A 134,053-nucleotide genomic window follows, 5' to 3' on the forward strand; every position below is an offset into this window, starting at 1 on the left:
AGCTACAAATTAAAATTTTGATCTCCCATACCTTTCCTGTTATGTTGGTGTAATAATTGAGTGTTATTGGATGGATCTGCAAAAGGCGCAAAAAAAATCTTAAATTTTTTGTAAAGAAGTTTATGTTGTTGGATCATGCCAGTTCTTTCAGGTCTATTACTCGTAATAAAATGGACTGGAGTGCACTTTATGTGAATATTGTGTACAATATGGACTATAAGAATAATTTTGAAGTAATTTTCATTAATTTGATTTTTCAGGTGCATGTGGTTCCAGCTCACATGTTTCGTAAAGTTATCAGCATCACAAAGTCGCACTGCAAGCTTGGTCTCACAGGTTACATTCTTTTAACTCTTATTACTTTTTACTATTGTAGTACTTTTAAGCAATTTTAAGAGAAGCAATTTCAAAGTTGTGGACTCCTTTGGTATACTTGTGTTTCTTGTTACTTTGTTTATGCATGTTTTGGCCACCTAAAGTTTTATTTTAGTAACATCATGAATAATTGTTGCAAAACCAATGACCTAGACTAAGTAATTTCGGGTTAGCTAGCGATTAATGACCCAAGCTGTGCCAGTTAAGCATGATCTGGTAAGGACCTGGCCCATCTTCACTTTTGAATAAAAAATCTGTCCTGAGCTGACCAACATTTCTTGGATCTGATTGTCCTTGTAAACCCATTGCACCTGGTGGTGGCAATCAGGCTGGCTGAGTCGGGTCTGTTTGTTTTGGATCCAGATATTCTATTTCAGATAGTTACGAGTCCTGGTCATTGGCATGTTTGTGTCGTCTTGTTTTCAGATTCTCATTTGCTCAGTTTCGGGTTGTCTCAGGTTTTGGTCTGTCTCAGGTTTGGGCTTTTTTGGGTAAAAGTTAGAAGGTTTTGAGGCTTTGGGCTCAGTTATTGGGGGTACGCGGGTGGAGGTTCATCGTTTTAGATTATCATCTTGAGCAATAGTATTGGTCAAATAGGAAACATAAATAACTGTTATGAACTAAGATCTAACTTTTAGTGGGTATAGAGTAATTTTGTGAAATTGAGAAGAATTTGGGTAATTTGGTAAAATAAGCAAAGATAAGATTTTCATTAATAAGTGAAAATTTTCAGAGTTCATACATCATACTCTTGTCTTTGTGATCTGATACATATATAGATGTAAGAAAAACCCTAATTAATTTGCAAAGATAAAATAAATTCCCTAATTGGCTTAACAGCCTGCAACACAGTCTGTGTCTGCAGAATCCTAACGACCCTTTATTCCTTTAACTCATCTCCAGTTCATTTCTTCAGTACTCTCTAATTCTTCACCTCCATTTCTACTCCAATGGCGAGAAGGCATCGCCTAGTTGCGTGGTCCATCCATGTAACTAACTTCGCCCTTCGGGCCTTTGGTGACACCTCTGACTATCTGGAACCCAGTTGGGGTTGAGTGCATTGGTTTGAATACTCTTTGGTTGCTAGTTGGGGTTCAGGTCGTTGACTTCTCTAGGAAGGTTGGATTGGGTTGGGTTCAGGTTTGGTTGATTTGCTGGTCCTTTGGGAGGGTTAAATTTCCATATTACCACCACTAATTTTAAAATTAGTCTTTTGATTGTCTTCAAAAGAATTATTCTTTTACTTTTTATTGAAATTCTGCAAGTGCTTGGCTAAATTGCTAAAAACACAGCTACACTCGTAAGAGAGGACGAGCGTATCACAGATTTGAATTTCCTTATTGGGCCAAAGCTTTATGAGGCCAACTGGCTTGACTTGGTGAAAGGTGGCTTCATTGCCAATGTGCAGTGTGCTGAGGTCTGGTGTCCCATGACCAAGGAGTTCTTTGCTGAGTACCTCAAGAAAGAAAATTCCAAGAAAAAACAGGTATGTGGTGCCATTTAGTTAAATTCAGATTGTACTGACCTTGATTTGATTGAAAGATTCTGGTGCTTAGTTTCACTTCCATTTGTAGCTGTTGTCTAATTTAGGTTTGACTTGAGGAGTTCTGCAGACTTACTTGAAATAAAGAGTTGATGTAGCATATTTTCCCTTTATACTTTACGTTTACATTATAATATCCTTACACATGAATTAATACTGCACAGGCACTTTATGTTATGAACCCCACTAAGTTTAGGGCTTGTGAGTTCTTGATCCGCTTCCACGAACAGCAGCGCGGTGACAAAATTATCGTGTTTGCAGACAATCTCTTTGCACTTACTGCTTATGCCATGAAACTTCGGAAACCTATGATCTTTGGTGCCACGAGGTTATTTCTTTTGTCTGAAGTTATTTTTTTCTTCTCTTGTTTATTTTGATAAATTTTGGGAAAATTTAGTGCTACCTAATTGTATAGAAATTGGAACAACCCCCTGTGCTTTTTCTGGAAAATGCCCTGAGAAAAAAAATATAATAAGGTAATGATGCCCATTTTTTTTTTAAATCCCGACTATAAGTACATTGTCATCTAAGTCATCTTTCTCTAGGCGCTAATTGATAATCTCAAATATAGTTTTTATTATTGTGCACTGTTTGTTCATTGCATTAGTATTCTGTTTATATTCCAAAATCTTGGGCTGAGAATTTCATGGACAATGAATACTCGGGGGCTTTTGCAACTTCTCCAGAATGTTTGCAAAAAAATTAATTATTTTGTTATTTAGTCTTGTATTTTTTTTTTCTGATCCAGCCATAATGAGAGGACAAGGATTCTTCATGCATTTAAAAACAGCCCTGATGTCAACACCATTTTTCTTTCCAAGGTAAATCATGACCTTTGATTTAAAACAAATATGCTGAAAGTTGTCAATAATGAAGTCTATTACGGCATTAATTGAAGATTTCGCTTTGGATTTTCAGGTAGGAGATAATTCAATCGATATACCGGAAGCAAATGTGATAATTCAGATATCTTCACATGCTGGGTCGCGTCGTCAGGAGGCCCAACGTCTTGGCCGTATTCTTAGGGCTAAGGTACCAGAAAATTTTTATTGGAGAGCTATTTCTAGTTGATGCTTCGCAAGTTGCAAATTCGTACTATATATAAGTAACTTTAACATCTCTTATATATGAAATTAGGAATATTATATTTGTTTGTTTGCAGATACCAATGTTACACATAATGTGGCAAAAACATACCCATCTAGTTCATATTGACTGAACTGAAATTCATCGTTGTTAGTTTTGAATCTGAAATAAACAGCAGTAATTACTCATTTGAGTTTTTTTACAAATCAATTAGCATCTAACACATTGTACATTTTTCACTATAAGACTTAAAAGATGTTGTGTGCACAGTTGTAAAAATTATAAAATAATGATTGTTTGGATGAAAAACACCCTATATTTTGGAGATTTAGAAAGAAAGAATTGCAAATGATTGCTAGTTTTTTTTGCTTAGGGGAAACCACAAGATAGGATGGCTGGCGGTAAAGAAGAATACAATGCATTTTTCTATTCCCTTGTATCTACTGACACACAGGTGTGACCCTCTTATTATTTTAATATAATAGCTTACATACTCTGGCTGTTTTGCTCGTTTCCCAGTGGGATACAGGGCTTGTACCACTAGACAAATTTGGTTTAGCATATTACAGTGGGTAATTGATACCCTTTCTTATGATGGCAGTATCCATTAGGTGCAAAGTAGCATATACTGGCCTACTTGCCTGCACAGCATTGCCAGAACTGTCTACTATAAATTTTTGGCACAGAAAAATTATACTTAAAATGTCGTTTTTCCATTGTTGACAGGAGATGTATTACTCTACAAAAAGACAACAATTTCTGATTGACCAAGGTTACAGCTTTAAGGTATGGACTAAGATTAAGAGGTCTATAAATGAAATATTTTGGTTCATTGATTTTCGATAATTTTTTACATCTTGGTTATTACAAAACAACTAAAAAAAAATGAGAAGTTTGGAATGTAAATGCTTGGCACGTCAAGTAGATTAAGATAAACACCTTTTGAATCCATTATTTGAAGCCGATTAATTGATTTTTGAGGTTATGCTCATGAAGTCCTTGGTGAACTTTAGCTAATACTATGGAAGGGAACCTTGAACTGTATGCTAAAGCAAAATATTCCTGGATCAATTGGAAGTAACATGTTTTATGTTTTCAGATAATTACAAGTTTGCCACCGCCTGATTCAGGGCCGGAGCTTGGCTTTCATTCTCTTGATGAGCAACTAGACCTCCTTAACAAGGTCTGCTCTATTTCTCTATCTAGTATTTGTACATCAGAAATACAATACTAGAACAATATGGTGACAATATCAAACTTGATAATATTTTAGAGTGCTAGAAGAACCTCAAAGCAGGTTAAGTCGATCTAATTTTCAAAAATATAGTAACAGCTTGAGGGCTAGTCATAACAGTAGGAGGTCAAAATAGGTCTGTCAGTATTTTGATGCTAAATAATTACAATTGAACTAAAGGTGCATCATGTGCTTTTGGTCATACGTAAATAAAATAGCCTTCTACATTTTTATCAGAAAGAGAAGCAAAGATGAATATAACATACGAAATTAATCAGAATATCCTGTTGGGCCCACATAAAAATAACAGGTACTAAGTGCTGGAGATGACATGGTGGGGTTGGAACAGTTGGAAGAGGATTCTGACGGGAAGGCCCTCTTGAAGGCCCGTCGTTTGACTGGCTCCATGAGTGCTTTCTCTGGTGCTAATGGCATGGTCTACATGGAATATGGGTACTTTTTTTTTCTTACTAGTTTAACAGTGAGTTGCCCAATTAAGCCTTTCCTTTCGGATTGAATTTTAATTATAATTTACTGTTCCTCCAATTAATTTTAATGTGTCTTATAATAACAAACGAGTTTATAACCAAAAAAATTATAAATGTCCAAATCAAATCCCTATACAATTGCTCTTTTTAGAAACAGGACTTGCTTAGTTGGCTGGTTCTATGTCCAAATCAATTCCTATACATTTAACCCTGGTTCAAACAGTAATTCTCTCGATTTACTTTGTAGCACCGGCAGAGGCAAAATGAAGGCTAAATCCAAGGATCCCGCAAAGCGGCACGTTCTTTTCAAGAAGCGATTTGGATGAGATGTATCTTCTTTTAAGAAAATAGAGGTGTTATTAACAGAGAAATATATAAATTAGTTGCTAATTGAGAAGTACAAGGGATATCATTGCATCACAGCCTCATTCAATAATATTCTATCAACAATAATAGTTGCTGTTCGTTTCCCTGAAAATGAAGATATATCAAATATAGCCCTGAATTTATGAAAATATCTAAATTTTTCACAAAAGACCTTGTAATTTACGAGGATCAGTTGATGTACATGTTTAGGTTTTGTTTGACATGTTAACACTTGAACAACATAGATAGATTGTTTTACATGTTAATACATGATGCTCACTGCATTTTAGTTAAATATATGTTATTATTAATTAAGAACAAATAGTGCAAATTTTTAAAAGCTAAAATAAGAAAGGTTAAAATCATGAAAACACATTTAAAAAAAAATGGATAACCTAGAAGTAAAAAATTAATGAAAATGAACGGATTATAATTAACTTATAAATTATTTTTTACTACCTATCTTTATACTAAATTAAGTTGAAAATTTATAAATTTGACATGTAGATGCATCATTTTATGAAGTTATTAAGTAGATTGATTTTAATGGTTTGAATATATTGTTTAGAGTTACTCCGATAGATTTTTAAATTAAGATTATCAAAGGGTTTGATGAGTGTAACAGGACACTAGTTCTTTAAACTTTAAATGGCTGTAAGGAATATTTCAGCCGAATTTTGAACATGCAACATCATCATGAAGAGCCTATCTTAACTACTAGACTGACTTCTCAAGAAATACATTTTAATTTGGATGATATTAACCTCTCTGTATATTTGCAATTAATTTGTACCACTCTGACAACTGCAACTGATCCAAAAAATATTCCTTATATTTGTGTTTTAATCACTCAGAAAATGATAATAATTAACACATAATAAATGTTATATTAAGGTCCAAGAAAGTACATGCCACGAAACCGTCTATTATAAGCTATAATATATTTTGGAGGAACAAAAAAGGAGAACGGTAACTAGTAACAGACTAATAATATTTGTAATTGTTATCATAACCACATCATACAAACAAGTTTGAAACTTAGATTTTAAACAAGAATAATTATTTCAATCCCCACACTCCAGTACCCGCATTGTACCCCCATCTCTTAAACAGATTTTAACTTCCCATAAAGTAATTTAACTAACTTGTTTAATTAAATTTATTCACAACACTGTGATCTTCCAAGTTTAATTAAATTCATGGGTATAAATACTTGGAAGATAATAAATTAATACTTGCAAATTAAGATATTAATACTTGCATGTCTAATTTGATATAACTATATAGAGGGACCACTCAAACTATATGGGAGAAAAATCATACACATTTTTAGAGGTGTTTTTTTTTTTCAATATCTTTCACATTTCTCACGTTCTATGAGGAATTTTGGGAATCTAAAAATATGAACGTATTCTACGCAATTTTATCTTTCAAATGAGATCCATAATGGCGTACTTTCAGATTCATCGTCACACAAATATTTATACCTCATTGTGCAAGTATTTATACCTATACTTGTAAGTATTTTATCCCTAATCGTGGACCCCGCATCTCCGCATCACATTTCTCTAATCGTCCCTGCGTCAACCTTTCTCTAACAAAAATAGTTGATCACATAGGTATAAATACTTTCGTGCATAGGTATAAATACTTGTAATACTTGATATTAATACTTTTAAATGTCAACAGTGTCATATGTGAAAAATACTATTGGAATTTTTTTTATCCGGCAAAATTATTAAAATCAGACGTACGGAAATAGAAACGATTGTTTCGTTTTCAATAAATATATAAATAACTGGTTCATTGAGTTCAATTCAAATATTATGGATCAGACTCAATGATTCATATTAATGTTTCTTTTTTAGTTTGGATCTGAATCATTCAATTAAAGAAGAATCAAGCTCTGTTCCACAGATGATCCCATAAAAGTATAATATTTGGATCTGAACCATTGAGTCAGATCCATATATTTTAGATCGAATTCAATAAGTCAGATCTTTCTAAAAATGAGACTCTTTTTATTTTTGTGGATTTAATAATTTCTAATTTTCTATAGATAAAAAAAATTCCTATCTCATCGGCCTAGGTCCTGCTTAGGGGTGAGTAATGAGCGAGCATGAGCGAGTTAGGGTATGGTCGTGCTCACTCATTTATTAAATGAGCGAGTTGTTAAATGAGCGAGTTCAAGCGAGCGGATAAATGAGCGAGTCGGAAATGAGCGAGTTTTAAATGAGCGAGTTATGAGCGGCTCACGAGTTATGAGTACTAAAATTTAATAAATTGTCATAATTCAATTAAATAAAATAATAACAAAAAATCAACGGTATTACAAAAATAGAATAATAACAACATAAACTAACAATAGCATCAACAAACAACGATCAACAAAAACTAAAGCAGCACTAATAAAAATCCAACATAAATCCAAAAACATAAACTAACAACAGCACACTGTTTAATTTGAGGCGTCTGTTTAAAAAAAATAAAATAAATGTATAAACTATGAATATTTGGGATTGAATGTGGTGGCGGGATTAGATGTGACAAATTTTAAATGAGCGAGTTGGGGCATGCTCATACTCGCTCATTTAATAAATGAGCGAGTTTAAGTGAGCGGATAAATGAACGAGTTCAAGTGAGCATTTAGTGAGCGAGTTATGAGCGGCTCACGAGTTATGAGCAATTCAGTCACCCCTAGTCCTGCTTGTTTGTCATCTTCTTCTTTTTCTTTTTTCTTTCCGAGATGGCAACTCAGCTGAAGAGCATTTGACCCGCTAGTCTTCTAAGAATATTAGTAAACTCTGAAGAATATATTTAATTTGCACCTTCTTTTATTCAATTTAACACCTTCCTTCTGTTATTATTTCACAAAAAGCATGCTATCAATTTATCATCTAAATATATAGGCTATATATAAAAAATTTGTGCAACATGCTATCATATATATATAATAGTTAAATTATCAATCATTTTATTAAATATTTGAATAAGTTAATTAATAAAACATTGCTTTACTTGGTCAAATGATTTGATGGATGTGGTTAAATGATATTTAAATTGACATGCTAATATTATCATTATATAATTATAACTTCAATCCACTTTTTAAACGAATGTCAGTCTGGGAAACAACAAAATAAAATTAACAAAAAAATATGTACCACAATGAAAAAAGATAATATTATAATTTGTAAGGACCCATTCTTATAATTTACTCAAAATGATCCTCCTTGCACTACATATAATCTCAAACCAAACATCCTTGAATTTCTTCAAGAGAAACTAACTCTCCTCCTCCACTTCATTACCACCACCTTCCCCTATTTCTCCGAAAAATTCAATGATCGGATCGGAGATGGTCTATCATTGGATGCACATAGCACTCGTCGTCGTCCTCCTAGTTGCACTGGTTGCTTGTTTGGTTCGTTGTTGTGGTTCCGGGAAGATGATGAAAGCCCCGGGGAGAGGAGGGGCCCGCATGCCAAGAGCAAGCTTTGAGGCTAACCCTGGGAAATACTTTAGAAATGCCCGTGCTAGGAATTAGATCATGAGATGCTTTTTTGAGGCTAGTCACCGTTGTATGACGGAAATAAATCTGCTACGATCCTGAGTGATTGTACGGTGACAGTATGTTTTATTTTGTGTGTGTTTTTTTTTTTTTTTTTTTCTGAAATTCAGGTAGCGACTACGGGTGAAATATGTGTGTTTTTTGTCTTTTAAAGAATTGTTGTGTTTCTAATTATGTACTTTGTTTGCTGAAATTATTGCATCGCCTTTCTAATCTTAATTTCATTTTCCTCAATTTATTGATTGCATCAATCTACTTAAATTTTTTCTCGGAAAATGTGTAGCAAATGTCAATTTGACAATGTTACTGGTTACTGTTATTACTGGACTTTGATCTATGTCGGTTACTGACCCCCGAGTTTTTTATTAATAGAAAATAAATAAATAAAATATCGAATTATTAATAGAAAATAAATAAATAAAATATCGAAATACGGGATAGTTTCTGAATTTTGTCGATAAATAAGAAGGTCGGGTCGTGTTATCCCGTTCAGCGGACGGGTCTACTTATTCCGTCTGGGCTAATTTTCGTTAACAGTTAAGTTAATCAAACTTAGCGGAGAGGGAAAAAAAAAATCTGGGACGGGTTAAGGCATCCCGTCCGTGAAAAAAAAAATATGGGATGGGTTAAGATGTCCCGTCCGTGAAAAAAAAAATATGGGATAGGTTAAGGCGTCCCGTTCCACAGCGTGAAAAAAAAAAGAAAAAAAAAAAGAAGGCAATCCGTCCAGACCGCACGCCTGCCGCTTCACACGGGGATATAACCCGGACGGGACGCCTTAACCCGTCCGGCTTTTTGTCTTTTTTTTTTTTTACCGCGAAGTTGATTAAGGCGTTAATCAGAGATATAACCCGAACAGGATAATTAGACCCATCCGCTGAACGGGATAACACAACCCGTTCTACTTAATTCTCAACAAAACCCAAAAGTTATGCCGTATTTGAATATTTTATTTATTTATTTTCTATTAATAAAAAACTCGTCACTAACCCACTATTTCGGCCGAAAATTAAAAAAATAAAAATAAAATCTATCCTTATAATTATCAATGAACATTTATATATTGCTACCTAGGACAGGTTAAACCTACTGAAATATATAGGAAACAGAAAAAGTTGAACCTAGTTTATAGTGGCGGGTCCCGCCTATATTCATAAAAATGGTCCTTGCAATATCATTTTTTATTTATTTTATTTTATCCAATTGTTTCCAAGATTGACATTCAAAAGCGGATTAAAGTTTGACATCATGATAACATTAGCATGCTGATTTGATGATATGAACAGTAAAATAGATGAAACGTTTTTTTGAATTTTTTTATGAGATAATGAGAAGTGAATAAAAGAATGCAATTTAAACACCTTTTCATTTAATTAATATTCTTAGAGCGACAGCGAATCAATGCTCTTCATCTGAGTTGCTGTCTCATACAAGAAAGATGAAAAACAGGTTGGACCCACCATTCGAAATTGGGTTTCATCTTTAGCAGAGGAATAATTAAAGAGAAATTTTAGGGAATAACATTAGTATGCTTGGGATTTTAAAATTTTAGGGAAATTTTCTTTCTTCCATCCTCATTCAATAATCTAATATTTTATTTAATTAATGAAAATTTTAAAATGACCTATATGCTCCTTATTTTTAAAAGGAGATATCCAGTACTTGTAATTTTTCTTCTAATATTTTTACAAAAAATATTCTTCTAATTTATTTTTTCAAAAAGCCTTCTTCATACGCTTCTAGTAATTAGTTAACTGGTTAGAATTGTAGATTGATATAACGCCTTCTAGATAGATATATCGCCTTTTCGTAATTAATATAATTTGCAGGATTTTGCACAGGTCTGTAATAAATTGAAATTTTGAATGCTTCATCTAGGACATATAATATGGTTTGATTAAGGACTGGTACGTCAGTTACTTTTAGTGTAAGGTTTTGTTTGCATTGTTAATTTACCTCTGGATCCTACATAATTTAAAAGAATATAATTTACCACTATGATCCAACGCCATTGTGGTACAGTTGAATCATAATTTATCTTTGGATCCTAGTCATCAGAACATCACATATATCTTCCAAAATTTATCACAACCGAAACAGTCAAAACTAACTATGATTAAAGCAAAAGTTCAACATACTTTCTAACTGAAAGAAAATTGCAAGAGAAAAACAGGGCAAAAGCATGCTAATGCTAATCGACATACACTCTATAGAAGGTTACCTAAGCAAAAAAAACCCAAAGTGAAGACAACATGAAACATTTTTAATGAGTCTTTGCCTGTCAACATTGAAATTTCAAGAGAAAATAGAGTAATTTGCATGCTTACCTCCTTACACTGTTGCAAATGACCTAAACAAAATCCCCAATTAAGGTGGAAAAGTGAAGAGAAACATTTTACTAGTTACTGGTCCTGGTCAAAACTGACGGTCTCTTCACGGACATCAAGGACCTCCTCTGCCTCAACCTCTTTGGCCTCGTACTCCTCCTGGCTTCCCTCATCATCACTGGGTTCACCATCCCTGAGTTGCAACCTTATTTCCCGTTCTTCCTCATAGTATTGCTTCCAATGAGCTGTCCAACTCTCCCACTCTTCCTGAATGGCACGGCGCTTCTTCCTGTCTTGTTCACTCAGTGCCAATGAGACATCCTGGTCCTCCACCTCATATTTCTTGCTGTATTTGCGCAGATTATGGCTGATCTCTTCTTCTTTCTCGGGACTTAGGAGAGAAGGTGGTCGTGGTCTCCATTGGAACTGCATGCATGTGTTTGTTATATATAATTAAGAACAAATTAAAGGTACTGTGGCGCACACAGTTGTAGTTGGTTATTCAGAATACCTGGAAGAAATGATCCTTGGGAATCCTGTAGAGAAGCTTGCCATTGAACGACCAAATGTGAAAACCGTTCTCCATTTCATTCACCGCTGTAACAGCGGTGGCAACATACCTACGTCCAAATAATATGGCACAAGGCTAGTAATAAATAACCAAGTGATTAACCAATGAAGTAGTACTAACAGGGCACCCCAAACGGTCCAGGCTCACAACACACACAGCTGGCTCGGTACAAGTGCTTTGATGGATACATGGTTGCTGTCAAAGGAAAGGAACCTGGCTTTGAACTAGCAATCAAGTACAAAGAAACCTAAGAATAAGGTACCAATTTATTCCTTCCAAAAAAAAAAAGTACCAAAAAAGGGCAAAGGAAAAGCAGGTTCCCATGGGTACCTGTACCTTCACATGTCATCAAATACCATGACCAGAATTGACCAGTATAGTGCTGGTAATCAAAAACAAAATATATATATAAATTAAGAGCTTTGAAAATAATGCACCTGCCAGTCGGGTCCCACTCAATGTCTGTACACATGAAGTGTTCCCCTGTCGACATTGTCTCGAGTTCATCCACATTGTAAAACTCAAGCTGGCCATTAAATCCCTTCAGCCCTGCTAGAATTATATACCGGCCAGATGGAGACCAGTACAGTGCGTTTGCCTGTTGTAGCAATTAGGGTTTCAAAATCCAGTCAGCTTCAGATGACTTGAAAAATATTTACGTAGACAAAACTTTCTATAATGAAATATTAATAATAATGATAATAATAGGTTTTAGGCTGCACTGCTATGCATAGTACCGATCGACCAGTTCTATGGCTCCAAATTCAAATTTCAGAATTCTAATCAGCTGAAAACCTCTCAAATAAGACCTATATATTAAATTCTTGTTAGACCAAATCTTATATTTCTTTTAGATTTTCTACTAGTTTATGAATTGGGAGAAAGTGGTGCTATTGGAAAGTCCAGAATTCAAAGTCAATGATTTTTCTCTTATCCAATGAATCAATAAAAAAACTATAAAATTTTGCTTCAACCAAAACTTAAGACTTTAATATGTAGATTACATGGAGCAGTCTGGAACTCTAAAATCGGAATTTGGAGCAGTAGCACCAGTCGATCAGTGTCATTGTTTTTGTTATTATTATTATTATTATTATTATTATTATAGAACTAAATATTAATTGTGCTTGCTTGGCTCCCAAATTTAATACCGAAAGCATCATACAATGCCAATCAAAGAAACAAGATTGATTAAATTCTAATTCGAATTAATCTTCATTTTAAAATTAAATTCAATAAAAATTGATAAAGATCCAATTCAACTTTTCAATCAATGGACTTTTAACTTGAGAACCAAGATTTGAATCAAAAAGTATAGATCAACCCACATATTCAAGTTGAAACTACCTTTCCCATCAGCCTTGTGAGGCACTTGAGCCAAAATAAAAATTTAATCAAGTTTCAATATAAATTATGATCACCTGCTTAGCCTTCAGAGTAGTGAGCTTGGACACGCGGGTGGTAATACCACCGGTCTTCATGGAGTAAAAAGATACATCAGGACGAGTCCCGTCTCCATGGATAACAGCAAATCTGTGGCCTTTCGGCTCCCAAGCAAAAGCAATGATTTTGTCATTCTTGTTGTCTAGCTCCAGCACCTCAATCGGAATATCACGCTCCTTGATGCGGAAGAGCTCAAATCCTGTGTAAGTTGATTTCTTTGTTTTGGTGTATCGGTCCACCTTAACTGCCAGGTACTCTCCATTGCTCTGCCAGTACATCTTGCAGTCACTCACAGAGAAAAGGTTCTTCTGACGAAGCTCCTCTTTCCCAGGCATTTGAACCAGGCTAACCTGTTTTATGGACAGCATATTTTTAGAAAATAATGAAGGATGTTAATTTTGAACAACCAAAAAAAAAAACACATTATTTATGATTAACTTCTATCAGCATGAGCATGGCATACCATGCATAAATCCAGAGAGTGACATTACCTACAGAACACAACGAACGTGACAAGGACCGGACTCCATAGATAACAGAACTATGAGATGAAAAATGTTATCAATCTTATTTAACAACCAACAAAACTGTGACCAAAAAAAATATTAAATTCTAGATATGTTCCCAGTAGTTTAGAGTGGTTGTGTATCGAATTTGGTGGAACTTGAAAATTGATTGGTCGTCCATCAAGAGGTTTGAAAAAAATTAAGGGTTCAGTTTATCAGCACTTGATCAGTGACCAAGCATTCTCACATTTCACCAAATTTGATACAATTTATCCAAACTATAGATAATATATCTGCAATTTTCTTTAAAATTTTAAACAATTCAGTCGGTTGCCATGGATGTCAAATTATAGTGCTTTCAATATACCCTTGCCCTACATGAGATAGCCAAGTGACACCAGCAGTACAAGAAAGAAAATAACACTTAAAACCATAGCAAAATCAAGAGATCTCAAATCATAACTTACCCTGGCAGGTTGATTGCCTCCACCTAATTCTGGGACAAAAAGAGAGATTATCGGGTCGGTGGGGGACCAACTGAAGTCAACCACATTGTCCACCTTGTATGACTTCTTATCCACAAGAATAAATGTATCAGTTTCATACACATAAATCGCATTCTTCCCTATCCTAGCAAAATATTTGTCCTCTTTCCCACCACTCCACCTACATAAACATAACAGAAAGATTGAAAACAGAAAAAATGGGAACAGTACTCTTCTTTCCTACTCAATACAAAAACAACTGAGCAATTGGATGTTTCTTATATAGGTCCTGTTCTCTTATCAGATTCATTTGTACTTGACAAGTTTGCCAGATTTGGTTTAACAAAAGGTTAATATTGGTATTTCTTACTTGAACATAGGCCAAAAAATACCAGACAGACCAACACTGCCTCCAGTTGTGAAATCATCAACACTTCCTTTGAAATCACGCATTAGCTTTCCACTCCTCAGATCAAAAATATTCAGCACAATCCTCTAAAATTTACACAATAAAAAAAATTTACAACAGCATAGGACACAAAAAATATGACACAATTAGTTTGTAACTGAGATATGTTTCTTACGTGAGTGTCACGAGGGTTGCTGGGCTCCTGGCTGCTATATGTTACAAGATACCTTTCACCAGGGGAAAAATCAATGTGTTTTACCTGTTAAAATAATCAAAATTTCAGGAAGATATATCAAGTTTTTCACTGCAAATATAATCTAAATCCTCCAAGGTCACTTTGTGGTATGACTACACGAGAGATGTCTTCTTTTTGTTGTTTTCCTTCTTTATTTTCATTCTTTTGTCTCTGCTTTAGTTTTCCACTTGAATTGGCCTTAAATTAAGCAGTGACTCAACAGATTGACCCCCACAAGCTGTTCCAGTACTAGTGCAACCTTACCATTACCATAGAAATTTAAAACGACCATGGAAAACTCGACCAATATGTGGTGTTGCATTGAGAGGTAATTGAATCTAATTTTAATTGTAAATTCTTCCCTAGGCTCTGCATGACAGCTAATTTATTCAAACAAGTCTACCCAACATGATCATGTACAACCTATAATGATACAAGTACTGGAGCAACAATCCTTACTATCAACAAAACACAAAGACACCTCCTTCTCTCCCTCCCACTCAGACACATGCACGCACACAGAAAAACACAAACCTGGTTATGAGGAAACCTATGGATCCGGTTAAAAGTACTTTTCCCACCCCAGACAGCAGCCCCTTGTCTGTGAACTGTTGCCAAATATGTTCCCAGAGGCGACCATTGTACAAAACCATCTGTCCAATACTGTAAAAAAAAGTAGTAAAAAAAACAATAAACAAATAAATATACGAAAACCCCATTATGAGTACCCCTGATATATAACATCAGAAGAGAAAGATTGAAAGCTTCCTAGTTGGTCTACCCAATCACCTCACCCCTCAGGAAGAATGAAAAAGGGAAGAATAAATTATAAAATAATTTGAAAAATCTATCAAGTATTATACAGATGCTATTGTATGGTAAGAAGCTGGTCTGGTTTATTGTTTTATTATTTTCTTCACCCAACTGGTCTGGCTCAAGATGATCTAACCTGTTCCCAGCCTGACAGGTCCTTGGTCAAACCAGACATTGATACAAGTGTTGAACAGATATTGAACAGAAAGACACACATAAGATGAAGAGAGCATACCTGGCGCTGATACACAGGATCAGGCCGCACCTGCCTTGCATCATTCCAAAATATCTCAGTAACAGTCCCAGCACGGATTACAAATTGATCTCTGGCCTTCTCGTCAGTCAGCCAGTGCTGACAATTTTCCTGTCAAAATTTTAACAAAGAAATAAGAAGTCAGTTGTGAAGACAGATATGTGGCTGTCTGATGATAAGAGAAATGAGGTCAGCGAAGAGAAATTGGTGGGCTTACTTCAGGTTCATAAGGTTTAATTTCAGCTGGGGTCCACTCGTCAGGGACATTCAAGTACTTCTCAATATCATCAAACATATTGACAGAAAATATATGAGATTTGTCCAACTTGTACCCTTCAGTCTTCTCCTGTGCTTCTTTAGCTTCCTGTCATGTTGTGTTCATCAAATTATTAGATAGAAAAATTGTGCAATTAAAATAAATATAGCTTGCAATGCAACATGATGGTGATTTCTTCAACTTGCTACTGTTTGGGCTCGCTTGGTAGTGTGCAATCTGCTATTCTGCTGAAAAACATTGCCAAATATTTTTGAATAATGCCAGAATAGTAACATTCCGCTGTTCCATCAAAAGGGTGGAAGAATACAACTCTTCCTGATTTTTATTTATAATAATTATTTGATTAACTGGTGTTAATCTAACATTATGGCTGAGCAAAAAATTGTATAATTCAACTACTTGAATTTTACAACTTTATTTTCATTTTATAATTCATTCCAAAAGTTGTTGAGTTTTTTTAAGTAATAGAAAGAGAATATGCAGAGAAAATATATCTGTTTCTCTAGGATATATTTTGTCTTTTTTTATCTCTACAGAAAAAAGTCTCAACTTTAAATAAAATTCTGCATAAAAAAAATCTGTATGAAAAAAAATCTGTAATTTTGTCTTTTTCAGTATATTACTTTCATCACACTTGCTTTGCTCATCCTTCAGTTTAGATTAATTTATATTTTATTGTGTAAAATGAAATTCCCATATAATATTACAACTCTTTGATGCTATATTACTCCTCTTCCGTCAAACATTTTACAAAACTATGTTGAGTAGTACAACATAGCACTATTTTATTACTATTGAATTAACCATTAACAGCATATCGGGCTCGATTCTCTTCAAATACAAAATATTAAGTTTTTTATTACTATTGAATTAACCGTTAACAATACAATATATTTTTTTGTTACTATTTTCCCCTTGTTCCTCAGATTCTTAATTGAGGACCTTGAAAATAAAGATAATAATAATAATTTAATGTATGCCCCTACCAAACAGCAAACTATCATGCATATCACCTTGGAAAAGAGTGCATGCTTCATTATACACTCTGATGTGATCTCTAATACAACAACATCCCACTTCCAAACTATTCTAATATTTTCTTGCTACAAAATACCATCAGTATCATATTCTTTCTTGTATATATAAACATTTGTAGTAAGAGATCTTATGGAGTAATTTTTTTCCATGAAGCTGGGGCACGATCCTGAAGGAGCTTACATGATATTGACACTTATAGATGCATACATGAAATAGGCCCTAAGAAATTAACAACAATGCATTATGATACCTAAATATGAACCCTAGTTAAAAGAATAGTGACCTGAGCAGTGTTGAATTCAATGAAGCAATAGCCAAGAGTCATGTTTGTATCGGGGTTTACTGGCATCCATAGACCCCCTTTTTTTATCACACCAGTCTGACTGTAGATTTTGCGAACAACCCCCTCTAACTTAGCAAATTTCTCAGGGGATACAACAGGTAGGTTATCTACCACGATTACATTTCCATAACCAGCCTCAAATTCTGGCGCCTCCTCTTCATGAAGAATGTCCTCATCATCACTGAAATTTTTAAGAAAAGAATAAAACAACAACAAAAAATGAAACATTTCATCCTTAAATTGTACAATCAACAACCAAGGAAACAAATAAACTAATACCATAAAGAGAGGCAAAGTAGATGGTTCCAAGCTCTGTTGGTAACATGCAGAAGTAACAGCAGTAACAAGTTGAAAATTAGGGTACCTTTTAATACCGAAATCATCGGCAGGAGGCATGATGGAATTGAAATCTATGGTAGAGAGATCTATTCCAAGAGCGATTGCTTTTCTCTCTATCTCGGGCATAGTTAACACCGTCGCCATTTCCAGAAGGTTACCTCGAAGAATGAAGAGAAGGTTACTTCGAAGAATGAAGAGAAGGTTACTAGCTCTAGGGCACTGATCGATGGATGGGACACTCTGATCAGAAACAAAACTTATGAGAATAAAATTCAATTCAATAGATAAGAGATGCAAATCAATGTTGAACGATAACAAAAAAGCCTACCAGTTAATTTACAAATAATGCTATTGGGCAAAGTAAGAAGATAAGAGGACGCACCTTCTTTTGCATATTAAACAACAACAAAAAGTAATAAAACCAAGCACTGAAAGGATTTGTGTTAATTAATTGAGGGCATGCATAAATGTCCAACTCTTTAAATTTTACATAATTTAACAGCCAAACAGTACATGTCAATTAGATTTTATAAAATTAATATAGAAACTGAAATTGTAGCTATGTACAAAAACATACATCATAGAACCATAGGTTAAGGGAACAAAAGAAGTTCAGTCCTAAACAGGAAAAAGCCATGAAAATGTAACATTATTAACAAAGTTTGAATCGGATCAGTCCTTCTGATCACCAGGAAGTAAATGAAAAATGCAGACAAATTATCAGAATATGGGTAGATAATAGAAGAGAGTTCGGGTGGTCTCTAATTGATGTAACCATGTTTTAAGTCAAAAATTAAACAAATAGCTTATTATCATATCAAAATAAATTATACCTTAGAGAATGGAGAGAGAAGAGAAGCGGCCGTCGGCGGTTCTGGTGGTGCTCTTGTTCAGTTGCTGTATGGGTCGTTGGCGACTGCGCGGCGCTGGGACTGGGTTAGCGAGAGTCGAGACGGACAGAAGGAATTAAGAGAAGGGAATGAGTCCGCTTTAATATTTGCGCGCACGGATCTTGAAGCCAATTGGACGTACATGATGGACCCAAATTGTGCCAATTTTTGGTGAGTGATGATGAGGCTAGATTCTGGTTAGGCCAATTTAGTCATTTGAAAACGGGTTGGGTTGGGTAGGGTCGGTCTGGATCATGGTTCTCACGGTCTTCGGGTCCGGCGGGTCTACGAGTTAACTAGGGTCGGGTCTGGCGGGTCCTATTTGGGAGAGTTGGACCAAATCCATGCTAGACTCTTGATTCAAAATTGGCACGGGTCGGTCCGAGTGTGGGTCTGGTCTGGATCTATTTTTTTTTTAAGACAACAGCAAAATGTGCAGTTTCGGCTTCTGTTCCTGCTTGTTTCGGTCAGGAATAGAGGCCGAAAATGCACATTTTAGGTTGTTTTGGTTAGGTTTGGTTCGGGTCTGGTTAGGTCCTGGTCGGGGCTAGGCGGATCTCAAGTTTGGGCGGGGCAGGTTTGGGAGGATTTAGTGAAAAAAATTGGACCAAATCCTTGCTAGACCCGACCCTATGATTAATCCGGTCCAATCTGGAGGTCTAGCAAGAGTCGGTCCGGGTCGAATCCAGTCCCCGATTTGACCGGATCAGGTCTGGCCTGTGAGGGTTTTTACAATACACTAGGCCTATTTTGATGGGAGGCAATTTATACAGAACACTTTTCAATTTTTACAGAACACCTTTTTTAGATGGACCATTTTACCCTTCTTTTACCTTACGGAGTTGACAAAGGAGTCCAATATGAGCGTATCATGTTTGATTTTTGATTTCTTGTTGTCTTCTGTTCTCTTGCGACAGTCATTGTGTATCAAATTGTCTAGCAGGTCATTATGTAGAGTACTATAATTTGAATCAATTGTTGCATCTTTGCACTATAAAATATCCAAAAATTTTATTAATATCAAAAATGTTAATTAATTTCAAATTATACCCACTGTCTGGTATAATTTTCAAAACTAACCAAACCAGTCAAAATATTGCCGGTAATGAATCACCTTTCCGGTGAGTTTTTAACCGGTTCATTCACTTCTACAACCGGTTAAAGCCTCACCGTTTTTTTTACAAAACAGAAAATGTTACAACTTATTTATATTTTGTATTGTAATATTAGAAATGTTTAATATATTTCTTTAAAAATAGATGAAATACACTATAATTTGATTTATTAGAAAAACTATGACAAATAATCCGAATCAATATTTTTCAGCTCGGATTTTTTCTCTGCTATAAATTGTTATAATCTTGGACTTCAGATTAGTCAACTTCTCTTCCAATTTTAATTCTTCTCCATCTTTCAGCATCTTGGACTTCAGATTAATTAATGCGGGACAGTGGGTATAATTTGAAATTAATTAATATTTTCGATATTAATAAAATTTTGGATATTTTATAGTGCAAAGATGCAGCAATTGATTCAAATTATAGTAGTCTACAGAATGACCCGCTAGACAACTTGATACACGATGACTGTTGAAAGAGAACAGAAGACAAAAAGAAATCAAAATCAAACACGATACGCTCATACGCAGCGACTGGACTCCTTTGTCAACCCATTTATGTAATAGAAGGGTAAAATGGTCCATCCAAAAAAGGTGTTCTGTAAAAATTGAGAAGTGTTCTGTATAAATTGCCTCCCTATTTTGATGAGAGATTGATGTGCGTTTATTTGGTGGGTCCAAACTACTGCTTTTATACTACCACAAGAGTAGAACTAAGGTGTTCTAAGCTCACTGAGCCTTTTTGTAAGCTTAACTCAAAGATCAATTGGATTGACTTCAAATGATGCATCTAGTTAAAACCGATTTACTTCATGAGTGATACATTTACATGTGAAATTTAAAATTTTTCGAACTAATTTAGTATGAAGTCAAGCGGTAAAAAGAAGCAGATGATTTATAGGTTAATTTTAATGAGTTCATTTTTCATTATTTTTTAACAGCTTGACTTTATAGTTTATACTAAACTAGTTCGAAAAATTATAAATTTGACATGTAAATACATCACCTATGATGTAGAACTGTTTCAACGGTTTAGATGTGTTGTTTGAAACTAATCTGATAGATTTTTAAGTTAAGCTTACAAAAAAGCTTGGTGAACTTAAGAACACCCTAGTTTATATCAGTTCTCGTATCTTAGGGTGTTAATGGGCACGGTACAAGTTGGTGTAGGTATTTTTGTACCTATACACATTATGATAACGAAAAATATTTTTAATCTTACTTATTTTTTTGTTTACGGTACAAATCAGATAAACGAATAAAAAAATATCATTCACATCTCAATTTGTAATTTTGATAAAATAATTAAATAATAATAATAATAATAATAATAATAATGAATACAACTAATTTATATTATAAAAATTTGATAAAATATAAATTTTTATTGTATCATGTATTACCTTCTTACAATTATATATCTATATGTATAATTTTATTTTAAAAATTATCTTATAAGTATGAGATAATGAAAAAAATCGTTATCTTTGCTTGTACTTAATAAGCTAACGAAAAGCTTATTTTAGGATATATCTCCAGTATATATTGGGATGAAAATTTTCATAAATAGAAATATTTAGTAGAAATTATCTACGGACTTCCCCTAAACCAAAAAGAACAGTAGAATCGGAACAAATCAATCTGTCACGTGACACATCCAAGGCGGGCACGGGTCAATTCTGACCCGAAGTCGCGAAGAAGAAGATGGTTTTAATGTTGGCCCTGCCCGTGATCAGAATGAGTCGCTGACAGCTGGGCACCGCAGTGCTAGGTAGGGGTGAGTAAATTGCTCATAACTCGCGAGCCGCTCATAACTCGCTCATTAAATGTTCACTTAAACTCGCTCATTTATCAACTCGTTTAAACTCGCTCATTTAGGATTTGCTACATCTAATCCTTGCCACATTCAATCCCAAATAAATTTCTGCCACATCAACTTTGCCTTATTAAATCCTAGGATTTGCCACATCTAATCCTTGCCACATTCAATCCCAAATAAATTTCTGCCACATCAGCCTTGCCTTATTAAATCCTGTGTAATATTCATAATTTCTGTCACGATAGCTGTTAGATTTTTATTAGTGTTGTTAGTTTCTGTTGGATTATTCTATTTTTGTAATATGTTGATTGTTATCTATTGATGCTACTGTGAAAGTATTACACTTTGTTGGATGATACTATTAATTTTTATTATATTCTATTGTTGTTTGTAGGACGATAGCTGTGAAAGTATCATCGTTGAAGTATTGATATTGTTGATTTTTGTTGATTTTTTATTATATTTTATTTAAATGAATTATGACAATTTATTAAATTTTAATATTCATAACTCGTGAGCCCCTCATAACTCGCTTATTTCCGACTCGCTCATTTATCAACTCGCTTAAACTCGCTCATTTACTAAATGAGCGAGCATAAGCATACCCTAACTCGCTCATACTCGCTTATTAATCACCCCTAGTGCCAGGATAGGAGAGGGAGAGCGCTGAGAAGGAACTGGAGAGCACTGGAGGCGATCTCTTTTATGTCATCTCAGCCAGAGCCCCGAGACGCTGATTTGTCAAGGACATCAATAGAACCAAAGAAGATTTCTGTAGTTTCAATCTAAAGTGTTGTAAAAAAACGTTTCTTTAGATTGATTAAACAGCCAATTAGTCATTGGTGGTGACCAAACTGTTACGGATTTTTCCGACTAATCAGTAAATTATTTTTGATTAATTGCTTGACAGTACTCTATCCATCCAACAAGTACATACCGTTATTTACAACACTTGTTGCAATTAGACTATCATATTGTAATTTGTCCCTTTTGAGCTAAGATTTGGCCTAAGGTCGTGTATCCCCATTTTACTGTGCTAAGATTTGGCCTAACATAATAAGAACCTAAAATGGATAACATGCATCTAACCTAATTTAATGTGCATTTTCTTTTGTTATAGTTTCTAGTTTTAGACTCAGATTAAAAAGAAAAACAATTTTGTTTTCTAGAGTATCAATAAACAAAGAATAATTATCAACATATCAACAGAATTGCTCACAGTGTACCAAATCTAAAGGTTTTTAGTCATTTTTTAATATCATTTATATAAAAAAAAATCCTATAAAGTCCTAGAATATTTACGTATTTCATACGAAATAGAGCTGATGGAGACTAAGTTTTTGTTTAGCGAAGAACTGCCGGGTATCAGCTTGACACATTCAGAAAGCCTGTTGTAGTAATTGAGAAGCTGTGCCATGGCTGCCTTCAGTATCTCCATTCCACATAAGAGGTTGCTACATGAGGTGATTACCTCCTTGTGCATCACCTCCAGTGCCGTTTTCCATTTTACCGCAAAGTCTTTAACTACTGTCTCCACATTTGATAAGATCGGATGAGTTTTGTATGAAATTAGGTCTTCAGCTGAACAACAAATAGTGTAATTGCTCAACCTTTTGAAATTAAATCAGACATGTTTTGGGGTAAGATAAAGAGTTTGAGCACATACAAACATAGGATCTGACGAAATTGATTAGATCTCCAAAGTGATCCCTGAGCAACTCTTCCTGCATTAAAGGTAAAACAACATGATTTAATCTATTTTCATGCTTGTTTTAAAGAAGATTAAATTAAATTGAATTCAACAGTTTATTATTTTCCTACAGATCTGAGAAAAAGACAGATAGGTGAAAGGCTATGTAGAAGTCTACCACAAAAGAAATCATATTACACTCGAGCTTTTCTCCGAAGTACACGAGTTCTTCCCCTCCATTTTCTACACCAGCTTCCTATGTAATAAAATTAGGAAATTATTGTTTTTAGTAATTTATCACATATGCCCCTATAAAACAAGAAGTGTAAAGCATTCACTTCTAAAGCAGGGGCAAAATGGCTGGTTTTCTGATACCTTTAGTATTGTAGGAGACAGTTCACATCCTTTTTTTTATTTGAAGTAAATGTGTATCTCATCAAATTCAAAAATAAAGTTCATATATATCTGATTTTTCGTGTGTATACATTGTTCATTTGAGGTTCTGTAGTAATTAACATCTGTGTTTTCTATTAAGCAGGAGAGATAATAACCTTCAAAATTCCAATAATCATGTCATAGTTATTTAAAAGGAACAAGTTTTGCAACTTGAGCCTCCTAAACTTGATAGCCAATCTAACAAGTAGACCATCTAGAGCTAGTTGAAGCCTCTCCAAGTTTATTCCAAGCTTCACAAATTATACAAAGATTAAGGTACTTAACGAGATAAGAAAATAACAGCTATTTGCTAAAAGACAAGTTTAGTTCACTAAACGTGTCAGTTGTCAAAATAACCCCTAAATTTTTTTTCCCGACCCAAAACAAACCAACTCCTAACTGGTACATACAAACTTGAAATCCAGCACACAAATCCACTTTCATGTATGCTTACCTTGAATGATACAAAGAAATAAGGTTTTAGAGGGGCAAAATTGTCAACATTTGATACAAAGTACCTCCATCACATCAGTCTGAATGATGAGGTTATCTCCATACAAACATGTTGGGTAAATTTGTAAAAAAAGAAAAAAAAGAAAATCAAAATGATTTTGGATGTGATTAAGCTAACCTGGTTATCTCCATACTCACAATTAAGCTGCATAAGAGATGCTATTAGCTCAGCATAGCATCTTATAATGTAGTGGGGATGAATATCATTTTCCCATATAGTTTTCACATCAAAATTTCTTAAACTTTGAAGATGCATGTCAAGGACTGTTTTGAAATGTGGCCACAGACGTATAAAGATCTGATAGTCATGAATAAATCAAGTTAGTCTTCATTACGATGGTATAAACTATCAAAGTATACGCTTAGTTAAACAAGCTAGTCTATATATATATATTGAGATTATTATGGTACTATCATGGGTCCCTCTCACTCCCTTTTCTTTTTGATTTTTCTTCTTTACAAAAACTTCTAAATTAATCATAATACCAGTAATCATATGCTATCAAAAGCTGTTCAAATGAAAATTACTACAAACCTTGTCAAAATATGACTCAAGACAAGGGATCCTTCTGTTACATAATTTCACCTGAATGTGAAAAAAAGAAGAACCAGATATTATTGCTGTAAAAGACAACAACTAAAATATAATTAGAGTTGAGGAAATGTGTGATTGCTTCACTACCTGGTGATTTCTTGTTATGCAAATCATAAGCATCAAACATATAGCATCATAGCAATTAGGAAGAACATGATCTAAGTGTTCATTTATAATGGAAAACGAACCTGAAAATAATAAAATACAATTAATTAACAAAACACATATGTACTATAGTTTCAAATAGATGCACCGAAGTTGATGCTCTGGAAATACATACCAGAAAATACTTCATAAAATAGGGGACCGTCTTCAAAAAAGGCCTCAACAAAGAGGTACCTAAAATATGGAACTTTTATAACATTAAACCATGGTAGTCCTATGAAACAAAATTAAATAATTGAATTGAAGGGATAGTATAGTTTATACTCTGAGCTAGCTGTATCCATCATTAGCTTGTACAAGCTCCTAAAAAGAGCCTCATAAGGGTACTTAAGGGAATTTGCCTCAGATATATCTGGAATCAGTGTTGGCTGATCAATTTTCTACAAAGAAGGAAACAAATAATCAAATAGTCTATCATGTGAATGCTTTGCCAAAAGTGTTCAACTATTTTAATTGAAATGGACAATGATAATATTAGTTATATCGAGTGAGGCAATGGTGCTATGGATCCAAATCACTATTTTTAAAGTTTAAATTGTCAATCCGAACCGCTCAACATGATATCCATATGAAAATGTACTTGGAGACAAATTTTGACATTTAATTTTTCAATTAACTTTTAGATAGGTAGAAAATGATTACTTTCTGATTATCAAGAATCTTTGATCAACTGATTTCTATCTAAACAAATAGTAAAAAACTTTTAAAGAAATATTATATTTGGTCTCCAAGTACATTTTCATATGAAGATCATGTTAAGTGGTTTTGGATCGACTGCTTAGACTTTGAATACGAAGATGTGAATTCAGAGCACAGGCCATTCTGTAATATGCATATCACTGTAGCCTCACTCTAGTAATATCATATAATTAATTAAAATCCTTAATTGAGAACTTCAATTCCAACTCAATATACATAGTATACTCTTTTATAGAAGTCTTCTACAGCAAGAGGGAGGCCTACGATTATAAAATGTATCGACACTAAAGATTTAATCTAAGGTTTGGATAAAGTACAGTATTAATTTTGAAAATAATTGATTTCAAAGATTTGTCCCTTTCAAAAAGCCTCTCAAAAATCAACTAATTAAGATAAACAATGAGATCTAATTAACCTTTAAAATGTCTAGTCTATCCCCCAAGGAAAAAATAGAAGACCGGCTTTTCAACTGCTCATTCGTTTTCAGAGAAAAATAGTTGCTTCTGGTGTCAAAATTGCAAAAATCACTTGATGTGGCTATCTGCAGTTGCAACCTCTCCAGTGCTTTAATATAAACACTAAAGTGTGTCCGTAACACCTGCTTGGCAGAGTAACAACAAAATCAAACAAGGAAAAATGAATTATAAAATGAACATTTAAAAGAGCAGCGGTCTTCCTTGTTCATAGTGTCAACATAGCTTTTACAAACATTTTTGTATGTCTCCGTGTCATGTTCCTTGAGGAAAGTAATTATATACCTGCAAAAGTATATCTCCACTGAGGTCAACTGTAAACTACTAGCAAACGAAATAAAGTAAATGCATGCCTAAAGAGAAGAAAAGTGTGAAATGATAGACTCACTTATATTTTAAAAGAACATTTTCTTGCATGATCTGGATATTTGTATTGGGATTTGTCAGGTCATTAAACATCTCTATTATAAACTGAGAAGCCTTCAAAAAGAGAGAACATAAACAACCCCAAATCAGTAATTCCCTAGTCCTTAGCAATTGACTAGGTTGAATTTAGTGGGAATGGAGACATCTTTTTTCCTTCAGATATTAAATTTTTTTTAAAAACGATTCGAAATAACGTTGACATGGAAAACAATTAAAAAAGAGTTATCTGCAGAAAGTTATCAAATATGTATATTTTGGCTTTAGTATAAATGGATGTGTTATTTGTATAATATAAGTGAATAGTATAAATTTATTTGTGCATATCACTCAGTTAGGGTCTAGATGTAACACCCAACTCGGCCCGTCTCAGGTCAGTCAGATCTTTTAAAAACCAACATCCCTTACAGAAAATTTATTTAACCTCGTTGAACCTATGATTTATTCACCAAACAAGCCAAGGAACCCAAAAATGCGCTAAAAGATGGTCAACTGGTACAGGATCATACTGATAGAATAACCAGTCAATTGGTATTTATTATTGAAATAAGTAAAAAACAACAAATATAGAAAGTTAATAAAAGATGATAGAAATACACCTTTTCTACAGCCTTTTGTTTGAGCCTTTCAAGCTCTGGTTTAACTTCTTTCAGAGCCATCGAGGAATTAATCATCAAATCAACCTCAACAAATTTCAATTTTTTACTCAATACCTCCAGATTTTTCAAGTATTCTTCATTTACCTATCAACCAAAATTGGATTGCCAAATTAATCAAGAAGAACCAGTTCATATCTTAAAAAATAAGTTAAATCATTACGGAAACTCTGCATACACCTTTGCAAATGGCCGAAATATATGTATCCACAAAACAGGAAATGTTATGCAGAAAGTCCACAAAAGGTACGAATATAATGTCCCACATGCAAAATATGACAAATAAACCTCTACAACCTTCACCATGTACATTAACAAGATGACCAAACAACTGCTTATCTAAAAACATGAAAAGAAAAATATGTCATCGTGCTAAGGTTGTTTTTGAGGAGCAAATGAGATTCTTTTTGTTTTATACTGGTCAACATGATATATCTTGATCATCTGTAAAGGCATATGCTGTATAACAGAAGTTGCTTCTAAGTTCTAACTAAAGTACCTTACGCAAGTAAGCACTGACATGTTGCTTTTGACCAAATAAACAAAGTATTCAAACCTGGTACAGATACCTCCTATAAACTGTACCTCTCCATCAATAATGGTGTCGACCATTCTCGGAGAAGCTATTATATCTTCTATAAATTTTGCTAATTTTGCCTCTAAAAGCTGAAAACGAACACAATTCAAATCAAATAAAAAACCCCACAAAGAGGCAAGCTGTAAAAAATTGTTTAACAGCAGGAGGTCATTTAATGGTTTAATCAATTAAATCGTTGTTTAATTGTTATTAAACGGGAAGATGTCTTTAGAGAATTTTTACGCCGGAGTGTCCAAAAACTGTTTAATAGGTTTAATTGCAAGTTTAATAGAGTTTTTTAAAAGCTTGCAAAGAGTATATCAATTGAGACACAACAAGTTAATTACATGTGTGTCTGGTTCCTGGTTTCAATTAGTCAAAAGCTTTGCATTGGCTGGAATTCAATATTTCACAAATATCTTAGGTTAAAACTTTAAAAATATTTGAAAACGACCGCTGTACTGATTACCTTTCGATTTCTTAGCTTCATCCCCATAGCTGTTGATTCCTCCCTTAGATTTGTAATTTCTGAACTCAACAATCCAATCTGTGCCTGTTAAAGGAGTTAGCTTATAATTAGAGTAGTCCATTCATGGTTTAATTTTTCCATGTAATCCCATTCAGAACTTCCGACTCATAGAAACAACTTTGCAATTTTCTACAGATTACAAAAACTAATACTGAAAAGCTTACCAATGATACAAGAAACCCTGCAAAAAACTGCAAAAAATTCACAAGTTCTACAATATAGAAATCAAATTATAAGCCAGGCAGCTATTATAGAAGTAATCACACAAAGAATATTTTCCCTAAATACTTGTTTCAAAAATTAGAGCAAACATTTTTCAGACAACAACCAAACTTTTCTGAGATACATTAAAAAAAGCAGCAAAGCTTCCCTTCACTGTGATAGAAATGGCATGCTCCGTTAAATGTTAACCATAGGCCTCCTAAGCATTATTTTTATAAATTCAAACTGAGTTCATCAAATAAAGGGGTGTGTGTGTGTCGGTTTCTAAGTTTGTATGTACTTATTACAGATCAAAGGTAACTCATTATTTACCTCAAAACTGCTTAAGATAGATGCTATTTCAGTGAAAACAAGATCACAGTCTTCAATTTTCGCATGCAATAGAAGAAAGTTGTCATTCTCTCCAATATAATCCTACCATAAAAAAAAGACGCATAATTTGCCAAAAAAATAAAAATCCCAAATATCCATTAATTCAGTAAATTAATGCCTAAATTTCAGCTTTTGCGAAATGCAACGTCTTTATTGGAAAAATCAAAACATCCATATACTGACATACTTTTGGGCTATCTACAAATGCCTAGAAAACTATATAGCCACCATTTGCTTTTAATTTGACAACAAGAGGATCTTTTGCAAATTTCTAAAAAAAAAGGAAAGTTAATTGAGTGTTACAAGACAAAAGAATAGAGAAGTGAACTAAAAGAAAAATAAAAAAATATAATATTTTCTCATACCTTAATGAAATTCTGTTCATTTTGGCGCAAACTGTTCTCCACTCCTCTTATGTACTCCTTTTGTTTTATACCAGTGGCTAAAATATATGCCACTTCCTAAAGCATGAGCAAGAGAAATACTATCAAATTGATAAAAAATAACAATAATATATATTTAAAAAAATAATAATAATAATAATAAAACCAGTTGAGTGAGGCTATGGTATGCAGAGCACAGATTAGTCCATACTATGAAAATATACTTGCAGACTAAATTTTACATTTTAAATTTTTTTTACTATTTTTCTAGATAGGTAACAAATCAGTACTTTTAAATGGTGTAGAATTTTTAGATCAAGTGATTTTCTACCTAGCAAAAAAATAGTGAAAAATTATAAAAAATGTAAAATTGAGATGATGTTGAATGGTTCAAATCAACTGTTTGAACTTTGAAAATAGAGATATTGATCCATAGTATGGACCATAGTAACATGGTACGTGTATTATTCGCGTATAATTCGGTTTTTTTTTGACATTTCCAAGCCGAACACCGAATAAAACACAAAAAAATGTATCATACGTTTTATTCGCGAATAAAACACGAATCACGAATTATTCGCAAAAAAACGCGATTTTTTTTTTAAGGGGGTGGGGGAGGTTGGGTGTCTTTTTTTTGGCTTCCTTGTGGTACCAAATCATTCCCAAATTATTCTCTAATCATGAATTTTTAACCCCGCTGAATCGAACCCGAACCCGAACTATTCATTTATCACTATGGTACGGACCAATATGCTGCATAGTACCATGGCCTCACTCAAACCAGTTCTACAAAGTATAAACTATGGGTATATCAAACTAAACTCACATATTCATTCTCTCCTCCATTTAATTCTTCATCCAGTCCATCAAGGGATAGATCATCGCTACAAAGGAAAAGTATAAAATTTCAAACGCTTTGATACAATTCTCAAAGTTTTGAAGAAATACCACACGATGTATTACAGATTTAACCTGGCAAAATCGTCGCCAGAATCAGAATCTGCACCAAAAAACTCTTCAAATCTCGTTCTCGTAATGGAATGCATCTTGTGATTACGAAAATAAAATTAATGAATTCAGGAAGCGAAAGAAAACGGTGCTTCGCTTAATCAAAAACGTTTAAGAGCTTTTGCCACTTGAATTTGAAATACCCAAAAAAAATTATACCTAATTAAAGAGGCATGCGATTTGGCCTCTCCACCGTCCACGTAGGATTCAATTAGCTCGTGCAAAATTTGGTTCATTTCTTCTTAGCCCAGTGAGCGCGAGTGAACGCGAGCCGCTGATGTTATTTAGCGGGTAAATTTCTTCGAAAATCGATTGACTTCGTCTCGTATTAGAAAGGAAGAATTTTCCGAACGCGTAACGTCTGCATTAACTCAAAAGAGAATCTTTTGAGTTTAATGCATGTCGACTGTCTGATCAAGATCGGAGCCCTTTAATATTAGTGCGGATCTCAATCGGACGGTCCATATATATTAACGCACGTTGAGTTAATGCAGAGACTATGAATTCGAATTTCCCGTGAACCCTCCGAAACTTTTAATATTACTTATTTCCTCCTCAATTTTTTTTATAATATCATATCTGTCCTTTAAAATTATAAAACTCACTTATTTATCCACTCTTAACTCTACAATATGTAAATAGTAGTATTTGTGACTTTAAAATTCAGTTGAAGACTATTATAACCTTCTACCCTTTTCTTTATCATTCTTTCTCATATACTTTTGTTCCGTCTGATGTAGTCAAATTTTCTTCTCTGACGACATTAAATGTTATATCGGATCCGTCATACATCCATTAATCAAAATTGAATCTGATAATCGGACGCCTGGGCTGCACTGGACATCAAAAGCTTGTAACTAATTGCTTAATTGGCATCGTGCGAAATATAACCTTTCCAACAAGATATGGAACCATCTTGGATTCAATAAGTATTATATTGAGATCAAATATTCAAAACAAGATTTATATCAAAATATTATATAGAATTTATTTTCCTGTTCGAAGGTGATAAATTCCAAACAGGGAAAAAAGATGTATATAAAATATTTACTACATTGTGTGAATTAATATCACATAGTTGAATTGCGGGCTGATGGGCATCGGATCTTAGTGGAAAGATGTTTGATTTGCGTTAAGATCTGTATACATTTTTTTGCATGAACTTTAAAGCTGTTCATTCGAATCTTATTTCTAATTGAACGGTTGCGATCAAACCGCCCTCAATTCCTAAACCGAAATGAGAGGCATTCCAATAAACACGGATCAAATTTAATTGAATGTTCGATCAGAGCCGTTCGATCTGTGTGCGCAATTGATATGTACAGTTGGATTCCGATTGGGCCACCCTCACATCCTCAATGGAAGTGGGAGGCAAACATAACTGTATGGACGTTAAAGCTCTGTATGCCTATCCCGATAAACTGATTGACGGCTCTGATGGGCTTGGAGCTCAAACAACCCTATTCCCGTGAAATTCGGATCCCATGAAGTAACTCAATTTTTGAGTTTGAGTTTTGATTCAGATCATCTGAGATGGAACCAGATCACCTGTCCCTACAGTCACTGTCCAGAGTGAGTTTTAATATTTAAATATTTGATATAATTTTGTTTCAGGCCCACCTTGGACCCACCGACAGTAACTGTAAGGGTAGGAATTTTCTGCCCCCGGGAGGCAGGAAATTCGGTTCCATCTAAGATACTCTAATACGAATCTTAAAAGGCTTGGACCCTTCAAATAATATTGCCCCCTGCGCTATCCTCGAATAGGCACCGGACATGTCTAAATTCAAAAATTGGGTTACTTTAGGGGATCCAGACACATCCCCGTCCCCTGCTCAGACAAACGTTCACTCACTTCTCGGTGCATTTGGGTAGATCGATGCTTTGTGGCTCCTGTACTGAGGGGCAGTGATGGAACACAGCAGAGGATTCCATCCTCTTGCATTTTGGTAAAAGCTTTCTTCTGGCATGACATATTAATTAGTATGTTAAGATAGTGTTAATAAATTCTTATCAAAGAGAATAAAAAGCTGCTCTCGTAGCAAATGTATACTTATATGATGTTTTAGAATTAAGTAGTAATTAGAATAAATGAGATATAAAATAAGAGTAGTTAATAATTAAGTTGGCATTAGAATATTTAGAGTGAAAAGTGAAAGAAATTAGCTATAAATATCCAATGAATTAATTCGTCTAATCGACATGTTGAATGAAATGAGTTAAGAGCCTTTCTCCTCCTCTACTGTCTATCTTCCCTAGTCTATACACACTTTTCTACTGTCTCACTTCAATCTTACTCTACTGGCTCATGACATGCTCTCAAGTCTCAACGCCTCTTTGCTTTGGGTGTTCCTCAAGAGCTCTGGTACATTAGCTTTCCTTTTCAAATGTCAATTGCTCTTAAGGGATTTTAAAATTCTAGTCTACAAATAATAAAAGGAAAAGTTGCAAGAAAAAAAAAAACATAATTGGTAGAGTGGTTGAATTCATAGTCATAAATTTTGGTACATAAATGAATGTTTTGCTAGAAAAGTACATTAAAAATATCTAAGTTTATGTAAACTAGAAGATCACCTCCAAGCTTATTCTACTTCAGGTTTCCACAATGAAACACCATATATTATGTTACCCTTCCAACCCCAAAGGAACCAATTGCAATCTTCTTCAATAAAAAAATGCCTCGTTATAATCATTTCTAACCATTTCCCAACATTTTTTCACTACACATGGATCTACTGGAAGTTGTTCAAAGCCGGACTGCAAATTTCGTATGTGCCACTGCTTGTAGGACTCTAGTCGTACGACCAAATCTGATCCTTCACATGCTATCATATTAATTATAGAAGGACCCAAAATTTCTCTTTCCATTAGTTGCCTAAACTTGTAGTCTCGTGGGATAAACGTGTCAAGCATGTCAAAGAACCTAGAGAATTGCAACAAAACATATCTAAACCGTGTGATGAAGAAGGGACTGAAGGATAAGTTGAATATTCCTTGAATGAAAACTTTCGGTTTGGTCTCTTGAATCAGATCGAGTAGTTTATTCCTAGGATTATTCCTGTTTAATAAAGGTTCGTTCCTTACTCTACCTAAGGTATACATAGTATTAACTATAAGCACTTCATCATCATTGATACAAAGATCATCAATACAAATGGAGTCCCACTGTGAGGTGATCCCTTGATACTCAAAAGGAACTCCAAAACTTTGAGCATAATCTTCCAACCTCCTTCCTGTCTCTTTTATTCTTTCAGCAGGGAGAAAGCCTGGTTGAGGGAAATCTATTCCAGTAATTCGGAGTTTCAGTGGCCCTTCTTTTCTTTTTGCAAGTGATTGAATTAGGGATGGCCATTGGAATCCATGACCAATGCCAAAATCAACTACATGGATTTTCGTTGCATTGCCTGTGGCACTGAGAATACTCTCATTAGCAAAATGAAATGAACTTCTCAAACCAGGGGATACCCTTGAGCACAGATAATAAGCCTTCAGATAGTCGTTGGTGTGTACTTGCCTTGTGACATATTGATGATAGATCGCACTTCTGGTACCAACCAAGCGTGACTCTAGTCCATCAACAAGAATACATGTGAGCCTTTGGATCCCATCTACGATAGGAGATGCTTCCTTCCTTATTTGCTTTATAAGTTCACTAGCAGTCTTTTTATCATTCATAGATATCGCCTCTGCACAGGATATCAGTTGTGTTTTGAGATTGATATGGTCATGTTGGTTTTGATTCTCACCATATGGGTTTGCTTCCAGCTCCTCAATTTCTCTTAGGCTGGTTATTTCTTTTGAACAGTTTTCCCCTTGGTATAGGAGTATTTTATCAAACATCTCATCTCTAATTGTTTCCACACTAGAAACCATGGGTATTTTGCAATTTCGCCCCTCCAAAAGGTCCAAGTCTACATCATTTGTATTCTTTTTACCCTTTGATTTACTTAGAATATTACTTTCTTCCTCTTTCCCCAATCTCAACTCTGCTGAGTTGCTATCGCATTTCTTTGTTGGATTAAGTGAAAGATTGCTCACTTGCAAATTAATCGACAATCTATTGTGATTTGGAAGGAACTTCAATCCTTCTCTAGACCTCTCTGAAATTCAGTAGCCAAGAAGTTGTCTACACCTAGGTGCTGTTCTAAACTCCCACTAAAGGTTTGACCCACTTGATCTTTTAAATCAGAAATTGTGAAATTAGGATTTACCTTTGATTGTTTTGATACCAATTGATCATCTTGTGGAGGTGGATACTTTTCCCCAAGGATATCATAAAAAGGTTTCTCTATGTCCGAGAGAGCTGCGTTCTTATAACTATTAATACTTTCATCTATATCTTCCTCCAATAAATACCTGCTTATGTAGTCTAGTGTTGGGTCTAAAAGAATCTTTGACTTCTCATGCTCGTTCCAAGAAAGATTGTTGTATGGTTCTTTGTTGGGGATAGTTTGTGAGAAGTTTGTATGATTACAATTATCAATGGAACCGTGCAATTCATTCGACTTGAAAAACAATGAGTTGTTCTCCTTCGGAAAAGCCATGTTGCTTGCAGCTTCCAAAATTTGATATACAGAAAATTTGATCTAGAAATTTCATAAATGAACCCAATTAGTGAAGTTAAACTGTTCAATAATATTATTCTGTGGATTTTTTTTTCAGTTTCATCATTAATAGTTGGCTAGTTTAGATTTATTTGGTAATGAAGTAGTATAAGAAGAATTAAAAAATAGAAATAATCTAACTATTAGTTAGATCATATATTTTATATCGTTAGCAAAACACACACAAGTAACAAATCAACAAATTTTTTTTTTGATAAGAAAACATCAATTTCAGTATCTATTTGTTCGGTATATATACCGAAATGAAAATTTCTCTCGGTTCTTAATGTTGTGATTGGAGCAATTATAATAGCTCTTCTCTTTAACGAAGTATTAAGGTAACTAAACAAACCAACAACGCAATTATAATAGCTCTTCTTTTTAATGAAGTACTAAGGTAACTAAACAAACCAACAACGCAATTATAATAGCTCTTCCCTTTAATGAAGTACTAAGGTAACTAAACAAACCAACAACCGTCAACTGTTCTTTGATTTAACTAGCTCTGTTATTAGAAACTAAAATGTAAAAAAGTAAAGAAGGAAGAAATTCATCAGTTTTAGCAAACAATTAATATGGCTTTTAAAAATGTCCTTAATTAAGCATTAATAGTGCCAAACACCTTATAGTTTTGGTTTTCCTTTTTTCTCTAGTTTTAATGATTTTCAATGAAATTGGTGGCATTTTAGGCCAGTTTTTTCAGAAAAAAAATGTAAAAGAATTTGGAGAGATAATTTCCTGCGTACCTCAAAAGAGCATCACCAGTTATCTAGAGCGTAGATGCTTGAGGAAATTTTAGACCTGTTATGAAGTGATCAAATTAAGTATTATTTATTGGGTTCAATATGTGTCATGAGAAGTGGGGCCTTTAATGTGTAGAATGCGTATTAATAACTTTATGATTTAGTGATGGTCTAAATTATATAAAGTTTGGTAATAATACAATTATGCTATTGGTCCCTGGGGAACACAATCAAATATGGCAATGTTCCGTAAATAAGGAAATACCCAATAAGACAAGTTCTGAATTCAGACCAGCTAAGGATCTAATAAGAAAAACAAGATTAATTAATTAATTGATTAATTAATTAATTAAAGAAAGACACCTATTCATTTGATTAAATGAAAAGGTTTATTAATCAGATAAAATTCGACATCTATTAATTTGATTAATAAAACAAAAGGCGCCTATTCATGAAAGGGAATATATCATGATATATACGGCTCCTAATCAAAATGAATTAGTATCCTTTTGATAAGACAGACGGATCTGTGTGTCTCTCTCTACTAAAAATAATAAGAAAATAGAGATTGATATCTTGTGAATGAGAAGGGAATTTTCGGTAAAGAACTTGTGATTCGGGTATCTCTCCTTGTGAAGAACGGAGTGTTGCCGCTGCCGCCTCTCTTGCTCTCTCCATCGGACTTGAGAGGGATTACTTGGAAAGGAAAGGCTTCCGGTGATCAACGGTGATTGTGCATCTCTGGAAGACCATGGCTACCGATCAAGGTAACTTTAAATTTCAGATTAGGGTTTACTAGAGAATCATGGCAATTTAGGGTTTATATATGCAATACGGTTTTGCATAAAATTTATATTCTACAAATATAACTTATTAGAAGTAATTTCTTATATCCAATTTGATCTTAATTGAGTAAAGCTAAGGTGTGATGTGCTCATTAAGAGAGTTTGGTAAGCACAACTTTAAAAGTATATCGGATCGATGTCAAATGCCGAATCCAAACCGTTGAAATCCATGTACTTCACGAGTGATGCATATACATGCAAAATTTTGAAAGTTTCAAATTTATTTGCTACAAGGTCAAGCGGTCAAAGAAATAATAAAAATTGAATATATAAGATAACTTATAAATGAACTTATAAAATGTTCATTTCTTTGACCGCTTGACCGTGTAGCAAATACACTTGAAACTTTCAAAATTTTACATGTATATACATTACTCGTGAAGTACATGGATTTTAACGGTTTGGATTCGGCATATGAAGTCGATCCGATGAACTTTTATAGTTGTGCTCACCAAACCCTCTTGGTTAGCACATCACACCCTAGCCTTACTCATCTTAATTTATCAGAATTTAAAAAAAAATGTGTTTTGGTCCCCGATTTGTACCTTCCAAAAGCTCCTGCATAAATGCTGGAGTTCTAATATTTAAAAAAAGAATGTGTTTTGGTCCCCGATTTGTACCTTCCAAAAGCTCCTGTATAAATGCTGGAGTTCTAATATTTCCACTAACGTCAAATCTATTTCAAAATTAAAAATGTTTGATCAAGATTTGGATCGGATGGTTTTGAGTTTTGGCGGCCCATTGAACCAATATTGGTCCGATGGCCGTCGGACCTCCCCTGCTCCGCTATATTCTTTCCTGATCTATAATCTCAACAGTTGCCTCTTTTAAGCATAGAATTGATTCAAGTATTTTCTTTGCCCAATTGATTTTATCCATCCTGTAAGATATTTACAAAACATTAATTGCAGTTTGATTTTTCAGTTAGAATTAGTCAGTACTACTTTGATGGTAATTGAATGTGTTCAGTTCAACTAAAAAAAAAGTTTGGATATCTGTTCAACCTATATGTATTTTATCCCAACCTATATGCATTTGATTCCACTGGTGAGGTTGAACAGATATACAAACTTTATTTTTTAAGTTGAACACATTCAATTACTATTGGAAAAAAAGTGTGTCAATAATAATTGGATTTTGATTTGGTTACTTTTTAGGAGTAGGGTTCATAATGTTTCGAGGGCGAGAATTTAATGGGCATAATAATTTCTGGTAATTGAGATGTCATATAGATGAACTCTGAGGGGATGGAGGTAAAAAAAAAAAATACAAGCTTCCATTTATAAGAAATTGGCAGTACGCCGGTACCGGTAATGCTTACAAAATTATTACCTCACACTTTTGTCCATTTATAAGAAATTGGGGTGGGTTGTTGGTCTCAGTCTCTCAGGCATCATCATTTAATTTGTTATGAAAATTATAAACTAAATAATACATAGAGAACAAAAGGATATAATATGAAACAAGCTTTGATTATAAAAATTGACTGGGATGTGGGTAGTAGTTTGGGATCGTCGACCAAATTTGATCAAACTTCTCAGTATTTGAAAGCCCGTTAAATATCCACAATCAAATAATGTATAATTTTTGGTCATTTGGAAAAATTTGACTATCTGACTTCAACAAATTAGTTTCTTGAAACTACCATGGTGTAGTTGATAGTCAATGCTAATCGCTTAAGATTGAAAGAGACGGTTTGGGTAAAGATATTGCAAGAGCTATTTTTACTTTACGCAGCGCTACAAATGAAAAAATTATATAATTTATGCGCTGCATGAAGCTAAATCTGGCTCTGTCAATATCTTTATCTGACAGTTTGCTGATACCATTTATTTGATGGTCCCAGGCAGATTTTTTTTTTTTTTAATCAATTTCTTCTTGTATCAAAATATAATTACAATTTAGCCGAAAACTTTACATAATTTACAAATAGCACTCAATTTTTGCCTCCCGCTTTTGTCCAGTTTGCACAAGAGGGGCGGGAAGGGATGGTTTTATTATCTATCCTATTTAATTTTTTTGTTGGAACTAAATAATAAAATACAAAGAACAAAAGGAAATAATAAGAGAAAACTCTTGACAGTAATTTGTCTTTTTGGCAGAAAAGCCCATACGCTCTATATATTTACAAAACCAGTGTTGTTTCATACATGATTTGCCAAGGTCAGCTATATAAATAAAATGATCCAAGGTTGACAGAGCTATGTATAGTAGTTGAGCACTTAATTATAATTTGTTCTATTGAAAGAATCACTCGAACTTAGAATTTTTGAAGTTTCTCAAGATTTCAATTGACTGCAAGTCTGCAACACTTAATTAAATATCACACCAACCAATCCAAAGTTTAATTAATAATCGACTCATTACTATGCAAGCCTATTCTAATTAAATAATAGATACTTAAAATCGGAACTTTATTGATACAAAGTTTACAGTAAAAGATCTGAATTTTATTGATGGGCACAATAAGTGTGCACTCATAGCCAAACATCCAATGAGAATAATGATATTGACAACACAGTTTTTGTTTTATGCAACGCACAAGTCATAAGTAGCGCTATTTTGATTTTATTGAGCAAAAACTACTCTGTCAATATCTATCCAACTGACTTTACTATAACTTATTGAATAGCAAACAAACACAAGTTTTATGAATTAATTGGCTTTTGCATTCCTTCTCTTCTTTTCATCCGAAAGTTTGTTAGCGAACCTTGCTAAGGCATCTGCATTTGTTCCCTCAGAACCGCAATGTTCATATACTCCGGTTTCGAGATTTATCCTTGAAACTGGTGTTTTCAGGAGTTTCTCACCAATATTAATCAAGTTTTCCATATTTTCCTTTGTTGTAACATCGACAGATGATAAGTCACCATCCAGAGAATCATCCTATTTTAAAATTAAAAAATTTAATCAGCTTGTTAGTGTTGCTAATGAAAAATAATGTGATTCATAGCCTGGTGCTTTACTAAAAAAATTCTGAACACAGAAAATTTGTCCCAGTTAACTATATGCTCAGTATATTTGTTGGTTGAGTTTGGAAACTATAATTAAGAATAAATTAATTACCTGAATACGAAGATACTGATTCTCCGACTGGAGTGCTTTAAAAAGCACACTGGCATGGATATCGACCAAATCAGCACTGGCATGAGAAAAAATATCGATCAAAGGGGTAAAACCGCCGTCATAAAGCCACCTAAGAACACCCCATTTGGCACACTCGAATGCGGTATATTTCTCTGCTTGTTTCGCCGTTCCTGTCCCTATAGAGATGATTAGAAATCTCCCGTAATCTATCGGCTTAATTGGGAAGAAATCTGAGTTCTCTAGAATTATCTCCTTTGTAATGGCCGTCATTGCCAACATTGTCTGTAAACAAAGAACAAAAGTTAAGAAAAAAAAAATGCTAACAAGAAAATGAACCATACCTACCAAAAGTTGTATGTGTAGCTAGGAACACTGGACCCATACAAATCAGGTAAACATTTTTACAGAGCAGTTTTTAATTCATGCAATGCACCCGTCATATGCAGTGTTGTTTTGACTCTACTGTTTGTGCACTGTATAAATTAAAAGCTGCTCTGTCAAAATCTTCACCCTACAAATCAATTATCAGTATCATAAAATTTTCTCTTTCTGAAAAGTATCTCAGTAATTTCCTTTTTTTTAATTATTTTCTTCACATGTTTGTTATTTATGGTATATATGTTAAATTTTATTTAATTAGGTTGCCATAACTCTGTCAATTGATTTGTATTCATGGATACTTGATGTCTTGGTTAATTATTTTGCATTGAACCATGCATCTTTTGTGAAGTTTTTGCTCCATAATTACATACTGGATTGTTTGCAGCGACACCGCCATCAACAAGATGAAACTCCCGCTTAGTTCCTCTGTCGTCCTTTGTTTCAAAGTAGTGTGCTGGAAAGTACGTTGGAGCGGCAGATGTGCTAATGCATATGTCCGATATGAGAGCATCCTTCAACTTGTCATTCTTTGCCTATAAAGGATTGAGCAAACACAAGCTGGATATTGATTTTGAAATTTTTATTTTTGTTAGAATTGACTTAGGTTAGAAATTCAATATATGTACCTCATAAGATGAGAATATGGCTGGTTGGAGATATTTGACATCGAATGTCGGAATGACTATATTCGTTAGTGTTTGGCTTACTCTCGTTTCACCCGTCAGGCTCCGAATTTTCGATTGAAGAAATTTTCCGTCATATTTCGGTCCCATTACCAATCCTGCCATAGTTGCTACTTGTGTCAAAGGTCCAGCTCTGTATTAGACAGGAGATAAATCAAAAATTTCCTTAATCTTTAGGCTTCATTCATTTGAAGAATAGCATATATTATTTTTATTAGCCTCTTCTCTGTTTTCAATTACACATTCAGCCAAAAGAAGAAGAAAAATAAAAGAATTGGGTTTCTGTACTGGCAGTCATGTATGCAAGGAATTTAATTAAGTAGGTTACCAAGAGAGTTTGCTGTTAATAAGAATCATAGATAATTAACAAGAAATATATGGTGATCACTCTATATTTTATTTTGATTGATAATACTTACTGCTTCTTTGGAAATATCTTTGGTCCATTTTCCAAATAAAATTCATTTATTTGCCTAGTAGAGAAAACTGGCCGGTTATCCTTGCCAGGAGTGGTGAGCATTGCTGTGATCAAGCCACCGGTGCTTGTTCCTGCGATCATATCGAAGTAATCTGCGAGCCTAGCATCCGGTCCATCGAGTTCCTAGAGATGAAAAATAATAATTAAACTTTAATTATGAAATAAATAAATGAAAATGTCTTTTTTTTTTGTTCTGTTCTGACTATATTAAGATTGTTTTCTAAAAGTTCCTGTTATTCCTTCAGAATAACAGCAGATTTATTTCCCTAGAACCTCTACCTACTATAGAGAACGCCACTTTTGTTACTTCATACTCTTAGAAAAATATAATATTAGTTTATCTAGTTTGACTTCTGAATAATTAAAGTGGTAATTGGCTAGCTAATTAAGCAACTCATAATATTTTTATGGGCCAATCATGTGGAAATGTCCTGAATACTGACTCTGATTCAGCTTTGGATTTGTTTAATATGGGGAGCTAGGTTCCGTGAGGCTTTAATAAATTTGATTGGTAGGGTACCCAAAAAATGCACTCATGTTATTATTGTATAACAACAATATTTGTATAGCATTCTTGAACCTTTTCTTTTAAACTCAGCACCAACTTTAATGGTACAATTTGAACCTATGTTTCTATCTTAGATATTTAAATATTTTGTAGGAGCCAAAATATCTAGATAATTTAGAAAGTATATAAAAATATATTTTTTTAATTTTTTATCATAAAATTTTTAGATATTATTTTGTACTTCCATTAAACATTCTAGGTAATTCATAGCACCTTCATATCTATCTATAAACAGAGGTGCCATTAATTTTTCATGCTCGAGAGGTATGTTAAGTTGTTAACTGCAGTATCAGCCTAATATTAAGAAAAATAAATGAAATATTAATGTAGCTAATGAGAAAACAAAATATACTTGGAGTTTAGCTTCAAGGAAAGCGAGCAAAGTTGCCGGGATGAGTCCCCTAATTCCGCCTCCATCTATACTTAGAACGGTGATGAGTTTACCCATTGACGGTGGTTGGATCGACCTATCTGAGGCCATGGTGGAGGCATCAGCATCACCATTGGCAGCCATAAGTTTTAATCTATAACTTAGTGAGTCAGAGAGATGAGAGAACTGCGTGAGCTACAGATCAAGTGTTGAATTGTTATTCTTGGATCTGCCCATACATTCACTACTTAAATAAGAGAAGGGGTGGCAGACAGAGTCTGGCGGTGATGGAGACTTAGAAAATCAATATTTTTCTTGAAAAATTAGTATTCATCTCCAATTAATGTTCCTGAAGTCTAGGTTAATTTCTTTGTGTTCCCAATTTGTGTGTGTGTGTGTGTGGATTGAAGTAAGACACTATATATATCACTTTTATTTTGCCCTTTTCTTGAAATGCAGTTTTCCTCTACTTTGCTAAATTAATAGAAGAACTTTTGCTGCTTATGCAGATCTTGGAGAGAGAGCAAAGATGATATGTGATAATTTTGTATCATTATTTTATTTTTATTTTATTAATGGTGGCTAATTCATGAATACAGGTAATATTTATGGGAAATTGATTTGATATTTTAAAAAAATATTGTCTAAATTAGAAAAGTAAAGTCATAAATGTATTATCAATATTAAATTTGAGTTGATTAAAATTTTGATTGATCATTCATCACAAGGCCATTAGAACTGTATTATTAATGTTCAATTATTTGAGAATGAATAATAAAAAGTGGAAATACTTTTACTATTAAATATAGAAACTATATAAGATTTTTTTAATATAACTAAATAAAATAGTTTAAACGAAACCAACACAAAAGTTTTGTAAATTAAAAAAACCAGCTCAGTACCGTAGCACTAAAATAGTGGAGAGAGAATGAACCGAATTTTTTATTTATACCATATTAAAAAAAAATCAAATAACTATTTTTTTTAAATTAAATAAATACCACGTCTGCCAAATGCCCGAGCGGACTCTAAGACTGGGTCCGCCAAACGCCTGAGTAGATCCAGTCTAGGGTCCGCCAAACGCCTGAGCAGACCCCTGACTTTATATAGGGTAACAACAGAGAATGGTAATATCTGACATTTTTTTTTTAATATCTGGCATTTTCTTTAATTCATGCAGACTTTACAGAGATTGGTACTAGAATAACAGCGTGTACACCATATATATGGAGGGGTGTATCTCCGACAACCCTAATGAGCAGATACCTAGACCAAGGGATAGGAGAGTACGATATATTCAAAAAATTTGATCCGACAAACAAACAATATTTAGAACAATAAAACAATTCAACACAATACATAAACAAAGTTAAACAATAAAAAACTATAAAAAAATTGAAAAACCTAATATATAAACATATTAACATAAATTTTCTCACAAAAATTTTATTTCTGTTAAAAAAAAATAGGGTCCGCTCAGCCATTGGGGTTTGCTCAGGCGTATGGCGGACGTGATGTTTTTCTAATTCCATTGAAAAAGTGGTTATTTGGTTTTTTTTTTTAATATGGTATAAATAAAATTTTCGGGAGAATGAATGAATGATAAAGATTTATAACATTGGAGCTGTTTTTTTGTAACTTTGAAACACTTTGTGCTTGTTCCGAATAATCATTTTCCCCCTTTTGACTCAGCCGCTTCTATTTTTTTGTAATTTAAAGAATTATCTGAAAAAACAGTAACTAAAGATGGAGAGAACTTGTTAATTTTTAGAAGGATTATTAGTTTCCCATTCGTCTATATCAATATCCGACTAAGAATATATATACAATTGTGATGCTTTTGAACAATGATCAAGGAGCTGATCACGTGGATATGAAATTCCAGCTGATAAGGCTCCAGCAAGTCGATTGCGTACTTTATTAAAAAAAATTCCTGTTTTATAATTTTTTAAACAAAATTTTGATCTGTATATACAAGTTGTTGGTTAAATTAATTAGTTGTGTATTAATTAATGTACAGCGTGATCTATCAATCCAACAGTCTAACAGTAAGTTGACAAAATAATGTATTGCTTTGTTAAAATTTGTAATTCACATAATAATAACACTTCTAATTAAATGTAAAGGCGGAATTAAAAAAATTTAATTGGAGGGGTTGAAATACAAAATGTCGGCTACTGAGATTTGAACTCAAGTTTCTATAAGAAAAAGTTGAATTTTAATCACTACGTTACGGGCACAAATTTAACATTTATGAGAGGGTTATATTATAAGGGATGGGCTACGGTACTCCATGGAGTAAAATGAGTTGGTGCTCCACGCCGCCATATTTTTATTTTAAAAATCCAAATGACCGATCCGAACCGTTAGATGTGATCTCCATATTGAAATGTGCTTGGAAACCAAATTTTACATTTTTTGGAAATTTTTATTATTTATTAAGTATTTTTGAAAATTGCTGATCCGATGGTCCAGAATATTTTACTGTTTTTACTGTTCACAGCAAAACAGAAATTTTGAAAAATGCTTAATAAACAGTAAGGCTACCATGCTTTGCAAATTAAAGTGGGTGTTTTAATTTGCACTCATATCTCTAGTTTTAAAATTCAAAACGTTGATCCGAACCGTTCAAGTTGATATCGATATTAAATTGTGCTTGGAGACCAAATTTTATATTTTTTGGAAATTTTTTACTATTTTTTTAGAATTTTTGAAAATCACTGTTTTTGATGGCCCAGAATTTTCTGAAAAACATTGATTTTGAAAAATTCTAAAAAAATAGTAAAATATTTCCAAAAAATAAAAAATTTGGTCTCCAAGCACAATTTAATATGGATATCAACTTGAATGGTTCAGATCGATGTTTTGAACTTTGAAACTAGAGATATAAGCGCAAATTAAAACACTCACTTTAATTTGCAAAGCATGGTAGCCTTACTATATATATATATATATATATATATATATATATATATATATATATATATATATATATATATATATATATCCTATATATAGGCTTTGGCTAATATGCTATGGGTTGCATAGAGGTCTCCTGTGCTACGGCTCAATATTTGACTTTTCAAAATCTTAATTGTCGATCCGAACCGTTCATTTTGTTCTTTATATTAATATGTGTTTGGAGACCAAATTTTACATTTTTTGAAAATTTTTTACTATTTTTTTAGATTTATTGAATATCGCTGTTTTTTATGGTCTAGATTTGTCTGAAAACAGCGATTTTCAATAAATCTAAAAAATAGTAAATAATTTCCAAAAAATGTAAAATTTGATCTCCAAACACATATTAATATGGAGAACAAGATGAACAATTTGGATCGACTGTTTGGATTTTGAAAAGTCAAATATTGAGCCATAGCACGGGAGGCCTCTTGCAACCCATAGCACCGTAGCCAAGTCCTATATATATATATAGAGGGTTATTTTTCCGACATTTTTATTTTTACCCCATTAAAAAATTATTTTAATAATAATAACCAAAGTTTAGCAAAAGTTTTAAAAATACCCCACCCGTGGAAATTTTTCACGGGCTGGAATTAAAATTCCCATTTTTTTTTTTTTTTAATAAAACAGAAATTTTTTTTTTGTATTGAAATATTAGAAATGTTGGATATATTTCTTTGAAAATAGATGGAATACAATATAATTTGATTTATTAGAAAGACTGTAACAAATAACCCGGATCAATATTTTTCATGTCAGATTTTTTGTGGTTGTAAGAAAAATTAATATATTTCTGTATGTGTTATTGGAAAAAAATAAAAATGCTTAGATTCTGAGTTATTGATCCCGGTTCAAAAGTCACTTCTATGTAATCTAGAAAATATTGTGATCCTTTTAGGACATTTAATTTATGGAAAGTTATATCTATTTTTGAAAAAAAAATAAAAACTTTAAGTTATTTAATAATTATTATTAAAAAAGAATGCTCAAAATAGATACAACTTTTTATAAATTAAATGTCCTAGAAGGATCACAAATTTTCTAGATTACATAGAAGTGACTTTTGAACCGGGATCAATAACTCAGAATCTAAGCATTTTTATTTTTTTCCAATAACACATACAGAAATATATTAATTTTTCTTACAGCAGCGAAAAATCCGACCTGAAAAATATTGATCCGGGTTATTTGTTACATTCTTTCTAATAAATCAAATTATATTGTATTCCATCTATTTTCAAAGAAATATATCCAACATTTCTAATATTTCAATACAAATTTTTTTTTCTGTTTTATAAAAAAAAAAAAAAAATGGGAATTTCAATTCCAGCCTGTGGAAAATTTCCACGGGTGGGGTATTTTTAAAACTTTTGCTAAACTTTGGTTATTATTATTAAAATTATTTTTTAATGGGGTAAAAATAAAAATGTCGGATTTTTAAAATTAAGTTTTTTTTTAGGATATTAATAAAAATGGCCGGAGTTTCAGTCGCCAACAATTATTATTAATCTAAGAGGATTTGGATAATGTAGAAAGAGGAGGGTTCAAATGCCTCCATTTTTTGTGCTTCCATTATGCCTCTATTTTTTAAAACTTTAATAATTCAAAATTTAAAACTTAAAAGTCAAAATAAAACCGTTAAATGTGATCTATGTTATTTTCTCTATGTGCTCATAAAAAATTATCACATTTCAATTTTGTTTTTGTTTTTGTGTGAATCAATAAGTTGAAAAATCAACGTCTAAAAATTATCCACATTAGTACGTTTTTTACAAGCTCTTGATGACAATCAAAATAAAATTGAAATGTGATAATTTTTTATGAGTAGATAGAGAAAATAACATAGATCATATCTAACGGTTTTATTTTGACTTTTAAGTTTTAAATTTTAAATTATTAAAGTTTTTAAAAAAAATAGAGACATGATAGAGATACAAAAAATTAAGGCATTTGAACCCTCCTCACGTAGAAAATGTATTCTTTATAATTAATTGGTTAGCAAGGAGCTGATCATCTGATATCATCAGATGGAGGTCCCTACTTTCACTGACAAGTGCACATGGGTGGAAAAAACAAATGATCATTGAGCTGGATTGTTGGCAGGAATTGATTCTTGATTTTTATATATTAGAGTGATTGGTACCATCCAATTCACATGGACGAATTAAAAACATTAAAAATATATATAAAGAATAAAATAAACCAGCAGCAAGCTAGCAATTTTTATGGGTTGTCAGGCAGGGGCGGAAGGTAGAGGTAGCTGAGTAAACTCCATAATTTTCATAATTTATTATTATATACATAGAAATTTTATTATTATTTTTTTAAATTATATGTATTAGCCCCTCTATTATAATCAGGGGCGGAATCAGGATTTGAATTTGTGGGAGGCCGAATTGTCAAAAGACAAAAGAAAAACTGCATAGAGAGTGCCAATCGGTATGCATCTGTAAAAAATCATATGAAAATAACCACCCCAATAAGCAACTTCCGATAAGTTGGAGGGTGCCTGCCCCCCCCCCCCCCCCCCCCCCCCCCCCCGACATAGTTCCGCCACTGATTAACACAATAAATTTAAAGGGTTTATATATAAGATAACAAGCCTTTTGGATTTCTAACTTATCAGACTTGACCACGTAAAAAAAAGTAAATAAAATCATCTTTGACTTGAAAAGTTGTTGAAATATAGAAATGTAAAAATGATAATAAGAAAAGAATGAATTCTTATCCTCTGAGGTAACATAATATTTATGTTTGGATCACGGTCGTCCGATTGGAATCCAGACCAAATTGGTTTGAAGTAGAGCGCATGAAGCCGCTTTCATAGTCGTATAGATTATGATTGGAGATCCAGATCTAAACATAAATAGTTGTTACCTTAGGTGATATGAATTCGAAAAGAATAGAAGTGAACCACGTACGGTTACTAAAAAAATAGAAGTTATTGAAATTTGGAAGGCATAGCCGTGCGATTAGCTAGAATAGAAGTTACTAGAAAGTGAAAAAAAAAAATGATTAAAAAGCAATAAACATTTTTCTAAAAATAGAAAAATTTAAAATAAAAATAAAATAAAATTAGCGCTCTCATTGACAGTATTTTCATATATTTTGATGCATCTATCTCTGTTTCTTCACTAGAACTTAATTAATTAATCTTTTCTCAAAGTCAAAGAGCCAATCTAACTTTTGTGATAAAGGTTAATTTTAATATTTTACTATCATATTAAATCGCTAATATGATATTATTTTTGTATTTGCAGATGTTTGTTAAATTTGAGATTTTTTTCATAAAAATTTAAATTATGTCAAAAATTATTATTGTATGGAATAATAAAAAAGATTTTTTGTATAATTTGAACACAAATAAATTTATATATAAGAGAAAGATTACATACTTTTTTATATCAAGAAAAAAATAGCTAATAAAATTAGCTCAAATGCGATTATTATAGAATTTGATTTTTTAGCAAATTATAGGTCTAAATTTTATGATAAAAGAAAAAAAAATATGAATATAAATATGTTATTTTTTATTTTGATAAACATGATGTTAGTTATTTATTGTAATTTTTATAAAATTAAATAGTGAAGAATCATATTCTTGTATTCTATAGATTGTCTTTTATTAAAAAAAAAATTATGATGTTTAGTAGTTTAGCCCCCTTATCCTCAAAATTGAGTTCCGCCCTTGTTGCCAGGGCGCATCTAAATGATTTCTTTTAATCAAAACTAAATATTGATATATAAGATGTAAGATGAGGGTTCAAATGCCTCCTGCTTTTTTATATCTCTTTTTTCAAAATTCAAATTGTCGATTCGAACCGTTTAACTTGATCTTCATATTAAATTATGCTCAGAAATCAAATTATATATATTTTTTTGGATTTTTTTTACTATTCAAAGTGATTTTGCACCTATCTTAAAATTAGTAAAATAATTTCAAAAAAAGATAAAACTTGGTCTTCGAGCACATTTTAATATAGATATCATATTAAACGGTTCTGATCGACATTTTGAACTTTAAAAATTGAGATATAGAATATAAGACACAATTAGACATAAAAGACAGTATTTAAATTTAATTTGACTGAAAATGCGGAGACATAAAAAACACGAGACAACAAACCAGGTTTAAATTTTGACTGAATATATTTTTTTTTTGTATATCACATTAAAGCTGTAGAAAAACCAGATTTTATTATAAATATAATATAAGATTGGACCCAATGTGATGTATACATCCATTAAATGATTTTGATAGCAACTAGCCAGAAACTGACATTCCAAAATAATCATTACTTCTTAAGTAGTTTGTTGGATATTGTTTCTTCGAAAACACATATTTAATTAGTGAAGAAAAAAAAAATTAGATTTACAAATTAAACGACAATTACTAAAAGAAATTGTATTCAACAAATTTTGACCATAGGTAAATATCTTTTGCAAAACGTTGAAAAATTATCCCTAAAGATATATAGTATTATTTTAGGAATTTCTTATCTTAACCACATTTTTTTTTTTGATAGAAAAGCACTAGCTCCGTTTCATTTCGAAACAGAATTAAGTTACAAATAATTAAACACATTTTATATGAATGATGAAAGAACTCAAGAAGCCGTGAAAAGACAAATCCGTCCGATTCCCGTCACCTCGTGAAACGCATTGAGACATGCAACCTTCCGACTCCCGTCACCTCGCGAAACGCAATGTGATATCTTAAAATCGATTTAGTTGACCAGACGGGAGAAATGACTCGAAGGTCATCACTAATCATCACTAATAAATCTCCAATGAATAACAAAAAGGAATTAATGTAATTATTAGGCGTTATTTTTTAGAAATTTAGAGCGTGTTCGGCCGAATCACTATTCACGTGGGAAAAAAAAAATTCAGTTCAACTGAATTTTTTTTTTCCCACGGGAACAGTGATTTTCAGTTCAATTCCCGTGCCCGTGCCCTGTCACACCCCCGATCCGGAGGTGCGACGATTCTACCGAGTCTATTCACCATAACAATATATGTAACATAAGGCATGGATCTTTTTATGCATTGCCAATAGCATCCATTATTTTTGCCACATCCCAATTTATTAAAACGAATTATCTGACCATTTTATAGTGGATGATGCTAGAGATATATTCTCTGCACCCTGTCAGATATAATAAACCCAAATCCCATACCTTTAGGTGGCCCTGCTGTCAATTACCCGAAAGCGCTCTTTATCTTCGTATAATAAACCTGTAACCCACAAGGGGAAACGAGTGAGAAATAATAAATTATTTCTCAGTGCTGATTGCCACTCAGATTATTGGATTCGAAGGAAATCCATATTCAGAATGAAATCACCGCACGAGAAATTATCAGTTCAGTTCTATAATGACGAATGCAAATGCTCAATAACAGTACCCAATTGAACAACAAAAATTATATAAATAAATCAGAACTCTAAGAATCTTATCAGAATAAATGGTTTGGGTCAAAATCTTTTAATACTTTAAGTATGGTAACGTTTGGAACCTAATATTTATAACCACTAAGTCTGGTAACGTTTGGTTTCTTAACTTTACAATTTCTAGTCTGGTAACACTGATAGATACTATAGCATGTATCTGTCATGTCAGGGCTTATATCCCAACACATGATTAACAGAAACAATACGAAATCAATATCACAATACTGTCATTATCGGAAAGAAAATCAATGATAAGACAGTTACCACAGTTCATTAGTCTTACAGTCACAATTCACATTTATTCAATATCCCCTATCCAACCGGTACTGGATTCAGTTGGGGCCATTCACCATATGCGCATAAGGGTCCTGGAGTAAAGTCTAGTAGCTAGCTAGACTTTACGTATAATAATCCTTTTTCTCCACTATATGGAGGTTCAAGGATTTCAGTATTCAATATTCATTCAATTCAATCACTGTGGTCTCAATCAATCATTTGCAATAAGAATAAACCAATCGATAAACAATATCAACATGACAGTCAACAGATTTACCTGTAATTCAGTTTCAGTTGTATTGGTCTATGCATATGATGCAACAGTTCAATCAATGCAGTCAATCAAATATTCAAAATGCACAGCGAGTTACGATTTAATTCCTAGTTATGAATCTCAGACTAATCCAATAACCTCGCACCTCATATCGTAGGGCAAATAGAACGAGCAATCATTACATATCAGTTGTCCGAGCAATCCTGTCAAGTCTTATTCCACAGTATATATGCCTATAGCATAATAACATATTCTCGATTAATACTTATAAATTATCGTTACAAAACAATATAAATATATATGTACACACTAAGCAACTAGTTGATCACTTGTCTTTCTTATTCATTGCTAATTAATGACTTCATTTATTAATTATTGCTTAGTTCTTAACCTTTAATGTATTTACTTTATATTTTTAATTTATGTCTTATTCAAGGTCAAACAATTTCCATATCAATGTTCAAAGTCTAATACAAGTATATAATTTCACAAACTACAAATATATCCAGTTCAATTCTCTTTTATATCAAGGTTCAGTTTGATTCAAAGCCTATCTTAGTTAATTTATTTCCATCCGACTTACAAGTACAAATCTATATCAAAGCCCCTCTGACAAGTACCATTCGAAAGTTTAACTTCTTCATTTTGCAACTTAACTCCTCTGACAAGAGGGTTTTACTAAAGCATTAGTGTTTAGCAAATTTAACCTTTATTTTATTTTCTGTTCATACGAACCAGCCCCTAGAAACCCAAAACAGGGGTTTTCCTCTCTATCATTTCTGATTGGATATGTACATGACTTAATTTCTAATTCTAAGAAAAATTCATTTTGCATAATATACAAATTATGGTATATATATACCAACAGTTCAATTAATGGATATAATTGGAAACAGAGGTGTGATAAGTTTAAGTGTCAACTTTACATGATAAAACATGTACTAATAATAATCAATATGACACTTATTACAGTAATATTTTTACAATTGATGTATCATGATCATTACTATAATACAATAACTATATTAACTAGTAAATAATGACTGAGTTGTTATTATCATATTAATTAAAAATTTCTATTTAGTAACCCCTATTGATAAATTGTATTAACTGTTATTGGATAAAGACCCATTGGTACTGGTCCGTATAAGGTCAGAACAACATCTCGGTATCCAAAATAATACAAACATGGTAAAGTGTGCTATTTGAGGTCAACACCAGGTTTGAGTTCAACCTCGTACCCGCATCCTTACTGAGGTGTGATACCAATCGGTATAAATCAAAGGAAAATATATTTAACATTTCTACATCACTACTGTTCTACTTTCATCGTTCTAAATAATTATTTTAACCTTAATGACAGATTTGAGTGAAAACCGTAAAGAGAGAAAAAGGAAAGCAAAATACCATAAGAACTGAATTTTCGACTTAGAATCTTCCTTATGATAAGTTTTCTCTGGTACTCATGCGCACACAAATAGAGAGAAGCCTCGCTATTTTTTATTTTATTTATTTCTTCTTCACGCAAGGAAGAGAAGGCTAATCGGGGGAATTATGAGATGAAGCACCCAGTAATAAACACGTGGCCATAGTGCCACAGAGGTGGTTAATTTTTTTTTTTTTTTTTGTTCGTTTATATGTTAACCCTTAAAGTTTCAAAATTTGCAAATTAGTCCCATGATAAATTAAAATAAAATATCATATTATCATGTGTTACATGTCCATTCCCATTTGTCGGCCGAACAGGCCCTTAATGTAGCAAGTCATTTAAAATTTTTATTAGGACGGAATGTCATTTAATAGTTTAATTAGTTTAATTATTATTTAAACATCTATTACGACGGTGTCTTTAATTAGAGGCTAGAGAAGTGGCAACGGGAAAATGGCACCATGGAGCTGGTTTCATCACGGAACGACACGATACGTGTTAGTTCCGTGCCATGACTCGTGTATTCTGTGTCGTGATTATTTGCGTGGTGTGATTATCTTTTGAAAAATATAATACGGCACAACACGTCATGTGAAATATCTAGTCACATGTAATTAAAATATCGTTAGATCTAGTTTATGGTAAATCTTAAATAAATCAACCTAATTTATGAAAAATAGTTAAACCTGATCAAACGTGACCAGTCACATATGGATATGACACGTTTGATAATGACACATTTAAACACAGTGTGAGTTATGTAGCGTGACTATTCGCATGCCGTGAGCCCATGACCATTCCTCGATATTTTTGTCATGATACAGTACGGTATGACCTGTGAAAAATAGATTTGGTCACGACACGGTATAAAACCAAAATCACTGTGTATTAGTCACGACACGACATGTGTTTTCCACTCTAGATATGTTGCATCAAAATCAGTCTAATCAGAGGCGTAGGTTCATTCAATGAATAGAGGTCAATTGACTCCCATTTATTTTAATTTTTGTTTTTGGGAAAATTGTGAAATTGTCACTACAAAACCTTGAAATTGTGAGATTGCCACTACAAACTTCAAAATTGTGAGAATGCCACTATAAAATGTCCATAATTGTGAAAATGTCATTAACAGTGTATTCTTATAATATTTTTATAAAAAATTAATTTAAAGAGGCGATATCAACTGGAGTGTTACTGTTTTTGTATGAAGGGTATAATCGGAAATACATAATTATGTATATCAAAACAGTATTTTTTTAGTTATTTTTTGATAAAAATATTATAAAAATACACTGTTAATGACATTTTATAGTGGCATTCTCACAATTTTGAAGCTTGTAGTGGCAATCTCACAATTTTAAAGTTTTGTAGTGACATTCTCACAATTTTTCTTTTTTTGTACTTGTACACAATTTTCTATATAGTATAAGATAAAATGTTATAGATACATTAATATTGACCTCCATCTGCAGCATGAAAATTTTATAGACTAACCCCATAACTTGAACAATAAAAAAGTATATAACAATAATTGAATAAAATAGAATAGAGGGAACAATAATTGAATGAATGGAGGGAAAGAGTATGAATGGCGATGATGATAAATAAAGTATTTTGGTAACTATGGGTTTCTACTTTTTTGTACATTCTAGTCCAGAACTCCAGATGGAGATATATCTTCAAGTTGAATTGCGACTGCGAGCCCACTAGGATTTCTGACTTGAACCTGATATTTCCATATAATTTATATACAGAAATATATTTTAAGAAGAGATCCAATTACTATAATTTTGAATTACCACAAAGTTACTGCAACTATTTTTTACATTTTCAAAGTCTAAATCGTCGATCCAAACCGTTCAACATGATCTCCACAATTAAATATGCTTGCTGATCAAATTTTACATTTTTATTTTTTATTTTTTTAAGTATTTTATAAAAACTAGTCCAATGCAACCATTGAATTTTGTACCCATCTTAATAAATAGTAAAAAAAATTCAAAAAACATGTACAATTTGATATGGAATCACATTTTAGTGTGGAAATCATATTGAACGGTTTGGATCAACGAATTAAAATTTGAAAATGTAAAAAATAATTGTGATAACTTTGTGGTAAGTGGTAGCTCAAAATTGTGATAATCGGATCCCTCTCATTTCTTTATATTTTTTTCCCGGCCCATGAATTCTTATAAAGTGGTTAATGAAATAAGACAATTAGAATACAACTAGGGGTTAGGATCTTTTGCAGGCCAGGTTCGGCCCATTAATTTTCCTATAAAATTTACCCAGTCAACTGTCGGATATGTGAAAAGTAAATAATATTTTCATTCTTTTCTTTTATTCTAACAATAATACGAGAAATTAATCTTTACTTGCAGCTGCTTGCAGCCTTCCGATCCGAAGTCAATTTTCTGATTGGCAATATCATATATAACCTGGCTCTTCTGTTGTGTATTGCCTATGATTGCTAAGTCAGAATCATGGCTATGCCAGACATACCTGAGACAACTTTGACACAAACAATAAGCCGGTGAAATTAACATCAAGGGTAGCACCATTGGAGAAGACAAAAGAAATTGTTGGTATTTGATATTTGGTAAAATTGTAACATGTGTCAAGTAGTGAGAGACTCGGTGCTGGCGGGTATCTTTTCATTAGCTGTCGGAACCAATCTCGAAGTTTGATATAGGCTGTAGGTGGCAGTCTGGTTATCACCGTGCCAGAATCTATAACGGTACCAACAGAAAATACAATTGCAGATATGTTGAGCAGCTGGCCACCGATCTTTAAGGCAGTTAGATTTACATAGTAATCCTTGTCATCAGTCTGTTAAAATCTTTTTCTGGTGAAGCATAGAGGAAAAATGAATTAATATTTTTGCTTTTATTAGACAGTAAAATTAAAATCAACCTAAAATTTAAAGATAAATCATTAATATAATAATGTCTATGACCTATGAAAGAAATATCTATTGCATAATTTAAAATAAAAATGCAGTTATAAAGTAAGAATCTCTAAATAGATCATGTAGTTGTACTTCTTGTTTGAACCAGCATAAATTGGAATATGAATTTCTTTAACTGTAAAATCAAACTGCTGCATCTATAAGCTGGTCAAAAGGGTACAAAATAATAAACTTGTAGCGTGCTCTGTTTCTATTTAACATTTTTATCTTCTTAAACAATGTTTTTTTTTTTTGGAAATTTGCTTTTATGTATGAAATTGACTATTTATGTAAGCTACTATCAATGGAGAGATTATGCAAGACTGTAATGTACCTAAATGCAGAAGAGCAAACAGAGGTAGGCAAGAGTGATCTGACATCAACGACATGCCATGCATTGTCTCTGCTTCTTTCCTCAAGGGCTTGTGAAGAATGAGAATAAAGCAAACATCCAGGAACCAGGATGCAACAATTTAAAATAGAAATATTGAAAGCCATGCCAGAAAAGATGATTTTGGCAATGAATCATGTGTAAGGTAGAGCAAGAGATGCATATATGATAGGGGGAAATTACATATTTCACCCTCTAAAATTCATAATGTCATATTTAACCTTCTAAACTTCAAAAACTCACAAATTTATCAATTTTATTGTTATTTATGTTAAAACTAATTTTTAAGAAGAGTTTAAATATCTCATATCTTTTATGTTTTATTATTTCTCATATTCTTTATCTTCGTTTTTCAAAATTTAAACGGTCAATCTAAAGTCTAAACCAATCAACATGATCTCTATTTTAAAATTTGCATGGAGACCAAATTTTATATATTAAAAAAATAACTATTTTTTAAAATAGGTACAAAATAATTGTTTTTGAATAGTACATAAATAACGATTTTGTAGTTATTTGACAAAAAAGAATAAATTTTTTCCAAAAAAATATAAAATTTGATTGCCAACTACATTTTAATATGGAATATGGAGATCATGTTGATCAATTCAGATCGGTTATTTGGAATTGAAAAAAAAAACATATGAAGTACAATAAAGTATAAAAAAAAATGAAGTATAAAAAACATGAGGCATTTTAATCCTTTATTTTAAGGGTTAATTTCATATCTACCCTCCAAAACTTGTTCAGTTTTCTATTTGCCCTTGTAATCTTTATTATATCTAATATATTCCTCAACTTTGATTATCTTTTTCTATTTACCCATAGAGTTAATTATTCATTAATAAGTATTGTCTAATTCATTTCTTCCCATTATGCCCTTACTATTTCTCTATAATTTAAATGAACAAATATCTAAAGAAACTGGCTGACCATATTTGAGTCTGATCTAAAAATCAGTTTTAGTTTGATTTTTAGTATTCTTAATATTTGTGTGTATCGCTGTGATAAAGTCTGAACCAAGCTCTGTTTTGATACTGTTTCTAAAAATCAACATTAGTTTCAGTATTCAAAATTGACAAGCCGAATATATGAGATTCAACGAGTTTGGATTATTTTCTGCTGTATACCTTCATTTTCATCAAGTTTTAGTGAAGATATAATGTCATGTATAAACTCCTTAATTGTTTTGTTTTTTTTTTTGAGGAAAATGTAGGTGAGGCCTATATTTTGATTTCATTATAATTAGTTATATGTGTTTTGTAACTTAAGTAGAAAATAAGGAACTCAAAACATTTGAGTAATAAAACGAAAAAGAAAACATGTGGTGAACTCAAAACATAAAAAACATAAAATAATGGATTGTTGTCCTTAGAGCCTGTTTTGTTTGTGCTCCTCTTCACTGATGGTATTATATCCTCTTTGGTACTGCCTGTGCCTTTTGGTTGGAACTGCCCAAGTCTTGTTCCAGTGTTGATATCAGCTGCAACGTGATTGGAATTCCTTCCCGAGGTGTAATGAACCGTGTACATCTCACTTGGGCTTGTCCTTCTGCTGACATAGCATAATACTTCCAATTTTGATGAGGGTCAAAATTGATAATTTTGATATGACATTCTCATACGTTGTACGGTGGTAGCCTCAATTGATCAAATATCTCATGTACCAGTTCATCCACTTTCTTGGCTTGATCTCTGCAAATCCTGGTGCACCTCTTTCTCCATAATACAAATTGTGATATAAGCATATCTGACCTTGCCTCTTTTGGTATTTCGTTGTGCATTATTACTTGCGTCGGTGGTACCTGGAGGTTCAGGATTGCTTTCCTGTCCGGTTCCTTTTGTGCCAGAATCATATAGAGATGCAGAGTTAAAGGGCATCTATTGAACACATAGTCAACTGTTTCCTCGGACAACTTACACAAGGCACACCAGTTTAGCATTTAAAATACCCTTTTGCTTAAGTTCTCAATTGTCAGAATTTGATTTACTGCCGCAAGCCAACCGGAAACTTTCATTCTTCATGGCATGTTCAAGTCGCATACCTTGTAAGTGTCAGTGATCACAAGTGGGCCTCTTTTGATCACCGTGTACTGTACACAGTGTACATGCTCTTGAATGTAAATAGTTCGGTAGATGTACATGTTCTTGATCTCTTATCATAGCTGTGCACATGCTCTTTTGCAGGACATGGAGAGCAAGAGCGATAGGAGAATGAGGATCTGATCCATCAAATTCCATAATTAATAAAAAATAGAGTAAAACAGAAAAGGGTATTTTTGTCTTTTATCTTTTTAACCAGGATAAATCAACAATTTCATTTAATTTAACTAGAGTAAATTCCAGAGTTATTGTCTAATGGGTAAAAAAGAAAGAATTTAAAGAGTTGAGAGATAAATTAGACAAATTTAAGTGTTGAAGGGTAAATAAGAAATTAGAGAAGACCGTGAGGGTATACAAAAAATTAAGGGAAAATTAGTTATTTGCCACTCCAAAACCTTAAAATTTGAAAAATACCACCCCAAAATTAGAAATCATCCTAATGCCACTCTAAACTTAGTTAATTTTTAATTTTGCCACTTCAAATAATTAATGAGTAAAATACCCTCCCCAACTCTTTTCCCTCTATCTTTCTTTTTAATTGTGCAGAAAATGGTGAATGGCGGCACTGTTAATTTCAAACAGTTTTTTTTAATACAAATCAGGGACCTAAACAGGAAAATATTAAAAATTCCGATAAAGTGAGATCAAATTGGATATAACAAATTACCTAAATTTTTATTGATAGTAAATAGGAAAAAGAATAGGAAAACAAAAAAATAGGAAAGAATTTGTACAAATTTTCAAAAAATAAAGGTATCCACCCGGTACAACATCCACCCAGAACGTCATACCATATGAAGTCTTCTGGCTGAAAAAAAAAAGAAAAAAAAAGACAGGAATTTCCTATATATTTTTCCTGTTTTTAAAAAATTGTGCAGAAAATTGTGCAAAAAATGGTGAATGGTGGCCTGTCCACAAAAAAACTGGCTTGTAATATGTTTGGATCCGAGTCATTTATCATAGTCCAAATTCTGAATCGTGATCATTTATCACAGTCCTCTTAGTACCTCTATATTCTAAAATAACTTATCTATTTTCAAGAATTATAATAATAGTAATGCACAAAAACACTCCCTCTCTGCAAAAGCACTGGAACGAACGTATCCTGTTGTGAGTCTCCTCCTAGTGAGAACAGAGTTGCCGGGTTCATTTTGCTCTAATTCCTGAAAAAGGTTCGTATTCTTCAGTTTTGAAACGCTAGCATTGCTAAAGTTTCAAAACGAGGCAAAATGCTAGCATTTCGGACCTGATGAAATTAACGCCTTGCTTGTGAAACACTGGTGAAATTCTATTTTAGAAATTTTAATATGAAGAAAGGATCTCATTGCTAGCGTTTCAAATCTGTCGAAACACTAGCATCGTTCCAAAATATTTGGCTTTGAATGGAAATATTTTTTTATTAGATGTCACAACTGTATTTCTTTTTCTAAATGCTAGCCTTCACTATCATTGTTCCGAAACATTTGGCTATGAATGTAAATATTTTTTATTTGATGCCACAACTTAAATTTTGTTTTTCATGCTACAGATAAAAAATTGAGATGAACACGCTTCTTGTTTTCCGTACTTTTCTTTTTTTTTTCTTTTTTAAAAAAAAAAAAAACCATTTTAAAAAGGCTGGCCACCGAATCATCAAAACATTGAACCGAACAGAAATAGAAATCATTTTCAGAAAAGTTAATGGTACATCAGCAAACCTACATTTTATCAGAAAATCTATTCTCTCTGCTCCTGTGTCATTGCAAACCCCAGCAAACTCTAGCTTGGGTCAGGGTAGTATAATTCAATTTTCAGTTGTGTGAGGACCCAGTTCAGACGTTCTCACGCTTCACAGTGGATTTGGGTAAATACTTTCTTGTTCCTGGCACTTAAAGGAGCCAGTGGTGGAGCAAAGCAGAGGATTTTAACCCCTTGCATTTTTGGTAAATGATTTCCTTTTGGCATGACGTTTAGTATCTTAAGGATAGTTGTTAATTCTTATGAAGAGTATCAAAACTGCTCTAGTAGCAAATACTATTTAATGTTTTAGAATTTAACAGTAATTACACCTTAAAAAAGAAGAAGAATTTAACAGTAATTAGAATAAATGGGAGATAAAATAGAGAGTAGTTAATGGGTAGTTTTAGGATAATTAAAGTGACAAGTGGAAGAAATTAGCCATAAATTAAATAACCATGTAATTCTTGTAATCAACATGTTAAATTAAATGAATTGTTTTTTCCCTTATATCCATTTTATATTAAAATACCAAAATGTTCCACAAAGATTCTCCAATTGCTCTCAAACTGACATGGCCTACTCATTTGGGTAATGACATGCTCTGAACATCTATTTGGTTTGGGTGTTCCTCAACATTAGCATTTATTTTCAAAGATCAATTGCTAGCACTAGTGGAAAAACTAGAATTAGGATCGGTTATATGAAACAACTGATCCTAATATTTATCTGGATCGATTTTCTTAAAAAAATTTGATCCTAAAAACTATCCAGATCGGGTTTTACAGTCAACCGATTCTAATTAGCGAACTATTAGGATCGGTTGTTTGTTAGAACCGATCATGATACTATCAGGATCGGTTTTGATAGACAATTGATCATAATAGTTCATTAATTAGGATTGGTTGTTTGTAAAAACCGATCCTGATAGTATTCGGATCGGTTCAAACAAATAACCGATCATAATAGTTCGTTAATTAGGATCGGTTGTTTATAACAACCGATCTGGATACTATTGGGATTGGTTTTTTAGAACAATTGATCCTAATAGTGCATATTAAAAGTTAATTCAGTCTGATTCTTGTCAGAATCTTTGTGTGTCTCTCTTCCTAGGCCTCGCCTCTCTTAATTAGCACAGCAGCTATCTCGCCCTACATTAATTCAGTTATCTCAGCTCTCTTTTATCAAGTACATTAATTGATCATTTTTTTTTCTCAAGTTTGCTATTAATGGAGCACCATTTATAGGCTCTGATTCGGCTCAAAACCCTAAACCCTAAATCCTATAAAATAAGTGAGCTATGATCCCCGCTCAAAATCTAAATATAGGCCTTGATTCAGCTCTTTTATTGATTCCACATGCTTTTAAATTTGAATACCTCTTCTCATTTCAAGTTTTTCTTTATATGTGGAGATTTGGATGCACATGCATATATATGCTATATATGTTATATATGCATATATGCTATATATGAGCTAATATATGAGCTATTCTTTATATGTGGAGATTTTATTTATAAGTTTGAATACCTCTTCTTATTTCAAGATTTGCATGCACACGCTTTTGAGTTTGCTATATATATGCTATATATGAGCTATTATTGAGTTTTTTTTAATTTCAAGTTCTAGGATAGCATGTTATATATATACATCTCTTAATTAGGTTTCGATCGATGGTTTAATTTTGTAGATTGTCTATTATTGAGAGATTTGGTGCAGCGATCTTCATCTCACTCGATAAGGCATCCAAAAAAAGTTGTAAGTACAACCTAAAACTCATGTTTAATTAGTTTTGTGCATTAATGTGTTTTTTTGATAAGAGTATATAGCTAGAGTACGTAGATGTATTTATATTAAGTATGTAGCTAGAGTATTGTCTTATGAGCTACAACCACATGATTAATGCCGTTAGGTCATGATACCCGTTCAAAATTAATCCATTAGGGATTAATTTTTGAATAGTCCCCGTTTTGGGACTGCTCTTTGAATACTTTGTCTCATTTAGGATGTAGCCACATGTTAGTCGTGTTTTAGCATTTAAGAAAATTTTGGCAGCATTTTTCCTTATTAGTTCCCCGAGTATTCGGGGAACTAATAAGAGAAAATGCTGCTAAAATTTTCTTAAATGCTAAAACACGACTAACATGTGGTCACTATTGTTCACACAAAAGTATGCACAAAGTTTCAGTACAGCAAGCTGTACCTTTTAACCTTGATTACACTTTTGACTCAGATTGCAAGTGTACAATCCTAATCGCGTAGTATTATCAGGTATCGATTCACAGGGATGGTTGAAACTTAACTGGACTTTACTTAAATTAAATAAACTCTAGAAGTTGCAAATGTGATTTTGGTGTTTTAAAAAGATTAATAATAATATTCAAAACAATAAATCTTTTTGGGGTTTTATTTAATAAGAATAAAAAGGCGTTTCCAGGGTTCAGATTTCATTTCTGTCCAGCCCCGAGGCATACGGCCCGTACGGATTCCCGTACAGCCCGTAGGGGACCCCGAGTTAATGCTGCAGCTACTGTTTTCTGCGTTGGTGCTAATGTTTAGGGTTTCTATCGACCAGATCTAGATACCTAACCTCAACTTTCGCATTTTGGCCTAGTACCCGATTACCGGACTCAAATACTTCCCTCTTAGATGCGTTAAACCTCAACTTTCGTATTTTGGCCTAATTTATCCAAGTTACTTGTCGGTTTACTAAAAGTATCCAAGGACTTTCGCCTCAAGGAAAGTTTCACCTTTCGGGTACTCCTTGGTTTCACCCTACTTCATATACTTTATTCGGTTGGATTAAATGTCATAGAGTTGGCTCCTAACACTTAGATGTGCGCATTCATCTAACGGGATGACTAATCGATTCAAGCAAGCACAAATAAAGCAATCAAAATACTACTCAACAAGGTAAAAACAAAGCATTCAACACAAAATCCAAGTAGCATACAAACAAAACCAAACTAGAAACTACATCTTAGCCCTAGAAACTAAAAGAAAAGAAAGCAAATAAAACAAGTAAAGATAATGATAAGGGAGCTCATGGCAAAGCTCGAGGAACGAAGAAGATCCGTCGCAAAACTCTCGTTTTTCTCCTCTCTACTTGTTCTCCAAGCCAAGCCCTCGCTCCCAAACCCTAGGTTGATCCCCCATGATGAGGAATGATCTCTCCTAGAAGGATTGTATTTATTCCATGACCTAATCCCCCTTTTTCTGGTGTGGAATATCTCCTTTAATGCCCCAGATCGCGCCCCCAGAGGCTTCCTTTTCGGCCTCCTTAAATTATGATCATTTCAGATTCCAGCTGGATTTTCCGAATTAGCGCCCTACGGGCCGTATGCCTGTGCTTTGTCTTGGAGACTTTGTGCCTCTGTTGTGGAACCTTCTCTGTGGTTGGGAAGATCTTGTACGGGCCGTACAAAATGTCATACGGGCCGTATGAAAAGTAGTCAGATCCAGTTTTTCGCCCTTTTTCCTGCAAAATACCAAACAAAGCATAGCAGTACCACATTTCATCGAAATATAAGTAAAAAGTCCACATTTATAGGCTTTAAAGCACAGGTTTCAGTGTAAATCAGGGCCGTAATTTAGATATAATATGGAGATATCAACTATTGAGACAAAGTATTCAAAGAGTGGGATAGGATGGTAACCCGGCCCCATGTAAGCTCTATTGTGAACATAATTGAGTACTCCAACCTTGTTCTTAATTAATTGTGTTTTATTATAATTGCAAATGAACCGTAGTTGGATGTACGAAACATCATGTCTATCTGATGAATATATGACAGGTGTCGAGGAATTTATCAGAGTTGCTATGGAAGATATGTAAAAAAGGGGAGTGCACTGATGTCGTGTCCTTGTCGTGATTGTAATAATGGTAAAAAAAATTTCAACCCGAACTAAGTGAGGAATCATTTTAATCCGTCGTGGATTCAAGCAAGGATATAAGTGTTGGATATGGCATGGTGAGAGTTTGCCAACTGACATAGATACTGGCTCTGAGCATCAAGAATACCATACCGGTGGAAATGACGGGAATGATCTACGAGGATTGGAAACCGACATAGGTACTCGTACTGAGCATCAGGAATACCATACCGAAGAAAATGATGATATGGTGGTAGATAGATGTGATAATTTTGATCAAATGTTACGTGATTTAAAATATGATTTTGATCATGACAAGCAGTATTGTTTATTTGAGAATTTGTACGAAGATTCTAATAAGGAATTGTATTATGGTTGTTCTAAATTTTCAAAATTGAAAGGTATATTAAAATTGTATAACCTTAAAGCATCTAACGGTTGGAGTGATAGAAGTTTTATTGAGTTAGTACAAACTTTAAAAGAAATGCTTTCGGATGGAAACGAGATATCACTTAATGTTTATGAAGCGAAAAAAATATTATGCCCAGTGGATTTGGAAGTTCAAAGAATATATGCGTGTCCAAATGATTGTATATTATATCGAAATGAGTATAAAAATCTTCACGAGTGTCCAAAATGTGGTGCATCACGTTACAAACCAAAGCAGTTAACCAGCGATAAAAGTGATGATTATAAACCGAATAAATGACCTCCGGCAAAAGCATTGTGGTACCTCCCCGTAAAACTGAGATTTAAACGTTTGTTCTCAAATGCTAAAGATGCAAAATTAGTGTGTTGGCATGCCGATAACTGGAAAAAAGACGGAAAATTATGGCACCCCGCTGATTCTCCTTAGTGGAGAAATACTGACAGAGAGTTTCCCGAATTCGGACGTGACCCGAGAAATCTTAAGCTTGGGCTGAGTGCAGATGGAATAAATCCATACAGTAGCATGAGCAGTAAGCATAGTAGTTGGCCGGTTCTATTGTGCATTTATAATCTTCCGCCTTGGTTATGTATGAAACACAAATACATCATGATGACCTTACTCATATCAGGACCCAAACAACCCAGGAACGACATAGATGTGTATCTAGCGCCATTGATCAAGGATTTAAAAGAATTATGGCAACCCGAAGTGCAGATATTTGATGCATATAGCAAGGAGAAATTCACTTTATGGGCCATGATTTTCTGCACCATTAATGATTTTCTGGCTTATGGGAATTTGTCGGGTTATACTGTCAAAGGAGAGAAAGAGTGCCCTATTTTCCTGGACGATATAGTCGATGTGCTCTAAAAATGTGTAGATGGTCATCGTAGATTTCTTCCTGCCAACCACGCACACCGAAAGAGAAAGAAAGAGTTCAATAGAAAGACCGAGAATACCAAAGTAAATTATCCGTTGACCGGTAAAGTTGTTTATTCTCGAGTGAAGGATATCAAAGTTCAATTTAGGAAATTAAAAAAAGGTGGTGAGAAAGAAAGAGGCACCGAAAATTAGTTGGAAGAAGAGGTCAATATTCTGGAATTTACCATACTGGGAGCACTTACAGGTTCGACATTGTCTCGATGTGATGCATGTGGTTAAAAATGTGTGTGATAGCCTCGTTGGAATATTATTGAATATTTCGGGTAAGACTAAGGACGGTATCAATGCTCGAAAAGACATGCAATTCTTCAACATATGGCCGGATCTACAACTAGCAGAGAAGGAAAAAGAAAATGGGAAATTTTGTACATATCTAAAACCCGCAATGCATACGCTATCGAAAGAAGAGAAGAAAAGCTTATGTGAATGTCTTCCATCTATATATTTTTCAAATATTAAAAACCTAGTTTCACTAGAAGATTTAAAATTGACAGGAATGAAGTCTCACGACTGTCATGTTTTAATGACACAGCTTCTTCAACGCCATCGTGAGTTAGGCAAACCATCACGAAGCTTTGTTTTTTCTTTAACGTCATTTGTTGCAAAGTAACTAATCCTAATACATTAGATGCTCTACAGAAGGAGGTTGTTGTGACTCTTTGCCATCTTGAAATGTATTTTCTGCCGTCTTTTTTTGATATTATGGTTCATTTAATCGTTCACCTAATTAGATAAATTAAGATCTGTGGACCTGTTTTATTATGGTACATGTATCCGTTCGAGAGATACATGGAATTGTTAAAGGCATATGTCAGGAACCGATATCGTCCTGAGGGCAGCATTGTAAGAGCTTATGCTGCCGAAGAGGTTATTGAGTTTTGTACTAATTATATGGATGATGTCAAAGCTATTAGCATCTCTAAATCTCGGCACAAGGGTAGACTTCACAGGGTAGGCACAATTGGTTCGAAATTATTCATGCCCGATATTAAAACGATGTCACTAGCACATTTCCATGTTTTGCAACACCTCATTGACGTTCATCCTTTCTGGGACGAGCATATGACTCTCTTGCGGCAACAAAATCCTAAGAAATCCGACAAGTGGTTGATCGGTGAACACAATAAAAAGTTTGAAGGATGGTTTACATGTAGAGTTATACAAGCTCCAGAGGGAGAAAACATTAAAGAAACTATCAAATTGTAGGCTCTTGGTCCAGTCCATGTCGTGAGGACCTTCCAAGGATATGATATCAACGGGTATACATTTTACACAAGAAATCAAAATTCAAATAGTATCGTGCAAAACAGTGGAGTGATGTTAGTAGCCATTTCGAGTAATTTTTCAGATCCTAAAGGTGCCAGACCATTGCATGCATCGATGTCATATTACGGGTATATTGAAGAAATTTGAGAGCTAGATTACAGAAGATTTAAGATCTCGTTATTTATTTGTAAATGGGTCGATAACCGTAGGGGGGTTAAAGTCGACGACGATGGTTTTATTTTGGTGGATTTCAGTAAGGCTGGATACAAGGATGATCCATTTATACTTCCAAGACAAGCCACGCAAGTGTTCTACGTAACTGATCCGGTTGATCGTTCAAGACATGTTATGCTCTCTGGGAAAAGATATATCATCGGTATTAATAATGTGGACAACAAATAAGCGTACGATTATTTTAATGAGATACCACCGTTTTCCACTGGCATGACATCTTTACCAACCGATGAGGATAACGAAACAAGTCACATGCGCAGCGATCATAATGAAGGAGAATGGATTGAAGAAGTTCCCATTGGCAACAATCCCTAAATTTTTATTAGTATGTCATATAAAAATAAATTTAATATTCTTCAATATTGATGACTTAAGGAATTTTTTTTTTTTTTCAAGATGCATTGAAACACTGGACAATGGAAAGCATGCAAGTTATTCTTCAATATTCATGACTTTTGTAATTGATGTTATTAGGTTTTTTTGTAACTTTTTTTTCCATGTTATATGTAATTTAATTAGTAGCTTATTTTTAAAAAATTTAATGTTATTTTTTTTGGCTGTTTTAAACAAATCTTTCAGAAATAATATAATTTTTAGAAAACTAACCCATATTTAGTAGCTTATTTTTTGCCAGATAATTTATTAAAAAATTAATCCATATTTGAATAATATAAAACATTAGGATCGGTTGATTACTGACTTATTTTTTTTTTTTTCAGGAATGCATTGAAACACTGGACGACGGGCCATGCAAGTTATTCTTCAATATTTATGACTTTTGTAATTCATGTTAGTATTTCTTAATTGTAACTTTTTTTTTCATGTTATATGTAATTTATTAGCTTATTTTTTAATTTTTAATGTTATTTTTAGTATCTTATTTTATTTCATGTTATAAGTAGTTTTTAAGTTTTAATTTTCATGTAACTTATTTTTTTTGTTGTTTTAAACAAATTTTTCAGAAATATATTATTAAATAAGATAATATAATACTATAATAGTAAATATAAAGGATTAGGATCGGTTATTTACTAAAACCGATCCAGATAACTATCAGGATAAACCGATCCAGATAACTATCAGGATCGGTTATTAGTAAATAACTGATCTTGATTAAGGGTATTAGGATCGGTTATTTACTAATAACCGATCCTGATAGTTATCTGGATCGGTTTTAGTAAATAACCGGTTATTACTAAATAACCGATCCTTATGTTTTATATTTTTATAAATTTTATAAATTTTACAAATAAATCTTATCTTATAAATTTTTGTTAGTTTGAAAATATAGAAATATAAAAATAAACTTCTTAAAATAATTGATAAGGTAATTTATAATTTATACCATGATTTATGAAATAATTTTTATAAAATGTTTAAGATAATTTATAAGTTATAGAATAATTTATGAAATAATTTATAAAATAATTTATAAAATTTATAAGAAATATAAAGGATAAGAAACGGTTATTTACTAATAACCGATCCATATAAATATCAGGATCGGTTATTAGTAAATAACCGATCTTGATTAAGGGTATTACGAGTGGTTGTAAATGCCCTATTATCTGGCCATATAATAACACTACTTGGGTGCTCCAAACACCTTTAATTGGAGTATTGTATTAGGGTTGTAAATGCCCTATTACCTTGCCATATAGAGACACCACTAGAGACCTACAAAAACCATCAATTGGAGTGTTGTATTAGGGTTTTAATGCCTAATTATCTTGCCATATAGACACACAACTAGAGTTCTCCAAGCACCTTCAATTCGAGTGTTGTATTAGGGTTATAAATGCCATATTACCTGGCCATATAGGGACACTAGTAGAGTGCTCCAAACAACTTCAATTGGTGTGTTGTATTAGGGTTTTAAATGCCCTATAATATTGCCATATAGAGACACCATTAGAGAGCTCCAATCACCATCAATTAGAGTGTTGTATTAAGGCTGTAAATGCCCTATTAGCTACCCATATAAAGACGCTACTAGAGTGCTCCAAACACCTTCAACTGTTGTGTTATATTAGAATAGTAAATGCCCTATTATCATGCCATATAGATACACTACTATAGAGTGCTCCAAACAACTTCAATTGGAGTATTTTATTAGGGTTTTAAATGCCTTATTGTCTTGCCATATAGAGACACTAAAAGAGTCCTCCAAGCACTTTCAATTGGAGTGTTGTATTAGGGTTGTAAATGCCCCATTATCATGCTATATAGAGCACTACTAGAGAGCTCCTATCACCATCAATTAGAGGGTTGTATTAGGATTGTAAATGTCCAAGTATCTTGCCATATAAAGACTCTACTAGAGTTTTTCAAATACATTCAATTGGAGCATTGCATTAGGGTTGTAAATGTCCTATTATCTTGCCATCTTAAGACACTAGTAGAGTGCTCCAAGCACCGTCAATTGAAGTGTTGTATTAGGATTGTAAATGCCCAATTATATTGCCAACTTGAGACATTACAGGAGTGCTCCAAACACCTTCAATAGGAGTGTTGTATCAGGGTTGTATGCACTATTATCATGCCATATATAAACATGACTAGAGTGCTCAAAACACCTTCAATTGGAGTGTTGTATTAGGGTTGTAAATGCCCTATTATCTTGCCATATAGAGACACCACTAGAGTGCTCCAAACACCTTCAATTGGAGTGTCGTATTTGGGTTGCAAATGCCCTATTATCTTACCATATAAAGACACTACAAGAGTGCTCCAAAGACCTTCAATTGGAGTGTCATATTAGGGTTGTAAAAGCCCGATTATCTTGCCATAGAGAGACACTACAAGAGTGCTCCAAAGACCTTCAATTGGAGTATCGTATTAGGGTTGTAAAAGTCCGATTATCTTGCCATATAGAGACACTAGAAGAGTGCTCCTAACACATTCAATTGGGGTGTTGTATTTGGGATGTAAATGCCCTATGATGTTGCCATATAGAGACACTACAAGAGTGCTCCAAACACCTTCAATTGGAGTGTCGCATTAGGGTTGTAATTATTATCTTGCCATATAGAGGCACTACATGAGTGCTCCTAACACCTTCAATTGGGGTGTTGTATTAGGTATGTAAATGCCCTTTTATCTTGCCATATAGAGGCACTACTAGAGTGCTCCAAACACGTTCAACTGGAGTGTTGTATTAGGGTTGTAAATGCCCTATTATCATGCGATATAGAGGCACTACAAGAGTGCTCCAAACACCGTCAATTGAAGTGTTTCGTACTAGGGTTGTAAATGCCCTATTATCTTGCCATAAAGAGACACTACTAGGGTGCTCCAAACACCTTCAAGTGGAGTGTTGTATTAAGGTTGTAAATAGCCTATTATATTGCTATATAGAGGTACTACAGGAGTGCTCCAAACACCTTCAATTGAAGTGTTGCATTAGGGTTATAAATGCCTTAATATATTGCAATATAGAGGCACTACAGAAGTGCTCCACACACCTTCAATTGGAGTGTTGCATTAGGGTTGTAAATGCCCTATTATCTTGCCATATAGAGACAGTACTAGAGTGCCCCAAACACCATCAATTGGGTGTTGTATTAGGGTTGTAAATGCCCTATTATCTTGCCATATAGAGACACGTCAAGAGTGCTACAAACACTTTCAATTGGAGTGTCGTATTAGCGTTGTAAATGCCCTATTATGTTGCCATATAGATACACTACATGAGTGCTCCTAACATCTTCAATTGGAGTGTTATATTAAGGTTGTAAATGTCCTATTATTTTTCCATATATAGGCACTAGAGGAGTGCGCCAAACACCTTCAATTGGAGCGTTGCATTAGGGTTATAAATGCCGTATTATCTTGCCATATAGAGACACTACTAGAGTTTTCCAAATAACTTTAATTGGAGTGTCATATTTGGGTTGTAAATGCCCTATTATCTTGCCATATAAAGGCAATACAGCAGTGCTCCAATCACCTTCAATTGGAGTGTTGTATTAGGGTTGTAAATGCCCTATTATCTTGCAATATTGAGACAGTACAAGAGTGCTCCAAACAGATTCAACTGAAGTGTTTTAGGGTTGTAAATGCCATATTATCTTGCCATATAGAGACACTACAGGAGTGCTCGAAACACCATCAATTGGAGTGTCGTATTTGGGTTGTAAATGCCCAATTATCTTGCCATTTATAGACACTACAAGAGTGCTCCTAACACCTTCAATTGGAGTGTTGTATTAGGGTTGTAAATGCGCTATTATCTTGTCATAAGAGACACTTCTTGAGTGCTCCAAGCACCTGCAATTCGAGTGTTGTATCAGGGTTTTAAATGCACTATTATCATACCATATATAGGCACGACTAGAGTGCTCCAAACATCTTCAATTGGAGTGTTGTATTAGGGTTGGAAATGCCATATTATCTTGCCATATATAGACACCACTAAAGTGCACCAAACGCCTTCAATTGGAGTGTCGTATTTGGGAAGTAAATGCCCTATTATCATACCATATAGAGACACTACAAGAGTGCTCCAAAGACCTTCAATTAGAGTGTAGAATTAGGGTTGTAAAAGCCCGATTATCTTGCCATAGAGAGAGACACTACAACAGTGCTCCTAACACCTTTAATTGGGGGTTTGTATTAGGTATGTAAATGCCCTTTTATCTTGTCATATAGATGCTCTACAGGAGTACTTGAAAAAACTTCAATTGGTGTTTTGCATTAGGGTTACAAATGCCGTATTATCTTGCCATATAGAGGCACTACTAGAGTGCTCCAAACAACTTCAACTGGTGTGCTGTATTAGGGTTGTAAATGCCCTATTATCTTGCCATATAGAGACACATCAAGAGTGCTACAAACACTTTCAATTGGAGTGTCGTATTAGCGTTGTAAATGCCCTATTATCTTGCCATATAGAGACACTTCAAGAGTGCTCGAAACACTTTCAATTTGAGTGTTGTATTAGGGTTGTAAATGCCCTATTATCTTGCCATATAGAGACACTACAGGTGTGCTCGAAACACCATCAATTGTAGTGTCGTATTTGGGTTGTAAATATCCAATTATCTTGCCATTTATAGACACTACAAGAGTGCTCCTAGCACCTTCAATTCGAGTGTTGTATCAGTGTTGTAAATGCACTATTGTCATGCCTTATATAGACACGACTAGAGTGCTCCAAACACCTTCAACTGGAGTTTTGCATTAGGGTTGTAAATGCCCAATTATCTTTCCATATAGAGACACTACATTAGTGCTCCTAAAACCTTCAATGGGAGTGTTATATTAAGGTTGTAAATGCCCTATTATCTTGCCATATAGAGACTCTACAGGAGTGCTCGAAACACCATCAATTGGAGTGTCGTATTTGGGTTGCAAATGCCCTATTATCTTACCATATAAAGACACTACAAGAGTGCTCCAAAGACCTTCAATTGGAGTGTCATATTAGGGTTGTAAAAGCCCGATTATCTTGCCATAGAGAGACACTACAAGAGTGCTCCAAAGACCTTCAATTGGAGTATCGTATTAGGGTTGTAAAAGTCCGATTATCTTGCCATATAGAGACACTAGAAGAGTGCTCCTAACACATTCAATTGGGGTGTTGTATTTGGGATGTAAATGCCCTATGATGTTGCCATATAGAGACACTACAAGAGTGCTCCAAACACCTTCAATTGGAGTGTCGCATTAGGGTTGTAATTATTATCTTGCCATATAGAGGCACTACATGAGTGCTCCTAACACCTTCAATTGGGGTGTTGTATTAGGTATGTAAATGCCCTTTTATCTTGCCATATAGAGGCACTACTAGAGTGCTCCAAACACGTTCAACTGGAGTGTTGTATTAGGGTTGTAAATGCCCTATTATCATGCGATATAGAGGCACTACAAGAGTGCTCCAAACACCGTCAATTGAAGTGTTTCGTACTAGGGTTGTAAATGCCCTATTATCTTGCCATAAAGAGACACTACTAGGGTGCTCCAAACACCTTCAAGTGGAGTGTTGTATTAAGGTTGTAAATAGCCTATTATATTGCTATATAGAGGTACTACAGGAGTGCTCCAAACACCTTCAATTGAAGTGTTGCATTAGGGTTATAAATGCCTTAATATATTGCAATATAGAGGCACTACAGAAGTGCTCCACACACCTTCAATTGGAGTGTTGCATTAGGGTTGTAAATGCCCTATTATCTTGCCATATAAAGGCACTACAGGAGTGCTCCAATAACCTTCAATTGGGGTGTTCCATTAGGGTTATAAATGCCTTATTATCTTTCCATATAGAGACAGTACTAGAGTGCCCCAAACACCATCAATTGGGTGTTGTATTAGGGTTGTAAATGCCCTATTATCTTGCCATATAGAGACACGTCAAGAGTGCTACAAACACTTTCAATTGGAGTGTCGTATTAGCGTTGTAAATGCCCTATTATGTTGCCATATAGATACACTACATGAGTGCTCCTAACATCTTCAATTGGAGTGTTATATTAAGGTTGTAAATGTCCTATTATTTTTCCATATATAGGCACTAGAGGAGTGCGCCAAACACCTTCAATTGGAGCGTTGCATTAGGGTTATAAATGCCGTATTATCTTGCCATATAGAGACACTACTAGAGTTTTCCAAATAACTTTAATTGGAGTGTCATATTTGGGTTGTAAATGCCCTATTATCTTGCCATATAAAGGCAATACAGCAGTGCTCCAATCACCTTCAATTGGAGTGTTGTATTAGGGTTGTAAATGCCCTATTATCTTGCAATATTGAGACAGTACAAGAGTGCTCCAAACAGATTCAACTGAAGTGTTTTAGGGTTGTAAATGCCATATTATCTTGCCATATAGAGACACTACAGGAGTGCTCGAAACACCATCAATTGGAGTGTCGTATTTGGGTTGTAAATGCCCAATTATCTTGCCATTTATAGACACTACAAGAGTGCTCCTAACACCTTCAATTGGAGTGTTGTATTAGGGTTGTAAATGCGCTATTATCTTGTCATAAGAGACACTTCTTGAGTGCTCCAAGCACCTGCAATTCGAGTGTTGTATCAGGGTTTTAAATGCACTATTATCATACCATATATAGGCACGACTAGAGTGCTCCAAACATCTTCAATTGGAGTGTTGTATTAGGGTTGGAAATGCCATATTATCTTGCCATATATAGACACCACTAAAGTGCACCAAACGCCTTCAATTGGAGTGTCGTATTTGGGAAGTAAATGCCCTATTATCATACCATATAGAGACACTACAAGAGTGCTCCAAAGACCTTCAATTAGAGTGTAGAATTAGGGTTGTAAAAGCCCGATTATCTTGCCATAGAGAGAGACACTACAACAGTGCTCCTAACACCTTTAATTGGGGGTTTGTATTAGGTATGTAAATGCCCTTTTATCTTGTCATATAGATGCTCTACAGGAGTACTTGAAAAAACTTCAATTGGTGTTTTGCATTAGGGTTACAAATGCCGTATTATCTTGCCATATAGAGGCACTACTAGAGTGCTCCAAACAACTTCAACTGGTGTGCTGTATTAGGGTTGTAAATGCCCTATTATCTTGCCATATAGAGACACATCAAGAGTGCTACAAACACTTTCAATTGGAGTGTCGTATTAGCGTTGTAAATGCCCTATTATCTTGCCATATAGAGACACTTCAAGAGTGCTCGAAACACTTTCAATTTGAGTGTTGTATTAGGGTTGTAAATGCCCTATTATCTTGCCATATAGAGACACTACAGGTGTGCTCGAAACACCATCAATTGTAGTGTCGTATTTGGGTTGTAAATATCCAATTATCTTGCCATTTATAGACACTACAAGAGTGCTCCTAGCACCTTCAATTCGAGTGTTGTATCAGTGTTGTAAATGCACTATTGTCATGCCTTATATAGACACGACTAGAGTGCTCCAAACACCTTCAACTGGAGTTTTGCATTAGGGTTGTAAATGCCCAATTATCTTTCCATATAGAGACACTACATTAGTGCTCCTAAAACCTTCAATGGGAGTGTTATATTAAGGTTGTAAATGCCCTATTATCTTGCCATATAGAGACTCTACAGGAGTGCTCGAAACACCATCAATTGGAGTGTCGTATTTGGGTTGCAAATGCCCTATTATCTTACCATATAAAGACACTACAAGAGTGCTCCAAAGACCTTCAATTGGAGTGTCATATTAGGGTTGTAAAAGCCCGATTATCTTGCCATAGAGAGACAATTCTTGAATGCTCCGAGCACATTCAATTCGAGTGTCGTATCAATGTTGTAAATGCACTATTGTCATGCCATATATAAACACGACTAGAGTGCTCCAAACACCTTCAACTGGAGTTTTGCATTAGGGTTGTAAATGCCCAATTATCTTTCCATATAGAGACACTACATGAGTGCTCCTAACACCTTCAATGGGAGTGTTATATTAAGGTTGTTAATGCCCTATTATCTTGCCATATAGAGACTCTACAGGAGTGCTCGAAACACCATCAATTGGAGTGTCGTATTTGGGTTGTAAATGCCCAATTATCTTGCCATTTATAGACACTACAAGAGTGCTCCTAACTCCTTCAATTGGATTGTTGTATTAGAGATGTAAATGTCCTATTATCTTGCCATATAGAGACACTTCTTGACTGCTCCAAGCACCTTCAATTCGAGTGTTGTATCAGGGTTGAAAATGCACTATTATCATGCCATATATAGACCCGACCAGAGTGCTCCAAACACCTTCAACTGGAGTGTTGCATTAGGGTTGTAAATGCCATATTACCTTGCCATATAGAGACTCAACATGGGTGCTCCTAACACCTTCAATTGAAGTGTTATATTAAGGTTATAAATGCCCTATTATCTTGCCAAATAGAGACACTACTAGAGTTTTCCAAATAACTTCAATATTTGTGTCGTATTTGGGATGTAAAATGCCATATTATCTTGCCATATATAGACACTACAAGAGTGCTCCAAACAGATTCAACTGAAGTGTTGTATTAGGGTTGTAAATGTCATATTATCTTGCCATATAGAGACACTACAGGAGTGCTCGAAACACCATCAATTGGAGTGTCGTATTTGGGTTGTAAATGCCCAATTATCTTGCCATTTATAGACACTACAAGAGTGCTCCTAACTCCTTCAATTGGTGTGTCGTATTAGCGTTATAAATGCCCTATTATCTTGCCATATAGAGACACTTCAAGAGTGCTCGAAACACTTTCAATTGGAGTGTCGTATTAGCGTTGTAAATGCCCTATTATCTTGCCATATATAGACACTACAAGAGTGCTCCTAACACCTTCAATTGCAGTGTTATATTAAGGTTGTAAATGCCCTATTATCTTGCTATATAGAGACTCTACAGGAGTGCTCCAAGCACCATTAATTGGAGTGTCGTATTTGGGTTGTAAATGCCCAATTATCTTGCCATTTATAGACACTACAAAAGTGCTCCTAACGCCTTCAATTGGAGTGTTGTATTAGAGATGTAAATGCCCTATTATCTTGCCATATAGAGACAATTCTTGAGTGCTCCAAGCACCTTCAATTCGAGTGTTGTATCAGTGTTATAAATGCACTATTGTCATGCCATATATAGACACGACTAGAGTGCTCCAAACACCTTCAACTGGAGTGTTGCATTAGGGTTGTAAATGCCCTATTATCTTTCCATATAGAGACACTACATGAGTGCTCCTAACACCTTCAATTGGAGTGTTATATTAAGGTTGTAAATGCCCTTTTATCTTGCCATATAGAGACACTACATGAGTGCTCCTAACACCTTCAATGGGAGTGTTATATTAGGGTTGTAAATGCCCTATTATCTTGCCATATAGAGCCACTACAGGAGTGCTCGAAACACCATCAATTGGAGTGTCGTATTTGGGTTGTAAATACCCTATTATCTTGCCATTTATAGACACTACAGGAGTGCTCCTAACACCTTCAATTGGAGTGCCGTATTTGGGTTGTAAATGCCCTATTATCTTGTCATATAGAGACACTTCTTGGGTGCTCCAAGCACCTGCAATTCGAGTGTTGTATCAGGGTTTTAAATGTACAATTATCATGCCATATATAGGCACGACTAGAGTGCTCCAAACACCTTCAATTGGAGTGTTGTATTAGGGTTGCAAATGCCCTATTATCTTGCCAGATAGGCACACTACTAAAGTGCACCAAACAACTTCAATTGGAGTGTCGTATTTGGGAAGTAAATGCCCTATTATCATACCATATAAAGACACTACAAGAATGCTCCAAAGACCTTCAATTCGAGTGTAGTATTAGGGTTGTAAAAGCCCGATTATCTAGCCATAGAGAGAGATACTACAACAGTGCTCCAAACACCTTCAACTGGTGTGCTGTATTAGGGTTGTAAATGCCCTATTATCTTGCCATATAGAGACACATCAAGAGTGCTACAAACACTTTCAATTGGAGTGTCGTATTAGCGTTGTAAATGCCCTATTATCTTCCCATATAGAGACACTACTTGAGTGCTCGAAACACTTTCAATTGGAGTTTCGTATTAGCGTTGTAAATGCCCTATTATCTTGCCATATAGAGGCACTATAGAAGTGCGCCAAACACCTTCAATCGGAGCGTTGCATTAGGGTTATAAATACCGTATTATCTTGACATATAGATACAGTACTAGAGTGCTCCAAACACCTTCAACTGGTGTGTTGTATTAGGGTTGTAAATGCCCTATTATCTTGCCATATAGAGACATTACTAGAGTTTTCCAAATAACTTCAATTGGAGTGTCGTATTTGGGTTGTAAATGCCATATTATCTTGCCATATATAGACACTACAAGAGTACTCCTAACACGTTCAATTGGAGTGTTGTATTATTGTTGTAAATGCCCTATTATCTTGCCATATAGAGACACTTCAAGAGTGATGTTCGCACAGAATATATGCTACAAAGTTTCGGTATAGCAAGCTATACCTTTTAAACCTTTGTTATACTCTGTCAAATCAGATAGCAAGTCTACTATCCTATCGATATGTATGCTCAGGTATCGATCCACAGGGACGAAAGAAAATGACCGGACTTATCGTAAAATTACTTAAGATTCTAGAAGTGAGAGAAATTGGTTTGATTTAGTTCTAACAATTCTACTGATTTATGACAAGTTTAAAAGACAATAAAAGAGAATTAAAGTTGTTTTCAATTGATAGAAAGGCGTTTCCAGGGTTCAGATTTCATTTCTGTTCAGCCCCGAGGCATACGGCCCGTACAGATTCCCGTACGGTCCGTATGGGACCTCGAGTTAATGTTGCAGCTACTGTTTTCTGCGTTGATACTAATGTTTAGGGTTTCTATCGACCAGATCTTGATACCTAACCTCAACTTTCGCATTTTGGCCTAGTACCCGATTACCGGACTCAAATACTTCCCTCTTAGATGCGTTAAACCTTAACTTTCGCATTTTAGCCTAATTTATCTAAGTTACTTGTTGGTTTACTAAAAGTATCCAAGGACTTTTCGCCTCAAGGAAAGTTTCACATTTCGGGTACTCCTTGGTTTCACCCTACTTCATATACTTTATTCGGTTGGATTAAATGTCATAGACTTGGCTCCTAACACTTAGATGTGCGCATTCATCTAACGGGATGACTAATCAATTCAAGCAAGCACAAATAAAGCAATCAAAATACTACACAACAAGGTAAAAACAAAGCATTCAACACAAAATCCAAGTAGCATGCAAACAAAGCCAAACTAGAAACTACATCTTAGCCCTAGAAACAAAGTAAATTAGCTACTCATGTTTACAAGATAACACAAATAACAAGAAATGAAAGGGTTCATGACAACACAGTGGAAAATCCGAAGATCCGTTGCAAACTCGCGTTTTTCCCCTCTCTTCCTCTTTTCCTCCTCTTGTTTTTGCTCTAGGAAAGATTGTCCAGATTCAATGACCCAATCCCCTTTTTTCTGCTGTGGAATATCTCCTTTAATGCCTCAGATCACGTCCCTAGAGGCTTCCTTTTCGGCCTCCTTAAATTATGCTCATTTTAGATTCCAGCTGGATTTTCCGAATTAGCGTCGTACAGTCCGTACGTGATCCGGTACGGACCGTATTCCTGTGCTTTGACTTGGAGACTTTGTGCCTCTGTTGTGGAACCTTCTGTGTGGTTGGGTAGATCTTGTACGGTCCGTACAGAATGTCATACGGACCGTATGAAAAGTAGTCAGATCCAGTTTTTCGCCCTTTCTCCTACAAAATACCAAACAAAGCATAGCAGGACCACATTTCAAAGTAAAAAGTCCATATTTATAGGCTTTAAAGCACAGGTTTCAGTGTAAATCAGGGTCGTAATTTAGATATAATATGGAGATATCAACTATTGAGACAAACACTTTCAATTGGAGTGTCGTATTAGCGTTGTAAATCCCCTATTATCTTGCCATATAGAGACACTTCAAGAGTGCTACAAACACTTTTAATTGGAGTGTCGTATTATTAGCGTTGTAAATACCCTATTATGTTGCCATATAGAGACACTACAAGAGTGTTCCTAACACCTTCAATTGGAGTGTTGTATTAAGGTTGTAAATACCCTATTATCTTGCCATATAGAGGCACTACAGGAGTGCGCAAAACACCTTCAATTGGAGCATTGCATTAGGGTCATAAATGCCGTATTATCTTGCCATATAGAGGCGCTACTAGAGTGCTCCAAACACCTTCAACTGGTGTGCTGTATTAGGGTTGTATATGCCTTATTATCTTGCCAAATATAAACACTAATAGAGTTTTCCAAATAACTTTAATTGGAGTGTCGTATTTAGGTTGTATTAGCGTTGTAAATGCCCTATTATCTTGCCATATAGAGACACTTCAAGAGTGCTCGAAACACTTTCAACTGGAGTGCCGCATTAGGGTTGTAAATGCCATATTATCTTGCCATATAGAAACACTACTAGAGTTTTCCAAATAACTTCAATTGGAGTGTCGTATTTGGGTTGTAAATGCCATATTATCTTTCCATATATAGACACTACAAGAGTGCTCCTAACACGTTCAATTGGAGTGTCTTATTAGCGTTGTAAATGCCCTATTATCTTGCCATATAAAGACACTTCAAGAGTGCTCGAAACACTTTCAATTGGAGTGTCGTATAAGCGTTGTAAATGCCCTGTTATCTTGCCATATAGAGACACTTCAAGAGTGCTCGAAACACTTTCAATTGGAGTGTCGTATTAGTGTTGTAAATGCCCTATTATCTTGCCATATAGAGACACTACAGGAGTTGTATTTGTGTTGTAAATGCCCTATTATCTTGCCATATAGAGACACTACAGGAGTGCTCGAAACACCATCAATTGGAGTGTCGTATTTGGGTTCTAAATGCCTAATTATCTTGCCATTTATAGACACTACAAGAGTGCTCCTAACACGTTCAATTGGAGTGTTGTATTAGGGTAGTAAATGCCCTATTATCTTGTCATATAGAGACACTTCTTGGGTGCTCCAAACACCTGCAATTCGAGTGTTGTATCAGGGTTTTAAATGCACTATTATCATGCCATATATAGGCACGACTAGAGTGCTCCAAACACCTTCAACTGGTGTGCTGTATTAGGGTTGTAAATGCCCTATTATCTTGCCATATAGAGACACATCAAGAGTGCTACAAACACTTTCAATTGGAGTGTCGTATTAGCGTTGTAAATGCCCAATTATCTTGCCATATAGAGACACTTCAAGAGTGCTCGAAACATTTTCAATTGGAGTGTCGTATTAGCGTTTGAAATGTCCTATTATCTTGCCATATAGAGACACTACTTGAGTGCTCCTAACACCTTCAATTGGAGTGTTATATTAAGGTTGTAAATGCTCTATTATCTTGCCGAGTGCGCCAAACACCTTCAATCGGAGCGTTGCATTAGGGTTATAAATACCGTATTATCTTGACATATAGATACAGTACGAGAGTGCTCCAAACACCTTCAACTGATGTGTTTTATTAGGGTTGTAAAGCACCTTCAATTCGAGTATTGTATTAGGGTTGTAAATGCACTATTATCATGTCATATATAGACATGACTTGATTGCTCCAAACACCTTCAACTGGAGTGTTGTATGAGGGTTTTTAATGCCCTATTATCTTGCGATATAGGGACACCACTAGAGAGCTCCAATCACCATCAATTAGAGTGTTATATTAGGATTGTAGAGCCGAATTATCTTGCCATATAGAGACTCCACTAGAGTTTTTGAAATAACATCAATTGGAGTGTTGCAGTAGGGTTATAAATGCCTTATTATCTTGCCATGTAGAAACACTACTAGAGTGCTCCAAACACTTTCAGCTGGAGTGCTGTATTAGGGTTGTAAATGCCCTATTATCTTGCCAAATAGAGACACTACAAGAGTGCTCCTAACACCTTCAATTGGGGTGTTGTATTAGGGTTGTAAATGCCATATTATCTTGCCATATAGAGACACTACATGACTGCTCCTAACACCTTCAATTAGAGTGTTGTATTAAGGTTGTAAATGCCATATTATCTTGCCATATAGAGGCACGACAGGAGTGCACCAAGCACCTTCAATTGGAACGTTGCATTAGGGTTGTAAATGCCACTACAGGAGTGCACCAAACACCTTCAATTGGAATGTTGCATTAGGGTTATAACTGCCGTATTATCTTGCCATATAGAGACACCACTAGAGTGGTCTAAACACCTTCAGCTAGACTGTTGTATAGGGGTTGTAAATGCCCTATTATCTTGCCATATAGAGGCACTACAGGAGGGCGCCAAACACCTTGAATTGGAGCATTGCATTAGGGTTATAAATGCCCTATTATGTTGCCATATAAATACACTACTAGAGTGCTCCAAACACCTTCAACTGGAGTGTTACATTAGGGTTGTAAATGTCCTATTATCTTGCAAAATGCGGTATGCGGAAGGTATGCGGAAGGGCACCGCATACCGCATATACGGTATGCGGCCGCATATGCGGATTTTTATGCGGACTAATATATGCGGATTTTAAAATAAGAATTAATATATAATTTGTCTCATTATATGCATAATCTCACAACAAAAATAAAAATAAAAACATAAATGTGAAATAGTGATCTAGCAAACATAAATGTAAAAATACAAAAATAAAAATACAAACATAAAAATAAAAATCACAACATACAAACAACATAATACAAACATAAATTTCATAGCAATCTAGCAAACATAAATGCCACAACTCACAAGTCAAAGTCACAAATCACAACAGAATACAAATAGATCTAAATAAAACATAAGTTAGTCTCAAAAGTACTAAATTACCCTTCTAAATAAATAAAACATAAATGTGAAATAGTGATCTAGCAAACATAAATGCATGCTTTCTTTAATTGAAAAAAGGTAAATGTTTTCTTGCACTTAAGGGGGGCAGTGGTAGTCAGTAGCTAGAGCACAACAAGAGGATTCTAACCCATTGCATTTTGGAAAATCCTTTCTTTTTGGCATGACTTTTAGTTATGCTAAGTGCCACGATCTCATATCATGATTCGTGACTGGGAACAATTCTTTTTTTTTTGATATCCAGGTAGCGACTACTAGGTGCACAATAATAGATGTGTTTACAACTTCATAATCTAAAGAAAAAATAAAAATAAAAGAACAACCCCCGTCCCCTTCAATCAACCAAGTATAGCTACACCTCTACAACATTTCAACCACATTTCTGTCTCTTCCTTGATATCACGTGCCAACAACCATGGTGGTTTGCATTGACGCCTGAAAATATATGCATTCCGTTGTTTCCACACACCCCATAGAACAACCATAACCCGGGTCATCCATACCCGTTTAGACTCCCTGCCTACCACCTTGTAACTACTCCAAGATGCCTCCCACAACCTATCTGCCGAAACATCCCTTGCTCTACTCTTGAATCAGATTAAGGATTTTATTCCTAGGATTATTCCTGCCTAAAAAAGGTTCATCCCTTGCTCTACCTAAGCTAAACATACTATTTACTATAAGCACTTCATCATCTTTGATACTAAGATCATCAATACAAATGGAGTCCCACTGTGTGGCGATCCCTTGATACTCAAAAGGAACCCCAAAACTTCGAGCATAATTTTCCAACCTCCTTCCTATCTCATTGATTCTTTCAGCAGGGTGAAAGCCCGGCCGAGGCAAATCTACCCCTATAATTCGGAGTATTTGGGGCCCATATTTTCTTTTTGCAAGTGATTGAATTAAAGATGGCCATTGGAATCCATGAGTAATGCCAAAATCAACTACATGGATTTTCGATGCATTGCCTGTGGCACCGAGTATACTCTCATTAGCAAAATGATATGAAACCCTTATGACCGGGGATACCCTCGTCAACATATAATAGGCCTTCAGATAGTCAATGGTGCGTACCTGCATTGTGACATATTGATGATAAGCCACACTTCCTGTACCAGCCAAGCGTGCCTCTAGTCCATCAACAAGAATGCATGCAAGCCTTTGGATCCCATCTCCAATAGGAGATGCTTCCTTCCTTATTTGTTTTATAAGTTCACTAGCAATCTTGCTATCATTCATAGATATCGCCTTAGCACAGGAGATGAGGTGTTTTCTGATATTGATATGGATGTGTTGGTTTTGATTCTCACTATATGATTTTGCTTCGAGCTCCTCGATTTCTCTTAGGCTAGATATTTCTTCTCTTGGACAGTTTGTCCCGTTGTACAGTAGTACTTTATCAAACACCTCATCTCTAATTGTTTCCTCACTATAGACCATTGGTATTTTGCAATTCGTCCCTCCAAAAGGTCCAAGTCTACATCATTTGTATTCTTTTTACCCTTAGATTTATTTAGCAAATCACTTTCTTCCCCTGATTTGATGTCAAGTGTGTTGCTAGCACATTTCTTCGTTGGATCAAGTGAAAGATTACTCACTTGCAAATTAATCGACAATCTACAATGATTTGGAAGGAACTTCAATCCTTCTTCTACACCTCTCTGAAATTCAGTCGCCAGCAAGTTCTCTAAATGTGGGTGTTGTTCCAAACTCTCAGTAAAGGTTGGACCTACTTGATCTATTAAATCAGAAGTTGTGAAATCAGGATTTACCTTTGATTGTTTTGATATCAATTGATTATCTTGTGAAGGTGGATACTTCTCCCCAAGGATATCATAAAAGGGTTCTCCATGGCTCTAAGAGCTTCCTCTGGATAACCATTAATCTTTTCATTTATTTCTTCCTCCAATAAATACTGGCTTATGTAGTCTAGTGTTGGGTCTAAAAGTATCTTAGATTTCTCTTGTTGGTTCCGAGAAAGGTTGTTGTATGGGTCTTTGTCGGGGATAATTTCTGAGAAATTTGTGAGATTACAATTATCAATGGACTCATGCAATTCGTTTGACTTCAAAAACTATGAGTTGTTTTCTTTCAACGAAGCCATGTTGCTTGCAATTTTCAAAATTTGATTGACAGAATATTTGATCTGGAATTTTCATAAACGAACACAATTAGTGAAATGAAACTGTTGAATAACATTATTCTTTGAATTTTTTTTCTTTTCAATTTCACCATTAATAGTTGGCTAGGAAAGATTTATTTGGTAAGAAGTATAAGAACCATTAAAAATAATATAAATAATCTAATTATTTGTTAGATCAATATCGTTAGTAAAACAAACAAGTAACAAATCAACAATTTTTTTTATAAAACAACATCAATGTCAGTATCTATTTGTTCTTTAGTTCCTTATTTACCTGGGACAAAATATACCAAGAAATGAAATTTTCTTTCGGCTCTTAATGTTGTGATTGGAGAACTTAAAATAGCTCTCCCCTTTAATGATGTAGTTAATTAAGGATTAATAGTGTCCTGCACTCACTTTTAGAAAAGAAAATGAAAGTTCTTTAAATTAAACAAGAAAAATGAAAACTTGTTTTTTGTTTCTAAAATCCGGAGAAAAAAAGGGTTGCCAAAAACACCTATGTTATTAGTTTTCCTTTTTGCTCTAGTTTTAATTATTTTCAATGAAATCGGTGGCATTTTGAGGCCACTTTTGTCAGAAAAAAATGTAAAAGAATTCGGAGAGATACTTCCAGCTTACCTGAAAAGAGCATCACCAGTTAGGTAGAGCCAAGATGCTTGAGTAATTGAAGCTCTCTAGACACTACTAGAATAATCTTTTATTGCATGACAACAAAAATGGCTTGTTGCATGGCCTTTGGCATGCAACAAGCCCCGAAATGGCTTTTTGCATGACCTTAGGCATGCAAGTGCAACCATGCAAATACCTTCCATACAAATAGTCAGTATTTACAAGGGCAGCCATGCAATAAGTCTGTTACATGAGACTTGGCATGCAATAACTAGCCATGCAAATACTTCGAGAGTTGACCCAGTTTGGAGTATTTGCAAGAGAAGAGAGTGTGGGTCCCATTGTACTATTTACAAGGTAAGCAGACGTGGGTCCCACCATAGTATTTGCAAGACAAGGGAACACGGGACCCACTAGACTATTTGCAAGGCTAGTTAACGTGGACCCCATATGTTTATTTGCATGGGAAGATGATTTCGTTATTACATGGGAGTAATATGTAGTTATTACATGGCTGACTATTTGTAAGGACATGATTTGCACTTTTTGCATGCACATAAATTACCACTATTTGCGTGGAAAATCCGACGTCTAAAATAAGCTACTTGGAGCATAATCAAATTTTACAATCCTCCCTCCCTGTACCAATCTGGTACCAACCCAGTACTGTTTACCAATTCCCAAATTCTCATTCAACAAAATTTACATAAAACACATAGAAGAGTACATAGAAATCAACTAATAAGCATTGACCAATATAGTATAATCATCATACATTTTTCCAATATTATAAAAGTAGTGAAACAACATCAACATTATAAAAACACTAAAACAACATCAACATTGCTAATAGAAGACCAACTACTTAAAATAACCAAAATATACCCACCATTCAAGCATTAAAAATATAAACTCACCCCCAATGACCACCTTTATAAGCTCGTGATAGATATGAAGCACAGACCTTTCAGAGTCCAGCCAATTTTTATTGACCATATTGCTGCCCAGAAAATAAAAATCAGAAATCATACACTCAGTTTAACAAAATGTAAAATTTGATTCGGAGATCATGTTGAATGGTTCAGATTGATTGTGGCTGACATATAACCTCTAGTGTTTTATACATATATATATCACGAAGTCAAAACTAGGAAAACCAATACCAAATGAGGGGTTAATTTATTTCAATAGAACAGAACTTGGAGAGCTTTTTAGCTGCTAGATTGAAACTGATATTGTAGTTGTCTTGCAATATATCATTCTAGCTTGGACCCAATAGATTTATCCAACAGATTCGTCACCTACTCCTTTCTGGAAATAAAAGAGAAAAATGGCATTAGCTAGGTATTTATTTAGGACAAATTGATCTCAGCTTATGTAACTGAGTCCAGCACCGCCATTTATAGAGAAGGAAAAAAAAAGGAGACAAATAAGTAAACTACACTATTGTGTTAAGTACAATTTAAGTCAATCACCATACCAAATTTTTAAACACATTTACTTTCAGATAACTACTCACAAGAATCAATACAATTTAATTCCATCACCATACAACAAGGAGAACCAAATTTTGTGGCATTGGACTACAATATTGAACCAAACTTTTAAACATTTACTTTCAGGTAACTACTCACAAGAATCACTACAATTACTGATTAAATTAAGTGTTGAACAAATTTTATTTAGAAAAGAAGAACAACTAAAGTAGAACAACTAAAGTCTAAAAACAATGCTTGATTCTTAAAAATCAATTCTTACTACCAACAGAATGACAGAGAGCTATGACAGACCTGAATTGACTCAGCAACTGTAGAAGAAATGGTCTTCTCAACAACTGGTGCAATAACTATTGAGCCTCCACCCTCTTGCCTTTCTTCGCTACTGGGGCAGTAACTATTGAGCTTATTTGCTTTTGGATCGAAACCTAAACATAATCAAACTTCAAAAAATTTATATTGGTTACGTCAAATGTTTTTCCTTGATCATTTCAAAATAAATTTGGAATCATTTCATTTTAGATCGACCGTTGATTGTTCACATGAAAATGAACGGTCCATAAAGATTGGCCCATTTTGAAGGGACAAATAATAATGAAATTCTATAAATTTAATAATTGTACTTATGATTTAGCTATTGAAACCGTAAAAAAATTTATTATTTTTTTTTTGAATTTTTTTCATATGATTTGCAGTGCATACGTTAATTAATTTTTACATATATAAATCTGAGCTGTCCGATAAAAAATGTGTTGTCATGATTATCAATGGACACCTCCATTTAATTATCATCCATCTTATATAGTATAGAGATGTCTCTATGGCAATTGGGTCCCACTTGTCAACTATGACATTTTTTTTTCTGTGTTTCTTCTCTGAAAAGTTCACATCTTCTCCTATGTCTATCCGTGTATCCTCTCTCAAAATTTTTGGAAATCCAAACCTCCTCCTGCACAACTCACACAATTTAATTCCCTCCTAAAATTTGACAATTTCCCTCCTAATTTTCATCAATTGGACCCCGCTGTTTCATTTCCCTCCTAATTTTTTATCCACAAATTAGTTAAGCGTAGATTGCTAACTCATCTCTCCCTCCCACTGTTTCCTTTCACTCTAGTCCTCCTATTTTTCCCTCTTGCCGTCAGAAAAGGCATTTTCGCCATCTAAGTGTTTGTTACTTTGTCTCAGAGAAGAAAAACAACCCATTTTACTTTGACAAAATTCGTCTGTGGTTTCCTTTCTGAGGTTACAAAATTGTGTAATATGGACTCAAGAGATAGTGTATGTGTAGTACAATGGACAAGAGAGGGACCATACCTTGCCATTGGTACAGGTCGTGGGGAAGGACAGGTACAGTACACACGTATAACTAATTTTAACCAGCGAACACCATCTGTTTGTTGAAATTCCCAACTGAAATTACCATCCTTAGTGAAATTTGCAATTTAGGGGTTTATATTCAGGTAAACATGCTGGATATTACTGAAATTACCACTACTGTAATGAATTAAAAGACCAAGTGTAAATAGATGGTATGTTTCAAGTAAAAGACCTAATTTTAAGTTTATTTGGCATCATAATTCCTGCTTCAAGTAAGTTTTAGTTCATTTGCTGATATGTTCTGTTACCAGGTCTTGTACCAGTGCAAAAGGCAAAGAAATGCAAAAGAATTTCCAACTGATACACAATATGACCACCAACGACATCTAAAAGAAAACAGAACAGTAAGTAGGGGTAAAAAGGTCATCACAAAGTTCCCTGCTTGATTTTACATATTTAAGATATTTCTGCTATTTTAGAAGTGCATCTGTATCTCATCTTTGAAATATATAAAAACTATTAAATAAAATATAATGTTTACCGTACACTACCCCTAACCCCTGTTTCGTAAACCAACAAATTTGAGAGTCCATTTGTTACGAACCAACAAATTTGGTACATCATATATAAAGGGTGTGATGTGCCATCTGTCATCTGGAAGTTTGTATCTAGTGCTCAGGTATATTTTCATAGTTTTTACAGGATTTAAAGTGGTTTATTTCTTCAAGTTTCAGGATACAAACAGCAGTTTTGTCTTTCTCTGGCATGCTGCCTTGTGATTTTTGCACAGAGCAAACTACAGCTCCAAATCAGGAGTTCTTGGTACCAAAATTCTCAGAACATCATGTACTATCACCTAGATTAATCTCAAAGTTTTCTAAATTTTCTAACTGGGTCAAACTAGTAATTTTTTACTGTTCAGTTTTGGTACCAATCACCCATTGTACCAGTTGCTGGAATTTTTGAAATCTGATTTTTGAAAGTCCTTAATTAATTGTATAAAAATTACAAAAATGTGAGGTTTGTTTCTGTGAGTTCCTGATAATGTCCTATATCAATCTATGCAAGGATTTGGTTAATTTATGACTTTCTTCACTGGTTTTTGGTCTGATTTGCAAGAGGATTTTGTTTGAGGCATTGAGTATCTGAGTAATGTATATACTGGTACTTAGTAACGCAAAAAAATTCAGTCAAATAAAATCATGTTTATATCTACTCATAAAGTACCATTAACAGTATCATTTATCAACTTATTTTGCTAATTTTGTTCCAATTTCAGAGCTTAAGCATCAAAATTGAGAGGATAATAAAAGAGAATGACAATATGCAGATTGAACTCAGGCCACTCAAATCTCTGACATAGTTTTTATTCTTTCATATAAATTCTTATTTTGTCACATATTTTGTACTATTATTTTTGTTTCTCCATTATTTTGAAATGTTTGTTCTAAATGCAAGCATTGTAAGTTATCAAAGTATTAAATTTTTATATACTGCTATTATTCGTGTTGTTGTGAATTTTAATTAAAAGCTTCATTGAAAAGGAGATATCAAATAAACAGAAATGAATCTGTCTCCAGTAAATAAACTATTGCATGGCTAATCCCATGCAATTGTTTGGAACTTTTAGTCCAGACTATTTATATGCAAATGATAATGGACTATTTACCTAGATCTTCAATAAAATATAATATAAACATGAAGTTAAGCAGTTGCATGGCCATGGGGTTAAGTAGTTGCATGGACCTTTAATTAAATATAATATCTACTAAGTTTTTAAGTAGTTGCATGGCCATGGAGTTGAGTTGTTGCATGGACCTGGAATTAATTATAATATCTGACCTTCAAAACTTATTTGCATGGCTGAACATCACACAGTTGCATGGTTGCACTTTACACAATTGCATGCGATACCTGTTACATGAGGATTCGCATGCAACAAGTTTAAAAAGTCAACAAACGTCATTTTTTTTGCATGAGCCGTTTCTACCATGCAACAAACTGGTGCTGGGCATGCAAAAAATGATTATTCTAGTAGTGAGATATTATTATTATGTTTTGACCCAAATTGCTATTCGGGTCTGTTGAACTTTGTATTTTTAATATGTAGTCTCTTGTCATAGGAAAAAATTAAGTTTAATCAGAATATCACTTTCAGTTGTCTCTGTCTCTTACTCTCTTCCTCTTCTCAAATTCTAGAAGACCTAACAAATTGGTATCAGAGTCATCTTGCTGCCGACAGTTTAATCGGTGATTTCAGGGTTTAAGTCAGTCCGCTGCCGCTGAGGGTTTCCTGTTTGCTTCGCTAATCAGATCCATTTTCTCTATCGCGGATAGCGCTTCTGTATACCGCGTGCAGAATTCCTGTGCACCGCGCCAAGACCATCAAGCCAAGCGCTTTTAGACCGGTAGACCGCGCAAGGACCATCAAGCCAAGCGCTTTTAGACCGGTAGACCGCGCAAGGACCAAGATTTATTTTTGGTCACTGGGTTTGCTTTGGTGAACCGCGTCTGGACCGAGAACAGGTGTTCTCTCTTGTGCAAGGTCAAACTGCGGTGAGACTTCAATTATATTCCGAAGCCAACACTCTTCAATCATATTCCGAAATTTAATTTTGTTCTTATATTCAATTTTGATTGGTCTTGGTCAGAGAGCAAAATTTTGATAATTCTAATTTTGCTAAATTAGAATATTTCGTTTTTTTTTTCTGTTGTGGTTTGGATTTGGAGAATTGATTAATTTGGGGTTAAAGAAATTTGAATGAATATGTCGGCAAAGTACGATATTGAGAAGTATGATGGGAAGACGAGTTTTGCATTATGGCGGCAATTTTGTCGAGCCAAGACGTTAAGGATGTCATTTTTGGTCGAGATAATTTGATTGATGCGTTGACAGATAGCAAGTGGAGAAATATGGATGATAATGCACTCTCCATTATCCAATTGTGTTTGAGTAATTCGACATTGCAAAAGGTCCTATCGGAGAAAACCGCTAAGGGTTTGTGGGAGAAATTGGAGAACATTTATATGAAGAAGTCTCTCACCAATCGATTGCGATTAAAGTTGCGCCTCTACACCCTTCGCATGGTTGAAGGTACATCAATTTTCGATCATATTTCGGAGTTTGCATCTATTTTGAATGATTTGGGTAAGATTGATGTTAAGGTAGAGGATGAGGACCAAGCTCTTTTATTATTGTGCTCATTACCCGCATCATACAAGGCATTTAGAAACATGTTGATTTATAGTAGAGACAAGATTTCTCTTGAAGATGTTAAGAGCAATTTGCAAGCCAAGTTGCACATTGATAGTGAAATGACCAATAATGAGAAAGGGAGTCAAAGTGTTGGTTTGGTTGTTGATCGAGGTAGGTCATGGGACCGAAACTCGAAAGATACAAGGACCCGTTCGAAATCTAGGCACAAGAATTTGGCGTGTAACTATTGTAAGAAGAAGGGACACATTAAGGCCGATTGTTTCAAGCTTAAAAATAAACAAAAGGCGGATACTAAAGGTACTTCTTCTGAAGAGGCCAATGTGGCTGAGTGTGACACGGTTGATACTCTGTGTGGTAGACACCAATGTTGATGACATGCATTGTTGGGTGATGGATATGGGTGCTTCACAACATATGACTCCGAATAGAGATTGGTTTGAGACTTATGAGCCTACGGATGGTAAGGTTCTCATAGGGAACAACAACATGTGTAAAGTTGCCGGAATTGGTTCGGTGACAATTCAGTTCCATGATGAAAAGGTCCGAAGGTTAACGGGTGTGAGGCATATACCTGATTTGTCGAAGAATTTGATTTCTTTGGGTTCTCTTGAGGAAAAGGGGTGCAAGTTCCAAAGTGAAGGTGGAGTCCTTAGGGTTTCTAAATGGGCTCTCACAATTATGAAGGCAAAGAGGATTGAAACTCTTTATTTTCTACAAGGTTCCACGGTCACGGGCTCGGCCGCCATTGTGCATTCGGGTACTATCTCGGATGCGGATGCTACAAAGTTGTGGCATATGAGCGAACGAGGAATGACCATTTTGAGCAAGAGAGGCTTGTTGTGTGGCCAATGCACGGGCAACTTGGAGTTTTGTGAGCATTGTATATTTGGCAAGCATAAGAGGTTGAACTTCTCCATGACCATTCATTCGACCAAATGAACATTAGACTATATCCATTCGGATCTTTGGAGACCTTCTCGTGAGCCATCTAAAGGTAAAGGTTCTCGTTACATGCTTACTTTCATTGATGATTTCTCAATGAAGGTTTGGGTTTATTTCTTGAAAGAGAAAAGCGATGTGTTTCGCACCTTCAAAAATGAAAATCACTTTTGGAGAACCAAACGGGAAGGAAAGTCAAGAGGTTGAGAACCGATAATGGTTTGGAGTTTTGCAACCGTGAGTTTGATAACTTTTGTAAGGCCGAAGGGATTGTTCGGCACAAGACTGTTGTCCACACTTCTCAGCAAAATGGTGTTGCAGAAAGGATGAATAGGAGACTACTTGAGAGGTCTAGAAGTATGCTTTCAAATGCGGGTTTGGGTAAGGAGTTTTAGGCGAAAGCCATTAACACATCTTGCTATTTGGTGAATCGATTTCCTACCACTTCAATTGAGTTGAAGACACTCGAAGAAGTGTGGTCGGGTAAGCCGGCCGATTATTCGAATTTGAAGGTGTTTGGTTGTCCCGCTTATGCGCATGTGAATGAAGGAAAGTTGAAGCCTAGATCAAAGAAATGTGTTTTTATTGGGTATCCCGAAAATGTGAAGGGATATAAATTGTGGTGTCCCGAATCATCCAAGTTTCTTATCTCGAGAGATGTCATTTTCAATGAGTCGGCAATGTTAAAGGTAAATGATGTTGCACCTGAGCCGACTATTAAGGAGAATGAGAAGGTTGAGAAGAAGGTGGAGTTTGAGGAGCCGGTCCAAGAAGGTGATGATGCGATCTCACATGATGATGCCAATTTAGATGAAGGCCAAGAAGAGACACAACCATATGCATTGGCAAAGGACCGAGCTAGAAGAGAAATTCGACCACCTACAAGGTATGGATACTCCGACTTTGCTTATTGTTTGGCAATTGTAGAGGATGTGGATTATTGTGAGCCATCTTCCTATATGGAAGCCATTTCTTCGAAGGATGCGGCCAATTGGGTCGCTGCTATGAATGAAGAGTTACAATCCTTTGCAACAAAATGAGACTTGGTCTCTTGTGAAGCCTCCTAGTGGTAAGAGAATTATGGGCTGCAAGTGGGTGTTTAAGAGGAAGATTGATGGCTCAAATCCCGCAGATTTTCGATACAAGGCAAGACTTGTGGCTAAAGGGTATAGTCAAGTCCAAGGTGTGGAGTTTTGCTCCATTCGAGTTTTGCTCTCTTTAGTGGCAATGAAGGATTTGGAGTTGGAGCAAATGGATGTAAAAACTGTCTTCTTGCATGGTGATTTAGAAGAGCAAATTTACATGAGTCAACCAGAGGGTTTTGAGGTTGCGGGAAAGAATGACCGTGTGTGTCTTTTGAAGAAGTCCCTTTATGGCCTTAAGCAATCACCGCAACGATGGTACAAGAAATTCGACTCATTTATGGTGAGTATTGATTTCCATCGTTCCAATTATGATCGTTGTGTTTATTTCAAGAAGTTGGATGGTCGAGATTTTGTTTACTTGTTGCTTTATGTGGATGACATGTTGATTGCATCCTCAAACTTGAAAGAAGTTAGGAGGTTACAAAAACAACTATGTTCAACATTTGAGATGAAAGATTTGGGGGCCGCCAAAAGGATTCTCGGGATGGATTTCACAAGGGATAGGTCCAAAAGAAAATTGTTTCTTTCACAAAAGAGTTTTACCGAGAAAGTGCTACGCCATTTTGGCATGGAGAAAACAAATGTTGTTTGAACACCTCTTGCGGTGCATTTCAAGCTTTTGACCGCTTTAAGCCCAAAATCTGATGCTGAGAAGAAATATATTAAAAAAGTTCCATATTTAAGTGCAGTCAGGAGTCCTATATACTTGATGGTGTGTACTCGACCCGACATTGCTCAAGCTGTTAGTGTGGTAAGTAGATATCTCTCTTGTCCCGAGAAAGGGCATTCAAAAGCGGTGAAGTGGATCTTCCGCTATTTGAGAGGTACTATTGATGCCCGTTTGGAGTTTGGTAATGGCAAGGCACTAACGGGTTATGTGGATGTGAATTTTGCGGGTGATTTAGACAAGAGGCGTTCTTTGACGGGTTATGTTTTTACCCTTGGAGATTGTGAAATTAGTTGGAAGTCTACACTTCAAACCACTGTTGCACTCTCAAGTACCGAGGCCAAATACATGGCAATTACCGGGGCTATTAAGGAGGCTATTTGGCTCAAGCCGTTTGTTGGTGAGATGTCTTCTTTTGAGGGTCCTATTACGGTGTTTTGTGATAACCAAAGCGCGATACATTTGACCAAGGACCGCATGTACCATGAGAAGACGAAGCACATTGACATTCAGTACCATTTTGTTCGAGATGTGATCTCGGAAGGCAAGGTTGCTGTGAAGAAGATTGGTACCGAATCGAATCCGGCCGATATGCTCACAAAGACACTTCCAATTGCAAAGTTCAAGCTTTGTTTAAGTTTGATGTCGGTTTGTTTCTAGCTAGTTTGAGCTAGTTTTGTTTCTAGCATGTTGCTAGTGTATCTTTATGTTTGGTTTATGCATTTGTTTTATGTTTTAGTTTGTTTTAGATGCAATTTGGTTTAAGGTGGAGATTGTTATGTTTTGACCCAAATTGCTGTTCGGGCCTGTTTGGCTTTGTATCTTTAATATGTAGTCTCTTGTCATGAGAGAGAACTAAGTTTAATCAGAATATCATTTTCAGTTGTCTCTGTCTCTTATTATCTTCCTCTTCTCAAACCCTGAAAAACCTAACAATTATATTGAGAAGTTGGGAATTTTTCTATTGAGATAGATCATTACAGATAACAACCAGTGAGTACTTAGAGTTTTCTTCTTGGTATTGGTAAAATGTCTATTTGAACTGAATCATGACAGTACTGTAGAGTTTCTTAAGGGTCTTTGTTGACTTGTACAAAACTTTTCCCAATTGATGATAAGACGAAATGGTCACTGATCTCAAACTTCCACCACATGTCTTTCAATTGTACTTTATTATTTAGTTGCCAAGAAAAAAAAATGAAACAGGATATAATGTAATCAATTAACAATCCCATCCTGGCCCCCTCTTGTGCAAACTGGGCAAAACCGGAAGGAAAAGGCTGGGTACTATTTGCAAATTATGAAAATTATTGGACTGTCTGCATAAATGTTGGAGTTCTAAATTTCTAATATTTCCAGTAACATCAAATCTATTTGAAAATTAAAAATGTTTGATAAAGATTTGGATCAGACGGTTTTGACAGCCTATTGAACCAATATTGGTCCGAATCCGATGGGCATCGGACCGCCCCCATCTATCATCTCAACAGCATGCCTCTTTTAAGCATATAATTAATTGATTCAAGAATTTTCTTTGCCCAATTGATTTTATGTACTCTGTAAGATATTTACAAAAGATTAATTGTAGTTTGATATTTCAGTTAGAATTAGTCGGTACTACTTTGATAGTAATTTAATGTGCTTAACTAAAAAAAAAAAGTTTGGATATCTGTTCAACCTCAACAGTGCAATCAAACTGCTGATAGGTTGGGAAATATTTTCCAATGAGAATTACATTATTAGTTTCTTCTTTTGAAATAAAGTTAATTTTTCCTGGTGCACTTAATTTCACCTATTTTTTTTTTCAAATTGTTTTCTCTTTATGGCATTACATATGATAGCTGAAAAATATTTGAAAGATTTTGCTTGGGCTATGTTGCTTTGCATTTACATGATATGTTGTCCTTTTCGGGGTACAAGTTTTCTTTTTTACTTTTTTGAAAACAAGGAGGACAAAGATTCTTAGTTGAATATATTTTCTTTAAACACTTTTGACATAGCAGCTATAGATCTTGCTGGTGTGATATTTGCTTTTTACCTTTAATTTTTGTTCTGGTCTTAACGTGACTGTGCCCATTTGCTGCACTTGTGCTTTTATTTTTCAATATTGTGTCTGTGCACTCGTGCTTTGGAGCTGAGCAGGAACTGTGCAGATATTGACTGAAAACAGTACTGGTACCATAGACAGGGACTAAAGTGATTTTATATTATTTTGGGGAGGTTGGTAGCTAGCAAGCTTTGTAAAGTTTGTCGATGAAAATGGATTTGAATTTGGTTAATTCTTAGGAGTAGGGTTTATAATGTTTTGAGGGCGAGTTGTGCTAAACATATATATACTTGGTGTTGAAGGTTGAAAAAAGAAAATACAACCTTCCATTAATAAAAAAAATTAGCGGTACTGGTACCTCTTACCGGATATTTACCTTCAGGCATCATCATTTTGTTATGATATTTAAAAACTAAATAATAAAAAATAGAGAACAAATTAATGGATGTAATATGAAAAAAGTCTTGACTAAAACAATCAACAGTTTTGTCCCTTCAAACTATCACGGTGTAGTTGATAGTCAATGCTAATTGCTAAAGATTAACAGAGAAAAAGAGACAGTTTGGGTAACGATATTGACACCACTATATTAACTTCAGACAGAGTAACAAAATTTAAATATATACAACTGATGCGCTGTGTGGATTCAAATAGCTCTGTCAATATCGTTATAAAAAATAATCTTGTATAATCAGTTTTTTTTAATAAATTTCTAAAAAATGGGTTATTATCTTATAAAAAAATAAGCTACTTAAAATACTTATAACATGAAATAAAGTACATCCGAAGAAAATAACAGATTTTGGCTAAGTACAGAGATGCGAAACGAAAATAAACCCTGCGCCAAATTACTTATAACATAAAATAAAATAATTTACTAAAAAATAACATTAAAAATTAAAAAAAGCTACTAAATTACATATAACATGAAAAAAAATAAGTTACAAGAAAACCTATTCATGAATTACAAAAGTCATGAATATTGAGAAATAACTTGCATGCTTCCCATCATCTAGTGGTTCAATGCATCCCGAAGAAAGAAAAAATTCCTTAAGTCATCAATATTGAAAAATATTAAATTTATTTTTATATTTTGACATACCAATAAAAATTTAGGGATTGTTGCTAGTGGAAACTTCTTCAATCCATTCTCCTTCATTATAATCGTTACGCATGTGACTTGTTTCATTATCCTCGCCAGTTGGTAAAGATGTCATGCAAGTGGAAAACGGTGGTATCTCATCAAAATGACCGTACGCTTCTTCGTCGTCCACATTATTAATCCCGATGATACATCTTTTCCCAGATAGGACAACATGTCTTGAACCATCGACCGGATCGGTTACGTAGAACACTTGTGTGGCTTGTCTTGCAAGTATAAATGAATCATTCTTGTAGCCAGCCTTATTGAAATCTACCAAAATAAAACCATTATCGTCGACTTTAAACCTCTTACGGTTATCGACCCATTTACACATAAATAACGGGATCTTAAATCTTCTATAATCTAGCTCCCAAATTTCTTCAATAAACCCGTAATATGACATCGATGCATGCGATGGTCTGGCACCTTTAGGATCTGAAAAATCACTCGAAACGGCTATTAACGTCACTCCACTGTTTTGCATGGTACTTTTGAATCTTGATTTTTTGTGTAAAATGTATACCTGTTGATGTTATATCCTTGGAAGGTCCTCACGACATGGACTAGACCAAGAGCCAACAATTTGACAATTTCTTTAATGTTTTCTCCCTTCAGAGCTTACATGACTCTACGTGTAAACCATCCTTCAAACTTTTTATTGTGTTCGCCGATCAACCACTTGTCGGATTTCTTAGGATTCTGTTGCCGCAAGAGAGTCATATGCTCGGCATCCAAAAAAACCCTAAACTCTAAACCATAAACCCTAAACTCGTTGCATCAAATCTCTCAATAATAGCCAATCTACAAAATTAAACCATCGATCGGAACCTAATTAAGAGATGTACTTATATAACATGCTATCCTAGAACTTGAAATAAAAAAAAAACTCAATAATAGCTCATATATAGCATATATAGCAAACTCAAAAGCGTGTGCATGCAAATCTTGAAATAAGAAGAGATATTCAAACTTATAAAGAAAATCTCCACATATAAAGAATAGCTCATATATAGCTCATATATTATCTCATATATAGCATATATATGCATGTGCATGCAAATCTCCACATATAAAGAAACACTTGAAATGAGAAGAGGTATTCAAACTTAAAAGCATGTGGAATCAATAAGCGGGGATCATAGCTCACTTCTTGTATAGGATTTAGGGTTTAGGGTTTTGAGCTGAATCAGAGCCTATAAATGGTGCTCCATTAATTGCAAACTTGAGAAAAGAGATAAATTAAGGAACCTGAGAAAAACCTGAAAAGGTGGTGCACGGATAGGGTGAGATAGCTGCTGTGCAAAGAGAGGCGAGGCCTGAGGAAGAGAGACACACAAAGGTTCTGTGAAGAATTAGACTGAATTGAATTGTAATATATGCACCATTAGGATCGGTTGTTTACAATAAACCGATCCTAATACTATTGGGATCGATTATTACAGACAGTCGATCCTAATTAGTATTAGGATCGGTTGTTTACAATAACCGATCCTAATACTATGCTAATTAGGATCTGTTATTGTAAACAACTGATCCTAATGAGCATAGTATTAGGATCGGTTCAATAATAAAACTGATCTGAATAGTTTTTAGAATCGGTTGTTTTGAAAAAACCGACCTAGGTACGTATTAGTACCGGTGTTTTAATATAGCCGATCGTAATTTCTGTTTTTCCACTAGTGTTCATTTTTTCATATCAATTACAAGAATGTGATGAGCTTATATATAGCCATCTTTTTTAACTTATCTAAACATTGCAAACTAATAACATTTCAAATATATCCCACCTAATTTCCTAATTATTCTGAACATCATTATACTCCTAAATTACTACATAAAATAAATCCCAGTCTGCAAATAATAAAAGGAAAAGCTGCACGAAAAAATATAAAAACATTATTTGTATAGTGGTTTAATTCAATTGTCCTATGTTTTGGTACATAAATGAGTGATTTTTGCTAAAGAAGTAAATTAAGAATTTCTAAGTTTATGTAAACTAGAAGGTAATTAACTTCGAAGCTTATTCTACTTTAGGTTTCCACAATGAAACACCATATGCTATGCTACCCTTCCAACCCCAAAGGAACCAATTACGATCTTCTTCAGTAAAAAATTCCTCGTTATAACCATTTCTAAGCATTCCATTGCATTCTTTCACTACACTTGGATCTATTGGAAGTTGTTCAAAGCCGGTCTGCAAATTTCGCATGTGCCATTGCTTGTAGGTCTCCGGTCTTACGACCAAATCTGATCCTTCACATGCTATCAGATTAATAATAGAAGGACCCAACAGAATTCTTTCCATTACTTGCCTAGACTTGTAATCTCGTGGCACCAATGTGTCAAGCATGTCGAAATACTTCGAGAAGTGCAACAAAACCTTTCTAAACCGTGTGATGAAGAAGGGACTGAAGGATATGTTAAATATTCCTTGAATGAGAACCTTCGGTTTGGCCTCTTGAATCAGACTGAGTATATTCCTAGAATTATTCATGTCTAATAAAGGTCCGATACTAAACCTATACATAATATTAATTATAAGCACTTCATCATCATTGATGCTAAGATCATCAATACAAATGGACTCCCACTGTGAGGCGATCCCTTGATACTCAAAAGGAACTCCAAAACTTCTAGCATAATCTTCTAACCTCCTTCCTGTCTTGTCGATTCTTTCAGTAGGGTGAAAGCCCGGCTGAGGCAAATCTACTCCAGTAATTCGGAGTTTTGGGGGTCCACCTTTTCTTTTTGCAAGTGATTGGATTAGAGATGGCCATTGGAATCCAAAAGTAATGCCAAAATCAACAACATGGATTTTTGATGCATTACCTGTGGCACTGAGAATACTTTCATTAGCAAAATGAAATGAAACTCTCAAAGTGGGGATTACCCTCGTGTGCATATGATAGACCTTTAGATAGTCGGTGGTGCATACTTTCCTTGTGACATATTGACGATAGGTCACACTTCCTGTACCAGCCAAGCGTGCCTCTAGTCCATCAACAAGAATGCATGCAAGCCTTTGGATCCCATCTCCAATAGGAGATGCTTCCTTCCTTATTTGTTTTATAAGTTCACTTGCAATTTTGTTATCATTCATTGATATCGCCTCTGCACAGGAGATGAGGCGTTCCCTGAGATTGATATGGTCGTGTTGTTTTTTATTCTCACTATATGATTTCGCTTCGAGCTCCTTGATTTCTCTTAAGCTGGATATTTCTTCTCTTGCATAGTTCTCCCCGTGGTATAGTAGTGCTTTATCAAACATCTCATCTCTAATTATTTCCTCACAGGAGATCATGGGTATTTTGCAATTTCGCCCCTCCAAAAGGTCCAAGTCTGAATCATTTGTATTCTTTTTACCCTTAGACTTATTTAGCAAATCACTTTCTTTCTCTTCTCCCAATTTGATCTCTAGTGAGGTGCTATCACATTTCTTCATTGGATTAAGTGAGAGATTGCTCACTTGCAAATTAATCGACAATCCATTGTGATTTGGAAGGAACTTCAATCCTTCTTCAACCCCTCTCTGAAATTCAGTAGCCAACAAGTTCTCTATACGCGGGTGTTGTTCCAAACTCTCACTAAAGGTTGGACCCACTTGATCTTTTAAAACAGAAGTTGTGAAATTAGGATTTACCTTTGATTGTTTTGATACCAATTCATTATCTTGTGGTGGTGGATACTTCTCCCCAAGGATATCATAAAAGGGTTTCTCCATGTCCCAGAGAGCTGCCTCTTGGTAACCATTAATCTTTTCATCTATATCTTCCTCCAATAAATACCGGCTTATGTAGTCTAGTGTCGGATCTAACAGTATATCAGACTTCTCATGTTGTCTTAGAGAAAAGTTGTTGTATGGATCCTTTTGGGGGATAATTTGTGAGAAGTTTGTGTGATTACAATTGTGGATAGAATCATGCAATTCGTTCAACTTGAAAGACCAAGAGACGTCGTTCTCTTTTCGAAAAGCCATGTTGCTTGCAACTTCCAAAATATGATTGATAGAAAATTTGATCTAAAAATTTTATAAATGAATTCCAGTTAGTGAAGTGAAACTGTTGAACAATATTATTTTCTGTGAATGTTTTCTTTTTAATTTCACCATTAATAGTTGGATATTCATTATTAGTTTAGTAATGAAGTATAAGAAGCATTAAAAAGAAAAGAAATAATCTAACTAGTAGTCAGAACATATATCTTATATCATTAGCATATATAACACACTAGTAACTAATCACAAAATATTTTGATAAAAAGACATCAATGCCAGTTTCTATTAAGTTCCTTATTTACTAACAATGCGTTTATTAAGCACTGGAACTTAGCAAATAAATAAGAGAAATAATAGGGATAAAATCGGTACAAATAAATTAAATTTTATCTCAGCTTTTAATGTTGTGCTTGAAGCACTTAAAATAGCTCTTCCCATTAAATGAAGTGCTAAGGTAACTATAGAGTGGAGTAGATCAGATGTACTTTTGGGTTTGATGGGCTCCAAGTCCGTCCAATCTACTTTATGATCCGTGCACACAAATATATATTGAAGCGTCCGCACACAAATATTTAAGCGGAGAGCACAAATCGTAAAGCTGATCGAACGGGATTGGAGCCCATCGACCCAAAGTAGGTCCGATGCACATTAGTTTTAGCAAGAGACATGGCATCCTTATAGTGTCCAACATTAACTTTCAGAAATGAAAATGAAAGTTCTATAAATAAAACAAGAAAAACAAAACTAATCCGGGAAAAAAAAAAAAAGATGAAAGGGTGCCAAACACCTATATTATGAGTTTTCCTTTTTGCTCTAATTTTAATGATTTCAATGAAATAAGTGGCATTTTGAGTTCACTTCTGTCAGAAAAAAATATGTAAAATGACTATGAGAGAGAATTTTCCAGCATACCTCAAAAGATGAGCATCATCTTAGATAGAGCCTAGAGGTTTGAGGAAGAAAATCTTTAGATATTATATTGATAAGTTGGGGGTTTTTCTAGAGAGAGAGAGATCATCTAAGTTAACAACCAGGCTTATAGGTTATATCACTTACCAGACCGTCAACATATTGAAATTTTTGCCTGGTATTAATTGGTGAAATGTCTATTTCAACTAACATCATTGAAAATACCATAATAGAGTTTTCAAGGGTCTCTGTTGACTTCATGTAGTCAACATTTTCCAACTGATGATATGGCATGTAGTTTTGAATATATTTCAGGAATAACTTAGGTTTATAGATAGTAAAATTAATTGAGCATATATAGATGGACGCACTGTTCTTTACTTTACCCATTTTTTTCACCCTGTATTATGTACTTTTGTAATTAAATAATGGATTATAATTTGAGTAAAGAAATAATGGATTATAAAAGGTGAGCGTTTATATAGCGGATAACTCCCGAAATTTTTATTCATAAGAAAATACAAAATAAAAATATTAAAAATAAGAAATCTCGTGCGGAAATTTTAAAATTGAGAAGGCAATAACAAACCATTGCGTCCCTGCGGGACGCCATGGCACATGTCACCCCTTGAAAAAAAAAACCGAAATATTTTTTTTCTGAAAGTGGAATGCCATGGAGCAACCCAATCCAGAAAATGAAAAAAAAAAAGAAAAAAAGTGGGACGCCATAAGATAATCCAACCCAGGAAATGGAAAAAAAAAGAGTCCCAGATTGAAGAGGGAATTTTTTTTTTCATTTTCTGATGAGTTGAGTTGTACCAAAGCGTTCCACTTTTTTTTTTCCTGAGTTGGGCTGCCCAAGCATCCAACTTTCTTTTTTCTTTTCATTTTTTGTTTCCTAGATTGAATTGCCCCATGACATCTCAATTAAAAAAAATTCCCTTTTTTCAACGGTCTTGAATGTGCCATGGCATTCCTTATTGCCTTTCTTTTTCAAATTCCTACATGATATTTCTTATTTTTAATATTTTTATTTTTTATTTTCCTATGTATAAAAATTTGAATAAAGATTTCTTTCTCCCAGTTTATTTCCTCCATCCATCCTTCAATCATTAATTATATGAGGAAACCACAAACTTCCAGCACAAAAAGACAAAAGAAAACGTGTATCAATCATTATTAATGTGAATGACCACTAATTAACTGGGGGACTACTTATATTTGAAAAACTTTACAACTAATGCGCGTAAATATATATACTTATACACGTAAGTATTAACATCTAATATAGTAAGTATTCATATGTAAGATATCAAGTATTTCTTTAAACAATCTTTCTTATCACATACTCATTTTTTACACATTTTTAAAGATGTTTTTTTTTCTTACTTCAATGTCGCCCATATTTCTGACAATCTGTGAATTTTTTTGTGAATCTAAAGTCACAGACGTTTTCTACATAATTTTCTCTTTCAAATGAGATCCACGATGAAGTACTTTTGAGTTATCCGCCGCACAAGTAATCATAACTCGTCACGATCTCGATCCAGACTGCATCACCTCCGACTTCCTATCCATCAGCTCCTACCGATCCGCCGGCAACAAGGTAGGTTGTCATAGGCGATTTATGAATACTTTCCCAACGATGTATGAATACTTGCTTGATGAAGTATCAATACTTGCACAAAGATGTATAAATACTTGCTCGACGTGGTAGAATACTTGCCTGACGAGGTATGAAACTACATGACAAGATATGAATACTTACGCGACGAACGACTCGAAAGTATGTCATCATGGATCTCATTTGAAAGAAAAATTATGTAAAAGATGTTTGTAATATTAGATTCACAAATTTCATCACAAATCGTCAGAAATATTGGCGAGATTGAATGGGAGCAAAAAAACTACCTCTAAAAACGTGTAAAAGATTGGTGTGATGTGTCAATTTTTTTTAAAAAAAAGACTTAATATCTTAGGTATGAATACTTGATATATTATATATTAACACTTGCGTGCATATGTATCCATATTTGCGCGCGCCAGTTTGTAAAATCTATCAAATATTAAGTGGTCCCTCAAGTAATTAGTAATCCACCCAATAAATGAGCGGCCCCTCAACTTAATAATCGATAATGATGCATTTGGTTTTGTCTTTTAGTATTGGAAGTTATGCTCCCCTTCTTAATTAATGGTCAACAAAGACAGTTATTGACTGGGGGATAAATGGGGCAAATAAATTGGGTGATAGTTAGTTGATCCCTAAAAATTTCGGTGATAACTCGATTCATAATGAAAACGAATTTTCGATCTTTTATATCATTTGCTGGCAATGAAATTCAATAAAAAAAAATCCAAAAATATAACGTCATATTATATCCAAAAAAAGTTAATAACCTAGTTTTACATTAAAATAAAAACTAAAAGTTAATCCACATTGTCTAATAGTAATTACGAATAAATTAAATATTCCGAAGTTTTTATTAATATCCAAAAAAATATGAAATTTCAGCAAATATCTAGGTTTTTGTGTATTTTTAAAATATACTAAAACCGCAAATTTTTTTTTACAATAATTCAGTCTAAAACCACAAAAAATAAATTCGGTTCCAAAAAAATAAAAATAAAGAACCCCTATAAATTTTTGCGGTTTCACATTTTTTTTTGCATTTTTCATATTTTTTAATTTAAAGAGAAATATTTATAATTTTTTTTTGTATTGAAATATTAGAAATGTTTTGTATATTTCTTGGAAAATAGATGAAATACTATATAATTTGATTTATTAGAAAGATTGCTATCAATAACCCAGATCAATATTTTTCATGCTGGATTTGTTGTGACTGTAAGAAAAATTAATATATTTCTTTATGTGTTATTGGAAAAAAAATGCTTGGATTCTGAGTTATTGATCCCGATTCAAAAGTCACTTCTAAGTAAATACATAAAATATGTCATCCTTCTAGTACATTTAATTTCTAAAAAAGTTGTATCTATTTTTGAAAAAAACAATTTTTTAAGTTATTTATTGATTGTTATCGATAAGCCAAAATTGTATCTATTTAAACCTAGGGTTAGGTATGTAAATTAAGCCAAGTTTTGGTTAAATTAGTTTAAATTAGGTTTAATTAGGTTAGAAATGTCCAAAAGTTCAAGTTACTGCCCTAGTTATGTTTGTTTTACAGGTAATCAAGTGTTTGGACCTTAACGAAGCAAAACGGGTGAGTTAGCACGAAGAAATGAGCTTCTGCCAACATTTATTGCGGCCCGAAATGGAGTTATTGCGGCCCGCAACCAAACAAGTCAGAGCTTCTTCATTTACAGCACAGTTATTGCGGCCCGCAATACATTTATTGCGGCCCGCAATGCACTGTAGCAGTCAGCCAAAAATAGAGTCTGAACTTAAAACGGCTATAACTTTTGACTCGTAACTCCGATTAAGGCTTGTGACCACTTTTTGGAAAGCTAACGAGAAGATCTACAACCTAAGAATATAAAAGAAATTTATTGCGGCCCGCAAGGACTTTTATTGCGGCCCGCAAGGACCTCTTCAGAATTTTTCTGCGCAGTCTGTTAACTGCTACAGTACATTGCGGCCCGCAATAAGGCGGTTCAGAGCCCGAATTTGCTATTTTTAGTTGGTTATTTCTAGGTTTTTGAGTTGGGTATAAATAAGGACTTGTAGAACAGATTAGGGACGTTTTTTGAGGCAGAATTTCTAGGGTTTTAACAAGGAAAAACAAGGAATAACAAGAGGAGAGAAGAAGGGAGGAGAGATCATTGATCAACCGGTTTTATTATTTTTTTTTCTTTCTTTGGAACTCTTTTATTCTTTTGATTTCATTTGTGCTTTAGCCATGACTGGCTAAGGGCTTTTCTAGGGTTGATTAGGGTTGTACTTGAAACTTTTGTTATGATTTAATTGATTTTATTTTATATATTATTGTTCTTTGTTATGATCTATTCTTTATTTTAATTGATTGTGAGGACTTAATCGAAATCACATGAAACCCTAGGATTTGGTATTTGCAATTGAGAAATTGAATATTAGGTCCAGACCATAAGGAATAGGGTATTTGATAGGCTAAGTACCGAGAGGTGACGCGTGTCTTATACGGGCTTTACCTAATAGTTTAGAAAGTTGTGCCAAGTACCGAGAGGTGAAAGATAGTTTTCTAGATTTATTGGGACAGTAAGAACTTAATGACTTTAGATTAGAGTAGCCAAGTACCGAGAGGTGACGTTTATTCTAATCGAAAGATGGTATTAATATAGAGATATCCCTTTGTACCTACAACACCCAACTGTGCCTTCATAATTAAAAGACAAATTTAATAAACCAATTAGTCGTAACACTAGTGGATAGGAACCCTAAGAAACCCTAATTTCTCATACTTGTTATAAACCGAATTTAGCTTTAAGACTTTAGTTTAATTCAATTTAATTACAACCAAACCATCCTAAAAACAAACAAATTCCTTTTACTTTCTTTTACTAAATCAAATTGATTAGGTTAGACTTGAAATTCCGACTTGTCCCTGTGGAGACGATCCCTAAGTACTCCTCGATAAGGTTGTACACTTGCAACCAAATTGAGTGCAATTTAGGATTTATTACTTGTGTAGTAAAAATCACATCAGTTATTCACAAAGAATTCTCAAGATAAATACAATTTTTTAGAAATTAAATGTACTAGAAGGATCATAATATTTTATGTATTACCTAGAAGTGATTTTTAAGCTGAGATCAGTAACTCAAAATCCAAGCATTTTTATTTTTTTCCAATAATTCATAAAGAAATATATTAATTTTTCTTATAGTCGCAAAAAATCTGGCATAAAAAATGTTGATCCAGGTTATTTGTAGCAATCTTTCTAATAAATCAAATTATATAGTATTCCACCTATTTTTAAATAAGTATATAAAATATTTCTATTATTTCTATTCAAAATAAAAAAATAAATTATAAATATTTCTATTTCAATAAAAAAAATATGAAAAATGCAAAAAAAATTGAAACCTCTAAAAAGATATAGCTTTTCATTTTTATTTTTTGAAGCCGCAAAATTTTTTTGCGGTTTGGAATTCCAAAACCACAAAAAAAATTTACTGTAATTCAGTCTAAAACCACAAAAAAAATTTTGCGGGTTGAATAGATTTTGAAATAACGTGAAAACCTGGATAGTTTCTAAAATTTCATATTTTTTTGGATAGTAATAAAATTTTTGGTTAAATATCTCAGTACATAAAAGCTAATTAAAATAATGAAAAGATTAGTATTTTAATCATGCAAATTAAAAAAATGTTTTTTGTCAAAATAAAACAGGGGTTTAGTGATGAAAACTAAAATTGGGGGATATTTAGAAAATACAGCTAAATAAGCTAAAAAAATCCGGTTTCCACTAAAATTTCTTCCACCTGTCTACTATTTATGCTAAAACATCCCATTTATCTATTTATGGAGCTTAGTAACTAGGTTGTCTGATAAATATGCTAAATTATGCAATCTAAGTAGGCAACATAATTGAAGTGGATATGAAAGTTCTACCAATAGAGTTCGTTCGTCCATTCCTTTTTTTTTTTCTCTTTTTTTCTTTTCTGAACGATCATATATAATTGAAGTATTGAGAATATATGAATTTTTAGAAGATACAATCTATACTTCAATTATAATTGTTCAAATTATGGACCCATGAACCTAATTGAAACTACCACCGGTGTAGTTAATAGTCAATGCTAATCGCTAAAGATTGAAAGAGAGAATTTTTTGCCATTCGGAAATTAAAAATTTGACCATCTGACTTCAACAAATTAGTTTCTTAATTTGAAACTACCACGGTGTAGTTGATAGTCAATGTTAATGGCTAAAGATTGAACAATACAGTTTAGTAAATATATTGACATAGTTATTTTAACTTCAAGCAACTTAACAAATGAAATAAATATATATATAGAGAGAGAGAGGCTAATATGCTTTCGGTAGCATATGGGCCGAAATACACACGGTCCAAATTTGAAATTTCAAAATTCAAAAAGTCAATATGAACCGTTAATCTTGTTCTCCATATTAATATGTGCTTGGAGACCAAATTTTACATTTTTCTGAATTTTTTTACTATTTATTAAGCCACTTTGAAAATCGTTAATCCAACGGCTTTACTGTTTTGTTAAGCCACTGTTGGATCAGCAATTTTCCAAGTGACTTAATAAATAGTAAAAAAATTCAGAAAAATGTAAAATTTGGTCTCCAAGCACATATTAATATGGAGAACAAGATGAACGGTTCAGATCGACTTTTTGAATTTTGAAATTTCAAATTTGAACCGTGTGTATTTCGACCCATATGCTACCGAAAGCACATTAGCCTATCTCTCTCTCTCTATATATATATATATATCTGATGCGCTGCCTGAAGTCAAAATAACTCTGTTAATGTCTTTACCTGATAGTTTGCTAATATATATTTGGGCAATTTCATGGTCTAAGGTAGAACTTGTTTTTTTTTTTTTCATATATATATAGCAATTTGATGGTTCCAGGTTAGAAACTTCTTTTTAGTGGAAAAGTAGTAGGCCTTGTGTACTAAATTTCATGGAACTAGAGCCGGAATTTCCAAAAATATAAGGTGGAAAAACCAAAAACAAGATTCCTCTGAAAAATTCTAGAAAGTGACATCCTGAAATGTTAGACTGGTTGTTAGACTTTATGATTTCTCTAAACTTTCAAACTTTTTTCTAAAGTATTACGTATATGATTTATACGGATTCGGTTTTGGTTTCGGAATTGATAATTCTCCGTATCTATTTGTGCATATTCGAATACGGATATGTATTTTTTTATCCGCTTATTTTAAAATCATATATGGTTACAGAGTAATATTTTCTTATTGATATTTATTGATTAACAATATGATTATGTTGGTGATTAAGTTTTGTTAACGAGACATATATATATATAGAGGAGGGATCGGATGACATCCTTTTTTGGTGACATCGGGTAACATCGTGCATTTTTAAAGTTTTTAATGTTGAAACGGTTGATCCAAACCGTTCAACTTGATGGATATGTTAAAATGTTCTTGCAGATCAAATTTTACATTTTTTAGAATTTTTTTACTATTTATTAAGTATTTAACAAAATCGCTATATTCAGACCGTTGAATTTTTGTACCCATCTTAATAAATAATAAACAAATTCAGAAAAATATAAAATCTGATATGCAAGCACATTTTAACATATCCATCAAGTCGAACGGTTTGGACTTTGAAATTACACGGTGTCATCCGATGTCACCAAAAAAGAGTGTCATCCGATCCCTCCTCATATATATATTTCGTATTGCCATAACAATTGTTTTATATAAAAAAATTAATTTTTTGTTCACCATAATGATTGAAAAATTTGGGCATTTCATAGTTTTCTTTATTGAAAGGTTTGGACACTTGTCATAACAAATCAATTTCTTGCATAGAAGGCAAAATCGACCGAGTCAGACCGAAATCGGCCGATCGGCAGTCGGCGATCCGATTTGGACTGAGTTTCTCGGTATGCAATTTTTCAGCGAAAAAAGGTTAAAATTGGCTGAGTCAAGCGATTCTTCTACTGTGGTCTGTGGAGTGATTCTTGATGTTGATTCTCACGATTTGGACCTATTTTTCACAAAAAAAAACGAGGTACGACGACCTCAAATAGGATTTGGGGGCGAAATCTGCAATTTTGACTAGGTCAAAATAATTAATTGGAGAAGAAGGTCGGATCGTGAAGGACCCATGGGTCAAAATAATTAATTGGGGCGAAATCTGCAATTTTGACCCACCTGTCTGATTTAACAAGGGAGAACGAAGTGCTCTTCAGTGGGGCCTATTCAGTCAAAGGGTTAAAGAGAAGGTGGAGTCCATGGCAGAGGCTTGCGTGAGTTTTAGTGGAGGAGACATAGGGAATATTTTCTTCAATTGGGCTTGGGCCATTAAAGATATCTATTGATAAGCTCATTAAAAATATCTGTTGATGAGTTTTTATCTTAATATTACTACTATTATCTTCATATATCATATTTTCCTTTGTTTTATAACCCATTAAACCATTTGGCGGTTTTTTAAAATCACAAACAAGTGCTTATAGTCTTAAATAAACCCAAATTAAGTTTAAATCCAAATTTCAAATCAAACCGAGTACGTTTCTGCCAAAAATATCTGAGTTTCCGATCCGATTCGGCCGATTCCGACCGATTAATTAGATTCTGATTCCGATTTTGATTTTTCCTTCTATGGTTCTTGTAACATCCTTCTATATTAACAAGGGGATCTGTATAACTTTTACAGTTCTAGTGTTACATTTTGAAAATCAAAAGCTTGTATCATTGATGTAAAAGTCTGATAAACTATTCTGTGTTGCAGACACGATATTTCAGATTCAACCACATAACTAAACATTTTGTACTCCTTATTAAGTTTTTCACTGAATAATGATTTTTACTGTTTCAATAATTCATTTCATTTAATGGGATTTGTAGATCAAATTATCTGTCAATCAAATTTCCAAAGCTGCAAACAACATTGATGGCTTTGCAAAGAGAATTTGTCACATATTATTTCTCAGGATCCATACACCCATCTTTCTCTTAACCCACATGAAAAGTCCGAGGTACTTTTGGACCCGGCACTAGACTACCTAAGCAAGTTCTATTGGTAGATGATATAAATGAAGATATAAGTCGATATCAAGAGACAGATTTGAGGGACATGGAGAAACCCTTTTATGATAATCAATAACTATCAAAACAATTAAATGTAATTTCTTATTCCACCATTTCCGGTTTAAAGATCAAGTGGGTTCGAGCTATAGTAAGAGTTTGTCTACTGAATTTCAGAGAGGTGAAGAAGAATTGAAGTTGCTTGCAAATCATGATAGATTGTCAATTAATTTGCAAGTGAGCAATCTTGCTGGGTTCCATGAAGAATTGGGAGAGCAACAACTCACTAGAGTTCAGATTGAGGGAAGAGCAAGAATGTGGTTTGCTAGATAGGTCTAAGGTTAAAAAGAGTTCAAATGATTCAAACAGGTACTTTTCGGAGGGGCAAAGTCGCAAAATACCTATGTTTTCCCATGAGGAAACAATTAGAGTTGAGATGTTTGATAAAGTACTGCTATATCATGGTGAAAACTATGCATATGATGAAATCCCGGAGTTCAATGCAAACTCACGTAGTAAGAATCAAAACCATTATAACAATCAATCTCAAATCTATCCTCATCTCTTGTGCACAAGGGGTAACAATTAACTGTTAGATTTATTGCCAATCTCGTTGGATTTAATGCCAACATTGAGCATATATGTAATATAATTATACATTGTTTATTGCGATATATGATTGTCAATTAAAGCGATCAAATAAGGAAATAGACAATTAATATATTCATTAGGATGTGGTCCATAAATGTGTATAATAATTTAGACAAAGATCAAATCATTAATGAACTGAGTCTGAAATTTGCAATTAAGGAAACCAATTTTCCAGCAGCTGCACGGATTTTGATGTGACTGCACGGTTTTTGATGCAATAGCACAAAATACATTTTTTAAGTTGGCATATGGTCAGAAAATTGGTTTAGGGTTAGGGTTTGGCAATATGTCGACTCTACATCTCTATAAATAGGTTGGTCTCCAAAGCATAAGAATATATAAAAAGTTGCAGAATTTTCTAGCCGTCATCTAATCAATTCTGTGGCATTCTCTACTTCTTTCCATTAAAGAATAGAGATGTGAGATCATTAAGGAATTATGAACATGATCTCACAAGAACAGTCTTGTAGCTTTGGAAGGCTTTTATCCTACCACTAAGGAAGCCGCCATCACTTCAACCTCTACATTGGCATAAAGTTTTTCTTGCCGCTGTCTTACAAGTTCATCAACCGCTTTTGAGAGAAGCTTTGTATAAATACGCTAAAGATTCTCCAATTGCCCTCAAATCGACATGGCCAACTCATTTGGGTCATGACATGCTCTTAACGTCGGTTTGGTTTGGGTACGTGTTCCTCAAAGGCATTGGTACATTAGCATTTCTTTTCAAAGATCAATTGCCTTAAGGAATGTTAAAAATCCTAGTCTACAAATAATAAGGGAAAAGTAGTGGCAAGTAGAATTATAAAATGATAAATTGTAGAGTGGTTAAATTCATGGTCTAGATTTTGGTACATAAATGAGTGCTTTGTAAGAGAAGTACATTAAGAATTTCTAAGTTTAGAGTAAACTAGTAGTTGACATCAAAGTTTATTCTACTTTAGGTTTCCACAATGAAATAGCATACAATATGTTACCCTTCCAACCCACAAGTAACCAATTGCAATCTTTTTCAATGAAAAATGTCTCACTATATTCATTTCTAATGATTTCACGACATTCTTTCACTACACGTGGATCTACCGGAAGCTGTTCAAAGCCGTTCTGCAAATTTCTTATGTGCCACTGCTTGTAGGACTCCAGTGTTACGATCAAATCTGATCCTTCACATGCTATCAGATTAATTATAGAAGGACCAAACATTTGTCCTTCTAGAAGTTGCCTTTGGTTGCTGTCTCGTGGGAACAACATGTCAAGCATGTCGAAGAACCTGGAGAACTGCAACAAAGCATGTCTAAACCGTGTGATGAAGAAGGGACTGAAGGATAAGTTCAATATTCCTTGAACGAAAATCTTCGGTTTGGTCTCTTGAATCAGATCGAGGAATTTATTCATAGGATTATTCTTGTCTGATAGAGGTTCATCCCTTAGTCTAGATAAGCTATAAATACTATTAATTACAAGCACTTCATCATCATTGATACCAAGATCATCAATACATATGGAGTCCCACTGTGAGGCGATCCCTTGATACTCAAAAGGAACTCCAAAACTTCTAGCATAATCTTCCAACCTCCTTCCTGTCTCATTGATTCTTTCATCAGGGTGAAATCCCGGCCGAGGCATATCTATCCCAGTAATTCGGAGTTTTGGGGGCCCACCATTTCTTTTTGCAAGTGATTGAATTAGAGATGGCCATTGGAATCCAAAAGTAATGCCAAAATCAACTACATGGAGTTTTGATGCATTGCCTGTGGCACTGAGAATGCTCTCATTAGCAAAATGACATGAAACTCTCATAATGGGGCATGCCCTTAAGCACATATAATAGGCCTTTAGATAGTCGACGGTACGTACCTGCCTTGTGAAATATTGACGATAGGCTGCTCTTCTTCTACCAGCCAAGCGTGCCTCTAGTCCATCAACAAGAATACAAGCAAGCCTTTGGATCCCATCTCCAATAGGAGATGCTTCCTTATTTGTTTTATAAGTTCACTTGCAATTTTGTTATCATTCACAGATATCGCCTTAGCACAGGAGATGAGGTGTTTTTTGAGATTGATATGGCCGTGTTGGTTTTCGTACTCACTATATGAGTTTGCTTCGAGCTCCTTGATTTCTCTTAGGCTGGCTATTTCTTCTCTTGGACAATTTTCCCCATGGTATAGTAGTACTTCATCAAACACCTCATCTCTAATTGTTTCCTCATTGGAAACCGTGGGTATTTTGCAATTTCGCCCCTCCAAAAGGTCCAAATCTGCATCATTTGTATTCTTTTTACCCTTAGAGTTATTTAGCAAATCACTTCTTTTCTCGTCCTTGGATCTAATCTCTAGGATGTTGCTATCACGTTTCTTCGTTGGATTAAGGGAAAGATTGCTCACTTGCAAATTAATAGACAATCTATTGTGATTTGGAAGGAACTTCAATCCTTCCTCTACACCTCTCTGAAATTCAGTAGCCAGCAAGTTCTCTATATGTGGGTGTTGTTTCAAACTCTCACTAAAGGTTGAACCCACTTGATCTTTTAAAACGGAAGTTGTTAAATCAGGATTTACCTTGGATTGTTTTGTTACCAATTGATTTTCTTGTGGAGGTGGATATTTTTCCCCAAGGATATCATAAAAGGGTTTCTCGATGTCTCTAAGAGCATCCTCTTGATAACCATTAATATTTTCATCTTTATCTTCCTCCAATAAATACCGGCTTATGTAGTCTAGTGTTGGATCTAAAAGTATACCAGACTTCTCATGTTGGTTCAAAGAAAGGTTGTTTTGTGGTTCTATTTCATGGATAATTTGTGACAAGTTTGTGTGATTACAATTATCAATGGAACTGTGCTTTTCATTTGACTTCAAAGACCATGAGTTGTTATCTTTCGATGAAGCCATGTTGCTTGCAACTTCCAAAATTTGATTGACAGAATATTTGATCTAGAAATTTTATAAATGAAACCAATTAGTGAAGTGAAACTGTTGAATAACATTGTTCTGTGATTTATTTTTCTTTTCAATTTAACCATTAATAAGTTGGCTATTTATGATTAGTTTAGTAATCAAGTATAAGAAGCATTATAAAGAAACAAATAATCTAACTAATCAACAAAATATTTTGATAAAAAAGCATCAATGCCAAGTTTTTATTAAGTTATTTACTAACAATGCGTTAAGAAGCACCAGAACTTAGCAAATAAATAAGAGAATTAATAGGGGCTAAATCGGTATAAAGAAATTAAATTTTCTCTCAGTTCTTAATGTTGTGATTGAGGCACTTAAAATAGCTCTTCCCTTTAATGAAGTACTAAGGTAACTATATAGAGCGAGAAGGTCCGATGAGCATCATACCTACTTTTGGTTTTTATGGACTACAAGTCCGCCCGATCTACTTTATGATCCGTGTGCACAAATATTGAAGCGATCATGCACAAATATTAAAGTGAAGTGCACGGATCATAACGCAGAAACGGACTTGGAGCGCATCGACCCAAAGTATGTCCGATGCCCATCGGAACTCCTCTGTCAGGTAACTAAACTAACCAACAGCTATGAACTGTTCTTTAATTGAGCTAGCTCTGTTATTGGAAACAAAAACGTTAAAAAAGAAGAAGAAAATTCATTAGTTTTAACAAGAAATATGCCATCCTTATAGAGTCCCATATTAACTTTCATAAACGAAAATGAAAGTTTTATAAATAAAACAAGAAAAACAAAAACAAAAACTTATTTTTATGTTTCTAAAATCCTGAAAAAAAGAAAGAAAAAATAGGTGCCAAACACCCTATATTATTAGTTTTCCTTTTTGCTCTAATTTTAATGATTTCAATGAAATCAGTGGAATTTTGAGGTCACTTCTGTCAAAAAAAAAAATGTAAAATGGCTTGGAGAGTGAATTTTCCAGCGTACCTCAAATGAGCATCACGAGTTAGTTAGAGTGTACTGACTTTCGAGGAAGAAGCTCTTTAGATATTATATTGATAAGTTTGGGGGTTTTATAGGGAGAGAGATCATCACAGTTAACAACCAGTTTTAGAGGTTATGTCACTTTTTAGGCCGTCAGCATAGTGAAATTTTTGCCTGGTATTGGTGAAATTTCAACTGACATCATTGACATTAGTATAATAGAGTTTTCAACTGTCTCTGTTGACTTCATGTAATGAAATTTTTCCAACCATGATTCTGAAACTCAGAATCGGAATCGGAATCGGAAACTTGACCATAGTATCGGAACCGGGAACTTGACCATGGTAGCAGAAGCTTGTTTTGTACTAAATTTGTGAAATAACCCACTCCAAAACTCATAATAATTATATTTGGAAGGGAAACAATCAAATTTATAGTGTATTACTTATAAAATTAATATTTATCTAATTTAATAATTAAATATAATATTCATAAAATAATAAAATATGAAGGATGTGCATAGTTCATTATGTTTCAGCCGAATAATGACCAGTATCAGATCAAAATAGCAGAAATTGGACGAAAAACGCAGAATCCGCAGTATCGGACCAGTATCGGATCGGTCACGGCCGATACGTATCGGTATCGGCCGATACGGATCGGTATTGGCCGATATTTCCTACTATGGATAAGATCCTTTCATCAAGATATGGTCACTGATCTGAAACCTCCACCACATGCCTTTCAATTGCAATCGAGAGTTTTCTCATGTTATTTCATTTTTTTCTCTGTATTTTATTATTTGGCTCTAACAAAAAAAATAAAATAGGATAGATGCAACCATCCATCCTGCCCCTCTTCTTGTGCGAACTGGGTTAAAACCAGAAGGCAAAAACTGAGTGCTATTTGCAAATCATGTAAATTATTGGGCTAAATTGTAATTATATCTTGATGCAAGCAGAAATTGATAAAAGTATTTTGCAGGTCAGGATAACATATAAAAAGGTTGTTTGAGTTATAACTTAACATATGTAAGTACTTTATTTATCCAATTTGATGTCGATTTATCAGAGTTTCAAAAAAAAAATTCTGTTTAGGTCCCCTTTTTTGTACCTTACAAGAGCTCTGCACAACTGCTGGCGCTATAATATTTCCACCTATGTCAAATCTATTTGAAAATTGTAAGGAGAAATATGTGCATTTTCAATATATTTCAGTCATTTGGACAGAGTATATTTTGCCACGTTATATAAATTTACCTTGTAATTAACAAAGCTAATTATAAACACTTAGTTTATTCTATGTTAATCATTCATCAGGAGAACTGAATTTGCCTCTTTTCTTTAACCTACAAATATTATGCTTATAAATTCACGTCCAATACCACTGTGGCACCACTGAACAGAAAAAAAATTAAGAAATTGGTTCATTCCATGTTTGGAAGTGAACTTTCGAAGGCCTCATAATATCCAAAAACTCGGGTATAAATATATCAGGAAAACATATTACAAAAACTCTTATCGAAAGTGATTGGTCACATAACCTATGTACCAATTAGTATTAATGAAATAGGGGCGTGACCCCTGTTTTTTACTCAAAAAAACTCTTATCGAAAGTTCGAAACCTAATTATTACTGTGGACCTAAACTGTAAGTAAATATCCTCAGTGTTCTCAATGAACTAAGAAGCATATATTAACGGTAAAATTTGTGCATCTTGCCTTGTCAAATATTAGTTGCTCTAAGGGATGTTAAAGTCCTCTTCCGCAAATTATAAAAAGAATTAAAGGTTACAAAAATAAAAAGGAAAACGTAATTTGTTCAGTGATTGAATTCTTAGTCCTACAATTTGGTACATAATTGTGTGCTTTGCTAGAAAAGCAAATGAAGAAATTTATAGTATTCTGATTGAAAAGCAGAAGGTGACTACCATGCTTATTCTACTTAAATTTTCCACAATGAAATAGAATGCATTATATTACCCTTCCTACTCTGAAGGAACTAACTGCACGCAGTCTTCTTCAATAAAAGATCCCTCGCTATAATCATTTCTAAACATTTCACTGGAGGAGAACACAGTGACAAAGAGCTGGAGAATGGAATGGAGATCATCCTTAACTGTTTGGATTGACTATTTAAACTCATAAAATAGAAATATGAATGCATTTTACGGATTGATCCGTAATGTGCATATATAACCATAGCCTCATTTAAAAAAAAAAGAAGCTTCCATTAAGAAGAAATTGGGGGTACCAGTACTGCTTACGCAATATATTCCTTTCAAACATGAAATTTTCCTCACTAGAGGTTTGTTCTTTTTTCTTTAGACTTTTTTGACATAGCAGATCTTGCTAGTGTGATATTTGTTTTAATTTCAACTTAAAATTTTTTCTGTTCTGAACTTGATTCTGTGCCTTTTTGCTTCACTTGCGTACGTCATTTTTTTTTTTTTTTTTTTTTTGTAAGGATTGTGTCTGTGAAGTCGTGCTTTGGAGCAGAGCAGGACAGTGCTGGTACCAGAGACATGGACTATGTTTAAAGGGATTTTTGTATTGTTTTGGGGTGGTTAGTAGCAAGTTTTGTAAAGCGCGTGAATGAAAATTGGATTTGGATTTGGTTAATTTTTAAGAGTAGGGGTTTATAATGTTTTGAGGGCGAGAATTTAATTGGCATAATAAATTATGGTAATTGAGATGTGATAAACATGAGCTCTGAGGTGTTGGAGGTAAAAAAAAAAAAAGGGTAATTTTTATGGGAGGAACTTTGCTCTTTGTCACGAATTTGTCAATCAACTTTGATTTGTCCCCCTGCTAGCCACTAAACTTTGTATTTGTTCCGATTTAGTCATTCTATCACTTTTTCAGTTAGAATTAGTCGGTAATACTCTTATGGTAATTGAATGTGTTCAACTCAGAAAAAAAAGGTTTGGATATCTGTTCAACCTCACCAGCAGAATCAAATGCAGATATGTTGGGATATATTTTCCAATGAAAATTGGATTTGGATTTGGTTAATTGTTGGGAGTAGGGGTTTCTAATGTTTTGAGTGCGAGAAGTTAATGGGCATAATAAATTCTGGTAATTGAATTGTGATAAACATGAACTCAGAGGTGTTTTGGAGCCTTGGAGGTAAAAAAAATACAAGCTTCCATGTATAATTTTTGGTCATTTAGAAAAAATTGACCATCTGACTTCATCAAATTAGTCCCTTTAAAACTTCCACGGTGTATAGTTGATAGTCAATGCTAATCGCTAAAGATTGAAAGAGACAATTTTTGGCCATTTGAAAATATTTGACCATCTGCGCCTTCCACAAATTAGTCATTTGAATCTTCCACGGTGTAGATGATAGTCAATTCTAATCGCTAAAGATTGAAAGAGACAATTTTTGGCCATTGGGAAAAATTTGACGATCTGACTTCAACAAATTAGTTTCTTTGAAACTACCTCGGTGTAGTTGATAGTCAATGCTAATAGCTAAAGATTGAACGAGACATTTTAGGTAAAGATATTGACATAGTTATTTTAACTTAAGCAAATTAACAAAATGAAATAAAAAATATATATCTGATGTGCTGCGTGAAATCAATAACTCTGTTAATATCTTAACGCGATAGTTTGCTAATACATTTGGAGAATTTCATATGGTCCCAAGGCAGAAGTGTATTTTTTATTTTTTTTAGCAATTTGATGGTCCCAGGTTAGAATTTTTTTGGGAGTAGTAGTAGGCCTTGTCTACTAACTTTCATCTAACTAGATCCGGAATTTCCAAAAATAAAAGTTGGAAAACCAAAAACATGATTAAAAAAAAGGCACAAACACAGTGCAAAGTAACATGTTTCTAATTGAAAGCACAAAAGAGCTCCGTCATGCTTGGTCACCATTCTATTAGGGACAGATTGGGATTTTAATCTAAGTCTCTATGACTACAAAATAAAATTCTAATTACTAGGTTACAAATACACATTTAACATTTTATGAGAGGTTGAACTATATAAAACATAAAAAACTAAAAAATATTTATCTAAGTTACTATTCACATGATGAAATTTTTGAAAATCATCACGTGACTAAACATCCCTTTGTTAACTTAAAATCCACCCCTGATCTTATTCACTTCGCCAATAATTCACCAATTTGAAAAGAAAAAAAAAACCTTCCATTCCAATAAAGTTTTTCCTTTGCCAATACTAGGCTGCATCATAAACAAAATCCCCTCAATGCCTCTGAAAAAATTTCTAGAAAAGTGACATACTGGAAATGTTAGACTGGTTGTTAGACTTCGATGCCTATTCTAGAAAGTGACATCCTGGAAATGTTAGACTGGTTGTTAGACTTCGATGCCTATTCTAGAAAGTGACATCCTGGAAATGTTAGACTGGTTGTTAGACTTCGATGCCTATTCTAGAAAGTGACATCCTGGAAATGTTAGACTGGTTGTTGGATTTCGATGCCTATTCTAGAAAGTGACATCCCCTCAATATACCATCCTGCCTCTCTCTTGTGCAAGCTGGGATAAAACGGAAGGCAAAGCTGAGTGCTATTTACAAATTATGTAAATTATTGGGCTAAATTGCAATTATATCTTGATACAAGCAGAAACTGATAAAAATCTTTTTCAGGTCAGCATAATATATAAAAATGTTGTTTAAGTGCTAACATAACATATAGAAGTAATTTGTTATACCCAATTTGATCTCAATTAATCTCAATTAATATCAAAATGTGCAATTTTAATAATATTTCAGTTTAGATTCTTCTCAGACTACATTTTACCATGTCAGTATAAATATTCAATTTACCTTGTAATCAACAAAGTCAATTAAAAACACTTTGTACCGTAAAAAGTGCTAATAAAATTAAACCCTAAAACTAAAAAGTGGGATGCAAGTGCAGATATACCGTTATATGTTATGTAGTAACCTTCGATGTTGATCCATTAAACTGTTTTTATCAATCTAAACTGTTTTTATCATCTTAGATTCTAAGATAGTTGGGTTAAAGTATAAGCTCCTAGAGTTTTTTTGTTTACACAATACCTAATAACAATTCAAGTTAATATCCTTAAGTCTTATAATTAATGTTGGTATTTTTGACATATTCCAATTAAATTATATATATATAATAAGCACAAAAAAATAAAGTAAATCACAATAGAAATTTAAGCAGCAAGTAAAGTTAATTAAATTACATCCTATAGTTTTACGAGAGTAAAATAAGCCTCTCATCGGTGAATAAAATACACATCTAAATTTAGAAAATATAACATCTTGTAAAATAAAACATATAACAAAGAGAGATAAAATTGTAATTTTTTTTACGAATTTTAACGTTGGAAGTGTTGTACCTTCCTTTTGCCACATCCGGACTTGGATTGTTTTAACTCTTATTTTTAATTTTTTTTTCTTACTATAATTGAAAGATAATTTCGTTCTGCCATTATGAAAAGCTGAAATAACCCAGTAGAATCTCTAAAATTTAAAACATCATTGCAACCCGGTCCTGGCCCTTTGACTTCTGATACCTCTTCTCTTTTCCCACGTCATTGAAAACGCTAGCAAATCCTAGCTTTAGTCAGGGTAGTATAATTCAATTTTTCAGGTAAATGCATGCTTTCTTTAATTGAAAAAAGGTAAATGTTTTCTTGCACTTAAGGGGGGCAGTGGTAGTCAGTAGCTAGAGCACAACAAGAGGATTCTAACCCTTGCATTTTGCAAAATCCTTTCTTTTTGGCATGACTTTTAGTTATGTTAAGTGCCACGATCTCATATCATGATTCGTGACTGGGAACAATTCACATTATATATATGTTGCTTCGTTACGTATTTGACGTAACATTAAGATAGTAATTAATTACTATCCAAGAGTATACAAGTTCCTCTCATAGCATATGCTATTTAATGTTTTAGGATCCAACAGTTATTAGAATAATGGGGAGATAAAAATAAAGAGTAGCTAAGGGGTAGTTTTAGGATAATAAGCTATAAATGTTCATGTAAATCTTACAATCAACGTCTTGAATAATGAAATGATTTGTCTTAATTTCTCCTTTCTAGTGTCACTCTTCCCTTCTCTCTACACTCTTCAATTTTTATATTAAAAAACCAAAAATTCCACAATTCACCAAAGATTCTCAAATTTCCCTTAAACTGACATGACCTACTCATTTGGGTCATGACATGCTCTCAACGCCTGTTTGGTTTGGGTGTTTCCTCAAGGGCCCTCGTAAAATAGCTTTTCTTTTCAAAGATCAATTGCTCTCACCGAATGTTAAAATCGTAGTCCGCAAATAATAAAAGGAAAACTTGCAAGAAGAAAAATAAAAACATAATTTGTAGAGTTGTTGAATTCGTAGTCCTACATTTTGGTATATAAATGGGCGTTTTGCTAGAGAAGTAAATTAAAGATTTCTAAATTTTCTGGATATGAAGCTTATTCTACTTTAGGTTTCCACAATGAAATAGCATACAATATGTTACCCTTCCAACCCACAAGTAACCAATTGCAATCTTCTTCAATAAAAAATGCATTGTTATAATCATTTCTAACCATTTTACAGCATTCTTTCACAACACGTGGATATACCGGAAACTGTTCAAAGCCGGTCTGCAAATTTCGCATGTGCAACTGCTTGTAGGACTCCAGTCTTACGACCAAATCTGATCCTTCACATGCTATCAGGTTAATTATAGAAGGACCCCACATTTCTCTTTCCATTAGTTGCCTCTGCTTGTAGTCACGTGGGATCAACGTGTCAAGTAGGTCGAAATACCTGGAGAACTGCAAGAAAACCTCTCTAAACCGTGTGATGAAAAAGGGACTGAAGGATAAGTTGAATATTCCTTGAACGAAAACCCTTGGTTTGGTCTCTTGAATCAGATTAAGGATTTTATTCCTAGGATTATTCCTGCCTAAAAAAGGTTCATCCCTTGCTCTACCTAAGCTAAACATACTATTTACTATAAGCACTTCATCATCTTTGATACGAAGATCATCAATACAAATGGAGTCCCACTGTGTGGCGATCCCTTGATACTCAAAAGGAACCCCAAAACTTCGAGCATAATTTTCCAACCTCCTTCCTGTCTCATTGATTCTTTCAGCAGGGTGAAAGCCCGGCCGAGGCAAATCTACCCCAGTAATTCGGAGTATTGGGGGCCCATCTTTTCTTTTTGCAAGTGATTGAATTAAAGATGGCCATTGGAATCCATGAGTAATGCCAAAATCAACTACATGGATTTTCGATGCATTGCCTGTGGCACCGAGTATACTCTCATTAGCAAAATGATATGAAACCCTTATGACCGGGGATACCCTCGTCAACATATAATAGGCCTTCAGATAGTCAATGGTGCGTACCTGCATTGTGACATATTGATGATAAGCCGCCCTTCCTGTACCAGCCAAGCGTGCCTCTAGTCCATCAACAAGAATGCATGCAAGCCTTTGGATCCCATCTCCAATAGGAGATGCTTCCTTCCTTATTTGTTTTATAAGTTCACTAGCAATCTTGCTATCATTCATAGATATCGCCTTAGCACAGGAGATGAGGTGTTTTCTGATATCGATATGGATGTGTTGGTTTTGATTCTCACTATATGATTTCGGTTCGAGCTCCTCGATTTCTCTTAGGCTAGATATTTCTTCTCTTGGACAGTTTGTCCCATGGTACAGTAGTACTTTATCAAACACCTCATCTCTAATTGTTTCCTCACTATAGACCATTGGTATTTTGCAATTTCGCCCCTCCAAAAGGTCCAAGTCTACATCATTTGTATTCTTTTTACCCTTAGACTTATTTAGCAAATCACTTTCTTCCCCTGATTTGATGTCAAGTGTGTTGCTAGCACATTTCTTCGTTGGATCAAGTGAAAGATTACTCACTTGCAAATTAATCGACAATCTACAATGATTTGGAAGGAACTTCAATCCTTCTTCTACACCTCTCTGAAATTCAGTAGCCAGCAAGTTCTCTAAATGTGGGTGTTGTTCCAAACTCTCAGTAAAGGTTGGACCTACTTGATCTATTAAATCAGAAGTTGTGAAATCAGGATTTACCTTTGATTGTTTTGATATCAATTGATTATCTTGTGGAGGTGGATACTTCTCCCCAAGGATATCATAAAAGGGTTTCTCCATGGCTCTAAGAGCTTCCTCTGGATAACCATTAATCTTTTCATTTATTTCTTCCTCCAATAAATACCGGCTTATGTAGTCTAGTGTTGGGTCTAAAAGTATCTCAGATTTCTCTTGTTGGTTCCGAGAAAGGTTGTTGTATGGGTCTTTGTTGGGGATAATTTCTGAGAAATCTGTGAGATTACAATAATCAATGGACTCATGCAATTCGTTTGACTTCAAAAACCATGAGTTGTTTTCTTTCAACGAAGCCATGTTGCTTGCAATTTCCAAAATTTGATTGACAGAATATTTGATCTGGAATTTTCATAAATGAACGCAATTAGTGAAATGAAACTGTTGAATAACATTATTCTTTGATTTTTTTTTTCTTTTCAATTTCACCATTAATAGTTGGCTAGGAAAGATTTATTTGGTAAGAAGTATAAGAACCATTAAAAAGAATATAAATAATCTAATTATTTGTTAGATCAATATCGTTAGCAAAACAAACAAGTAACAAATCAACAATTTTTTTTATAAAACAACATCAATGTCAGTATCTATTTGTTCTTTAGTTCCTTATTTACCTGGGACAAAATATACCAAGAAATGAAATTTTCTTTTGGCTCTTAATGTTGTGATTGGAGAACTTAAAATAGCTCTTCCCTTTAATGAAGTAGTTAATTAAGGATTAATAGTGTCCTGCACTCACTTTTAGAAAAGAAAATGAAAGTTCTTTAAATTAAACAAGAAAAATGAAAACTTGTTTTTTGTTTCTAAAATCCGGAGAAAAAAAAAGGCTGCCAAAAACACCTATGTTATTAGTTTTCCTTTTTGCTCTAGTTTTAATTATTTTCAATGAAATCGGTGGCATTTTGAGGCCACTTTTGTCAGAAAAAATGTAAAAGAATTCGGAGAGATACTTCCAGCTTACCTGAAAAGAGCATCACCAGTTAGGTAGAGCCAAGATGCTTGAGTAATTGAGGCTCTCTAGATATTATATTGAGAAGTTGGGAATTTTTCTATTGAGAGAGATCATCCCAGATAACAACCAGTGAGTACTTATAGTGTTTTCTTCCTGGTATTGGTAAAATGTCTATTTGAACTGAATCATGACAGTACTGTAGAGTTTCTTAAGGGTCTTTGTTGACTTCATGTACAAAACTTTTCCCAATTGATGATAAGACGAAATGGTCACTGATCTCAAACTTCCACCACATGTCTTCAATTGTACTTTATTATTTAGTTGCCAAGAAAAAAAAAATGAAACAGGATATAATGTAACCAATTAACAATCTCATCCTGCCCCCCTCTTGTGCAAAACCGGAAGGAAAAGGCTGGGTACTATTTGCAAATTATGAAAATTATTGGGCTGTCTGCATAAATGTTGGAGTTCTAAATTAAAAATTAAAAATGTTTGATAAAGATTTGGATCAGACGGTTTTGACAGCCTATTGAACCAATATTGGTCCGAATCTGATGGGCATCGGACCGCCCCATCTATCATCTCAACAGCATGCCTCTTTTAAGCATATAATTAATTGATTCAAGAATTTTCTTTGCCCAATTGATTTTATGTACCCTGTAAGATATTTACAAAAGATTAATTGCAGTTTGATATTTCAGTTAGAATTAGTCGGTACTACTTTGATAGTAATTTAATGTGCTTAACTAAAAAAAAAAAAGTTTGGATATCTGTTCAACCTCAACAGTGCAATCAAAATGCTGATAGGTTGGGAAATATTTTCCAATGAGAATTACATTATTAGTTTCTTCTTTTGAAATAAAGTTAATTTTTCCTGGTGCACTTAATTTCACCTTTTTTTTTTTCAAATTGCTTTCTCTTTATGGCATTAGATATGATAGCTGAAAAATATTTGAAAGATTTTGCTTGGGCTATGTTGCTTTGCATTTACATGATATGTTGTCCTTTTCGGAGTACAAGTTTTCTTTTTTACTTTTTTGAAAACGAGGACAAAGATTCTTAGTTGCATATATTTTCTTTAAACACTTTTGACATAGCAGCTATAGATCTTGCTGGTGTGATATTTGCTTTTTACCTTTAATTTTTGTTCTGGTCTTAACGTGACTGTGCCCATTTGCTGCACTTGTGCTTTTATTTTTCAATATTGTGTCTGTGCACTCGTGCTTTGGTGCTGAGCAGGAACTGTGCAGATATTGACTGAAAACAGTGTTGGTACCATAGACAGGGACTAAAGTGATTTTGTATTATTTTGGGGAGGTTGGTAGCAAGCTTTGTAAAGTTTGTCGATGAAAATGGATTTGAATTTGGTTAATTCTTAGGAGTAGGGTTTATAATGTTTTGAGGGCGAGTTGTGCTAAACATATACTTGGTGTTGAAGGTTGAAAAAAGAAAATACAACCTTCCATTAATAAAAAAAATTAGCGGGACTGGTACCTCTTACCGGATATTTACCTTCAGGCATCATCATTTTGTTATGATATTTAAAAACTAAATAATAAAAAATAGAGAACAAATTAATGGATGTAATATGAAAAAAGTCTTGACTAAAACAATCAACAGTTTTGTCCCTTCAAACTATCACGGTGTAGTTGATAGTCAATGCTAATTGCTAAAGATTAAAAGAGAAAAAGAGACAGTTTGGGTAACGATATTGACACTGCTATTTTAACTTCAGACAGAGCAACAAAATTTAAATATATACAACTGATGCGCTGTGTGAATTCAAATAGCTCTGTCAATATATTTACCCAATAGTCTGCTGATACCATTTGGGCAATTTGATGGTCAGAAGCAGAACTTATTTCTTTTTTATCAATTTCTGTTTGTATCAAGATATAGCCCTCAGTTTTTTCCTTCCAATTTTGCCCAGTTTGCACAAGAGGGGGGCAGGATGGGATGATTTCATATATCGTATTTCATTTTTTTTTTTTGGTTAAAACCAAACAATAAAATATAGGTAACAAATGGAATTAATAGGAGAAAACTCTTGACTGCACTTGAAAGGTTGTTCTTTAAATTAAATATCCAAAACCTCAACGGTCCTGTCAATGATGTCAGTTGAAATAGACATTTCATCAATACCAGGGAGAATTCAGTATATATGTTGACGATCTAGAAAGAGAACCGCTAAGACTGGTAATTGTTATCTGTGAAGATTTCTCTCACTAGGAAAATTCCAAACTTCTCAATATGAAAGAGATTTAGTATTGTTTTGGGGAGGTTGGTAGCAAGTTCCACTGCTACAGAATAAGTGATTGTACACGGACATAAACATGAGAGTTACACGGATTTCCTGCCGTGTGGAATGTGAGGATATAGAAATCCCTGAATATTTACACACGGATATTTACCCGTGTGCGATTATCGAGAGCTACACGGATTATTACATAAACAACCGTGTACAAACGCTTGCCAGCGTCGCTCTCAAAATAACCGAGCTACACGGATTATTACATAAACATCCGTGTATGATTACTCTTTCTACACGGACATTTATCTAAATGTCCGTGTACGATTACTCTTTCTACACGGATATTTAGCTAAATGTCCGTGTAGCTCTCTTATTTTTTTTTTATGTTTAAATACCTTTCTACACGGACTTTAGTTAAATGTCCGTGTAGAATTGTCATTTTTTTCCCTTTTTTTGTTTTGGTGGCTAGCTTCCAATTTTGTTAGCCATTTAAAATTAGAATTCCAAAACAGAGAAACATTAAACAGAGGTCTTTTAAACTTATAATTCCAAAACTATACAACAGTATAAATAATTTATGTACACTAAATTATACAAAATTATACAAATCCATATTGAGCATTACAAAATTTAAATTGAAACCGCCTTGTCCACATACATCTGACATCGTCGATCTGCTCCTTGGTGTAACACTTTTGCTTTGGTCCATACTACAATTATAATTTGGTATTAGTTAGTAACAAGAAAAGGTAGAAGATTACAATTCATGCAACATATATATATACAAAGCCTTTTGTATATGCAATCTCATATGATAAAAACATAACATATACTCCTTAGGATCCAATACAATGTTTGTATAAAAGTTATATCCTTACCACTTAGTAACCACATGATCAAGCTTTGGCCCAAAATTCGGTAAGTTGGGCTCAAATTGTCAAAACTCTTGGTTATGATCTAGTTTGGACCGAAATTTCATACAAACTAAGGCGTATTAGATCCAACATATCAAAAAAGGAGCTCCCATGTGATCCATGACATGATGCCTCTTGGTTAAATGTCTCCAACATATTGCATCTCCAATAAGAATCCATTGATCAACATATATGTGCATACATAATATGGAATAAAAATTCTCCTTTAAAATTTTCATCCAAAATTATAAGAAAATATTTATATATAAAATTAGTTGAATCTGTCTAGCTTTTATACGAACCATTGAAAATCAATTTCGTAAAAAAAAAAATTATTGCATCTTATATGAATTTACGATGGCTCTGATACCAAATGATAGTCTTAATAATTCATGACGTGTTTTGCAATTAAAAAACACAAGCAATCCAGAATCCGTAAATTCAAGATAAAATAGCAAAGTAATTTAAATCTTACAGTTCTGAAGTGCAGACATCTTTAGGCGGAAGCGTTAGTACTGATCTTCAACGGTTTTCCTTAGATCTGATGATGGAGACCTTAGGCGTTTTCTTTACTTCTCACTTTCAAAAAATGGTCCACATTACACTAATTATTTACATTATCTTAACAAATCAAGCATGCATGCATTAATTAATAATTGACCTAAATAAGCAATAATAAGCTAGTAACAGAAAAGAGAAATATATATATATATATATATATGTATATATATATATAGAGTACGGCTAACGCGCTTCCTCTAGCATATGGGCCGAAATGCTTCCGGTGGAAATTTGAAATTTCAAAATCCAAAAAGTTGATCTGAACCGTTCATCTCCTTCTCCATATTAATATCTGCTTGGAGACCAAATTTTACATTTTTCTGAAATTTTTTACTATTTATTAAGCCACTTTGAAAATCGCTGATCCAACGGTGGCTTAACAAAACAGTAAAACCATTGGATCAGCGATTTTCAAAGTGGCTTAATAAATAGTAAAAAAATTTAGAAAAATGTAAAATTTGGTCTCCAAGCAGATATTAATATGGAGAAGAAGATGAACGGTTCAGATCGACTTTTTGGATTTTGAAATTTCAAATTTCCACCGGAAGCATTTCGGCCCATATGCTAGAGGAAGCGTGTTAGCCGTACTCTATATATATATATATATATATATACATGACTAAGCTTAGCAAGATAGAGAGGAGAAATACAAATTAACTTCAAAGATCTCAGATCCTAGCTCCTTGTGCACAGAAATCAGAATAGCACTGCTGGAAGGAGAGAGAGAGAGAGAGTATTAATTGATCAAAATGGCGCTGCTGGAAGGAGAAGGTCTTTTATATAACCAAAACCCTAGAATAACCTTTCTACATGGATTTTTAAGTAAAAAATCAGTGTAGCTCTCTCAAGGCTTTCTAAACTGTTATTTAAACAAAAAACCGTGTACAATTTTCACCTTTCTACACGGCTCTTTATTAAATGTCCGTGTTGCTCTCTTAAGCTTTCTACACTGCTATTTAAACAAACATCCGTGTACAATTCTTACCTTTCTACACAGTTCTTTAATAAATATCCGTGTAGCTCTCTCAAGGCTTTCTACACTGTTATTTAAATAATAATCAGTGTACAGTTCCTAATAAACGTCCGTGTAGCTCTCTCAAGGCTTTCTACACTGATTCTTTAATAAACATCCGTGTAGAGATCCCACAGATATTTCGGGCTTCTAAAAAATTACAATTTCTCCACGGTTTTTAGGTAAAATTATCAAATCCGTGTACAATGTGCAGTGTACAATGACCATTTTTGTAGTAGTGTTCTGTAAAGTGTGTCAATGAAAATTAGATTTTGTTAGATGTGTCTTTTATCTCACCATTTTTCTATTTCTATTACTTTCAGGGTTATATATGTAAGTTTACCTTTTAACCTTTCTCCGTGTCCAGAGATGTAATGACAAAAATTATATCTATCAAATTTGGTATTTTCGGTGGCTCTCTGTCTTTTCCGATCTTCTCTCAAATCCCTCAAAATTAGTTAGATCCTTTAACAGACTGGTATCAGAGCTCGGTTGTTACCACTCCGCCGCCACCACGGTGCGGTTTTCAGGGTCAAGAGCTCTACCGCCGCCACTACGCTGCTGCCACCTCTTCGCCGTCATCTGTCAGATTTGCAGTTTTCATGGCTGAGATCTCAGCTGCATTTATCTCTAGTGGATCGCGCCAACGCCAAACCAGGTTTCGCGTTTTCTTCTCTAATAGTCAGCAGATCTAATTAGGTTTGAAAATTGTGGCCGTAACCCGTTAAGATGAGTGCAAATTGGTCTAAGTTTGATATTGAGAAGTTTGATGGTACATCCAGTTTTGCACTTTGGCAAATACGAATGAAAGCTATTTTGACAAATATGGGTGTAAAGGCAGCTTTAACCGGTCGACCTAAAGAATTAGAGGGTGCTGATAATGATAGGAAGTGGGAGGTAATGGAAGATAAAGCCTTGTCAACCATTCAGTTGTGTCTTAGTGACTGCACACTTCAGGAAATCCTTACCGAAACCAAAGCAGCTGACACTTGGACAAAGCTTGAGAAAACCTATATGCAAAAGACAGTCACGAATTGTTTGCGTTTGAAACAGAGGTTTCATTCTTTGAGAATGACTAAAGGTACTCCCCTTAAATCTCATATTTCTGAATACACTGCTTTGTTGAATGACATGGAAAGGATTGGTATAAAAACCGATGACGAGGATAAGGCCATGGTTTTGTTGTGTTCGTTGCCCAATTCTTATAAAGTTTTCAAGGAAACTATTCTCCACAGTAGGGATTCTCTCACTTTTGATGATGTGAAAAACAATCTCTTAATTAAGTCCGACATCGATTTGGACTCTACCAAGGCAGGAAGTAGTCTTCAGGATGTTGGGTTGATTGTTGAGAGAGGTAGACAAAAGGAAAAGAGTCATCACATTAACAAAAGTCATTCAAGGTCCAAAAGTATAGATTTCAGCCAAAAGTTACTTTATTGATTAATGATTTGGGCTTATATAAAGCCTTACAAAGTACTCTTACAAACAACCCCCTAAACTATTCCATAATGGCCTATTCACCGATAGGTCCTCAAAACTATCCTAATACGATAAACATACCAACACTCCCCTTCAAGATGAGCCTATGGACGAAAGATATCCACTAGGCCCATCTTGTCACATAGTCTCGACAAATCTAACGAACTAAGCCCTTTAGTGAGACAGTCAGTCACTTGCTCTCTAGTAGCTACATGTCCCAGCTCAAGTAGTCCGCTATTTAGCTTTTCCTTGATGAAGAACCTGTCGATCTCCACATGCTTGGTCCTATCATGCTGCACAAGGTTATTGGCAATGCTAATAGCTGACTTGTTGTCGCACCACAACTTCATTTGGGCCCCTCGGTCCATCTTGAGTTCCACCAGCAGAGCTCTCAACCACAACATTTCCGCAACACCTAAAGCCATGGCCCTGTACTCTGCCTCGGCTGTGGATCTCGCAACCACTGACTGCTTCTTGCTCTTCCAAGAGACCAGATTGCCTCCTACAAACATGCAATATCCAGACGTGGACTTTCTATCATCGGCACAACTAGCCCAGTCTGAATCACAATATCCCTCAATATTCAAATGCCCATTTTTACGGAAGATCAACCCCTTCCCTGGTGAATTCTTCAGGTATCTCAAGATCAAGTACATAGCATCCATGTGACCCTCCCTAGGGTCATGCATGTAGCGACTCACGACACTCACCGCAAAGGAGATGTCAGGACGAGTGTGGCTCAGATAGATGAAGCGACCCACTAACCTCTGGTACCTCTCCTTATCAACTGGCTCTCCTGCCTCAGCACTCAGCTTGGACTTCTGATCGATAGGAGCCACCGCAGGCTTGCACCCTAGCATACCTGTCTCTGTCAGCAAATCTAGCACATACTTCCTTTGAGATAAGACAATCCCCTCTGCACCACGAGCTATCTCAATCCCAAGGAAGTATTTGAGTTGCCCCAAGTCCTTCACCTCAAACTCCTTACCCAATCTCTCCTTCAGCAAGGCAATCTCACTCTCATCATCACCAGTGATAATCATGTCGTCCACATACACCGCCAGCATCATAATGTGAACTCCATGTTGCCTGAAGAACACTGTATGGTCTGCATTGGTTTGCTTATATCCCATATCTACCATAGCCCTTCTAAACCTATCAAACCAGGCTCGAGGGGACTGCTTCAGCCCATAAAGAGATTTCTTGAGCCTGCACACCTTACCCTCCGTTTGTTTTGTGCCAAAACCCGGTGGGACCTCCATGTACACCTCCTCCAATAAATCACCATGAAGGAAGGCATTCTTCACATCGAGTTGGTGCAACTTCCACCCCCCATTCGCTGCTAAGGAAACAAGTGTCCGTACTGTGCTCATCTTCGCCACGGGTGCAAAGGTCTCATCATAGTCGATACCATAAGTCTGACTGTACCCCTTCGCCACCAATCGGGACTTATAACGCTCAACCCGACCCTCTGGGCTTTGCTTCACAGTAAAGACCCACTTGCATCCAACCGCATTCTTGCCTGGTGGTAGTGACACAAGCTTCCAGGTTTTGTTCTTAGCGAGAGCCTCAAGTTCCTCAAGCATAGCAGCTTTCCACTTTGGATCCTCTTTAGCAACCTGCCAACACTTAGGAATAGAGACAATGTCTAAAGATGCAATGAATGCTCCATGTGTAGGTGATATGTGAGAGTAAGAAACAAACTGGGCAATATCATGTGGGAAACCATATCGATCAGGGGGAACTCCCGCATTGACGCGAGAAGTCCTCCTTATCGATAGGGGAGTGGGAGGAGTAGAGAGAGGAATCATATCACCTGTTTATTCTGAATCTGTGGATGGTGTAGGTGTCTCAGGAGTCGGGGTAGGCAGGGACAAGGGACTTCGCACAAGCGGCACTGTTGGCATGGTTCCCTCATTCTGCTTTCTTCTCCTCGTGTACACTCTCAGCTCCCCCTGAGCTTGAGTTCCACCATTCTCGAGACCATTCCCATCCTGTTCTGGCACAACGGCCAGCTCCACAACGGCCGACTCCTCAACAAACTATGCATAAGGGACATCCCTCACACTCACCATCCTCCTCTCACTACCACTGTTACTCTCCCCCTCTCGTGTCATACCTCTTGTATCGAGCGAGTCTCCAAAAGGTGATGTAACCTGAGATGAGTAGTATGGCTCATGCTCTCGAAATGTGATATCTATACTAACGAACAACCTCCTCTCCACGGGGCTCCAACATACGTAGCCCTTTTGGGTGGCCGAGTATCCCACAAAGATACATTTGACAGCCCTCGGATCCAGTTTTCCCACATTTGGTCTATTGTCCTGCACAAAACACACACAACTAAATATTCTCAAAGGAAGACTATCACCATTCCCACCTTTCAATACTTCAAATGGAGACTTCCACTCCAACACACGTGAGGGCATCTTATTGATTAGTCTCGCAGCTGTCAAGACTGCTTGCCCCCACAAGTACTTTGGTACATTCATCGAAATCATCATACTCCCCGCTACCTCAAGGAGATGCTTGTTCTTCCTTTCTGCCACCCCATTCTGCTCTGGTGTGTACGGACACGTGGTTTGATGCTGTATTCCCTGAGAGGACAAGTACTCTCTGAACGCATTGTTCGTGTACTCTGTCCCATTGTCAGACCTCAATACCTTCACCACTGCCCCGTATTGAGTCTGAACCCCTTTGTGGAAATCTTTAAAACAAGCAAGCACATCATTCTTATTTTTCATCAAGTAAAGCCAAGTCACACGAGAAAAAAACAATAAATGAAAGACACAAAATATCGAAATCCATTCACAGAAGTTGTGGAACAAGGTCCCCACACATCAGAATGTACCAAATCAAAAACACAGGAGCTCCTACTACCTGAACTGACATATGAACTCCTGGTGTGCTTGCCAAACTCACAAGCATCACAAACAAGTTTCTCTTTATTAGCCTTTTCAAATATAGATGGATACAAACGACTCAAAAGACTAAAAGAAGGATGACCCATACGCCTGTGGTGAAGCAACAATAAGTCCTCCACACTACTCCCAACTCCTCCAGATCTCTCCACCATAGATGAAAGGGCTGAGTCCATCCCCTCTCTATCCAGGAACCACAAGCCACTACGCCATGTGTCAGTCCCAAGCCTCCGGCCCGTCCCCTTCTCCTGGAAGATCACCTTGGGAATATCAAAAGAGACAACACATTTCAGTTGAAGAATAATAGCACTTATGGATAAGAGATTTACAGGGAAAGAAGGAGCATGCATAACATTGGACAAAGTCAAGGAGTTGGTACATCGCACAATACCCTTACCCACCACGGGCTGGGCCATACCATCGGCTGTCTGGATACTCTCAGGGACTGCCAGGTGAGTATAGGAAGAAAACTCCCCAACAGTACCCGTCACATGTCTGGAAGCACCAGAATCAACAATCCATGGTGAACTAATGGTGGATATAGACGCAAGAGCGTGTATGTCACTAGTACCTGCGATTGAATGAGCATAAGAGGCAATGTTACCCGAGGTGGATGCATCCTCTACCGCGCCTTTCTGCTTCCTCCTAAGTAGCTGGGAGTAGGCTCTCAAGAGCTCCTGATCCTCCGCAGAAAGGTCCTCATCCTGCACACCCCCTTCTTCCTCTTCGCCTACTACCATCAGGTTTGCCCGGTAGCCCCCTCTTCCACCTCCTCTACGGCCACGACCACGACCTCAATCTCCAGACTGTCCGCGTCCACCATGGTTCCTCACCTTTGGTGGCTTAGTGCAAGCCGACTTCAAGTGACCTACCTCTCCACAGTTGTAGCACTCCCGGGTCTCACCCCTAGACCTGGTACCACCTGAGTTGGAGACGGCTAGGGCTGACTTCGCCCCTGGAAGTCCCCCTGCTCCAGTCTATAGCCCGATCCGGGTCTCCTCCTGTATCATCGCCGAAACTGCCTCCTCAAGTGAGGGAATCTTCGACTGAGCTAGTAACATCGCAGTCCTCTGTTCGAATGCTGGAGCCAGACCCCTAAGGAACCCCATGGTTCTATCCTGCACACAGGATCAGGGCAACACAATGTCCTCGTGCAGTATTCATGATCCATCCATAAGCGCTCTAGCTCTATGGCATACCCCTGCACAGTCCTCTCCCCTTGTACACAAGCAGCGATCTCCCCTTTGATCTGGTAAACCCTCAGGTTGTTCCCCACTCCATCATAAGTCTTCATCAGCTTCTCCCAGACACACCTCACATCTTCCATACCATCAACATTGGCCGCAATCGG

General features: G+C 34.6%; 7 protein-coding genes, 1 long non-coding RNA gene and 1 pseudogene across 15 annotated transcripts in view; 1 reads left to right on the top strand and 8 right to left on the bottom strand.

Moving 5' to 3' along the window:
* The window catches only part of LOC144556422 (general transcription and DNA repair factor IIH helicase/translocase subunit XPB1-like), a 9,083-nt gene extending 3,772 nt beyond the window's left edge, over positions 1–5,311 (top strand). The window contains exons 9-18 of the mRNA XM_078304772.1: positions 261–336; positions 1,668–1,861; positions 2,083–2,246; positions 2,667–2,739; positions 2,837–2,950; positions 3,378–3,458; positions 3,731–3,790; positions 4,104–4,187; positions 4,549–4,691; positions 4,974–5,311. Coding sequence (XP_078160898.1) covers positions 261–336; positions 1,668–1,861; positions 2,083–2,246; positions 2,667–2,739; positions 2,837–2,950; positions 3,378–3,458; positions 3,731–3,790; positions 4,104–4,187; positions 4,549–4,691; positions 4,974–5,052 — 1,068 coding nt within the window. The 3' untranslated portion in view covers positions 5,053–5,311. The remainder of the gene's footprint in view (positions 1–260; positions 337–1,667; positions 1,862–2,082; positions 2,247–2,666; positions 2,740–2,836; positions 2,951–3,377; positions 3,459–3,730; positions 3,791–4,103; positions 4,188–4,548; positions 4,692–4,973) is intronic.
* A 5,450-nt stretch (positions 5,312–10,761) lies between these two features.
* On the bottom strand, positions 10,762–18,652 carry LOC144557431 (eukaryotic translation initiation factor 3 subunit B-like). Its single transcript, XM_078305998.1, has 13 exons — positions 18,536–18,652; positions 17,728–17,942; positions 17,304–17,544; positions 15,923–16,069; positions 15,688–15,816; positions 15,174–15,302; positions 14,580–14,663; positions 14,366–14,490; positions 13,978–14,176; positions 12,983–13,354; positions 11,999–12,159; positions 11,502–11,610; positions 10,762–11,416 (listed from the first exon to the last, which is right to left on the bottom strand). The coding sequence occupies exons 2-13, from the start codon at positions 17,844–17,846 to the stop codon at positions 11,066–11,068; spliced, it is 2,166 nt and encodes a 721-aa protein (XP_078162124.1). The 5' UTR covers positions 17,847–17,942; positions 18,536–18,652; the 3' UTR covers positions 10,762–11,065.
* Positions 18,653–22,668: 4,016 nt separating this feature from the next.
* On the bottom strand, positions 22,669–30,597 carry LOC144557575 (vacuolar protein sorting-associated protein 52 A-like). 4 transcript variants are annotated; one of them, XM_078306164.1, is made up of 18 exons: positions 30,428–30,597; positions 30,233–30,306; positions 30,087–30,144; positions 29,243–29,338; positions 28,818–28,919; positions 28,224–28,307; positions 27,763–27,843; positions 27,121–27,264; positions 26,041–26,223; positions 25,191–25,306; positions 25,042–25,100; positions 24,849–24,949; positions 24,702–24,752; positions 24,285–24,464; positions 23,770–23,904; positions 23,397–23,474; positions 23,195–23,252; positions 22,669–23,055 (listed from the first exon to the last, which is right to left on the bottom strand). In XM_078306164.1, the coding sequence occupies exons 2-18, from the start codon at positions 30,304–30,306 to the stop codon at positions 22,808–22,810; spliced, it is 1,848 nt and encodes a 615-aa protein (XP_078162290.1). In that variant the 5' UTR covers positions 30,428–30,597; the 3' UTR covers positions 22,669–22,807. The 4 variants fall into 4 exon arrangements, with proteins under 4 accessions (XP_078162290.1, XP_078162289.1, XP_078162291.1 ...); XM_078306163.1 differs by having other exon boundaries at positions 22,669–23,109; XM_078306166.1 differs by having other exon boundaries at positions 22,971–23,109; positions 23,350–23,474.
* Positions 30,598–32,723: 2,126 nt separating this feature from the next.
* On the bottom strand, positions 32,724–84,437 carry LOC144556878 (scarecrow-like protein 9 pseudogene; annotated as a pseudogene). 3 transcript variants are annotated; one of them, XR_013512513.1, is made up of 3 exons: positions 35,619–35,664; positions 34,480–34,854; positions 32,724–33,954 (listed from the first exon to the last, which is right to left on the bottom strand). The product of XR_013512513.1 is annotated as a scarecrow-like protein 9 pseudogene, transcript variant X3 (transcript). The 3 variants fall into 3 exon arrangements; XR_013512512.1 differs by lacking the exon at positions 35,619–35,664 and adding an exon at positions 84,416–84,437 and having other exon boundaries at positions 32,724–34,854; XR_013512511.1 differs by having other exon boundaries at positions 32,724–34,854.
* On the bottom strand, positions 39,036–42,196 carry LOC144556938 (patatin-like protein 1). The gene is made up of 6 exons (XM_078305447.1): positions 42,010–42,196; positions 41,031–41,212; positions 40,555–40,744; positions 40,300–40,461; positions 39,527–39,829; positions 39,036–39,346 (listed from the first exon to the last, which is right to left on the bottom strand). The coding sequence occupies exons 1-6, from the start codon at positions 42,169–42,171 to the stop codon at positions 39,116–39,118; spliced, it is 1,230 nt and encodes a 409-aa protein (XP_078161573.1). The 5' UTR covers positions 42,172–42,196; the 3' UTR covers positions 39,036–39,115.
* Positions 81,987–83,091, bottom strand: LOC144557110 (scarecrow-like protein 9). Its single transcript, XM_078305645.1, has 2 exons — positions 82,327–83,091; positions 81,987–82,235 (listed from the first exon to the last, which is right to left on the bottom strand). The coding sequence occupies exons 1-2, from the start codon at positions 83,089–83,091 to the stop codon at positions 81,987–81,989; spliced, it is 1,014 nt and encodes a 337-aa protein (XP_078161771.1).
* Positions 84,438–85,134: 697 nt separating the features above from the next.
* On the bottom strand, positions 85,135–86,321 carry LOC144556385 (uncharacterized). The gene is made up of 2 exons (XR_013512359.1): positions 86,197–86,321; positions 85,135–85,406 (listed from the first exon to the last, which is right to left on the bottom strand). It is a non-coding gene; the product is annotated as an uncharacterized LOC144556385 (long non-coding RNA).
* A 12,080-nt stretch (positions 86,322–98,401) lies between these two features.
* On the bottom strand, positions 98,402–100,357 carry LOC144557111 (scarecrow-like protein 9). The gene has a single exon (XM_078305646.1). It carries the CDS (start codon positions 100,355–100,357, stop codon positions 98,402–98,404), a length of 1,956 nt encoding a protein of 651 aa, XP_078161772.1.
* Positions 100,358–116,333: 15,976 nt separating this feature from the next.
* LOC144556876 (scarecrow-like protein 9) lies at positions 116,334–123,747 on the bottom strand. Of its 2 annotated transcripts, XM_078305364.1 has the most exons (3): positions 123,574–123,747; positions 120,963–122,954; positions 116,334–116,465 (listed from the first exon to the last, which is right to left on the bottom strand). In XM_078305364.1, exons 2-3 carry the CDS (start codon positions 122,910–122,912, stop codon positions 116,463–116,465), a joined length of 1,953 nt encoding a protein of 650 aa, XP_078161490.1. In that variant the 5' UTR covers positions 122,913–122,954; positions 123,574–123,747; the 3' UTR covers positions 116,334–116,462. The 2 variants fall into 2 exon arrangements, with proteins under 2 accessions (XP_078161490.1, XP_078161489.1); XM_078305363.1 differs by lacking the exon at positions 116,334–116,465 and having other exon boundaries at positions 120,709–122,954.
* Between the last annotated feature and the right edge of the window lie 10,306 nt (positions 123,748–134,053).

The sequence above is a fragment of the Carex rostrata genome, chromosome 7, assembly GCF_964058835.1.
Source record: "Carex rostrata chromosome 7, lpCarRost1.2, whole genome shotgun sequence".
NCBI lineage: Eukaryota > Viridiplantae > Streptophyta > Magnoliopsida > Poales > Cyperaceae > Carex > Carex rostrata.

What these genes read in the sequence shown, in the direction of transcription:
- LOC144557575 (XM_078306163.1), bottom strand. Translation starts at nt 30,306, where the DNA reads ATGCATTCCATTACGAGAACGAGATTTGAAGAGTTTTTTGGTGCAGAT. An exon ending in TCTGGCGACGATTTTGCCAG is followed by an intron (nt 30,145 to 30,232) that starts GTTAAATCTGTA and finishes TTTCCTTTGTAG; the next exon opens with CGATGATCTATCCCTTGATG. An exon ending in TTGAGTCATATTTTGACAAG is followed by an intron (nt 24,465 to 24,701) that starts GTTTGTAGTAAT and finishes CATGACTATCAG; the next exon opens with ATCTTTATACGTCTGTGGCC.
- LOC144556938 (XM_078305447.1), bottom strand. Translation starts at nt 42,171, where the DNA reads ATGGCTGCCAATGGTGATGCTGATGCCTCCACCATGGCCTCAGATAGG. An exon ending in TCCTTGAAGCTAAACTCCAA is followed by an intron (nt 41,213 to 42,009) that starts GTATATTTTGTT and finishes TTTCATCTCTAG; the next exon opens with GAACTCGATGGACCGGATGC. An exon ending in GTGTCGCTGCAAACAATCCA is followed by an intron (nt 39,830 to 40,299) that starts GTATGTAATTAT and finishes CTTTGTTTACAG; the next exon opens with ACAATGTTGGCAATGACGGC.
- LOC144557431 (XM_078305998.1), bottom strand. Translation starts at nt 17,846, where the DNA reads ATGGCGACGGTGTTAACTATGCCCGAGATAGAGAGAAAAGCAATCGCT. An exon ending in TTGAATTCAACACTGCTCAG is followed by an intron (nt 16,070 to 17,303) that starts GTCACTATTCTT and finishes ACAACATGACAG; the next exon opens with GAAGCTAAAGAAGCACAGGA. An exon ending in GAGGCAATCAACCTGCCAGG is followed by an intron (nt 13,355 to 13,977) that starts GTAAGTTATGAT and finishes TCCATAAAACAG; the next exon opens with GTTAGCCTGGTTCAAATGCC.
- LOC144556876 (XM_078305363.1), bottom strand. Translation starts at nt 122,912, where the DNA reads ATGGCTTCGTTGAAAGAAAACAACTCATGGTTTTTGAAGTCAAACGAA.
- LOC144557110 (XM_078305645.1), bottom strand. Translation starts at nt 83,091, where the DNA reads ATGGTCTATAGTGAGGAAACAATTAGAGATGAGGTGTTTGATAAAGTA. An exon ending in AAGATGATGAAGTGCTTATA is followed by an intron (nt 82,236 to 82,326) that starts GTAAATAGTATG and finishes ATCTGATTCAAG; the next exon opens with AGTAGAGCAAGGGATGTTTC.
- LOC144557111 (XM_078305646.1), bottom strand. Translation starts at nt 100,357, where the DNA reads ATGGCTTTTCGAAAAGAGAACGACGTCTCTTGGTCTTTCAAGTTGAAC.